The following is a 142,195-nucleotide window of genomic DNA, read 5'->3' as shown; positions in this document are numbered from 1 at the left end:
CAGTCCTATCTGCCTCTGGATTTGGCTGCAGAGCTGCAGAGCAGAGCAGAGCACATCCTGATAAGCTCCCATTGATTGGTCTCAGACTGGCTGAAAGGCAGAACACATTGTCAACTCTCCCTTTCTTCACACACACACACTGGGGGTAAGAGAAGGGACTGAGAAGGGAAGGAAAGAGACGATGGGAGAGGGGTGATGGAAAAGAAACAAAATTCGCAATGACAAAAGCGAGACAAATTAAGAGTACAGGGAGGGCTACATTGTTTGGGCAGGCACTGCTGCAGAGGCAGGAGAAAGGCAGAGAAAGGTAGAGGGAATTTAAATCTGTAGGTAGAAGTGTTGGTTGCCAGGAGGTGAGGCTGTGACGATTATTGCATTTTTGTGCAACAGAAACAAAAAGATGGGAAGAAAAAGTAACAAGCACTCTGGAAAAAGCTAATCAGAGCCAACCAGGCTGCTGGACAGCAAAAGAAAGAAGAATCCTATAAATAGTAACATGTCAGGACTTAGAAGCAACAGAATTACGCTTTTAGTCAATTAATGATGTGCCTTCAATCAAAATCTGGCAGGTTGGTAAATTATTTATGGCATTTTAAATTTTCAGTTTTGACCATTATTCGTAGTTCCTCTTTCAGAGGAATCAGTCTAAACGGAACTTGACATTTCTGTCCGCTCAATGTTTGTCAAATGTGAGTGGGGATTTCCTGCAAGAAAAGCTCAGATTCAAATCCACCAACTTTGTGAAAATGCAATCTGTGCTGCAGCCCGCTGTGTTGCAAAGACACCTCCAAATAGAAAGATGGGCAACAGAGGGAGTGGGCCCCTTCTGTTCCTGAGGTGTGACTGCATGATTGTTCCACTGGGCAACAAGCTGTGGCAGACAGTCCTCCTGGGGAGACGGCAGCTGATGGAGGGACTGACTGCTTTGCAGCATCGACTGGAGGAAAAGGGGAGGATCAGGGAAAGGGGGCAGAATTCAATAGTAAGTCTCTGAATTTGAATTTTTGTAGCTTTGGCATCTTGAAAATTTTGTTCCTTGTGTAAATACACTCATAATCAGTGTTTCATATTAAACGTGCATCAAACGACTGTGAAACATGGTAGAGGTTACTTAGAGTGACAAACCCACAGAGTTACCATCCAACACTTCAGCTCTGCAGAGCATTTCAGCATTTTTCAGCTCATTGGGCAATTTTGCTGTTATGATTCAATCTCACAGCCATTATCAGTGTCATTTTCAAATACAACAGGCAGTTAAAAAAAAAAAAAAAAAAACCTCTGAAAACTTAACGAACCTGAAAAAAAAAAAAAAAAAAAAAAAACAACCATCTGTGGTGCAGAATATATCTGAAGCTGTGATATGATGTCTGGACACAAAAAGCCCAAGAATAACATGGATGCTACTGTATCTAACTACTCACTGTTTTCTCTCCTGCCAGTGAGATCCACTTCAGCTCCTGAATGAAAACTCAGTAGTATTTCTCCATTTTGTTCATTCACAGTCAATAATAATAAAAGCAACGATTTGGGTTATTGTAGCTTCCAGGTAAATGGTGTTCATTGACTGCTGGTGTGTATGTGTGTGGCCCCAGTGTTACACGTTGTAGGGACTGTTTACACATTCACCTCTTCAGAACTTGTTTTCCTGATAGGAACAAGAGCATAAATCGTTGAATTCTAAGGTCAGGTGGCATTAGAGTTCCATTAGGTCTCTGTTTGAATGCACTGTTCTCTGAAAAACGTGTGTGTGTGTGTCCAAGTGTTTGTACGAAGAGGAAATGTACTGCATTTGTGCCCTCCAGACAGAGAAAACAGCAGGGTACCTTGGCATCACCTGTCTTCCTTACTTTCTTTTTCCTTCCCATAAGACTTCCCCTCTCCTCTTTCACACATCGTCTCTCTCTCTCTCTCCCTCACACACACAATTTCCAGTTGTTATTCCAAATACAGTATCTCTTAAAGAAAGGCTAACCTGCCAAAAGGTATGAAAAAGAAAATCCCAGAACACAGCCGATGCTACTGACGGGCTGCGTCCTGCTGCAGTGCGATATTCAGCAGCACTCACTGAACTCTTTCTTTTTGTCATGCTCAGTTTGTATTACAGTCATGGTTGGAGGGTTGCATTGGATTGTCCTTGACTGTCCTACTCGACTGTCCCTGTTTTGGTTCCAGTGCAGCCCTACAGGGTTTTCCCCTCTTCCCTATTAATTGCGCGGCTAATTTGTATTGCATTGGTTTCTTGTCAAACTCTAACAATACTATCATTGCCGTGGTCAGTGTTGCCCTGCAAATCATCAACTTCACGTATTAATATATTTTGTCAGTACCTTCAGGCTTTTTTTACGGGCAGGTGTCGTGCCTACAATGCCTTGTGATGCTGTGCTGTATTGTAATGTGCTATGGGCAGTGTCATGTATCACAGGACATGAAGTCATGTTCACTTTCAATTTCGATGAGTGCTTTCTAATGTACTAAAATGGAAATAAATGCACCATAAAACTGAATATTTCGAGCTGCTTCTCTGACGTTGCCACCTTGTGCAAGGTGACGTTTGGTTGTTAAAGTGGTGGTGGCTCTATGCGGTCTCCTTAGGCTGTTTTGTTTCGGTGGATGATTCATCCCAGACGATATCTTCTGTCCTGCTTTGTCACAATTTCCAGACATAATCATTTTTATAGACATCTGGTGGCGTCATGGCAAAACTGATGGCCGACTGAAAAACTAATGGCCTGGATGCTCAGTGGTCAGACTGAATGTCGTCTGGATTAGCACAAGGAAGCACAGAGTGGTTCCTATTTACAACAGCAATATAATAGCCTTAATTAAAATCAATGGTGTAATCAGCAGAAGACCATCTAATCAAAAACTTCCTTTTTATTATCACGCTGTTTTGTTCCCTCATGCATTCATTTATCTTTTCATTTGACCTCAATTCATTTTAAGGAAGAACATTTTCATTTTCAAGAACATTTTCAAGAAGCAAATTCTCCAAGTGGCTGCAATCATCGTATTGCATGTCTGGTTTAATAACAACCATGTTAAAGATTAAATTCTTCAAATAACTAATATTTTAATTGAATTTTAATTGTTGATATAACCCGCGATGAAGGGTCAGAGGCACACTCAATGTACATTACAGCAGAGTCTCTGTTGCCCGGGCTCCCAAACAGTCGAGGGAGCATGAAGAAACTCGTTTTTAAATGTCCAGCACGAGTACATAAAGTGGGACGATGACTGCATGGATGCCGAAATAGGAAGTTTGTGCCTCAGATCCAGTCTGCTGTATCTTCTCCTCTTTCTTATGGCTCCTAGGCTTGTGTCTTGCGCAACTATCTTCACAGGGACCTACACACGCGTGCACAAATGTCAGCCAATATTTCACATTCTCTTCCCCAAAATGTCAATGCCCTGGACAAAGCTTGCCTGCCTTTCTGCCGTGCTGGCTATGTGCCAAGTTGCATCCCACCTAAAACTGTCGTCACTGCCTGACATTTCGCGTGCTCGGGGTCACGGGACAAACACACCAGCTGAATATTCCTGAGGTGTGTCAGGAAAGGTTGGTTAGGTTGGGCAAACTATCCCAGCCAGTCTTTTTTTTTTTTTTTTGATGCAATGGTAAGACAGGGAGATATTTGCAAACAGGGGAGGAATGACAAATTTTAACCTATAAGATACCAAACATGGATTGTGTAAACAAGCTACAGTTTATTTGATTATATTCCAGGACTTTCCTCAACATGATATAAAAAAAAAAAAAGCTGACGACATGCTGGCCAGAATTGAGTGAACAGAAAATTAAACTTGGCTCCGGGATGTGCAACTTTTAGTTTTTTTAATCATGCCTTGTTCGACCTCATTTTCCCAAAGGATTAAATTCATATTGGATGACTAGGCAGAAAATATTTAAAGTCCAGTAGTGTTGCAAGCAGTAGCTGTGGGGATAGGATTTTTAACTTTGATGAGACTCTCTGGAATAACTTTATTCTCTAGGTAACTCTATATTTCTTCTGTGAATTTTGCAAGAAAGGAATATATATATTTATTTAACGGAAAATGAAGTTCTAATCTAGTGTAACAGGAACGCTTCGTTATCATGGCAACTCCATCAGTCTCTATCACTCCATGACGAGCTGGTGAGAAAGAAAATGCAATCTCAACAAAACAAAATTATAAATCATATATTTTTTGTGTGTGAAGTTTACGACGTCGAGCACTACACACTTGAATAAACCTGATAAATAATAATAATAATAATAATTATAATAATAAACTGATCAATAACAAACGGTTTTTCTGTTTTAGTTTGTATGTACAGTATCATATTGTACTTTTTGCTTATTTTAGAAAAAATGACAATATTTCCAATAAGTCTGTTTTTTGTTTTTTTTTTTTGGTGAGCAATTGTTTCATCATATGCTCAATTGATTTCTTTCTCTTCGGAGAAGATGATGAATGGCTATTTTTGTTCTGAGCACAGTCATAGGTCCACATGAGTCAAAACTTATGAGGGGAAGAGGAGACATTTTCCTATCCATCTTTCTGTTCCCGTTTGCCGTCTCTCTGCTTCTGCCTCTCGACACCTCACGCCCACATCCTCTCAGCGTAGAGTGTACAATGCATATTTCCTGTCCAGAATTGGATACTGATTTCTACTTGAACAGATCTGTGTTTGATTTAAATTTAGCTCAGAGACGCATGATCCCACCACCGTGCCTGCAATCACTGTTTGACTCAGAGTGGGAACTGTCTTATAGAGGCCTTAGACGTTTTGCTCATTTTATTGCTCTTTTTGCATGCTGCTGTGGTTTTTTTAAGAGATTTCTCTCTTCCAGGCAGCAGAAAAAAAATGGCAGAAAGGGTTATTTTGAATGCATTTGTGCTGTTTTACTTTATGATATTTTAAAACCTTTATTGTACTATAAGGGGCACAAATATAAGCCAATGTAGCTTCACATCGCTGTTTTGTGGCCAAAACCTGAAGCATAGTGTTCCACCTAAAAGGCTGATCATAATTTTATGATACTTACAAAGTCATGGAATTTATTCATTATTCCATGTTGAAATCCATAATCATAAACATTAAAAGCCACTTAGAGGAAAAAAACATCCTCGCTTCAGTGCCAGCCAAATGCATGTTCTAGCATGTTTAAGGGAACGACAACAGGCAGAAGGACACAACTACTTCACACAACCAAAACAAAAACAAACAGGATGGTAGCCAGCTCAGTGTAAACTACTTATTTATTAAACAGAATTCACTTTAGCAGAAACATTCTATATGTGATTGGATCACTGTAGTGCACAGTTACAAGAACACATTTCTCTAATTTCTACTTTTTTCATTCTTTGCTCCATTAAAAAGCAAAAAAAATTAATAAAAATGAAGGTTAGTTCATGCCCATCCTCCATCTTGGTGTAATTCTCAGGTTCCCTTCCAACTCTACCTTTAATTCAGCATTCGAGCAGATTAGTTTAATCCACACGCACACACACACACACACCACCAATCCACCATTTTACACTCACACACGGACTTACCCACTCACGCCCACATTAGTCTGATCTCCTGTTCATACCTGCCAATGAATCGCCCGAAATGGATCAGGGAATGAGGGACTTATTTCTTTGGTGGCAGGCCAATGAGAGCTACTTCACAGCAAACACACACACAAGCTCAGCAAGTCAAACAGTTATCCATTTTTAATGACTCTCGGACAGCTTGACCTAGTATTGCTAGGCCATGTGTGGTTTGTGTGTGTGTTGTGGCCATCCCATGATGCACAAGTATGAATATGCAGCCCCTCAACATGTTTGTGTGCATCCACCGTGCAAAAGCAAGAGTAAAACTCCTTTCCTGTCAGCTCACACAAAGACAAATTATATCAAACTGGGAGCGGTTGAAAACATGCAGGGGCTTTGGCCTGATTAATCTCACCTGCACTCATGTCCCTGTTTCACCATCATGTCTGATGATGGAGCTAGCCGGTTAGCCAGGCAGCTAGCTCCCCTGACCATCTGCAACATGTCCAAATAGAGGTCACACGTTCACTCTGTGTCTGACTTTCAAACAGAAATTAGTTATTCACCCATGCACTCACGCTCACATCACACTTTTTCTCTGTGTGACCTGTGAGAGACCTCGGTGTCCGCCCTCCCTCTGGGCCACTATTCATCTGTCTGGCCCTTTTTCTGTCATCGACATCCATGCCAGCTGTTACAGTGGCAGGCAAAGTCTTCCATCACAACAGAGAGGCTTCCAATTTTGATTAACAGTGACTGAGTATATGCATGTCTTAAATTAAATAGATGAATGATGCCTGGCAGCATCCACTTTGTGACATTTCAATTCACTTAACATGACAAATAAGTGACGTGGCACAAGCAACACTGACTGAGATCCTTCCATGTTTAAGTAGGGGGCAACCAATACTTTTTCCCTGAAACCAAGTTGTCACCGATGCCAATCTAATGTGTCAATGAAAACATTTTTGGGAGATGCATTAATTTCCATTCTTGCTCAGTGGATACCACCTACACATGTGAGCTACAAATTAAATACAAAAGAATAACTACATATTTGGTTTATTCTATTTTTTTTAAAGATGGATAGTAGATGTGAGCATAAACGTCACTTCAAACTCAGCATCCATGTTCATTATCACCTATAGTGGTGCTCAGGGACTGTAGCATAGTTAGGGCCCATTGAACCGTAACATATAGGTAGATACAGACTATCATATCTAACATATCATAGCTAAGTATTGCGTGATACAGTACAGATATCTGTGCAGAGAAGTGTGTATAATTTAGGTCAATCAAAGTTTATAAAAATCACTGCAAAACTAAAAATAGAACCACACTGAGTTCCTGAAGTAATGATGTGCTATGGGTCACCAACCATCACTCACAGCAATGTCGGGGAGTCATGGGCATACTGTGTGCGTAATTGTAACAAAGCACCATGAAACATTTGGGTCATTCTGTCAAAAGTTCTTAGATTTCACTCTCTGGGTTCTTCTGCTCTCTGTGGATAAGAGAAATGAATAAATTTGATTGTTTTCAAAGGGAAACCTTTGATGTGGCATGGCATGAGAGATTGGAGTGCGACCATACGTCCTGACAGTAGCGCACACACATGCACAAATATAATCAAAGTCATAGTCAATCTAGATATCATATAAAAGGAAGAAATCATGCATTTAAACCGTGTCAGAGAACAAGATTATTTGGATGCTCAAACTCATGCAGAACGCACAAAAAAGACTTATTTACACAAGCAGTGTGGCCGAGTGTGTATCTGTGTACCCATGTGTTTGTGTGTCTGTAAGCCATAGGAAAGATGACTCACTGTTGTCATGGGAAAAGCAGGGCAGTGCCACTGAAGGGATTTACTGAACCATGCAAAACACACAATCAGACACGTGTGTGCAGTCACACACACAATTTAAATCGAGTATTTTCGTACTGCAACGCCAAGGTAAACATGCAATCTCCAAACATGCACTTGAATAAAATAAGGCATCTTGGTGACATGATGGTGAAAAGGGACAGACGACAAAAGGGAATATTCACAGACTTGCACACTCAGACACACATTAAGCATCTGCGCCAGGTTGTTTGGTATAGCACTGAGTAGATCGCAGGAGCAAATGCACTCCCCACAAACAAAATCAAAGTAACACACACGAGCGTTCAGAGGACAAATTTGTCTTCTGCCTCTTGCTTTCTGTCTGTCTCTCCTAGATGAGCACATACAGCGCACATCAAAAATCACCTCAGATGGTGCCTTATGAAAACTCCAAGGAGCGGAGAGGCTCATTAGTCGAGGCTGGCAGTCATTGACAATGCAGAAAATCCCCACTAATTCCAGTTTATTGGAGCTAAAAGGTACTATGGGTCTGCAGTGATCCTTTATGCCTGGGCTTAACACATTAAAGCCTCCCTGTAACAAGAACCGAAAGCTGTGCAGTATCAGTAAACTGTCACTCCAGCTCCAGTTTTATATTTCAGACAGCAGTATTCATTAAAAGGTATTATTTCCATGTTGAAGTATCTAAAAGCTGCGTCCACTGTATTTTGCTGGTCTGTCACATTTCACTGATCATAACCTCTTTGTGCAGTTCTTAGCGTTGTGGCTGCCACCTGAAGATGGACACCATTGACACATCTCACATTTTACCATAGACTGAATTATCAGAGCAACGCACAGAGCAGACCAGGGGGGGTCTGTGTCTGCAGAACAGCACCGAAAAGCACAGGTTTCTAACGAGAAACTTTTTCACCAGATTCAATCTCTCGTTCTGTTTCGTTTCTGAGGGGGAGGATGTCTTTGCGGGTCATTCAGCTCAAGGTAAAAACCTTTTGAAACGGTTGACATTGAAAAAATCCTAATCAGGAGAAGCTAACAACAATGGTGGTGATGATCACATGGTACATCACGACATCACAAAACAAAGCCTGGTGTCTTTCGAGAAAATTACATTTTTGTACATTACAAGCTGGATAAATTATTATTTGCTCCTCTTGGCACTTAAGCTATATATTGCCATGTTTTCATGGCCTATCAAAGTAATTTATCTCATACACATTCTGGTTCCATTTACACATTTATTTCTTTCTCAGCTGCCACAGGGGGAGAGACAGATGGATGGAGACACATAGGGAAGTATCTGAGACTTGTGGTCATGTGATTTGCTGTGGAAGACCATATAGAGAGAAAATAGAGAATGAAAATGGGGGAAAGAAAGAGTCCATTGTTGGTCATTATGATGGGAACATAGATACAAGAAGAAGTGGATGACAAGGGAACAAGAAAAAAAGAGAAAAGCGGACTTCTAATAATCTGTTCAATTAAAATGTTTTGCCCACTATGCTTCCATTAATGAATCCTTTCAGGCTCTGGCAGATATGTTGCACACCTTCTCAGCGTTTTTGCCACAATTTCTGCAAGTCTGGTGATTTAACATCATAATTCTCTGGAAATGACACCCGGGGGTGGGGGCACACTTCTCTTACAGAGAGAGAGAACGATGTGTGATGATGGTCAGAAACAAAGCGCTGCAGTACAATGCAGACATAGGCTTCCCTCCATCACAGAGTGCTCATTGTACAGCTCTGTGAAGTGTTTGTGCTGAAAGACTAACTGAGGAAAAGAGAGAGGGATGGAGGGGGGTCATCGTTCAGGACAGAGAGGAGGGAGTGTGTGTGTGGAAGAGAGAGAATGGGAGGATAACTATTCACTGTCACTATTTCCCTGCTGTTTGTGCTAAGCAGTGTTGGGTGGGCTTCTGTGTGTGCACTGCTGTACATGGTTCAGCAGCATGTGTGAATGGGCTATGAAAGAAAGAAGGAAAGGGTGTGGCCACAGTTTGTGTGTGTGTGTCTGTACACTAGGAGGGATGAAAAGGACGAGTCACCATTTATGTGTTGTGAAAAGCTAACCACTCAATGTAACATGCAACAACTGTCACTGCGGAAATCAGCACAGCTAAAAATAAAAAGTAAAATAAAAAAAAAAAAACACTGAGTGACAGCACCACCCTTAGGTTAAAAACACTGAAACCTATCAGCTAACCAAAAAAAAATAAATAAATGAACTGAAAAAACGTGAAGAATATTATAAAAAAAAAACTAAACTTTCCTTTTTCTTTTGTCTGTGTTTCTGAAGGCACACTGAGAAGTGAGCCTGATGCTGGTCTCTGAGCACACTAGCAGATGGAGACCAAAGCCTGGAAGCGAAACAGGATCGGATCTGTCCTGATTAGTAGACAAACATCACATATTCTCTGCCAGTATGTGTAATGTAATTCACTGGCATTTAAAGGGAGCAATGTCATAACAGCCATTTTGAATGTGTCTCTTTGTTTTAGTGTGTGTGTATTAAGAGCCCCTTTCAACCACACATGTGCAACATGTGTGTCACTGTTATTATGAACCATAGAATGAATAGCTATGCGCTGGAAATGTGACCATTTATGAGCAAAATACTGTGTAAAGGAGCGCTTTAATATTCTATAGATGTGTCTCTGAGCAAAATGTAAAAAATGGCTGTTAGAGACCTGCTTTAAGAGGCTGTCACTGTGAACTCACACTCTAGTGGTGGTTGTTCTTTAAAAGGTGGCGAAAATAAAAGGCGTAATTTCCACAGTCACATGGACAAGCTGGAACAATGGCTACTGTGTGTTTGTGTGTGCGTTTGCGTTGCCTCGGTGGTGTGATGGTGTGTGGGATTGATCCAAATGGACCCTTGGTTCTGTGTCACGGCATCCACACAAACGTCATGTCCAACAAGCTCACACAAACAAGAATGTATATACACACACACACACACACACACACACACACACACAGAAAGTAAGGCAAACAAAAACAGGAAGGAAGTGAGCAAAGTCGGGGCATTGAATTTAGCCTTGGCTTCAACAGCAGTTTCTCTTTATTGGTCTTCAATCATGGCATGCATTGTTACTGTGTGTGTGTGTTTGTGTGTCTGCATGCATGCGTGCAAAGCATACTGCTTTATGTACTGTTTGTACGTCAGTGTGAATGAATGAATGGAGGAGGTGCGACGAAGGTCAAAGTGGGTGGCGTCTGACACACTACAGCCTGGCTCTCTGTCCGTCTCTCTCCCTCTCTGGCTTTTATACCTCCATTTCTTGTCTTTAGCTCGCTCTTTTATTCATTCTCCCTTTCATTCTTCTTCTCGTTTCCAGGCGGCTCGATGGTCACACTATTTCAGTCGAGGATTTTTACTCCCGCTGGGACTACAAATGGCCAAAGTCTATTACAGCAGCCACCAGCTATCCAAAGAAATGTCTGGAGCATGTAAGCAGCGCCAGCAGACACATACAGGGGCTTTACTGAAGGACTGTGGTGGTGTTTTGTCAGTCCTGGTTTCATATGGGGATGAGAAGTTAACTACATATCTGTCGAACTGTTAGTGTTATCGAATTAGTCTCATCTCTAAAATGAAAAATTAGGACACAGGAAAAGTTACCACCAATTAAATAAAATCACTTATTTTGCACTTAATATGCTTAATGTAAGGTCTATCAGACAAATATATCTAACCAAGTAAGTACTTCTCTTTTAATATCCCATTCAGGTTACTGTGCTACTTTTGATAATGAAATGTGCCGGTGAGAGACACTTGTGTGATTATTAGCATTCTACACAAAGGTTTTCTTCATCACAACAGCAGATACTATGGGAGGGCATTTCACACTCCAGTTACCCCTCAAAAACATAAGAGATTCCTCATAAATGCACTTCACATCATGAAAGAGGAAGCATTCAGTTAACACACTCGCAAATGAAAAAGCTTGCACTCAAGGTCCTTCCTCTCAATGCGGTTATCATCTGCCAAGCATTGGGCTGATATGTAAATAGCAAACTGCAGAAAGTTCAGCAGATGTTCTGTATTGATGTAGGCAGATGTATCTTCAGCGTGCTTGTACATATAAAACTCAACAGCGCACACGCAGACGCATGCACAAAGCCCTTTCCTTGGGCCTGCTGATGCTAATTTGACTACAGTACCTTTGGATCCCTCTCTCATTAGACTCAGGGAAGTGTGAAGACATATGGTCTTCCCAGATGGTCACTCAGTCTAACTATTCAAGGTGAAAGACAAATACAATAAACACTCATGTGGCCAGAAAGTTAATTAATTAGATTTCTTTTCGAAAATTGGCTTCTATTTTCGAGTAGTTTTGGTGCTCATACATGGCAGGCTATATTCCTTTAAACATCACATGAAGATCAGTTTACATTTATATTGAGACATTTTCAACAATGTATAGAAATTCAATTCGATGCCACTCAAAATGGAAACCTTCAAGAGGAAGGATAGCATTAATCGAAAATAAGGTTAAAGTTGTCTGACTAAATTCAAATTTAGATGATTTTTTTTTCCAGTGTTGTAATGCTTATTAAAAGAGTCATAATCCAATTTTGTTTTATAAATTCAGCCACAGGGCCCCACACTAAGAGTACTTATCCAAAGGGGCTGGTGCCAGAAACAAACCTCCGTTTTACCTCGAGTTCATCTCATTCTGAAGTTAATTACAGGGATTCTTTTCGAGATAGATGGCATCCCATCTCGAGCACCCTCCAATCAGCTCCTGGACATAACTAGTTTTGTTCTACGAAGTGGCTCTTTGGGGTAAACTGAAGTTCTTCAGACATTGAGCACTTTCAACATGAATGCCAAATCCCTATTTCATGATTCCTGGCATGGAGATGACGTTGCTGTTGAATTCACGAGTCCTTTTGTGACAGTTGCACAAGAGCACGGTGAAGAGAATGCATTGTGTTGGTTCTGAAATGCGAAGGTTTCAAATCTTCCCTCTTGTGTAATCCTGTATACATTTACAACACATGTGAAAAGACTGACAGTGTATTTTGCAAACAGGGAAATGTAGCATCTCTAATTTTGGGTCATGTGCTCAAAATATCCAGCAGAAAGTGACTATAGAGGTTTCATCTGGTATGCGTCTCATTTGTGAAATGGCCCACCTGGGGGAAACCTCGACAAAACACAAGAGCTGAGTGTCATTTTAAATATCTGAGGAAAAGACGAAACATCTCCTGGGTCTCTTGTAGTGACCGAGTCCTCTCAACAAACGTTAAGCCTTACGCTTCATGAGTGCAATGTCATTTTAGACAGTGTTGGCAAGTTTAATATTATAATAGTCAAAAATAAATGACAGTTATCTAAATAGCATTCAGGTTTGAGCAAAGTTTAGGGAGCAGTAAAAACATAGGCTAATAATGAGTCAAGGTTACTAGCCTTACATTTCCAAACCCGACTCCATTACACTTCCAATATTTACCCGCTTCAGCATTTCTGATGTGTGTAGAGGGGGAGTGTGAGTGAGAACAGCAGTATACAGAGAGAAAGAAAGTGAATGAGCATGGAGGAGTGTAGGGGTGTGTGTGCAGCGATTTGAAGTGAGCCCTCAGCCCAGGTATAATTACATGGAGATGTGCTCAATCTGACTGGATTTATCAGGAATTCATATCGCTGTCATTGCCATAGTAACCAAAAGTTCTCTTTGGATATTATTCATGCAGGCAAAATCAGACCGGTAGCAGACTGTGTATATTTGTGTCAGTATACCGGCACGTGAACATGCACATTCATTCCCACTATTCCCTGTCACAGCATGAGCCCAGTTGAAAGAGGGAGGAAGGGATTGAGATGTGAAAGAGTGTTGAATGAACGGGGGAAAAAACGGAGCGTGTGCGCTGTGTAAGAGTGCAGGCTGTTGCTAGGTGGAGCAGGGCTGATGCTTTGAAGATGAGATGTTTATAACTACACTAGTAATGCACCAAAAACTTCTGAGCATGTCTGGCCTTAACTCATTCTCACTGCTAATTCTGCAACAGCATCCTCACTCACGCACAAAAAAGGTGGCACACCAACACCCTCTGACCTTGTGACACGATGTTGCAATGTTGTAGTTGGAGGAAACCCAGGAAGCAAGGTGAGGTTACAAAAAAGGAAGAAGTCAAAGATAGAAAAACTGAGGGAGCTGATAAAAGATCAGGAGACAGAAGAAGGTGAAGTAGATAAAGGAAGATTGTATGTGAGCAAAAAAATTTAAAGGGTCAGAGGAAAGTATGGGAAGAGGTGGAGAAGATGAAAAAGGCTAAAATAAAAACAAACCCAGAAGAATAAAGAAAGCAAAGTGGAGTAGATGAAAATTGGAGGGGATGATAACAGACTGAGAAAATAACAGAGGGAAGAGAAGAGAGAAGGAGAAAGGAGATAGTTAAAGCACAAAGAAACAAGTGGATGTGAAAATAGCAGAAAAACGAGCAGATGACGGCCTGGAAAAGACTGATTTGTAGCAGCATGAAAAGTCTGCTCCGACTCTGTTGAAATCATTAATGGAGGAGAGAAACAGTCGAGTCAGACGATCAAATTTCAATACAACCTGAAACAGATTAAGATGGTGAATACAATTTGGAACGATTTTCCCAGTTTTGACTGACAGAGTGAGCGTGATATGAGACCCCAGCCCTTTGTCATCATTTACCTCCTCACTGAGGCAGGTTTTTTGTTAGCGTTCAGCCGTTAATCAGATATGATGAGCACAGAAATGTCATTGTTTATTGGAACATTCAAGAAGAAACACACCCACTCCCTCTCAGTATCGATGTCCTATTTTTTGTAGCACAGGCCTATAATCAACTCTCATCCTGAGACTGTTTGGCCTCTCCATCTGTCCATGTGACATCCTCCCAAGTAACTGAGTAACTGCATATCTTGTGAAGGTGTGTCTGAAGTGTGGATTCAGACACAGTACGAGGCTGGAAATGTTGCTGTCAGTTTTTGACAGCAACATTTCAGCAGCATTTCTCCTGGCAGCTTTTGACAAGAGAAGCTTGTTAGCAACCAAGTCTCTCCAGTTTATTTGGCTCCAATGACTCTAAATCTTTGGTGGGAGCAGGTGGAATAATTTCGAAAAGCATTTCAAGTTAACCAACAGTTGTGATTATACCTTTTCAAATGACTTAATGAATGAATGGTAAATCTGTCCTGATGGATTAGTGAGATATCAACCACCTGTTCATTCAACCACATGTTATTGGTTCTGTCAGCTAGAATCTCTGTCTCGGTATAATAAGAATTTGTACTTCAAGTCTTCCTTTTTTTTTTTTTTTTTTTTTTTTTTTTTTAAGAAGTGTGTCGAGAGAAATTGTTTGAAGAAAACTGAAAAGACAGGAGAGACAGAGAGCCATCTGGACGACGAGCAGTCGGACTGAAATAGGGCAAGGACCTCTTCCACCCACCATCTCTGAATCATCATACCACTCCACCCACATCTGTCTCAATGCTTCATAGCAGGGGATGTGCACCCAATAAAGCCCAGGCCGACACCGATGCAGCACACAGTGTGCAGGTATACACAAAACGTATTCTTAGATGTGCATAAACGCACACACATGAACAGACACACTTACATACACACACCTATGTACTTGCTGTAGGCCAAAGGGAGTTCACCATGGCAACAGGAGAGTGGGGCAGCAGTACACAGTCTGTGGCTGACACAGGTCTGTGAACAGCTAAAAGTTGCATGTGCATCTGTGAAGTCTGTCATGTGCAGTCTCTCATCACACTTGTGTTTATATGTACGTACATATAACATGATTTTCCAGCATTTCTCTGGTGACAATAATAGCTTGATTTCCATGTGAAGGAATTTTTTTCTGAGAAAAATCCAAAGGATGTGATGCAGTGTTCGAACAATTTGTCTCGCAGCTTCATTCCCCTACAGCTCCAGCAGTCTTTAACAGCCCTGCCTGTGCCTGTCATAATTTGTGTGCTTGTCGACTTCCATCTGTGCACAAGTGTGAGGAACAGAAGCACTGTTCTCAACCGCCTCTTGTGTCATTAATAACAGGGTTTTTATCAACGCTACATGAACAACTTTAAAGAGTTAATTGGCCATTCAGATAGCAACTCACAGCAGAGCAGTCACATCTAAAAATTACTGCTTTGATGTACTTTTAAGGTTCAGTGAACCCATACTTGGAGATTCACTATCGTAGGATCTGAAAAAAGCAACATATAGGTTCCCATCCATAATAATTCTGACTGAAATTGGTTGTGTTGTCAGTCAGTAACCATCACTTTAAATGCCATGGAACTACTTCCTGAATGCAAGCCAGTTTTGTATGAGACAGAGGAGAGGTGCACTCACCGTGGTTTGACATAAATCTGCAATTAGGTGCTATCATGTGCTAGATCTGAGCCATCCACAGCTGTTGTGTAAAGTGATACAGTATAAAGTGGAGGCTTTGACTATGAGCTGCAAATGCAGACCACTGCTGTCATCATATCAAGGAAATTAAATAAATGCAACCGATTCAAGGGTGTTACTTTTGAAATATTTAAAGATGTGAACATGGTGGTGTGTAATGGACTGGCCTTTGAGACTTGCTGTGGACATGATGCTGACTTCAGCTCCCTTTTGGCTGACTAGCTTATTTCCTGCTGAAGGATGAGAGAGGTATGAAGAATCCTCATCCTAATGTATGTATACTGAGCAAAGGTATCTTTTTCCATTTATATTTTATACCAGTGTACATGTTCTGTGATGCTGCAACTATGCACACCACACATCTAATTCTTAGACAGAAAGTAAATAACAGTTCTGTACCTAAGGTAAACAGAGGTGAAATAATTGGTTATTTAGTTTCATTTAACACAGCGGCAAATACCAGCAAACAGAAGATTGGAGGAATAGTTTGACTTTAGGGAAAATACGTTTTCTAATGCTTATCGGTTTCCAGGTCAAGGGGGATGCTGGAGCCAATCCCAGCTCACATTGGGCGAAGACAGGGCACACCCTGGACAGGTCACCAGTCCATCACAGAGAAAACAAACAACCACTCGCACCTCACCAATTAACCTAAACATGATGTCTTTGTACGATGGAAGGAAATCCACGCAAGCACGGGGAGAACATGCAAACTCTGCACTGAAAGCCCCAGATCCTGGAACCAAACCTGCAACCTTCTTATTGTGAGGCGACAGTGCCAGCTACTATGCCGCCGTGCTGCCCCTTCAATCAACAATATTCGAAATATCTTTGACCCTTATTAAGGTCACACCAACAGAGGAAAGCAGAAGGTGGAAGACAAGGTTAACTCTATTGAGAATTTGTTGAAATTCAATAAAAGATGTGAAATGGCTTGCCTCGAACAGGCAGGTACACGTCAGTGTCAGCTCATAGATGAAATCCCAGATTTGAATCTTGTGAACTATAAGCTTTAAGAGAGAAAAGTGGGAGGGTTGCACTCTCAGATATTGATTGAACTGTCCTTGGTAAGAGGAACGTCATGTGCGAGTTAAATTAAGTGGTGTTCCAGGGCGATGCAGACGGGGAGATTGGATATGATGATAGAGTGAATCCATTACAACCACAGAATGACTCTGAGACAGCCAGAGAGAATTGGGTCACTGGCTAATTGGACGGAAATACATCAGCACACCCTGCGTGTACATACGAATATACACATACACACAATTTTTGCACACCACTGGCGCACACTTAGACTTGCATAAATACAGACATGCGGTATTTTCACTTGTATGTTATTACATTTGTGCAAGCACACTTGCAGATACAGAGCAAACGCAATGATAACACTGCAAGGCATTACTCTATAGATAGTCCACATAATGGTGGATAAGCATGCAATAACCATTTAATCAATTATAGCTAATCAGAATGAGGTAGCCCAGACAAGACCCAGGGATTTTCATTATGCATGACTAAGTGTGGCGCAGCAGACTAAACAACATGCAAATGCACATACACTAATAGACATTTGAACATGCAAGTTCATATATGGCATTTTTGTGCTCCCACATTTACAGTGAGAGAAGGTAGCTATAAATAGGGTTTAGGAGAAATTATCATAATTCTGAATAAATCCAGGAGAACTCTTCACTCCTCAGTTTCACTGTTGCAGGGCAGAAAATAGGGGGAGAGGAGAGGAAATGAATGGCAAAAGAGTAGAGCTGCAGAAAGTAGAGCACATAAAGAAAGGCAAGAAAGTCAGGGGAAGAGAATGGCGTGAAAGCAGAAATGAAGCTTAGACTGGAAATGAAGACACCATATTGTGTCTAAGCATAACAGGCAGAGTTTAATCTGAATGGCAAAAAGACCAGCAGCAACTCACTCAGCATTTAACGTGTTATATATTTTGCTGCATCATGCTACAATCAAGATGGAGAGAATGAATCTAAAAACCACAAATGTATGTAAAATCAGAGTTGAGCGTTGATGTATTTCACCTCAGAGCTGAATAGCATTAAGGCTTAGATGTGGGATACTTTGATCTATCGGATTGGAAGATTATAAGGATTGTAAACGGTATTGTAGTCTTGCTCTGTGTGTGTGTGTGTGTGTGTCTATCTTCCATGTTTGTCATTTTCCCATCTACCTTTACACATTTTTACACCCTCTCTTCGCTTCTTTCCCCTTTCTGTGTGTATCGATTAATCTTGTCACATCTCAATTACGCATCTTTGAAAGCTTAGCAGCTGAACTTCGCAAATCGCAAGACAATTTTTCCTGCTTTTCAGTTGCTTATGCGTGAGAAAGAGAGGAAGGGAGGAGGGGAAGAAAAGTCAGGTGGTGGGTTGAGAGCAAAAGAGGAGAAAGGTATAAGCGATAAAGCAGAAAAATGAGGAGAGAAGGAAAGGAAACGGAACGGGGGTCAAAGTGACAGCAGGAAAAGGAAGATATGAGATGATAATGGCGAAAAGGGCATCAAAGAGAGAGTTCCCTGCATGTTTGGCACAAATTAGGATCAGGGCTTGACACCAAAGCCTGGAAAAGGCAAAGATTGATTCTGTGATTATGTGTATGTGTGTGACAAAAAATATGCAGAGGCAAGCTGGGGCTTGCTGCGTAAACATTAAGTCAAGATAGCGACACAGCCACACACAAACAGACACACACACTTCTGAACTCCCAGCATTCGGGGAGACTCCCCTCTGGGTCCCACAGACAGATGGGACAGGAAATGTGTTACTGGGTCAAACTCACGCAGCGGCAGCCATCTTGGTAACCACTGAGCCAACTGTCACCTCTAATAACCCTGTAAGGTTAACTGCTGCCATGGAAACAGACCATTTCAACTTCCTGTTAGACTGGCTGTTGACCACAGTGAAAGTGTTGAAGAAACATCAACTGTGCGGGTACAACTCATTCACTTCAATCCTTGTTTTTTTTTTTTTTTTTCCCCCAGTCTGGACCACTGTTTATCAAATCAACAGGAAGCAGACCGCCTTATTTGTATCTGGCTGTTTAAACTGGATTCTTTTCTTTTATTTTCCACCATCCATGAATTTCAAAATAATTGTTTTAATTTCCAGAACATCTGTCATCTGGGAAATTATGCTTCACTGTGCTGCTCACTGGTAGTTATTGTTAAGTTATTGTCATTACATCATAACATTTAATGTATTTGTCTGATGACTGATGTTTCTCTTTCCTATTGCCTGTATTCCCAAGAATAAAAAAAAAAAAAAAAAAAAATGATGAATGCTACTCTTCCCACTGCATACCAAGCATGGACATAAAGCCAGGAGACAATTAGTTTAACAATAAGACTGGAAGAAAGACTTTCATGCACAGGATTAACAGCAAAATGTCACTGTTCCCAGCTGCTCTCTGACAAAACCAGTCCAGGCATATGAAACCCTCAATGTCTGTTTCCCTATTTCTGTTTGGGATTTTAAAAAAGGGAAACAAAACATGTTAATTGTTAGTTAGGTGTTGGACTTGCTGCTAAGTGTATTTAATCTCTGGACAGAACAACACTAGTTGCTTCCCCCTGCTTCCAGCTTAACGCCTCCTGACTTTCCTTCATTACTTCAAGCACAGAAAAGGGAGAGATAACAATCTGCTCAACCAACTCTGCCAGAAAGCAAATGCATGAAGTGTTTCAGAAAATGTACTATTCTTTTTTGTGTAAGGATGGGACCGGATGTGGGGATGTGGTTGAAGTGAGTTGAGTATTGTAGATAGATCTACAGTATTCCACAATGATTCATTCAAATTATCTTCAAGATGCCGATCATTATTAAACCTTGTTCGTTTTGGGGTTTTGTTTTGTTTCGGGTTTTTTTTTTTTAACTCCTAAATGTCACATCATTTTAATTTATTCACTGACTTCACAGCACAGATCCTTCGGCGAGGCTTTGTGTGTTAACGTCGAGGATAAATCATCAGTAATTCTTCGGCTCATGTTTCTGGCATTCTTCTTCTCCTGCATGTTTGCTTGCCATGCTCTGTTGAAGGAGCAGTGGATCATGGGATAGCTGTCTCACCCCCGTCACCTGTCGAGATGCACAGGATGGGTGCACCCTGCAGAAATTAACGCCAGGATTATGCAAATCCAAATTGAACTGTGAAGTTAAGAGGCTCGGCCCAGTGACCTCGTCATCTCACATAAGCAGAAGACGGGTGTTCAAACAGATTGACGTACTGTATTCACATGCACACCCACACACTCATAGACACACCCATTATTGGATACATACACATTTGCATAGACGGGGCGATTGTGTACAATCCGAGTGACACAGCGACAAGTCATTGCACCAATCACGTGTTAATCTGTGTGTGTGTGTGTGTGTGTGTGTGTGTAAACACACACTTGTTAGTCCATGTCTCTGCTGACTGTGTGCATGATCTGAATTCTAATTTGGTAATTTGTGCTTTGTCCCATATTACCATGTGCACACACACACGTTCATACACACATATGAACAGGCCTCTTCTCACTGCAGCTGTGACTGCTGAGTTTAAATGCTAATTTTTTTTAAATCATACAAAATACACCTGAACTGGCAATATGGCACATGTGATTTATACCAGCAGTCTGAAACATGTTTCAGGTCACCCTGTTTATGGCGACATGTAAGCAGGTAACATTTTTATAATCTCAGCCTATCAAAATAGCCAGGCACTAAAACTCAACAAACTACTGACTTAGTTAATGTCAATTCAACATATGCAATTATGAAAAGAAAAAAGGGTCCCAAATAAAGTAAGGTTATATACTGTTGATACTTGACATTATATTGGATGCTATGCCCACACTGCTCTTATGTAAAAGGGCTGTATAATCACACAGTTTCATTAACTGCTATAGACATGGAAATTTACCTGAAATATCCCCAGTACACACATCGTTTCTAATCTGAGGAAGGCCATTCACATGGACAGCTGACAGCACATCAAGCTCAAATGGTGCTAGATGGAAGATGATGTCCGATGCAAGAGTCGGGAAGCAAAATAGAAGACAGACGGATGAGATAAAAAAAAAAAAAAAAAAAGATATATGGAACGCATCTGCTAGTTTATCATTTCATACAGTCTCTGCCTGACCTCTGGAACAAATCATGGGTGTCAGATGACAGATGCCAAATGTAACTCACATTCACAAAAGTGTGCGCATTTGTTCACAAATACTTCATTATAACATTAAGGCTCATGTGTTCATCCACGCACAGACTGCGAGATTTCAAGTGCCAGTAGAATCTAATGGATGGCAATACTTCAGCATTCACCTGGCATTTGTCTAGAACCGCGTGTGTGTCTGTGCGCGACAACAGTGCGTGTGTGTGTTGTATGGAAGAGAGAGAGAAATGATTAAAGTTGGCAGAGATGGAAACAGTGAAAGGCTGAGGAAGGGGGAGCGTTAAAAATAAAGAGCAAATAGAGAAAACTAAAAGAGCAAAGGTTGGTCAACAAATAATGAAGGAGAGATGCTGAGAGTGTGAAAGAGAATAAAAACTATCTAACTGTGATCTCCCAACAGCATCTTGCAACAATCAGTGTCTAAACCAAAGAACTCATTGCGTTCCTTTTCAAATATTCACTGCTCTGTTGTATATCACAACAGTACCTCAGTTCCAATTTTGGTGATTGTAGTGTGATTTATTCTGAGAAAATTGCTCCTGAAAGAATAATTTTGTTAGTGCAACCTGGTTCTTATTTTCATAGCTGTGACTTTGGTTTACCACAGTTAAGATAATATTGTTATAACTAAAGAGTCCTGAGAGATCTGAAGCACTGCCACATCATTAAAGTCAGAAAGGGCAACAAACTCAACCACTTACATTCAGAAACACTGACAAGGCAACAATTTAGGAGGAATATCTATACATCTCCATTTAAACTGCTAGTACGTAATGATGCTCTTTAACCCAGAAGGCACAGATATAGAAATGGCAGCAGCTATGGCAAGTGCTTTAGGTCAAAAAGCAATCCTGTAAACTGCATAATATGGTACTTCTTTAGGCTACACTATCCACATGTGGATTATTGATCATGCTAAATGACGAACATTCATAAGTTTCCAAAAAAAATAAAAGGAAATAGCTTTAGCATCCAAATGATGAGGAAGACATTTGTACACAGCAGTGGGGACATAACTTGAGATTTTTTTCTTCCATACAAGTTTAGCTAAACTAGGACTGTGTCAAACCTGTAAGATAGTATTTTCTTTTTTATTAGAATGCAGTAATGTTCAAAACTTCGACTCCATGTTAAGGTAAAAAGGAATACTTCTTCAATGGTTTTCCTCAGTAATGTTGACATAGATGAAACATTTGGGGTTTTGGCTCTCTACATGTGTGCAGCAGTCTTCCCTTCACCCTGTGGAGGTTTACTCATGTGCTGTGACACTCGCTCTCGTGTTTCCCTACATTTCAGTCATCGTGACTTCGTTTCTCCATCCTCCTTTCTCTTTGCCGTTCCTCTTCCCCCACTATTTCTGTTCCTTCTGCACCCTTCATTTTTCAGTGACACAGCAGATCATATCCTCCTCTGGGGAATACAGGGTAACGTAATAGGGATCAGTGACACATAGAGAAAAGCCCTACCCCACCCCTAACCCAGTTAGTCACTGACACTTTAGCGAGTGCGGAGCTTGGGGTGTGATTATACGATTGTTTGTAGATATGGATACTGGATAGCATCTAGCTATATGTCCACATGTATATATCCTCCCCTTGTGTTAGTAATAGACACTACATGCTGCTTCCCACAATGTGCTAAGAGTGTCATGATGACCTCAACACACTTCCTCAGGATAATAATCATAATAATGGAGGTCTTCCACTGCATTTGTAGATGACATTGGCAAAAGAAAGAAGTTAAATTCACTGTGTCAACAAAAATAGGGTGTCCTTGCCTTCTACATAAGGTTCAGAGGTTCATTTGACTTAACTGAAGGTCCATTATTTATGAATTTTGAATTCAATTTTATGTGCTTGGGATGGTATTGACAGTGATCATAGCCCATTGTGGTTAGCAAATATCAACCAAATGCTTGCTGTGATAGTTGGATAGTAATGCACATTATGGATATTAATTATTTACACTATGAGCTTTTATATTGTTCACATTTACAGACACTGTTAGTCTCATTTCTTACTTCAACAATTAAGATGGCGAGTAATTTATAGTTAATCATTTAGACAAGATGTTTGGACTTTGTGGTACTTTGACATGTTTTTCCTCATTTAGGAGCAAAAACCTTACTTTTGAAGACATTCATTTGTATAAAAACAGCCATGCTGTCATCAATTTCGCACAGACCTGTAATGTAAATATCAATAAATAAATTGCCATTAAAGAACCCTACAGCACTAAACAATGTAAAGCACAGATTTGCTGTGTAAGAAAGTAACTCCATTTAAATTGTATGCAAATATTCAGCAGCAGGGAGCAGTAACTACAGAGGAGCTGCATTTCATCGCCATCCCCAAAAGGCAAAGCTGATGCACATTCATAGAGGAACGAGTGAAAGGACCAAAATTAAAGGCAGAGAAAAACAGACAGAGCAGGGGGTGGCAGAGGAGGTATTGTAAGATTAATACACAGTAGAAAGAAAGAAAGATCTCAAAATGAGGAAGTGTGTGTTGCTTTCATAAGGAACAACATATGAACTCCTCACTTATAGAGACTTTAGAGGCATGCTAATTATTTATAGTGACTTTCGTTTAACTTTTTTTTAAGGTAATCATTTCTGTTTCACTGAGAGTAATGAATGGCTCAGTGATTCATGCTAAAGAGATTGAAAATTGAATTTGGTCATTTGTCAGTTATGTTAATAGGATGAGTCTGTTGGAGGATCATTTGTGATCACTGCTTTAAATCAGACTCCAAATCAATTTAAATAAATTGGAGGTCTACATTAAAGTACTATTGTGATTCGCAAATGAGAAATCACAAAGCTGGTCTGGTGGCCAAATCATAAATATTTAGTGATTAATTCAAGTTTAAGTAGACTGAAAAGACCAGTGGATATGAAGATATAAAAGTCATTTACTACAATAAGCTAGGAATGTGTGAATTCATACAGCTTTAGTGCACAATGACCTTTCCTAGCCCACCCTTCAGCTTCTCCTGCAGATCAAATCATGGATAAAGCACACAAGTTTCAGGGTGAAACATTCAGGAGAATCCACCAGAGAGTTGTTTTTGTGAACCCAGGTAGGCAGGTCAACATGGGACCTCATTAGGGGAACATTTTTGTTTGTTTATTTGTTTTGTCCCTCCTCACAAAATTTTCCATCAGTTATATGTCGACATCCATCTTCATTTTGTGATATTATATTAGGGTCATAAAACATTTTGACAGCATGGAGATGAACACTGTGTCTTATTTCCATATCCAAGCTAATGTTATGTTCAAAGACACTTGTGTTGCTAAGAATAGGCTTCACAGGGCAGGAACACATGTGGCTTGCTCTTGGTAAGTGATATTTGATGGCAAAATGAGTTTACACAACTGAGCAGTTGTAGCAGCACCACCATCAACATCCTCTGATATCTGGTGAGGAGTCGAATCATTTTTAAAAATATAGATATTTTAATGTTTAACCAGATATACTGTAGTCAGACAGTTACTGATGATGTTATAGAAATAAAACAATTCCCCATATAGAAAGTTAAGCCCATCTAATGGACAGATGATAAACTGAGTTTGGATTGGTCATTAATTCCATTACTATTCTCTCATATTAAAACAAAGCTTTTAATACACTTAATTGAAAATGCTACAGATAAAGACTCTGATGAAGATCTCTCTTTAGGTGAAAGCAAAGATGGAAAGGCGAGACACCTGCTGTCATTTCCTGTTTACCTCCTGGCGCCACACTCAAAGGACAACATCCCACGCTCTACTTTCATTGGATGTCTCCATAACAGCACACAAAGCTGACCCATCACCCAACCCACTGATAACTGTCAATCTCCTGCTCCCTTTTGTTAGCCAACACTCATCTTTCTTTTTCTCCGTCTCTCCTTCTCTGCCTGTCTGTGTGTGGACAAATAAAAAGGCAGAGAAGGACTTTACCGTGCATTAACAATCCAGAGAGAGAAAGACAGACTGAGGGGAATACATAGAGCAAACAGGGAGCATCATCAATGTTCCATATCCATATCACTATAGGTCCAATAAATGCCTCAGCCGGTGGCCAACTGAACCAATCAGAGCATGACACACACAATCATGGAGTCTCAGTATCCCACAGCTCCCATCTCCCAGACCCCCCTCTGGGAGCATACAGAGGATGGTAAACAAAATGGATAGGATGCACAAAGGCTCACAATTCTCAGTCTATCTGCATGTCTTCTTTTCATCTGTTTCTGAAAATTACTACTGAAAAATTCCTACCATGAAACACTTTTCTCACCAGACTACCAAGCCCAGACAAGCAAAATGAAATCATGCCATCCACTGCTGCTGCTGCTGCTGCCCTGACTGTCTAGACAGTGAGAGCAAGAAAGGGAGAGCGAGAGAGAGGAAAAGAAAAGCAATGAAAGGCCCACATACAAAGCAAGAGACAGTAAGGGGACAGTGTCTTGTAACACATACACAGAGGTTATCTGTCGTGCTGGACTGCGTTAACCACAGGTTTGCCCTGAGCCCATTAAACATGCAGCGGAAGAGGAGAGGACAGGTGAAAAGGAACAAAAGACTTGTAGTGGTCAGTGAGTTCACATTAAAGTAAAGATAAGCTGGAGCAGCAAGACAAGGTTATACATGTGAACGGAAAAGATTTTGCATTAAATTTACAGTTATCTCACATAATTGGAATGTATGTGTCAAAAGGTTAAACTGGCTTTGGACACAAAGAGGGAAGGGATTTTTTTTATTTTTTTATTTTAAGAGTATAAGAGCTGGAAGTGATGAGGAGGAGATGTTATGATGTAGGTTATAGAAGGTCCTGTTTCTATTGATGCCAGTCAATTTAGAGCAACAGCTTGTATTTCTCAAGGCAATTATCATATGTATATATTGGCTTATATTGATAAACCACCACAGCAGGCGACGCACAAGGTTGAACGTTTTTGAAAACCTTAAACTTCATGGGAGTGAAATTATGTGCGGAATATAAAATGAGTGAAAGGTATTTTAAATGCAAGACAATACATGTGCTGTGAGTGGTAAGTGGGGAAGAGGTGACAAAAGGGTAAATGAAGGTTAGTTGGAGTTTGAAAAGATGGAATAAGGGAGCAGAGGATGGGAGAAGGTTACTCAAGATGACAAGGTTAAAAGGAGGGTCAATGCAGAGGATGAGATGAAACAAGAGTATGAGAGGATAAGCAGGAAGATGATATGGGTGAACAAGGGTGGGGAAGACAGATTAATTATACAAGTAGATCACTGGAAACTATGCCATCAAAAAAATACTGCCATCTGATTTGCAGAAGACGTGGTTCATAAAATTGAGGTGGAACAGGAGCTGTGAGAGGATACAAGATGTGAGGTGAGCCAGACAAACGAATTACATTATCAGGAGGAGAGGAGAGAGCATTTAGAACGGAGACGAGGGGAGCAGTGAAGGGTAAGTCGAGGTGACACAAGGTGAGTCAGGGTGCTGTGTTGCCATGTGACTGGGTGAGACCCTGGAGGGTCACAGAGTTGCACAGAATTCCTAATGAGAAACAAATAAACAAGCAAACAAGAGCCTGAACTACTCCCAGGAACAGTGCAAACCTGTTATCATTTAGGCTGATCTTCATGCTCGCTTCATCCCCCTCCTCCCATCTCAGGAGGGATCACACACACTTTCTTACATTAACACCAAACACACATTAGTAGAAGAAAAATAATACCTCCAGGTCAAACATTTATAAAATGAGAACAAATAAGCGACAAACTCAAAAACCGTGCACACACGCAGAAGACTCTCAAACCGTAGCTGGCCAAAAGAGACAATGCAAGAACATGAGGCCAGTGGTCAATTCAATAATGGCTCAAATTGGAGGAAATGGGTTCTGAAATTACATTTTCAGAGGTTCTCATTTTAAGTGTGTAACTGCAGATTCACATTCATTTCCTGTGGGACTCAGTCAAGTGTCACATCAATCAAACATCACACTGCTTCATCTTACAGCCACTCACAACCTGTGATCAGCCTAACACGGCAGAAATTGTAAGAAAATGGTTTTGTATGCAATTGAGGAGAGCCTATCTAGTTCCTGACATGGTCAGGATACTTTTGCATATAAAAGGCCTCTCTGATTGGTGAACATCCCTTCAGGAAGTAAATTAATTCATTCAAACTCAGGTCTTAAATTGGACTCTTAGATTAAATGGCATATTGCACAATGACACCAGCAGTAGAATAGGACTGAATCATCCATTGTTAACATGGCAATCAGCGCACGTTGAAACACAGTATAAGGGACTCTAAGATCACAGTACATACACAACAACCTGCAATGACTATTCTGACTGCACACACTGACAGGCTGTTCATCACTGATGCACATTTGACCACCTCACATTAAATACCTGCATGCAAAACAGCATTGTTTCTATGAATGAAAACAGCAGTCAGAAGGGCCCACCCAAACCACAGACACTGTTTCACGCTGCTGCCATCTAGTGTTTACAAAAAACCATGATTTAAAGCAATACAATTAACTTATAGTTGTCACTGACACATATAGCCTCAAGATGGGAGTCGCTATAATGTATGAATTATCGAAATCTCGCAAACCAAGCCTTAAACATCTACAGTCATTTCTTTTGATGAAAGAGGAATGACAGTTTATCGTTACAATGGACAGACTTTTACCTTAGTTCACCGGGCTCATTGAACAGTCCACATTTTACAGCATTATAACAAAACCACTGTGCAAAGGCAAGACGGGAAGTCAACGACAAAAAAGAGAAAGAAAAAAGATAGATGTTGCAAAAGAAGTCACCACAAGTTCAACTCTGCACAAACACATTTTGAACTGTATAACAAGTATACTGCACAATTTCTCATTTTAATGTGACTTCATGGCATTGTGTGTTTTATCTGATTCATTAATGGAAATATAAAGGAGAGCACACAACAGCCTTCTGTCTGACTCAGACCGGGAATGAAATGTTAGATTGTGGATTTTGACGGTCTGCCCATCAGCTGCCGTTCATGCCAAATGTTTTATCAGTTTTAAACTCTGGCCGTAAGCCCCACAGTGTGTTCGTGTGTTTAAACGGTGTGTTACCTTAAATTGTGGGTAAATCTCTGGATGGTGGTCATGGAGGACAATCCCCCGGTCCTCCTTTCCGCAAAGACAAAGGCCGCTCCGTCGGTAAGTTAACCGGCAGGCAGACCAACTTTTAATCAGGTCCGCTTCCTAAAAAATACAACAAACAAATACATCATTTTAATAACACTAAGAGCTTTTGTTTGGGCCTCTATGCATGTTGCTCATCAATAATTTGCAATCAATGTCCCTGTTTTCTTTGAGCATACTTACTTATTTGTTTATTTCTTTTTTTATCTGCATGTTTGCCTCCATAGTTGGATAAATGTTTTAGATGGCCATTAATAGTAAAACCGGTTAATTCATAGCTTCCACGTGACGTCACGCCATTGTGGGAATGCCCCTCTGCGACCAAAATGCCGGATAGTTGCTGTGCAATTGGAAGCACAATCTTATATCTTGTGTTTTCTTGTTTAGAGAGATGGTGTAAATATTCGTGGCTTGAAGCCGTTTGGAAATTGACAGATTTGTGCCGTTGTTCTCCGGCGTTTTCAGTGTTAGCCGCCATTTTGGACCCGGTATTTTTGACCTCAGCGCGAGTCACGTGACTGAAAACCACTTCGTCCCGTTTTACAACTGAGGCTGCATTTAAAACACCTGACTGCTCGAACCAGAAATGTTTTCCTTTTTTTACCCGTGATAACCCGAGATCTAATGTGCAAGTTCTGTTTATATAAGAGATAATATCATTTATTTAAACTAATTAAATTATGTCTTACAATAAATGGCCTAATGAATTATTGATGTACAAAGGCCCCTGTCAACATGCTACACATGAAGAATAATGGCTGCAATTATTTGTAGCATTGTACTTAATGGCAGATGGGAGGATGTGCCACAGAGATGTGTGTGCATATATATATATAGACCCAAACTGATTGAAAATGCTTCCTTGCTTCTGAGTTAGCTGTGCTGGCTCTGGCTCACTACAGTGAGCATTCAGACAGGAGTGAATCAGTTTTAAAGCATGCAGAGATACGCCGTTATCTGTGTGGCCCAGGAAGACCATTGATATCGCCATTTCCTCTGAGTGCTCACCCACACACGCACGCACACATACACACCAAATGGGGACATTGGACTGAAACATGAAGAGACTCACAGAGAGTGATAGTGTTATTGGCATGCACGGTGAAACTATGATAGGTAAGACCAACGTGCATACATTTATAGCCTTTTGGGCAATAAAAACAAAACCATTTTCACTTCCTAAACAATATCACATGTATTCAGCGCACACTGAGACCCAGCTGGAAACCCCAGTGCATGAAACTGAACCTTGTCACACACATCATTTTAGGCCACTTCACAGCCTGTGACCAAAATTATTCAGTGACCCTTAACTTCCCTATTGAACAGTGCCCCCCAGTTACCTTTTGGGTGTACTGCACAGGCTCTGTATGGCTGTCTATGCTGAGGAAGTTGGGGTAAGGGTTCATGTCTGTTGAATCTGGAGCTACATGAAGTTTAAAGTGATAATGCAAAAGTTTTAACAAGCACAGCCCTGCAACTCTCAGTCAGAAAAGTAACCTCTAATTTTTGCATCAGGCCATGCCAGCATACAGCAACTGTATAAAAGTCCCAAAGTGAACACAGTTGGATATTTACTGTCGATTCACAGCTGAAAAAACATTCCTCAGAGCTTTTTAGTTTGCAAAGCCCTATTACTCATGCGCCATATAATCTTTAATCTCAGTTGATTGACTTCCTTCGACTTCACTTCCCACTTTGTCACTTTCTGGTTAATGAGCGAATGGAAACAAGGATTTGTTCAATTATGATGTATTATCATGAGCTACAGCTCATGTCAACAGGAGAAGAAAGTCAATAACAGGGCTGCATTTCTATCAGACTGAGTACTAACAGATGATTATTTACTTCTGATGAAATTCCGCGAAGGGATTTAGTGATGGCCGAAATGGAGCCATCATGCCGGCTGAGGTGATCATTTGTGACTCGCGATCAAACAGTGGCAGGAAGTCGTTTGGGGACTCGAACTCGGTGAATAACATCCCCACGGCCAAAACGTCCCCAGTCCTCCCCAGGGACACAGCCACGCCGCCCACACCGGCCACTCAATTAAGGTCCCTTCAGGTGCAACAGGAAATTTGGGCACTATTAAAATGTCGAGCCACAGTTACTTCTAACAGTGTAATTTTAAATGTTAAATTAACGTTATTATGATGAACTCCTCAATTTTCTGAGTTGATTTTAGAGCATCATCGAATTTCTAGCCGTCTTGTGCTGGTAAATTTGGTTAAAAATGTGTAGTTTAACCCTCGATGGCTCATGGAGCTTTTTTTTTTTTCTATGAACGGGTCCATGTTTTGTTTATGCTGTGCCCATGCATGAACACGAGAGTTTCTGATCATATTGTAAGTAAACTGGCCTTTTGTCTTCTGTCTGTCTGTCCCACGGGGCATCTTTAAACTCGTGTACACAATGGGATTTTTACATGGAGCCCGTGAAGGCGGCAGTCGGGCTGCACAGTACGGCTGCAGCAGCGCTCTGCGCACCACAGAAGACGATGTGCAGGTAACTCTGCTGACAGACTGACGGATCATGGCGAGTCTTGGCGGCCGGTCAGGGGATCGGGCCGGTGGTCTGAAGACGGCCAGCCGAGGAGAACCGTCGGGAGAGAGCGGGGACGCGGCGCAGTCGCAGCGGGAGCTTCCGCGGTGGATGCGGCTTTACTTTTACGGGATGCACGGCGTGACCCTGGACGTCCTGCTGTCATCCTTACAGGGGCTCTTCAGCTATCGTGACCCCAAGCTGGTGGGTTTCTCCTCCCCGTATCTTTGCATCGTCCATACGCTGACCCACTTCGCGCTGGAGAAGATCTACTCCCAGAAGAGGTGTTTCCGAGGTCGGCCTGTGGTCTTTCACCTGGTCTTCTATCCGTCGGTGTACATCGGGCTGCAGATCCTGATCGGGAACATCAACACCCTGACCGAGCAGGCCCGGGTGGTGTCGGGCACTCAGCTGGCGGTGCACTACCTCCTGGCTCTTTACTTCGCCCAGGTGTTTCACAGGGGCCTGTCCAGGCTGCAGTATAACCCCTGCAGCCCCCCCGGCGCTCACAGCCAGGGTCTCCCCGGGATCGTCCGCTTCTTGTTCTTCGGGATGCACGGCTTCCTGGACGAGGTGCTTTTCACCTCCGTTTTCAACCTGGTGGAGAAGTCGGACCGGGCCCTGAGTGGCCACACGTCCCTGTGGTCCTTCCTGATGTACGGCAGCTGCAGCTTCGTGGTGGAGAAGCTCTACCTCCACCTGCACTTCAGCAGGGGCTGGGGGACGTGGCAGCGGCTCCCCCTCTACATCTGCTTCATCTACACCTGGGAGCTCTCCTGGGGTCTGGTCCTCAGGCAGTTCGGTGCCTGCTCCTGGGACTACTCCCACTACCCTCACAATTTCATGGGCCTCATCACCCTCCTCTACCTGCCCGGCTGGGTCTGCCTCAGCCTGTACCAGGACGTGCTGTCTAATGTCCTGCTGAGGATCAAGTGCACCAGAGAAGCAGACATGGCTGGGGAGAATGGAGAGGTAAATGGACTCCTCGAGGCAAATAAAAAACTGTCTTAGTGTTTATTCTAGAGGTTTTTGGCCATCTGACCGATGAAACATACATATAGAGCCAGACAGATAGGCCTTGGCAGTATTTATCACCCCAACTGGCTTATTGAGAGTTTAAAAAGGTTTCAGAGACACAGGAGACTACAAATGTTGAGCTGACTTGAGATTTCTGTGCAGTACATATTTATATAAAGTTGAAATCCTGATTTTTCAACACTCGTCACCAATATGCGGACAGGACATACTGCAGTTGACAGCTCTGCGATGTCTGATATTTCTGGGCCCATTAGCGAAGGTAAAACAACATAGGACCAAGTTTTTTTGCCTAACATGTTTCAATTTAGATACCTCACTGCCATTTTTACCTGTCCGATAAGAGTTCTAGTTGTAATATTAACAAGTTTAACAAGTGTTCTTCACTTCGGATGTGTGAGTATTCCATTTATTTTAATAATTGCAATTGTACCGTAGACTTGCTATCTTATATGCTACATGCAGTGGGTCAAGTCTAGTTTGGGTCAGATTTTTTATGTCACCAACATATGAATTGGCATGCCTTAACTGTAGCTCACATCTGCATGCCGAACATGCATGATTTAGATTATTTTCGTCAAAACCCACACATTTCCACCCAAAAGTCAAACATCAGTATTTTCAAGTAAATATAACTAAGTAGTAGAATATACAGTTGCCCCAATTTTTGAATGTTGATTGCGTTTTATTACATGTAACACTTTGAAATATCCTCCCAATACTCAGCTTGTTAATATGACCCCAGAGTAATGCATGGTAACTAAATAAACCCAGTAATATATGTAGCAAGAAAATCGCTGTAGCTTAATGGATATGAGGAGCCAAGTGAGATTTTACTGTGAACCCGATGAACCAAATATTACATTGCTGGAGTGCCTTCCTCTGCAAATGGAGTCAGCTGTGCTCGGAGAAACAAAGCTGAAGTCTCCTTTATCTCAAAGTGCTACGTTTGTGTGTGGGGGCCACAGTTTTGCCATCAGTGTACTGTATGAAACATCTGAGAATCGTCAAAGTGACTGGAGCACAGCTCTCCTGATAAACATTATTTCAACCGTCAGCACCAACAACAAAGCGTTGGTGAATCTGAATCTTTCACATTATCAGTGATTAGACTTTTTCCCAAGCAAAATGATGGTCAATTGTTTTCTATCACAAGTAGAAAGAGATTTAAATAGTTACAAAACAAAGTAAATATAGAGTAATAAACTGAGGTTGATGAAACTGATGAAATCCTTTCACTTCATCTAAGAATCCCAATTATAGTCAAGTGAAATTATCTTTAAAGCACTTTTACTAAGCAAGTTCATCACATATTGATGGTCTTTCATGTCAAAAGCAGCTTAATTTATATTCATTGATTAGACTAGAACTGGGCATTTTACAGTCTTCTAACGTTCAGAGGGAACAGTTTTTAGTAAAGCACCTTTTTAAAACTCCAGCAGTATGGCTTTAAAACCAATCCGAGTACCTTACACTGTGATGAAATCAACACTGGTATATCCAAGCAAACTTGTCCACTGTAGGTCACATTGTAGGGTGAGTAGACTGTCATTTGGAGGTGGTCTCTGTGATTTAACTCCTGGTGACCTGATGAATTCAGCAGCACATGTTGCTATTTTACTCGCATAGTGGTATTTGGTGGTGGTATGTTGCTGCCCTTCAGTCATTTTTGTAGATTACAAGTTTTTCTAAATACAAGTCAGATTTTTTTTTTTTTTTAACTTAGTATAGGAATGAGAAGGATTTTGTTGTGATTAACTAAATGCAAAGCTTGAATGAATGATATCCATTTCTGCTAGATTTCTATCCCCCATATAAACCAGGAAGTAACACTGAAATGTATTACAATTCACTTTACTCATAATAAAATTCATTTTTTATGTCTTGCAGATTTCTATCAAGAAATCAAATTCAATTTTATCTATGCATATTTAGAAAAACAGAATACATTTAAATTCATGGTGACTTCCTTTTTGTCCTACTTGGCAGCTATACTGAGGTTGTTAATTATTTTCATTCTCTGAATTACAGCTACACAAGCAAGTGACTTTTAAATGTTTATGTCTAATATTTTCCATGACCGTATAACTGTAATTTAACCATGTTTCTGTCTTGTGTTATTCACCTATTTTAGAGAGTAAACTGCTTTTAGGACAGGTGCAAAAGGTTGAAATAAAATGCAAATTAAAATAAAAAAAATATGACTTCCATGTAATAGCATATGCTGAATGCCTTTACAATAATTTAATTAAATAAACAAAATCCTGTAACATAACTGGCAGTCTTCATTTTTTTTTTTGTTATGATGCATATCATGATTCTCTTTGTCTATTTTGCGCTGCTATTTATTTGACAAATCTAGCTGTAAAGGAAGCCTGTTCTTCTTTTTTATGCAGCACAGGCAAGCCAGGGCCAGTCTTTAGAGACAGATTGTACAGGAGGTAAACAATATGCTTGCTTGTTTTTTTCACCTTCCAGTTTTTGTATTTGGTTTCCTGGGTGTTCCAGCTCTGTTAAAGCATTCACTATCACAAGCTATCAACAAAAATTGCCTGACTCATACCACTGATATGCTGTCTTCAACAGTTGGCAGCAGTTTCTTGTGCATTTCTGTCTGTGTGTAGACTCACATCTTATCTCTCTGGCATTAAACAGGTATCAGTCCACCTCCAAAAACTAAGTCCGAAGACATAAGCAACAGGATAGATGACAGGCAATGTTGGCTTTTATTCCTGTGGATTAGTTTCACTTTCCAGTTCTTGGTATACAAAGCTATTTGTGCCACAAAGCTATTTACAACATCCTTGTTGAGAGTCATTAATTCATCCTCTACCATTTATCCGTTTCTGCATGCTGGAGCCAATCCCAGCTCACATTGGGTGAGGGCGGGGTCACCCTGGACAGGTCACCAATTCCTGGCAGGGCCAATGTACAGAGAGAGACAGAGACAAATAACGGCTCAGACTCAGACCTACAGACAATTTAGAGTCACCAGTTGACCTAAACATGCATGTCTTTGGACAGTGGGAGGAAACCAGAGTACCCGGAGGAAACTCACGGCATTATGGAGAGAACATGAAAACTCCCCATAGAAATGCCCCAGGCTCAGAAACCGAACCTGTGACCTTGTCATGGCACTTAAACCAACAGGGAGGAAGCAGTAAAGTCCACCAACATTGTTTGTTTGTGTGCAGAGCGTATCAGGAATTTTTTTTTGGTTTTATATAGCGTGTTTTTTATTTGGAGCAGAGTCAAAGACTGGTTTCATAGTGTCGACAAATATGCATCAAAGAAGCACGATGGTGTGCGACAAACAAGGTTTATGCAGCTTTAAGTGTATGTTTTCACAGAAAATAGTGACAACCATATGATAGCAATTCATTAAGACTGAAAATGATCAAAGAAAACGTGATCGAGGCAGGGTGAAATATCAGCAATATGTTATGCTGTAGTCTTCATCTTAATACCACCGAGGAAATCCTTGTGACGCAAGTAAGCACACAGATATATCCTACAACCCCCACCCAGAGGACCCTGAATGAGTACACTAATGAGCCACAGTATTTGCTAACAACACCACAATGGGAGTAACTCCGCCATGAAGACTGTTGAGTACAAACATGAAAACATTTCACACAGATGGAAACAGGAAGTCTGATGCAACTGCTGCAACCTCATTATTACTTCTCTGTTTAGACGCCTTAAAAACTGATCTTCTCATGAGCGCTGTTTCTTTATGTATCTTTTCTATGAAGACAAATTACAATATTGTTCATGAAAAAAAAAAGGCTCGCAATGTGTCAAGAAGAGCTCCCCATCAAGCAAGATAACACCTATGGCTCACCCCCAACTTTCTGTGGGGGTGAGCCATAGGTGTTAAAGGAGAGAACTACTTTGTGAACGCGTGTGCAATATCACAATTTCAAAAAGAGCAGGCACAATCATTGAAAATTAACTGAGCAAATAAAGCACATTTACATTTAATGGGCTTCAATTAATTACTTTGTTTACCAAATGATGTGCGTCAGTTGCTTCTTTTAATCAATTCATCATATTTTTAGACTGAGTAGTCCATTAAAAAACAAGCAGTCAGCCCATTAGTCTGTTCAGATTGTTCCTGTAAAAAGCAGATTTATCACGTGTTGCTCTTCCTCTATTTACATAGTCAAATTATATACAAATGCCTGCTGTGAGTAATATTTGATAAAGCACCTCCAAACATGATCTGAGGTGAAGTAATGCTCAAACTTCTGTCCTTATTTGACAAGAATGTCAAAGATAAAAACCTTCTGTCAGTATGAGGGCTCCAAATACATATTATGTGATGTTTTGTGTGTTCTCTAAATCTCCTTTTCTAAATGTATTTGTGATTGGGGTCGATGGCACTGAGATTAAGAAAAGCCTAGCATGCAGTAACTCTGAGTTCACTTAGGCTGCATTGTGATGGAAACCTGCTTTTGCATTCCAGCTGAGCAAAGCCTGCTGTATTTCCAATTTAATCACGAGCAATGCAAATCAAGGACACATGCAAGGACACTCTTTATCGTCTAGATTTCAATGTCCAGCTCCAAATTTTAAGAGAATTCTGTATTTTCCATATCTGTATTTTCCAATATGGTTTAGGTTAAAAGTAGTTTTGGTTTCTTTTTTGTTGTAGAAATTCAGAAAGAAAAACTGTGACAAGTTATACTTTCAAGATGCTTTGAATATATCCTTAGTAATACTCGCTTGTTGTGTATTAGCCAGCATTGCTTTATTCATATTATGGGCTTTTTGGTGTAGCTCCTGTTTCACGGTGAACATCAGGGCCTTGACAAGCTCGCTGTATGTCCTCGGAGTGCAGCTCCGTCCTTTGTAGCATTGGCAGGTAAATTTCTTGCTCAAAGTTTTCAGGTCTTCAAAAGTAGGTCTCCCTAGAACAAGGTAGCGGTTCTGAATGTAAATGACCCTAAAGTTCTCTGGGTTTAGGTGGAGGTAGTGATGGGAGTTGTAGTTTTTTCGGACACAGCGGCCACTCCCCCGGCACAGGAAGTTGCTGCAGAGCTGGGCAGCCATTGTGACATTGGTGATGTACGGGTTAAGGGTGGAGGAGATGTAGGATGAGAGGTATTTACAAGAGGCCTACAGAGGAAAGGAAAGCGATTAGAAAGAACAATTCAATTCTCGCGTACAACACCATTCAAAGGTTTGGACACTCTTATATATTTATTTAAATGGGAAAGTATGTCCAAACTTTTGACGGGTACAGCATATTAACATGCCTGTTTATGTTTAAAGAAACACCAGTTGTAAAACACAATAAATATGAGCAGTGAAATTCATTATCATCAAGCTAATGGCTTTCTTGCAATGGAGGAACTGATATGAACAGTGAAGCAATCAGCCTCAATCAATAGCTTTTGTCGGACAAGCAGATTTCTGTGTCATCTCATTGAAACTTTTGTCCCTTTCTCAATACCTGCCATCAGTACACTGCCATGGCTTTCAGCACTGCAGTGGAGGTCTACGGTGTGATGTTACCTGGTCATCATAGTCAGCGCTGGCCCCCCACAACACAACGCCGGATGCTCCCACCGCTGCGCTTTCCCCAATGGTGCTCACCAAGTCCGCCTGGACATAAGAAAAGGAACTAAAAAGAGTCTAAAAGAACACAAGCATCAATTTGTTTTTGTTTTTTTTTTTTGTTTGTTTCTGTACTCCACTGTTTTTCTGTTCTAGTTCATACACATTTCGGTATGAAAAGACACATCGAGGAGAGGATAAGGATTACATGTTCTGGTGAGGGTTACCACCTGGGCAGGGTGTTGTTACACTGAAGAAACCAAACTCCTCTTAAAACTGGACCAAAGGCTGGAAACACCTCACCGCTGAGATGAAAAAGTAACCTTAGATGTATCTAATCTAGTCAAGTGTGAGGTCGCTCCCTAATGAGTTGTTCTAAAAGATGCAATCTGTTTGGATGGTGGATATGATTATTTATTTATTTAGTAAGATTAGGAGGTGATTTCTATTCATAAATGCCTTCAAATGACATCCTCTTCCATCACTGGGTCACGATAATTCATATTAGATGTGGGAATGAGGCGTGTATCAATCAGCTCAGCATTTAAGTCCGGATTTATTTACCTGGCTGAGGAAACGTCTGTTCTGATCAACAAAAACAGGTCTCATATAAACAAACACAGGCGCAGTGCCACTCCGTCTTGGCAGGGAGGACACTCTCAAAGCTTCCTGGACACGATTCCTCACCATTAAGGCAGCTCGAGGATTGTCTGCCAATGAGGCCTGAAACACCACATGGACACAGTGAAAACCTGCCTGAGAGGTATAAGATCTGGAAATAATAATTAGGATGGCTTTTTATAACCAACCTGCAAATACACAGAAGGGTAGAGGGCGGAGCTGGATTCCCACAGCCAAAGTAGCTCGTCATTCTGCCTCCTAACATCCTTGGAGCACCTGCCTGTGTAGTTTGGCTCCGACCAACCGTAGTTATAGCAGTTAGGAAACAGGTAGAAGCCCCAGAGATAGTTGGGTCTCATACCTCGGCCCATTGCCAACATCCCTGACATCAAACTTCTGGCTGCGTGCTGCAGAAGAAATCCTATGCATTAACATTTCGTTCATCAGCTGTCTAGAACTAAATTGTCATTCTTCACGGTTATGTCGGACCTGGAACTGTTGTTTGGCCTTTTCTGTGGCCTGCGCCGCTGTGAGGGACTGGTTTGTCTGCATAGCATGTGCCACAGACAAAGTCTGATAGATTCTCTTCGTGCCCCAGTTTCTGTCCCATAGGGGGCGCCATTCCTCCCAGTCTATCACAGCCAAGCCTCGGCTTGTCCTGGAATTTACAGAAGGATCGAGATATTAAATATCAATATGCCAAAGGACAATGTTTGAAATTCTGGTTTGTGGTTTCACTCACTTGGATGGAATGTAGTAGTTAATATCTGCTTTGGCCTTGCTCAGACTTGCTTTCAGGTTACCTCTCTGAGGAATACCGCCATAGACCTGTTTTCCAGTTGTGAGTTCAATATGCGGATAAAGGCCCAGTCGGTCTGTGTAGAACAGGGACAGAAACTGACCTGGAACCTATAAGTAGAAAACAGGGTGAAGTGAATCTATTTCTTACATACATTCAGAAAGACCAGCTTTCTTCTATGATGCATATTTATCTGAACTATTTGGATTCCTGTGATTCACAGCTATGGATTTGAATGTGATACAATGGACTCTATTACTAGTTCTAATTTCGGATAGTTGAAATATATGTTGGTCGCCTCACTTTAGCAGGTGTGGCCACTCCTTTGAAGGGCGAGGTGTCCAATGAGATATTGTATCTGTTACACACCAGATCAGGCATGTTCCAGCTAACAATGAAAGGCTGATGCTCAAACAGGGGACCTGTGGTGTCAGGAAGATGTCGTCTGGGCTGGCGGGAGCTGGTTTCTGATGAAGGATGGGGTGAGGTTTTGAAGAGAGGAATGGATGAAATGTTGGCAAGGGGGGCTTGTGGCGGTTTAGAAATTGACAAGAAGAATGTTGTGGGAGAAGATGTTGTTGAAACAAGAGAGAGTGGCTTGTTTTCAGAAGTTGAATTACAAGGTGTGAATATTAAAGATGAGGCAGGAGGATGAGGTTTGTCAAAAGGAGGGGGATGCTGAGGTAGTTTGGATAAAGGAGAGTGACGGTTTATTTGAGATGGAGATATCATAGTTTTGGGAGACAGAATAAAATTTCTGCATTGGGGAGGCAGCAACCAGGAACTTTTTTTTCTAAACTGAGGGGAAATAGCTGCTGTGGAAGTCGTGTTCATGGGAACATCTCTGCAGGATCTTTGGTCAATGACTGACACTGATATTGTGGACGTAGATGTAGTTTTTGGCAAAGACGATGGATTAGTGGCTTTAAGAGAAAAGTAGCCTGACTGTTTGGACGTGGATGATCTTTTGACTTCAGAATCAGTAAATGCGGTGAAAATAGTCGCAGGAAGGAAAAAGTTTGATTTGTTTGTGTCACCAACAGGAGGGGTCAGAGCTTTTGGTGTTCTTAGTGCAGCTAATGAAAAGGCAGGCCAGACGGAAACTGTTAATACAGGGAAGACGAAGACCATAGTCAGAGGAGCGAGGATGGTTTGGGTGAGTGAGAAAAGGAGCATCACAAAGCTTCTACTCTTCTGTGAGACAGAAACCATTCTTTCACCTGCCCGGAGACAAACAGAGAGCGCAGTTTTTACAGCCACTGATAAGAAAGTCACCGGAAAATATACTGAGATGATTTAAGCTTCTCAAGATAAATTATTATTAGGTACATTTTTAGATAATCAGTCATTTCTATAAATGTTTGAAAGGCTCTACCACATAAAGAAAAGGAACATAATTCATCTGATGTCTTTGATGAATATAAACTACAAACTGAAGATCTTTCTAACAATAATGTAAACAGTGAAACAGATGTGAAACATGAAACTGACCTACAAACTAGTAAAAAAAAAGTCACAATACCTGGACATGCCTTCAAAGGAACCGTCTCACGATGGATTGTGGCAACAAGAGCACCAGAGTGAGTATCCCTCCAGAAACGACACTGATGTAAATAGGTAGGGGAGGAGAGGCATGGTGGGCTGAGCTGTGTACAAGGATGCACTCGGCTCTCAATTGTTTGTGTCAGAAAAACATCTTGTTTTGTTCACCATGTGCCAAGTTTGCTTTGGAGCCGGGGAGGAAGACGCACCTAGGTGTGAGGTTATGGAGCATGCAGTGTCCTCGTACTTTAGCACACAATTAGGCGTCAGTACAGAGTTCATGACTGAGGTAGGCGACAGTGATGGTCAGCTGGGCTGGGATAAACTAAACATAACTATAATAGACATTTTGGATTTCAAATTCCTCAATGAAATTAAATTCAACACTGGCACATCAGTTCTAGGAATTCTTGTTTTGATACATTAAAAACACCAAGTATGAAATCTGTAATCTGCCCTTTCCATCGATAAAAATTTGAAATTAATGGACAATATTTATATTTCCGGATATATTTATATTGGGTTGAAGTGGCAGGGTGGTCTTAATATGGTCAATTCTATAGAGCAGCTAAAATTCCTTACATTCTCCCCCTACAGTTTGGAGACAGGAAAGTTTGGCATCTAAGCGTTAAAACACAAGTCATATACAGATAAAATTGATAACAACACTGTCCTTGACTGAGACTGAAATTACAGCAGAAATAAGTAAAAAACAGAGCAAATAATGACACACTCTCTCCTCCATGTTGCATATTAATTGCATATTATTTAAAATATGTATAATGGACTTGTTTGGCCCTGTATGCAGTGTGTATGTTTTTGTGTCTGGTCAGGGATATTTAATACCAAATGGTGGTTGTTATTTCACAAGTTAGCAACACAGTGTGAGCAGGACAGTGACCTTTGACCCTGCTAGTTGTTTTCTGGAGGGTCAGAAAGATGAAGGACATTCTTTATATTGTGATTTTTTTAATAAAATAAAAGACCTATAAATGCTGTACTCCATTATAGCACAGATTAGATTAGATTAGACTATATTAGATCAGATTAGATTAAATTATTTTAGATCAGATTATATTAGATTAGATTAGATTAGATTAGATTAGATTAGATTAGCTCTATCTGTTCTGCTGGCTTCAGATCAGTTGGCTACTGAAAGGCTGTTTTAGTTTTTGGATTAATGGATTAAACATGTTAAGGAGAAACATACAATATATTTGCTGATTCAATGTCTAAGAACATTTCCACACCTTTCCAGGTGAATGCACTCATCTGACTGCAGTCAGATGAGTGCATTCACTTCACACACTGACAAAATGAACACATGAACAAGCATTCCTGCAAAGCTGAAAGACTCTTCGACCACCAAGCTCTTGGTCCAGGTCTTCAGATGCTTTGCATGTCAGCATGAGCTGCATTATTCCCATTATTCCCAACCCTTAACCCTGCAGCGTTGCAGCATCTATTCCTGAGACTGTTAACATTTTGATGATTGAACCAACAGATGTTTGGCCAGTCTTCATTCAGCATTCTCCTTGTTGTGTGACAACATGTGCAGGTGACATCATGGAGACAAGCGTGTTGTTGGTCTACACATGTTCACCAGTTACCCTGCAGCATCAGTGATTCAATATCTGGTAGAATGCTGCCATCTTGTGGTTTAGCTGCACAACTCATATATGACTGGCCTGTACAAGTTGCAATGAAAAAAAAAAAACTTTATTAAAATGTACCAACATAAATAAAATATGGTATGGATGATAATTGGTATTTACTCTCGACCCCTTTTCACAGGCATATGTAAAACTGAAAGGAATGGTCAATAAACCTTAATAGTCTAAATAGTGCCATTAATAATTTGTTGTTACATAAATACATTTAAACTTGGATGCTTCCACTTTATCTTTGGCACATTTTGCTGTTTATTAATATTCCTGCATTAAATTTGCCTCCCTGTAAATCACTTTTCAAATTGTTTAATTTAAACTATGTGAGTTGTATTTTTAATAAACTGCAGCAACTATGGGAGAATATATGTGAGGGAAGAACTGCCAGAAAGCACTGCAAGTCAGTGTAGCTGTCTCTCCTTTGAATCAGTATGTGTGTATGTATCAAAGAAAGGTGTGTTATCATCAAAGCCTTAATTGAGTAAAATGCTGGCTGCCCTTGGCAAACCACAACACTGGCCTCTGTAAATACATTTCTGTTTAGGTGTTGATATTTCCAAAATCCAGATTATAGAGCATGTTGAAGAGAAGTGGAAAGGACAGTTTTATAAAATATTCATTCATAGGCCTATAGGGGACGTCTTCCTCCAGAATTCAGGATATAATATTCATGCTGTCCTCTTCCCTCCTTCTCTCATAACCTCAATTCTCTTTTGTTGTTGAAAGTGGGTCAAACTAATGTTTTCCATGTACAGCCCCAGAAGGTTTGTCCACACTGGTACCAGTAACTCTCAAAACAAATACACCATGAACTCCACTTACAACACAAAAGCTACCTATTCCTAACACACTTTTTTCTGTGTTCATAAACACGCTTGATTGCTCCATGCTCACATATTTTTTTGTCAGTAGTAGAAGTCAGTGAGGTATCTTGCACAAACAATAGTAACTGTTCTACATTCATTATTGTGTGTGTGGTCATACCAAACAATGTGAACTGTTAGCATCACTTGTTATGAATAGAGCATCTATCTTTCTCAGCTCATGGGTGAATGCAGAACTGACTCATTTACTTACTAATATTTGGGCAAATATATTTGAAATTTTGGTTTCATGCACTGGATTGAAAATGTCCACAAGACTAGTGCCAAAAAAGAAGTATGGAAACCACGTCCTTAGTCAAAAGGAACCAAACCTATCTAAGTTCTCTTTTACTCACAATAAAGTAAGGAAGGTTGTCTTTGTTGTTAGCATTTGGTTTTTTTATATTGGCAATCAAAAATATTGTAGTCATCATCATGGTCACGCCATTAACATCATCTTGAAACACAAAGAAAATCAGTAAAACTGACTGTTTCTCAGAAATATTTCTTTGCTTTCAGATTGTCTCTCCAAGGCAAATTTCCCACTGACTCTCATTTCCCACCCTCTGTCCATCTGCCTTTTTCCCCCTCCCAGCCATCTTTGCTCTCATTTGCTGTTCTAGAACTGTTTCATTCCCCAACATATGCTCTCATAATTACTCAAATAGGATGAATCATTTCTAACATGTCTACACCTTGCTGAGCCAAGGCTAGGTGGAGTAGTGCAGAGTTTCCTGAGGTGCTTCCCTGTCTGTCGGTCGGGTTTTTCAAGTTCAGCAAGAGCAAGCCAGCAAGGGTGAACCAGGTAGTACGCATGGAAATAAGTGCGACAGAGCACAGAGAACAGGACATGTTGTGTTTATATTCAAATTAAGGTTTTGTGTTATATTAAAATTCAGAGATTAGGATTAGGGTTTATATATGACCAAGATCAGTGAGAGATTCACTGATTCATCATCAGAGCAAAAGAAAGCATTTGATTTATATGACAACATATTAAAGGGCTTCCTTCAATAATTGCCCAATTTCTTTATGAATCTGTATTACTGCAGCACTCCTCCCAAAACACACACAATCGTGAGATGCTATCACACCCTGTTTGAAGATAATGGCTTCATATTCATCCACACAAATCCCAACAGACTGAACAGAATGCTCTTGTGTTTATGGAATGTGCAGTGTCATTCACAAAATGTGCTATGAGTAACATTCGAAGCTGTCATGAAACACTGCAGGAACTTTCTTTACTGACCCAGGAAAAGAGGCAACATGAGCTGTGGTTGTGACCAAATGTGGAATGCACACACCTCCACTTCTACATCAACAAATACATGATCGCATGCACATATGCCCATATATTTAATCAGATATCGGCATGAACCAATGGGCAAATAAGTACATGTTGTACCAAACAACAAAGGACATAGTTAAATATATGTATTTTGTCGGAAGGGGAAGCTAGGGAAGCAAGTGACAAGCAAAATTTATTTTCTTGAATGATTGTCCAAAAGAAACCACTCCATTACGCAGTAACAGATAGCATGACTACAAATTTAATTCAATTATTTAGCATGAGGTGGCATATGACACCAGTCTGATGGAATGTGCTTTCATTATTTGGGAGATGGAATAACAAAAGCAACTTTTAAATTCGAGGCATGCACAGGGTATAAAGATGCAATGAGTTTGTCTAAACACTGAACTAAGTATGAAAATACTAGAGTTGAGCAGGGCTTTTCCTTTGGGTCATGAAGATTATAGGAGAGCTACTTTAAAGTCAAACTCCTCGTGAATCATTATGTAAATTAGACTCACGGGCCCTTTATACATCAGCTACATAGAAATGTAAGAAATCAGACTTTCTTTTGGAGACATGCAGAATTATGTTTTAGGGTGTCATCTTTTCTAAATAATGTAGGCTTAGAAAAAAATGTATTATGATTATGACTAAAATGTTCTCTAACACACCAAGCAGGTGTGCCACTAGTGTATAAGTCACAAGGGAAACTTTCTTCTTTGTATTAGGACTTCTCAAAGGTTGTCATCCTGCAGACAACACCCATTTTTGAGCCTGACTGAGCATGTTGCACTGTTTGATATGCCCTTAGCTGAATTATTAGAACACACACTAGCAGTCTATGCTGACCAAGTAGCACGTCTGTTTAATTATTGTTGAGGTCTTTTTATTGTAAAGAGGAAATTGATTATTGTTGTTGGCTATTATTCACACACCATGAAGAATAGTGGTGGTAGTAGAAACCTAATAGTACATTTATTTTTGCATCATCAGCTGACAGGGTTTTTTTGTGAGAAACATTAATACATGTTAGCCTTTGGACTTTTACCCCAGCTCGAGTTACTTTACACTGGCTGTGCACAGTCTTTATTTAACTTGTTTATTTTTAGGTTATTTCCAGTTTCTTACAATGAAACAAAAGCACATAGAAGCTAGTACTTTCCCATCCAATGGTATGTTTATTATCTAGGACATCACTGTGCCTGACCCATGCCCTGACTTATCCGATTTCAAGATTTATTACAAGCATCAAATCATTTATGATTATTTCTGGGTTTTTGTTTTTTTTTTTGTTTGTTTTTTTTTTTTTTTGCACTAAATGCTATTTTAAGTGTAGTGTTGATCTCGTATAAATTCCCAATCCCTCTAATAAGGAGCTTTATCCCAGGATCTTCAGAACTTGCACCTTATTCCTTATCTCCTCCCATTCTGCACTCGCACACATTCCTATCATAAAAGCCACGGGCGGACAGGACCAAACCATCTCCATGGGGGGAGTGTGTCGGGAATTCAGTTTTTTTTTAAGATGGATTTGTTCATTTGGCTCCTTAAAATGCCCGTTTGAATATTAAACTCACCCATGTGGAAAACTCTCATCGTTTGTCCTGTCGAGATTTTGTGGGACGATTATGTGGGACACGTTAAGGGAAGAGGACGGCCCCACATTCCCAGATAGTGGACCCGTCCGGACTCTGCCATGTTGGATGGAACTGGCTCCGGGTTCTCCAACGGCTGGACTTCCCAGAAAAGTTTTAGCTGAATTGCGTCCTCGCTCGGCAGCTGCGGGTCTGACCTTATTTTACAGAGGAGCGGGACATTGCGGGACATTCCCCCGAACACCCGTCATTTCTTTGCACACTTGTTTTGCAGAGCAACCGGATAAACCCGAACCGGTGCGAGGAGGGGGGTGGGGGGTGGGGGTCGGAGGCAGGCCACGGATGACCGAGGGATTGTTTATATATCTTTTTTGGATCTGATATAACGAGTTAGAGTCGGTGCATACTTTCTGAAACTGATCACCAATAATGAGTGGACATCCGCCACAACGGCGGCAAATAAATGTCGGGTCGATACTACTGACAGCTCAAGAGAATGACTACCTTTTCAACCACCTTGGCAGGAAATGCATTGTAAGTTTTTTTTTTTTTCCCACCGTTAAATTGTTGTGTGATAGATGGCTAAAAGGGAAAAAGGCTAATAATGCTAACTTGCACCGTGTTTCCTGTCCTGTGCCGGAGATGAAGCCATCTCTGAGGTGTAACTGGGTGTTTGTGGGCCTACTGTTTCATGTTGTGTTGATTGTGTGTGTTTTTTTTTCCTTTTTCCCCCCCTAACGTGAATGTTTTCCCCTCGTAAACACCGAGAACTGGAGAGATCGGTCTGCTCTGACAGCCGAAGAGACGAGGAAGGGCTGGGAGCTAGTGGCTGACTTTAGCGGGGTTTGGGACGGTGTTTTCAGGGCAAACACCAAGTTTCACTCCGGTCATCGGGCCTCCGCCTTTAGTTTAAAGCTCCGACACACCTGAGATCACCCAGGAAGTCCTGATATTGGGCCACACAGTCCGTCCGGACTGATCCCAGCTGGGGGACAGGGAACCAGTTCATGGTTGGAGTTATGGAGCTGTTAAATCCATCAGCGGATCGCAGAGCAAAACAATGATTTTTTTTTTTTTTTTTTTTTTTTTTTTTTGGTTTGCTTCTTTCATTGGCATTACATAATCAAGCTGAACCTTGCTTGTTTTCGGGAAGTGTGTCCACCGAGAGGAATGTGCCGACCTGACTTGGCTGGAGACAGCGCTGGCTTGCTAAAAGTCCTCCCAATGGAAGAGCCACCAGTGTCTTCACCTCGGGGGGGTCACTGGGACAATGTCACGGTTAAATATTGTGAGATAGTCTGATATTACGTAAGACGTTTAGCGTTCAGCTGACTCATTTTTACGTCCCCCTTGTCAGTCACTAGCTCCATGCACAGCAGACTACAGTAACATTAAGTGATGGGTTTGCAGCTGCAGCAACACTAATGGACCAAACCTCGGTGTCTTCAGTGTCCGTTTTCTGATCTGACAGGACAGGTTTCTTCCTCCCCACAGGCTGGAGCATCACACCATCAGCCATTTATACCAATTCAGAAATTGGTATGAAACGGTTTTGCTGCAACCCACCAATGGATGTGCACCATTACCAGCAATAATAGTGATAGTGCCTACCAACCATTTCACTGGAGAGTACACAATATATAGATTTAATATGATGATGCCCTGACACATGCACACCTAGCTGGGATGGGGCTTAGTGGCTCTCTCTGATGTGTTGACCCTAGTCTAGCTTCATGTGAGCTGTGCAGTAGTAATGTATGTCCTCGTCTTTCACGTTGAGGTTGTGTCCTCTCAGCAGAAAGGGCTGTTGTTAGATCAGGGCCATGTGTGTAACACAACCTTTGGACAGAACAAGCCTCCTGGTAAGAGTCCAAAAATTACAAACATCCATTCATGTTTCTTTTTATCAGCTCAATTTTGCAGTTATATTTTTGAAGTCAGATTATTTCAGGCCATGTTTGCCACAGTTATACTAGCAGCAAAGAATTTCACACTTTTCCTAGCTATTGATTAACTTTTTGTGTTTTAATGTCAAGGTGTTTTAGGTTTATACTGCAACCCATTTGAATTGGCTTTAACCGATATCAGTCAGGGCATTTAAGATAAAGGTGTAGAAATCTGCATTTGCCTGTAGTAGGCTAAACCTTTGTGCCTGTTTTCAGGTTACTTCCTCATAGCGATCATAGTTTCCTGTAATTGTGTATAGTAAAAGTGGTGAGGTGGGGGACAGAAATGGTTCTTCCTCCTTCCCTGTCAGCAGGACTCAGCTCACTGCAGTGACAGCTAAGTTTGGGCAGGTACCTGTATGTCCATGCATGTTTGCTCTGGGAAGGCCATATTTCCTGAGCAATGACAGAGTATTTCAGCGTGACTGTGTTTGTGAGGTCACATAATTAGATGCCCCCCCTTGGCAGCACACAGTTTTCTGAGGCATCACTTCATACACTTCTGTAACCTGTTTGTGAAGACCTGTGACGCCATTTTTCTGGCATGTTGTCAATTATGTCACTCGGCATGTGACAGAGACAAGGATTCAGTAGCATTCCTCACAGTCCTACGCTTTTGTGTGTCTGTACATGTATTTGCATTCAGATTGAGTTTGGGAGAGGTGGCTGTGTGTGTGAGATTGTAGAGGCAGACATTGTGTATCTCCCTGACCAATCTCCATAAAATGCCCATCAGTGAATTAGTGGCTGACTAAGTTATTGTGTTTTATTTATTGTACTTTTATACAAATTGTAAGAATCATGGAGTCACTTTTTCTTTCGTCATATGTGTTATTGTCTTTGTGAGATGCACAGCCCTTAGCTTGATGTGTGCAACAGAATTTGATCTGATTTATTTGAGCTCTAAAAGGCCTGTTGTATACTGTCTAATTCTTTGAAAGTAGCAGAGCTCTGCATTTTTGTGTGTCTTTGCTGCCAGTAACTTGAAGCGTGCACAGGGGAGTTATGGGGAGTATTTCACCCTGTTGTCTTTATGTCAGGGTCATGCTGTCATTCATTTGCACTGGAAAAAAAAAAAGAGATACATGTAAATAGACAGTGGTCTTTGCTCATTGGTTTGACTCATTGATATTCCTTGTGCTGTTTTCACCATCAGCAACACTGTCTGACTGGGCAAAAGGTGGAAGGGGTCCAATTCACACAGTGTGTGATAGTGTGTGTGTGCGCAGACTGCCTGATCAGCAATCCTGTCCTACAGGAAGTCCCGTGGTCGGCCTCCTCTGGTGATTTGTGCTAGAGAGGTGGAACATGATCCTCTTCTCCTACACTTCTCTCTTTTTTCAAAATTTTCTCTCCATCATGTCCTTTTTCAAGTCTCACTATTTCTTTTCTGTCATGTCTCTCTGTTCTGTTCCTTCAGCCCATCTTCAGCCCTACTTTGCAATTCTTTTGCTCCTTTTTTCTTAATGTATGCCACCTACTTCCTCTCTTACACTTTTTTTTTCCACCTACACTGCCTTCCTCCATTAACCAACATACTCTTCTTCTCTTTCTTCCTGCTTTTTCCCATCTTGTCAACACTTTTCACTGGCCTTTTCTCAAGGAGATGGTGTGAAGAGGAATCCCAGGATTAAACAGCTTGGCCAAAAGGTTGATTGGCAACATTCAAATTAATAGGATACAGACCATCACATCATCTGTAGTTGTGCTGTGGTGTGCATCTCAGGTATGGTTTTAAGTTTTTTTGAATACTTCATTGACCCCTCAGTGTGAGAATATTTAATAATTATCTTTTCAGAAACTCCTTCTGTATAAATAAATGCTGCCTGCACCAATAGCAAACCCTTATTTGTTGTTGTGCAGTGTCTGTCCTGGCCAGGTGATTGCATCATCACTGCAACTCTGGTCAGCACAGATATAGAAACTGAGCACGTCTGGAAGCAAGTGCATAAGACATGGAAAAATCCTTCATTTGTGTGAAAGTATTTTTGTTGGGTTTTAATGACGCCACTGGCAGAGCTTCAGTTCCTGCAGACTTCAGCCCTCTCAGGAACAATCAGCCCTTGATGGGCAGATGAAACCCCAGGGCCTCGGAGCTTGGACACTGGTACAGCCACCCTTACAGAGAAAATACATCATGAAGCAAGATTCATATTAATCTTTTGATCTTTCTGTTTTTCATCTATACCCCAACAATGAAAAGTTGCCATGATGCCAAGAGACCCATTGTTTACACAAGTATGAACAAAAATGTCTTGTGCATACAGTGTTGACAGACAAACAGCCTCTCCAAGGACATAATTTAAATGACTGTTTGTTGGAACTGGGTTACATCATTGAAATCAACAGAGTAATGTTGATATACTGTGCACAAATACACTGACAGACTGAGATATTCTGCAGTGTCATTCATGTTGTGAGCTTTTTAACTTACCATCACTATGCTGTAACATTTTCTCTGCAAATACATAGGTGGTCCTGCTATCTCATGCTGTGTAATGTGCAGATTAATGTTATTCATTCAGCATCGCCACATTTGTTATGGCCACTGTTCACCCAAGGCTCTGTAACCAGTTTAATTCAACGTGACATCTTATTTGAATAATGCTGTGGTACATTGTATCTAGTGAAGAGATGTGTCATTGTCTCAGTGGAAGCACCTGTATATGGTGGAGGTGTAGATAAAGTTTGATGATCACCATAGCTTCAACTGAAAAGAATTATCTATCAGATCAAAGAGTCACCGCTTTAAACTTTGAATTGTAATAGCCTCTTTTGCACGGTTGTTCTTTCTTCTGCAGCATTGGCTGTACCTCTAAAATACAAAGCAGTGACCTGCAAAGGTGACAGTGTTTGAAAAGACTGAGTTCTTGGAAATTGTAACTTTTTTTGAAAGGCAATTTTACGGTTACAAAGGAACTTTAGCTGCTTATTAACCACAGGGGATGTAATTTCAGTTTTGGTTCCTCGATCATAGTGCCATCACTTACAAAACAGTGCATTCAGATGCTCCAGGAACTAGAACGTTGGAGTTTATTGTCTTAAACATTGCTCAGACACACGCCTTGAAACTGTTAGTTTTGTGGACAGTTTGGTCACACTGTAAACACTGCTTGTTGCTACTATCAATATTTTGACCAGGGACAGGAATTTCTCCTAATGACCAACTGTATGGTGCTTCACTTCTGATGGTCAGACTAAAACCAAGCAAGCAGAACCATAACCATATAAGAGCTCTGTGTTGAAGTATCCAAAAAAAAATCGGAAATTGCAAAGGCCTTTCTCCTGTTGATGCTCTGGCTTTCATCTCTGTGATAATGAGTGTGGACCAGGACCCCCCTGGAGGAGGAAACCCCCGGAGCAGCATGTAAAACTGTTGGGAGTCTTATGATCATTGATGTGTGTCTATGGGTGTTACATGTGTGTTCTTAGTCATCTTGGGCTGCGTGCGTATGTGGGTCAAATACCTGCTTTCTGTCAGCTGTATCAGTGTAGCTAAAGTTATACAATGTGAGAAATCACTTTACATTTAGGTTGGAGACATATTTCATCCCCCACAGCATTGATTCAGGTTCAGGAATGAGTCTCTTATTGTAGACACATTCTGTGCTGCATGTCATGCATTTGGCATAGACTGAGGCCTTTCTGACAACTGCATGACAGAGCGATTTGATTCCCACAGAGCTATTGCCACCCAGTCTCTCAATCATCTGTCATCATTCTCAGACATCAAAAGGCCCATATCTTGACTTCTGCAAAGAATGGCTTTGTGCAATTAAATCTCTCTCTTTCTTTGGTGTGCAGATTTACATACGTGTGTGTGCACGCGCGCGCACACACACACACACACACACACAAAGTGCTTATTTATTGTCCATCAAGCAAGATAACATAATTTTCTCTGTGTTTCTCCTCCTTTCAGACATTGTGCTCGGCAGTGGTCCAGGTGTTCACAGCAGATAGGACCTCTAGCTGGAACAAGAAATGCTGCGGGGTGGCCTGTCTGGTCAAAGACAACCCCAATCGATCTTACTTCATCAGGGTCTTTGACATCAGGGTAAATGAGTACAAAACACCAAATCTGCACACTGATGATTGTATCTTTGTCGTTTATCACAACAGAAGCCAGCACCAGCACAAAACCTGCCCGGAATGAGTATCAACATGGGTGTACCACTGTTCCATACCTGTAATGAACCTGTGCTTTTCTAGCAGAGCAATAGGGTGTAAAGGATGAGTGAGGCCTACAGTATTTACTGTCTGTCCTGCTACCTAATGTGTAATCTATTTGTTCTTTATAGTACATTTATTTATTCTGTGTTTTTCCACAGGAAGGTAAGATGATGTTTGAACAGGAGCTGTACAACAACTTCAACATCTACTTCCCCAAACCCTACTTTATCACATTTGCTGGAGATGTGAGTAGTCTCCTCGATTGAAGCTTTCTCATTTTTATTTAATTAATTTGAGTGGATGCAACAGTGTGGTTGGTATTATTCTGACCTTGTGAGTCTGTGTGTGTGATCATTGTGGTTTGGCCTGCTATAGAGAGGCAACTCAGAGGTGGTTGTTTTAAGATGTTTTTGTCTGTGGACAGAATATTGTCAAGATGATAGCATCATGTGCAAGACCTAGGCACAACACCTTCGAGGTGTATAACTGAGATCAAAATTAAGGCAGTGCTCAAACAGGGATGTGGTCCATGAGTTCCATGCAACCACATGATGATAATAATTTTGTAATGACTACTGAGCACTCTCATGAGTAAATAGGATCACATTATTGATCCTGTTTCAAAATTATCTGTCTTTTGTTTTTATTTTTATTTATTTTTTTTTATTTGTATCAATTTATGGAAAAGCCTCTGTCCCAGTTTCTGCTCTTGTGTTTTTTCGTTGATTTGAGTCATTGACTTTAAAAAGCCACAGACTTTCCTGAAGACATTTACTCCTCCTTTGTGCTAGCAGTGCAAATATATTCTCCTCAATTGTGCTGTAAAGTACATTTTTAACCAGTTTCACAGGTTTGGACTTCATTTCTTTGATCATGCAAAAAGTCCCTGTGTGTTATATTATAAATATAACACGCCTGCACAGTCAAATGTGTAACAGGCCCAGTTGGTCCTGCTGCTCTCAAGAAACACTGAAGTGAAAGGGAACACTTTTCATCAAAATTTCAACCTTTTGAATATAGTGCTGAACAAAGCATACTTAATTATTTCTCCTTATTAAAAATGTAATGTTCAACATTTAGGTTTTTATCTGAAGCACTTCTTGTGACAAAACTCCTGGTTTTGTATTTGTATTTGTAACGTTTAGCTAATGGGTACAGTGGCTCAGACTTCAGCACACCAAAAGCTATGTGGGACTGTGGCGATGAGGCTGGGGCTATTCACTAGAAATAGAATTGGAAATTCAGTCATGGAAATTTAATAGTGGGGTGAGTTGTTGGCAATTAACAGGAAATAAATTGGTGCTACTAATTTATTGGTGTTTAATAAATTACTGCATTGTGTTTGTATGTGTGTTTCCAGACGTGCCAAGTGGGCCTGAACTTCGCCAATGAGGAAGAGGCCAAACGTTTCCACAGCCATGTGACAGAGCTACTCGGGAAAAGACAGAGGAAAACTGGTATCTACCTACTGCCGCTGCTAACTTACTTACAAGCCTACCTGATGACTTAACATGATTTAAAAAAAAAAATGACAGGTTTAGTACATTTTCATTTTTCATCTCTTCAGAGTAATTCAAGCCAAAACACGTCACTACAATTTATGTGACTTTAAAAGGTATAGGTTTTGGCTTTAAGCTGTCAAACTGCTCTGAGCACAAGCTCGGATACATTTCTAAACTTGTCATTTTTACAGAACCTGTTTGAAATTTCAATACATGAAGAGTATTCACTTAGAAGCACAGGACTGATGTATTGCATCTGGCATGTGACATCAACTTGGCCTGATTTTAAAGTTCAAACCTGTCTTTTGTCAAATTGTCATGTATTGAATTTTTTTTTTCACCTGGTACTCTTTACTTTTTACCCTTCTTCTCTCGATCCGCTGCAATCCCTTTGCACTTCTTAAAGCTGTCGGCAACAACGCTTTCAAACTGAAAACCTTTCCTCACCTTCAGGATGTGTGATCAAATAAGATGATGCGTCACCATAAAAAGCAAAATGCTCTCTGTTGAAAGTCATCCTGATAAAATTAACTCTAATGCACTACAAGAAAACCTTTCCCTTAGTTAACTGTGTATTTGGCATAGACATTACATTTTGACTGCTTCACGTACACTAACACATGCACACTGCGGTCAGGAAGTCTGGATCAATGTATTTCCATGTTTTTTTGACAACAGACACCATCAGAACTTAACAAAGGCCTGGAAGTGATTCATCACAACACAGCTCTTGCATATATGAGATATTATGGTGACTGGCCCAAGGGGGGCACTACAGTTTCAGGGTGAAATGAACAAATAAGTAATTTGCTGAGAGAGAGAATTCACCTGTCGTGGACACAATGCTTCCCTTAACTTTTCTCATTACTTGCTTGATTAAGACTGTCCATATTCCTTCTTCGCCCTTTGTGGCTGACTTTTCAAATGGATCATTCTCTTTCATCTCTTCCCCTTCGGCCCTTTGCTTTGGGCCACTAATGATATCTACAAGGCTTTCTCTGTTTGAACTTCGCCCAACGGGAGCTGAAGCCATCAACATTTTGTGGTCTGTGTGTGTGTGTGTGTGTTGGTTTTTTTTAATTATTTATCTTGCTGTATAAAACGGAAACCCACATTATGCTTTTCAGACTGTTCAGTGTTTTTGAACAATAAGATTTATATATGGTTACAATGTTGTCCGGTAGCTGTCTGGTATGATTGAGTGAAAATTGTCCAATTTAAACACACTAACAGACCACTTTGCTTGGCATCTTTTCCGAATAACGTTCCAATCCCGCTGAGCCCTGCACTTAAAAAACAATAAACTCTCTTCTCTTTGTGCATCTGCAGTCTCATGCACATTCACTTCTCACTAACTCAATCCACTACCCCGCACAGGATTGTAATGGTTTCATTTTGTCTGTGTGTTCACAGAGAAGAGACGCGACCCTCCAAATGGTATGTTTTCCACTGTTTTCTGAGCATAACGTCAGAAATTGGCAGAAGTGTTAAAAAATGGTCAGCTGTGTGTTTGACACCGGGAAGCATTTGTGTCATCCTGTTTGGTGTTTTTAGATGGGTGGAGTTTCAGGATCATTTAGATTTTTGTGTCATTTGGCCACAACTCAAAAAAGGCAGATTTTAAAGATAAAGTCAAAATACTCCACCTATGTACAAAGTGAAATAAAGTATTGCAAGCTTTTGATGTATAAGCACGCAGTTTATGGAACTATTGTTCCATAATGAAATGCACAAAGGAAAGAAGGAACTGCTCATAGCAGGAAAAACATTAGTAGGTCGGTAGGTAACATCTCATAGATCACACATCTAATCATTTAGCTGATACCATTTTCAGAGCAGCATAGCAGTTCTAGGCCTGTGGATGTATTGCATTGTGTCAGATCAGACACCACATATATGATGTTCCTAAGCCCTTATGTGTACTGGAGCTACAGCTGATAGCGTAGTGTGTTTTTTTTTTTTTTTTTTCCAGCGAATGAGATTGAGATCTTTTTTTTACTCTCAGAAGGATTAAGTAAAAAGGTACCGAAGCAGTGATGAACAGATATGGTAAAGAGATGGGGCATGGGTCAGGGAAGTATTGATTTCATTTTTGTATCAATACAGGATTTTTATGGTTCCTACAGTTTGGTGCAAATCCAGACAATAATCCCAATCTGCTGGATCATTTGTGCTCTCCTTAGTGACCTTCTAGTAGAATACCTGTGGTATTTATAGTTTTTCTAAGATCACCAATCAGAGAAGAGAATTAAAAGGAAACGTATTACCCAAAAGCAACATGTTCCATGCATCTGTGCCCAGTCATGCTGTCATGCATAAATGTTTATGCCGGCTTCTATCGTGGATTTGTCATGCATGGTTTTAGTTTCTGAATAAGTGCATCTGTGAATTTAATCAATTCCAAAAGAAATCATTATTGTATTTTAACACAGGGATATTTTCTCCTCATTTCATTCTTTCTCCCTTACTGCATTGTAGATGTGTCACTGTCTAGTCAACCCCAGTCTTTCATTCAGTTCTGCCCTTTCCAGCCCCCCCATCCTTTATCCCCATGTGCCCTTTGTTCTTTGTTTAATCTGTTTTAATTGCCCCCCATTCCCATTCTCTTGTCTGCCTTTTCTCACCCTTTCTGTCACCCCTGCACAATCATCATGTTTTTAAAACCCCCACGAGATTAATGTGGGGATTATGCCATGGACGGGCTTTAATGGTTACGTAAAATAAAATGCTAAATCCGGAATAATTTGCTCGGATTAGATCCATTTGTGTGTTTTGCGGGGAATGGGAGGAGATAGCAGTGGTGGTGGGGGGAGAGATGAGCAAAGCGGTCCAATCCAAGCATGATAATCTAAATGTGCACCTCGCTGAGATGGAACGCCAGAGGAATAGAAAACAATTGCAAAATATGCCAAGTTCAGATACAGCAAAGAAGCAGTGGCTGGGAAAACAAGATACATAGACGAGCACTGTTGTAGTAATGGAAGGAATGTAAGAGGAAGAGTAAACCTTGGTTGTTGGCTGGCTCTATTGCCTTCTGGTGGCACTGCTGGATGTCTGCCTTCACAGCTCAGACAGTATTCGTCTTAACTCCATCAGATGTCTGCAGAAGATATTCATTCTGTAAATACAGACTGCTGCACAACGTCTGTCACAAGTTGGCTTATTTTCTTTGATGATGTCTTGGAAACCTTTGGGATCATCTGTTTTTCTTACATTTTTGAATAGAGAAGAAACATTTTACCAAAGAAGAGTGGAATAATTTCGAAGACAAGTGCATTTTACTTTTTACCTCCTTGAAGTTGGGTTTAGAAAGAAGTAATTTTTTTTTGGAAAGCAGTCTGTCCCTTTTGGGGTTGTGAATCTTCTTCAGTATTTCTCCTTATCTTCATTGAGACAGATGATCTGAAACCAATCTAGTCTTAGAACAAGATACTATGTCCAATGATTTTAATTGAACCAAAATCTTCATAGTACTCATGGTATTGCTCTTTGTCAGCTGTCAGCCATAATGATGTTCTGCACCACCTTCCTATCTACTCCCTCTGAGGAACTTAATTGTGAGGGCAGTCGAGGAGCAACAGCAGGTGGAGGTTTGGGCCCAGGCAGTTGCCTGTCCTCCCTACACTGTCTGGTCCTCCCGCAGGATGAACTGTACCCACCTCTATCCGAACCAACTGCTCGACTTTCCATTTGCTCAGAAGAGCGCGCTCACAGCTTGTTTGGCAAAATGCTTCTTGATGTCAGTATGACCACCTGCAGGGCAAGACAGGAGGGCGGGTGTATTTTAGACAGGGTGAGAAGGAGGCGTAGTCGGTCAGCCTCACCGTCACTCAGCAAAACTCCCAGAAGTCCCTGTCATGAGAGTGTCAGAGGTATGTGCTGCACCTGAGGCACTGGTGGGATTCGTTGGACTTGTGTGACTTTTCTTTTGGTAGTGAATTTATTTTAAACAGTAATGTGAAAAGTGCGAACATGCGTGATTCTAGCTGTACAAACTGGGGATGAATATTATTGAGTGACAGAATCTGACATACCAGTAGTTTTACTGCTGGTGGATGTTTTCCAGTGCACTGACCTTAAGTCCATGATGACTGTGTGTGTATAGTGGACACATGGCTCACGTTACCATGCCCAGTACATGACACAAATACAATAAGTATTACCCCATATTACAGTTAGAACTGAATATAGATTAAGATCGTCCTTAAGAGATGTTGTGGCGCTATATTAGTTTGATAATTCATTTTGATTCTGCTAGTCATGGTGACATAAATAAAGGAAGATCCATTTACAAAACAACGGTTTGGGGGGCTGCACCGTGTTACAACAGATTATAAACCTCTATATATTTGTCAGTCTTTGTGACAATTTTTTTTGGGGAGGTGTATTAGCTGAACCAATTTGTTTACAGATTCTACTGAAATGAAAGAGATGACTGTATAATCCCTCATAGCTTGAGCCACTTTTACACCAAGTTCATGCCAAGTTCTCTTTTAACCTAACAAAGTCTGTAATAAGCATCAAATCTTGTCTTATGTAACTGAACAGATATTGCAGACCCGGAAGTTAACCTGCTTCCATTTTCATATGGGGCAGATTCATTTTCAACATTGCATTACTTGTTACTTAATTTAACATAAAGTCACATTAGTCACATTATACACATTATAATGAGTTTTCCTTTTCATATAAGCAAGATGTGTGCTTAAAGTGTTTCAAGTCCTCCTGTAGAGTTGGTGCTGAACTCCATGACTCCTTATGTGTCTGTTTCATTAAAACTGTTATCCTCTATGCTTAACATTTACCGGTGTATTTGAACTGCAATTTATGAATTTTTGTTTTTCCAGGTCCTACGTTGCCCATGGCAACAGTCGATATCAAAAACCCAGAGATCAACAGTGTCCAGCGTTACCATACCAACTCTCAGGTGAACAACATTGTGCACTCTTCCTTCCCCAAAAAGGAGAAAAAGGGTAAAGGCAAGAGGAAGCGGTTGACCAAGGCAGACATAGGGACACCGAGCAATTTCCAGTGAGTCACAAGGCCTTAACATGGTTATGTTCATTTCAGGTCATGCATTTTGAGTTATCATCTGGCAAATGATTTTAAAAAGTTGCTCAGCTGAAGATCATCTTTTTCACCATCGCCTGCATCTCTCCAAAAGACGTTAATCCATCTTTCTCCACATCTTTCTTTAAATGACCCCATCTGATCTCTAGACCGTATACTCTCATGCAGAGTCTAAAGACAGAATAGATAGAAATGAGTGCGAAATCAACATTAAAGCAGATTCATATAGGTTTCAGATTCATTTAATGCAGATATATTTGCTGTATGACATACTGGCCCAGAATCCGAATATTAATCCAGGAATATTTTAAAAAATTGTGAATGCAGGAAAGTCTTTGCTGGAGTTTCAGAAATCATCTCAGTGACGGTCTTTATAGTGTTTGTGAGAAACATGAGTGTTTTCATTGTGTAAACCAACAAATGACATCCATCTTTATAAATAAATACGGTGTGACTTGTTTTCCTCATTTTCATTTTTGCATGCCCTCACATCCTGTCTTGTTTTGTTTACCCACAGGCACATTGGACACGTAGGATGGGATCCTAACACAGGCTTTGATGTAAGCATGACCTTATGTCAATGGACGATGTGTTTGTGTGTCTGCTAATGTAGATATTCTTTTTAAAACTTGTTAACCTCCATCTGTTAGTCATTCAAACCCCCTACCTGTCAGAAAGATTTTTAGAATTTATTCCTAGCTCCTAAAATATTAAGCCAAGCTGCATGGCCAAGTTGCTGGGAGTGTTACACAAGGAGATTTTGGAAGGAAGAGAATCAACCTGCATCTGCATAATCCATGGGCCCGTTCCCAAAAAGCATCATCAGTAATTACGTTGGATGCTGAGTATGGGATCATGCAGGGCAGAGGATTTGTTCTGTCTGTAAATGAAAAGATGAAATTCAGATGATTTAGTTTCATAAGTTAATGCTTTCAAGGACTTAGATTGATTTGAATGAGTGACGTCACTCAGACAAAGCTCTGTCACCTCTCAAATCCTCAAGCTTTACGCCTGCGATTCACAAATGAGCAGGATGAAGCAAAATCTCAGCCACTAAATTTGTCCCTCTCCTTTTTATAATCTGAAAAGTGTTGTACTTTTATTTCAGATGAAAAAGAAATTAGTTTCTTTATAGTTAGAGTAAAGCACTTGAAACACCATTTTTTCTGAGACACAGATGTCTGAATCTCAGGATCTCTTCCTCTTCAGGGTGTTAAACTGTAACAAGTTCAACTCACTCACTTTGTGGCAGTGACCTGAAATCTAACCAATAAACATAGACACAATTAATTTATCTCTTTATCATCTCCACTGCCAACAAAACACTGGGGGTCAAGTATGAAGTATGTTTATCCATGCTACCAACCTGTCAGTGCTGCTCCACACCACTAGATGGCAACATGGCTGCTAATATTTTGGGTATTTTGAGCTTTTGAAGGTGATGATAAAGGTTTCTCTGTACAGCACATTGAGATATTACAAGTAAATGACCAGATGTCCCTCTCATCCAAACTGAACCAACCTCAACTCTTAACATGTCAGTGACTGTGAGCTGAAAAGCTCATAAATACCGAATAAAGCTGGTAAACTCACATTATAGGCACATGATTAAGTACCAAGAGTGTGGGACTGTGCTTATACATTATCACTTTATGAAAATGTTGCCTATTTCAAAAGTTGAATCGTGACTGGAGAAATCTCGACTCACTCATATTAAAATGGTTCAATGCCATTGACAAGAAATGAGTCCTGTCTACATTAAAACTATTGAAAGACATACATTAATTAATTCAATTCAAATCAGTGTGTCTCTCTGTGTCCCTGATGATTAATTAATGAGTTCTTACTTCACACATTATCAGCCCTGTAGACTATTCATATGCATTAAATAATGCATTGTTAGTGGCATCTGTGCCAATACATTCACAACCCAAATGGTGGCTCTTCCATTTAAAAGGTTAAGTAACCCACTGCAGCCATTTTAGCAGTTCAACAGATGCATTTACCAAGTGTCCCATTTTTCTCTGCGTCTGTCTTCAGTTGAATAACTTGGACCCAGAGCTAAAGAACCTGTTTGACATGTGTGGCATCTCTGAGGCTCAGCTGAAGGATAAGGAGACCTCTAAAGTCATCTACGACTTTATTGAGAAGAAAGGAGGTGTAGAAGCTGTCAAAAATGAGCTACGGAGACAAGGTAAGTCAGTTTGGAATACAGATTGTCCTCTGCCATTTAAATAAAAAACTGCTTTACTTATGCAGGAGTAGAAGGTAACAAATATTTACTTAAACAAAGGACAGCAAGGAACCTTGGTGCTTCACAGAAATTGTTACTATAAAGGCATCAGTGGAGTGTTTTGGGAACAGGATGTAGAAACAATTCAGTCCAGTTGTGTTGTTGAATGTTGTCTTTGCTCATTTTTGTTTGACAAACACCATGTGTTTTAATGGGCGGATTGTCAGCTGAAGGTAGTCTAACTAGTGTGGTGATTTTATCCCCAGGTCCGCCCAGGTGGAGTGGTAGGTTTCTATGCATGACCTGCTGTGACAGCAAATGACTTGCATGTACAGATGGACTGTAATATTGTATAAGAATTCAACTATAGTGTGTGAGGCTTTTGCAGTTTCTTAAGGTTTTTCAGTGTTTGCTGTTTTAATGTTTGTACTTGGATGTGCTTTTATTATCTGACTCTTTTTGACTCAGAGTGACAAAAAAATGCAAGATTTCTGTACAGTGCTGCTTTTGTGATTTTAGGAAAACTCATGAAATTATTGTCATGCAGTTATTCTCTTCTGCTATGCAACTTCAGTCTGAGCCACACCTGTAAGCTCTACTTGTACTGTAAACACTTTGCATGTGAACTGACACCTTTTTCCACCAGCAGCCAGACTCAAGTGCTTCAGGTTAAATCGAATTTTCATGACTCAGTGACAAATCTAAAGGGAGGCTTTAAAACAAACCCCTGCTTCTACCAAATTTGGATGAATGTTTCAGTTATCATCTCATGAGAAAAATATTCATGACAAGCGTATTTTGTTAAATTTCTCAAATTAACAACAGTTCCATGGGAGAAGGCTGACCCCTGTGGCTTACTTTTATAACTGCATGGCTTGGTTCGTGCAAGAGTTGGAGAACTGACAAGCATTTTGGACAGATATGCTGTGAAATCCTTTGTGACCATCCACATCTTCCAGCTGTCTCTGAAGGAGGTTAATTCTGTCTGATGTATAAATGAGTATGAAGTGAGTTGCAGGCTGTGAGCCCTCAATGGTGCAGTGATGATTGTTGTTTACATTCATATTCTTTATGTCCTCTCTCCCTGCAGCTCCTCCACCCCCTCCATCAAGAGGTGGCCCCCCTCCACCACCCCCACACCACAGCTCTGCCCCTCCTCCACCTCCTCCAGCCCGGGGGAGAGGTGCCCCACCGCCACCCCCACCTTCCAGAGCCCCTGTATCTGCACCACCACCTCCTCCTCCATCTCGCCCAGGCATGTCTGCTCCACCCCCTCCCCCTCCAAGCAGAGGCTTTCTCCCACCTCCACCTCCACCAGCCTCACTCCCTGTGGCACCTCCCCCGCCACCTCCTCCTGCCTCATCCTCAACTCCATCCAGTGCCGGAGGACCACCTCCACCGCCTCCGCCTCCCCCACCTCCTGGCCCTCCACCGGCTGCACCTCCGCTGCCCACGGAGGCTAATGGAGGGGACAGCAGTCTGTCCTCAACTGGCAAGTCAGCATTGTTGAGTCAGATCAGAGAAGGCACCCAGCTGAAGAAGGTGGAGCAGAAAGAGAGGCCAGTGTCCAGCACTGGAAGAGATGCACTTCTGGACCAAATCCGGCAAGGGGTTCAACTTAAAGCGGTCAGCATTCATTCATCACACACTAATCCCTCAATCAACAGATTTGAATCCTGAACTAAGTGTGGCACCGTCTTTGTTGCAGAGGGACGACACCACCGATTCAACGTCTTCCACCCCGGCTCCGTCAGCAGGCATAGTAGGGGCTCTGATGGAGGTGATGCAGAAAAGGAGCAGGGCTATTCATTCTTCAGGTACATTTATAAATATCACACAGAACTATGTGTGGTATGATGTTTATCTTGAAGGATCTTATTGGTTGGTACCCATCTCGATCTCCAAGAGGGTAAGGAGACATTATGAAGTTACTTCTTTCGTCTGACCCACGGCCCTTCAATTTATTATTTTTCCTACATAGATTACTTTGGCACTCGTTTGACACAGGATATAACGCACTGATTGAAAAGAGAACCATGGCAGTGTGCCTTGGTGTAGAGTTGTGCTAAAGACACCACTTTTTTAAGAAAACAGCTTGACATTTAAACTAGACTTTACGTCATTCACTGTGTGTCAGATGACAAATAAATTAGACTTTTGCCACTTCCTCATCAGACTTCAACAACCTTGTGATTCCTTTTTTCCATTTCCATTGCCAGTAATTGAAAGCAGTTTTAAAATGTGTTCAGGGAAGGTAGAAAGTGAAGGTTCACTCACTCAGCAGGCAAAACTGAAAATTTATGACAGTCTGACATTTATAACATCATTACATCATTGTGCTACACTTAGAAACACATTTGAACTATCGCCATGTGCATCTTATTTCATAGCATTTAATAGCCCCAGATGTCTCACTTGACTTCATGTAAACTTGATGTGTTCTCTTCCACAGACGAGGATGATGATGATGAAGATGATGAGGACTTTGAAGACGATGATGAATGGGATGACTAGCAATTTTTTTTTTTGTTTTGTTTTTGTTTTTTCTCCACTTCCCACCACCTGGATGATTATGACACTAAAATTTGTTTTTTTCTTTCTAAAAAGAAATTTTTAATTTCAAAATTATAAATGTAAATGTTCTATCAATTTGCTGTATATTTTTGTTGCCTTTATGCTTTTTTATTAATCTGTGCAATACCTCATTTAATCTGTAATTGTTATGTCCTCATTATCGTAGGTTGTTATTTTATCTTTGTCATGTCTATCTGTCTTCGTGTTGGCCCCCTTTCTGTCCCTTGATCAGTAGTGTGTCTCATCTGTCATTTTAACAATCTTCTGCTTTTTCTCATCTCTTTGTATCTACTTCTCCTCCTCCCACGGCCCCAACTCATCGATGTTTATCACCTCCATCTGTCACTCAGCTTCCTATCACACATGTTCCTCAGATTAACGTGCAGTTTCACATCGATTCGTCTGTTGAACCATAGTCAAGTTTTGTCTCCTCTGTTATTTAGGTGATTGAAGAAAGGGCTTGTACAACAAGTTGCCACAAATCACTCATCAATCTTGTTATCATTGTTTGTCAGGAGGGAAAAAATTGAACTATTTTCATACCCTATTGCTCTGTAGTTTATTTTTACTTATTCAAATGATCCTAGTTTAGCACTCATATTTTCTTAAAAACAAAGAAGAAAAAAAAAAACAAATGCTCTCTTGGAATATTTAGCTTCCTTTGCTGTTGACTGTAAATTTCCTCCAGAGTTGAGTCTTGTTATATTTTTGCACAGATTGAAAGAGGAGACTCCCTGCAGTACAGGATATTTTCAGGTCTGTATCATTATGGAACGTGCATATGCTTTAAGTAATGAGGCATAATCACTTTTTAACCACAAAAACACCATGCTACATACAGCAAATGCATGCTGATAGCCCACAGTGTTAGGACTGGCTATCTGTCGTGAATTTTAGTTCTCTTTTTTCCTCACACTACAGCTTAAGTTGTTTTTTTTTCCTTCAGTACCAAGCAGGGTCTTAACAAATGCCTATTTGTTGGAATCAGGTCATTCTTAATGTAAAACTTGAGGAATAAAGACTTTTTAGCTTTACATACCTGATGCTTATAATGGGTCCATATGCTAAGTTACTACAGAAACAAGGAGATGAAATTTGTGGTCTCCCTATCGTAGACACTGAGTGCTGACATTAGATTCATGGCATATTTCAACTAAGTATCAATATTGTCTTGACTAACTAGTACATACTGAGGTATAACATAGGAATTGATAATATAAAGCACTCAGACAGTGGCCAATTTCTCCCTCCAAAGACCAGAAACATTTACTTTTCCTACATACAGGGGTCCCAAAAAAAAAATCTGAGAGCACTTTCCCATTCACTTCAATGAGACAGCGATGGTAAAGTATGCAACATATCCCAATAAATTAGTTATAATGCTGTTTAAACTGTGATTTTTCTATCAAAGGAATATAATGATAATGCTAGATGATTTCATCCGACGGGAGCATTTTTGAGAGCCTAGATTTGATAGAAGGATCCTAACGAGATTGTCCATCGTATGCTAACTGCTCAGATCAGACCAAGCAAGGTTAAATGAAAAATTGCACATTTTCCTACAAAGAAATTAAATTTTTCATTTCATAGAGGGAGAAAGTTTGAATTGAGTTTGAATTCCTTTAAAGGTTGATTAGACTTGAGGCATGTTAGCCCCCTTAGCTCTACAGAAACCGTTTCACTCTTAAATCAAATGCAAAGTGCCTGTTGTGATTATGACTTTTGGATAGTCACTCAACTGGTTGTATATCTACGAATCCAAGGCTTCATTTCCCCAAAGCATGAGCACTGATTAGGTCAGCATAACAGTCGCTCAGGATTTTTAACATGACATTTATTTCCTCAGGAACATTTTGGTAAAAACACTGCCAACATACTAACAAGCATCATGCTCGTCTTGTTAATACATATTTGGCATATTGTAAAGCTAAAACAGGAACAAATTTTCCTCAATGTGACAAATGACTGAGTTTTACGTTAATTAATTCTGTAATGCCCCTAAACTCCTTCAGGGTTTTTATTTTTACTGTTTTCCACAAAGCAAATACTGATGTGCTCTTTAAATTCTGTCTTTGAGTGACAAATTGCCACTTGTTTGATTTAAGAACTGACCTCTTTTGTCAACTATTAAGATACTTTTTGGGTAAATCCAACCATGTTTTTCGCTGATGTTAGCTTCTGTAGGTAACGCGGTAATAAGATGTTCTGGATGCCAAGCCTAAACAAAGAGGCTGGACAAATAACAAACTCTGACATTGTACACTCCAATAAAAGGTTGATATTTACATAATTTGGTTTTCTGACTCCCTTAACCTGGAGATTGCTAACACATTTTTGTGTTTGAATTTTGAAGCCGTCATTACACATTCCATTAGATCCTACCTTAGTTAAAAACCCCATTACTTTATTCTCACAGACCTTGTTGCACTCCCCTTCCTGTGTGTGTGTCTGCGTGTTTGCATTTGGAGTGATGAATACAGGCCTCATCCCCTGCAACAGACAGGGAGTTGGACAGATCTGGCAACAGCTGAGCAGAGGATTATTACACCCTGTACTGCTACCATTTCACCCACTGAGCCAGGTACACATTAAAACTGTGTGAGTGAAGAAACAGAAAGCAGAAGTTACACTGAGCTGTGAGCGTAAATCTCCAGTTTGGAAAAAAAAAAAAAAAAAAAAAGGAAGAGAAGATGCTCATGCCTTTATCTTGGAATGAGTGTGGACACCCCTCGTGTATCTATTCATAGCAATATGGAGCTATAAAAGTGAATCTTTGTGTGTCAGAGACTGGAATAGCTGAAGATAGAGGACATCCAATTTGTTTTGTGTTGCAACTGTTGACCCTGTTCCTCTTCCAAAACATGGCATTGAAGCTGGAAGATAAAGGGCCAACAAGAACATAAGATTTCTTCTGACGACAAATAAAACTTCTGTGATCCAGATTTGGCCCTTAACATACTGTAACTAACCACAACAAAAACCATAACAACTCAGTCTTTACCGTTTATTTTTAGTTTATGTCCACATCAGCTGACACCACACGGACCCTGTATCAGTTCTCTGCTGCAGAGTTTATAGGAGGGATTAATGCAGGCATGGCACTTTCCACTATTGTGGCAGCACTAAACGGAGACTGCTTCCATAGAGACGCCAATCACCACATATGCATGCAGAAGGACAAAAAACTAGTAAGAATACATCAGTGTCGCCAAAGTCCTGATGCTAATAGATAAACATTAATGCATTGAATAAAGATAAGATGCAACCATGATCACGACACTAATGCTCTCATGATGTAGCTGGATTATTAGCTAGTTAAATAGAATATAATGCAGATTATTGTTGAAACGACCATTCAATGCATTCACAGCTAGATTAGCTTTTTGGGAATTTATCACCTTGGATACAGTTAATAATTGTCGTTTGTGTCACATCAGCATCACATACATATTAAGAAATTCAAAGGTCTAAGGGCCTGAGGGATATTTAGTTGCTCTGTCTTAATGAAACACACATGCAAAGTGCTCTTCAGAGACGGCTATTTCCTCACCTTTCCTTAAAATTATGTCTTACATTTAAGAGGATACTGCAGCGACCACCCTGAGCGCGCTCCTTTTATAAGCAAGAAGTCTGAGCAATAAATGGATTAATTTTATGGATGGAATCCCCAGGTTACAGCCAGCCTGTCGGCATAGTGTTTAGTGCTGTTGCCCCACAACAAGAAGGTCGTGGGATTGGTTCCCGTGACATGAGGCCTGTCTGTGTCGAGTTTGCGTGCTCTCCCCATTTCACTGGGTACTCTGGTTTCCTTCCATTGTACAAAGCGATGCATGGTTGGGTTAATTGGTGACTCTAAATTGTCCGTAGGTCTGAGTGTGTTGGCGCTGTGATTGGCTGGCGACCTGTGAGCTCTAGCACCCCACGCAACCCGGAAATGGATAAGCAGTAGATGATGAATGAATGAATGCCCCAGTTTACACTCTGACAGATATCATAAAGGGCTGTACTTCATTAGAGAACGTTTTATTCATGGACACTGCTAAAGGAATGTATTTTGCATACTGAGCTGTCCGGCAGGAGCTGTCCGGCAGATTGGTTTTTAGAGTGAGCAGTCTAATCCGGTTTCTTTCAAAAATGCGAAAATATTTGCGTTCAGACTTAAAAGTAATGCTTTATTCATTGATATTTTTCCCTCCCAAACTTTTTGAATAATTGCATGTTCGCAAAGTTGAAGGAACGCATTGTTGGATTGACAGCTTCTGCGCTGAAGTGCTGAGCCAAACCACAAAACTGGATAACAGTAAGCAAATTATGCCAGTGGAAAATTGGCTTAGCAAAGCTTGTAACTTTACATTTTAAGAGAAAGCATGTCCTCTTTCAAAAGTTATAGAGTCCTCCCTCAAGGCATCGTGTACTGTAGCCCACATCCTGTGATATTTGTGTAATTTATCTCCTGCACTGGCAGAGAGTGTCTGCTCTTTCCCTCCACTTATCATGCATTGTGAATTGTTCAAAGTGCGCAAAAAGCCCTGTTCTAATATGTGCCAACTGGAGTGGGTGTATTGTGAATGTGTCAGAGTGGGAAAATGCATCAGAGGTGGTTGACCGGTAAGCTGATAAAAACAGTGGCTGCATGATGCCTCTGCTTCTACAGAACAATTTGACCCTTGTTATTATAATAGAACTAATCCAGTAACCAAAGAAAAAATACATAAGTACTACTGTAAACACCAAATCTATATATTTGAAACCTGACATATAATTCAACCTGCAGCAAATCATATTTACAGTTTTACAGGAAAATAGTGAATTAGACAGCTCGTCAGTAAACAATTCAGTCAACTAATTTTAAAATGAAAATACAAATACCATTTCATATAACGCATAAATAAAAAAGTCAACATTTTTAAAATGTAAAGCTATTACTGCAGTGCAAATTTTCCAGTATGTTTTCTTTTTCATGAGTAAGAATTCAGTTTGTGCCTCTTCAGCCATCCCAACATGCTTTCACCTTGTGCCTTCATCACTGTTGGTCGCTCTATGAGTCAGATATCCACACCAACGAAGGGACAGGTCTTATTTCTGCATGTATTATAGGAGATGATGTGGGATTTCCACCTGGAAAATGATGATGGCATGTCAGTTTTAAAGGCAGCCCATCAAAATGTATTTAAATGATAAAAAACTTTCTTTGAAATATGCGGCAGGAAATATAAGGATGAGTAACATCACTAACTTCATTAACTTATGACTTCTGGACTGTGTTTGTAATACATTTTTAAAAAACAAACTTGGACGTAGAACCATGCACGATGTTTTCAGTGGCGTCACAGGATGATGTTTTATTGGGCTGTTTTAACAAATGCGTGTTGTTTGTTGCGCACTGTGGCAACGTACCACAGATGTCTTTATCGAAGCTCCAGTGAATAGTTTCTATAAATACCAGCAGTAAGTGGCAGGAATTTCACAGCTAAGAGACCCCACCATCTGAGGGCAGAGCTGATTTTCCACTCTAACAATGCAACAAGCTGTGCTAAAGCTTCAGCCAAGGTAATTCACGTCTGTCCTCTCAAAGAGAGGAAAAAAGCAAGCACTCAAAATAAAAATGCAGACATTACTCAGTTGTCTATGCAGCGATAGTTCCTACTCTTTGTTTTCCATATCAATTATGTCAATCATTATGCTGGTTTGTTTGTATCTCTCTCTCGGACTTTAAAAGCATTGTGATCATGTCACAGAGCCCTCATGTCTGGTGGTAAGCAGCCTCTTGTCTGCCTACCCCAGTGTCAGCCACAGAGATGACTCAGACGCTGCTGACTCTGTGACATCCTCATCTAAATTAAACTTCCTACTTGTTAACGTCGCCTATAGAGGGATTCTACTTGGCACATGGTTAGGCTGCTTGTGGAGGAGGAGGAATGGTTTTTACCACCTTTTATTAGATTTCTACATAATCCCTCTTAAATCTGATGCGGTATTTAGGGGACAATGCCACTGGTAATTAGAGTGGAAATGAAAACAACTGGAAGCAAATATTGGCATCATTTAAATGTCAACATCATTGCGCAAATCCTCCCTCTCACCCGTCTCAGGTTGCGGATGCTGCTGCTGCGAATGGACTCCATCAGCTGGTCATGGGCTGACCTCATTGGCGTGGAGGGCCGGCTGCCTTCCTCGCCTCTTCTTTCCACTGACACAGGTCTCAGTGCGTTCTTAAGCTCCTTCAGTATGCTTCTCGTCTCTCCTTTTCCTGACTCCTTCTCCTTCTTGCCCTTCTTCCCTTTTGTCTTTTTCACCTTCACTTTACTGCCCGCCTCATGAGCCTTAATGACCTCTGCGATCATCCTAGTGGGCTTTTTCTTCTCTTGCTGCGGCGGAGGTGGTGGGGGGGGTGGAGGAGGAGGAGGAGGAGGAGGGGGCGGAGGAGGTGGAGCAGGAGGAGTTTGTTTTTTAGCCAGGTCGCTTCGGGGGAGTTTAGGTGAGGACCAAGGGGAAGCTCTAGGTGAGCTGTTAGGCGATGACCTAGGTGTTCCTCTCTAGAGACAGAGGCATGGAAATATATACAAACACATTTGTCACTAAGACTAATTGTTGTTGTCTGACATTATTCAGTCTTACTTTTTGGAGCAAAGTTACACACCAGTGCGGTGGTCCGGGGGTTAAGAACCCCCTCTGTCAGCCCCTGTTGGCCCTGCTGCTGCCTTTGCTCCTGCAGTCGTTTCTGTCTCTGCCGGTCCTGGTTCCTGGTGAGGATCCCTGTCATGCTCATTCTGGGACCAGGGAGGTTGAACTGGTAACCCAACTTGATCAAGGTGTAGTTTTCCCTCAGAATCTTCACCATCTCCATCTCTACCTGTGGGAGGCAGTTAAAGAAAATATTTATGTATCATCCTGGGTTGTGTTGTCGAAGGAACTGAACTTCAAGGTGAAGGACCGCCGCTAACCTGGCCTCCACACATATGTCTCTGGTTGTGGAACCGAAGCTCAGTCAGTGTGTTGTTTGTTGGAAGCGCTTGGACCAGTGCCATTACTCCTTTCCCAGTCACATAGTTGGACTCTATATTCAGACTGATGATGGACGAGTTCTCCTTGAGCATCTTAGCAATGGCCAGGGCCACGGGGTCATCAGCTCGGGTGTTTGCGAGGCTAAAGGTCCGCACATATGTGTTGGTCCTCAGCGCCTCGGCAAATCTGATCAGAGTTTCCTAAGAAGAAATTAGAATAGATAATGTTTACATGAGAAGTTAGTTTATGAGATTATAATACAAGTTTTGATATGAGAGTTAACAGACCAATGGGACTCTCCTACCACAACTGAATAGGCGTCACATCATTATTTCATGAAGGATAATGTTAAAGAAGTCAATACAAGACCTACAAATTATCAGGCAGTTCTCCTCTTGCTGTTTCACAAAATACTAAATGGTGCAAATGAACATCTTCAGTGTTTTTCAAATTATTCCACAACATTCACACATTTTGTTATGAATTCCATGCTGGTCTGAATTCATACCTGTGAGATGTCATCAATGTTGTTCAGATTAACCTCTGTGAGTTCAGGGTCGTTCCTGAGGACTTGTTGGAGCGCTTCATCCACAACCGTTGGGTTTCCAGTAATGATGGCGTCAGCAGGTGGAGGGGGAGGAGTCAGTCTAACTGGCTCTGCCCTCTGAGGTTTTAGTAGCTGTGGGGTGTCAGCCCGAGATGTCCCACAATCATTAGAGGGTTCAGGTTTTGAGTTATCATCTTGGTCCTCCTCCTCCTCTTCATCATCTTCTTCGTCTGTTACAGCTGCCTCCTCCTCCTCCTCCTCGCTCTCCTCCTCTTCTTCTTCCTCCTCTTCCTCCTCATCCTGTTCTTCTTCTTCTTCCTTACTTTCATTTTCTTTCTCGTTTTCATCATCTTTTTCATCCTCTGCTTCACTGTTTTCATCTGTCACACACTCCTGTTGTTCTTCATCCTGTGTTTGGTAAAGTCCCTCAGTAAATGCAATTTTGTAATTGTAATTTGTTTTCTTCAAAACTTGTGTAACATATAGCATGACTAAAACTACTTAGAACTTGAGGCAGCTGGAGCAATTTACTCTGACTTGTCTTCATGTTGATACTTCAAGAATTACCACAATTTGTTATTTTTGTGTTTTAAGTAATCGGTTTTGAATTCCATCGGGTACACCTTCAAACAAACTGGAATTACCTCTGACGCATTTTCCAAATGCCAAGCAAATCTAATTAGACATTATCACTCACCGGTTTGGGGCTTCCTCCGCCTATCTCGTCCTCCAGCAGTCTGCGTGTCTCATTTTCCCAGTACTTCGTGAGGGCCTCTCTGCTGAAGGTGCCTGTCGGTGTCTTATCTGTCTGGTCTCTCTGCCTGAGTCCAATGGGGACATTGGCATCAGGATCGATGTCTGCCAGCTCCTTTTCCAACTCGGCCAGCTCCTCTGGGCTGAGGGAAGCCAAAAGCTCGTCTTCGTCAATGTCTTCATACTTACTCAGCTCTCGACGGTACCCGAAACAACTCATGGTAAAAGCCCGAGCAGCACGGACCGGTCAGAATCAGTTTAAACTAACACAGAGACCAGTTCTCTAAGGGCATATGACCTAATGTAGACCCCCAACTAACAGAGAAGCGTGGAGACAGAAAGTCCAAACAATATGGTCCACTGTGATGTTACTGAGATCCAAGGAAATAAGGGGTCATTGGAAATTCTGAGTCCAATCAAGGAGATCTTTGTCAGGGAAGGTGTTGTGGTGTTCCCGGGCAGGCTAAAAGGTTCTTCTGATGAGAGTCCGCTCCAGTCTGAACCAGATCTGTCCTTGTGGGCGCTGTGAGGAAGCCTGTGTGTGTCAGTGTCCTCTTCTGTCTAATCTCCACAGCTGCTGTTTGGGCCTTAAGAGAGGGATCACACGGGAACGTAGCAAAGTGTGGGCCCCATGATGCAGCGTCTTTTTTGGGAGGCAGTGCTCTGAGACAGAGCCACAAAAAGCATGTGAGCTCAGACGCTGTGTGGCCTGTCAACGTAGCAGTCTGTCACTGCGGCCTGAGTGCCTTTGTTCATGGCCAAAAAAGACCAACTGGACTCAACAGATACACAACATGTGTAACAACGAGATCATGTATAGCCCGAAAAAGTTTCAACATGTCTTCTATTCCTATTGTCTGTGGATCTGGATTAGGGTAAATCTCTCATAACGTTATTGGATGGATAGCCGTGGAACTTGGTTAGCAGACAATCATAACTGCCTAAGAGTTATTTTCATTTTGATTCCTTAAATCTGCTTCTTTTTTTTTTTACTACTTGTAAAAAGCTAATTCCATCCTCATCCCATCCTTACATATGTGGTGAAAAGTCGCATTAGATAGCATTAAACTAAGCGGTACATGGTAAACATCTGCTAAACATCAGCATGTTTGCATTTATGTTAAAGTACATCTTTACAGATCAACAGACGTTTAATCCTTTCACCTTGTTTAACCTTTCAAGTGGATTACCAGTGTTGAATTAGAACATATCAACAAAGCAATGCCTTGTCATCAGGTTTCAGCATTTGATTATTTGGAGTAACTAAAAATAATTGTTGTATCGAAGTGTTATTATAAAGAAGCTTGAGCTCCCAAAAAGGTTTATGATTTTGGGGCATTTTTATTTTTCGCTTGAAAACAGATTACGTCTTATTTAGAACATATTTACTCAGCTGGAAGTTTTAAAACCTAAATCAGCAGAGCGGTTCCCATTTGCATTCGCCACAAACGGAACGCCACATGAACCGCACTCTCCAAATGCAGACGCTCGTGCTACTTACATAGCTCGTCATCAGCGTCATCACCCCAAATCTCTTCTGGTCTGGCGCAGAGAACATGATGAAAGAACAGGAATTATGCTGATGTTATTAAAGGCTTTTATGCAGATTATAACTCTGTTTGTCCTCAGGGCCTGATGAGTGATGACTTACATTTGTATTGCTACAACCAAGTACAGGATAGTTGTATTAACACACATACAGAATGAAAACACATCACAGCTTTGGTGAATCCAGCTTTAGTTAGTAAGCTCCAGGATAGACATCGCACATCCAACAAAACAGTGGCTAAATAACCGCATTTTCTAATTACAAAATACATTATTAATAATGCAATGTGACACATGAAGGAAACAAGATAGGTGAGAGTCACATTCAGATTGTGTTTCAATCGCAGATGATTAGGAGTGATTTTTCATCAGCGGCCGCAAATAAAACGTGTTTCATGCGGAGAGGTTTCCATACAGGTCATACTCCCTGTAAGTCAGGTAGTTCTTCAGCCTGGGAGGTAAAGCTACAGCAGCCATGGCATCAGGGTTATTCAGCGTCCTGAAGCTCATGTGACCTCTGATTACCAGGCGACACAAGTGCTGCAGAGAACATGGTGTACCTGGGGACACACAAACCGACATACAACCGTGAGTTGAATGTTTGGGCGAACTTTACTCCACTTTAAGATCATGTTTTTGTTTTGTTTTTGGTCCTAGGTTTTACTCAGGATGTCAGAAATCTCGTCCCACTCTGGGCTCCTCTCCAGGATGCGTTTGAGGCTGGGACAGATGCTGACATTGCCGACATAGTCCAGGAGCATCCTGACCACGTTTCCCACCAGATGTTCCAGCCACGACACTGACACAAAGTCACAGAACTGAGAGAGGAAAAGAAGCAGAGATGTGGTTTATTCTATCTGCTGGGCTATTTGTTTGTTTATTCGGCGTAACTGGCATAATAATGAGCTCTTACTGTGACAGCGTTAGGCTGACTGTAAATTTTGTAGGCCTGATTATGGAGGTCATTCCAGGTACTATCCATTTCTTCACTGCTACCGTGGCAACACTGGAAACACCTATGAGACAAGTCATTATTTTGATTTGAACCGAGTGTATTACATTCAGGTTCCTCCACACAGGCTTCATTTGAACTGTGTTACTGTCTAATATAGTTTATTGCGTCTTCATTCCACAGTGAATCTTTGTACTTGTGAGCTTGATATCCATTGTTGAGCAGCAATCGCATCATGACCTGGTCACTCAGGCAGTATTGTAGGGCCGTGGGGAACGTTGTGTTACTGATCACTCTGAAGTAACAATTCACCTCTGCTCCATAGGACAGTAACAGCTGAACCAGCTCATACCTGAGCAGAAAGGTCAAAGGTCATGGCAACGCAATCTTGCCACCACCACATGGCTTTTTTGCTTTTGAAAACACGCACGCACATAAATTTAAGCCACACACCTCTCAGCTCGTATAGCGACCAGGATGCATCGTAGCGGGTCGAGGTCAGTTCTTGCTCCAGCTGCCAACAACATCTCAGCGCAGGTTATATCACCATTAGAAACAGCAAAGTACAGAGGAGTCGCTCTGAGGTCTCCATAGTTCTCTGTCACAAGGTTTACAAAGGATGAGCGGGCAAGCTGCTGCGGAAGAATCACTGTTATTGCTGCAAGCAGTAATGGGGCATTTTTTTGTGTTTAAGAAAGCCATTTCTTTCAGTTCTGCTCAGTTAAAGACAGGTGACGTCTTTATTTCAAGTTTCAAAACATTTGTGTGTGAGTGTTGTGCACTGTGCCCTTTAATGCCTCAACCCAGACAATAGCATGCCAGTAAGTCGAGGGTTTGATCCCGGTGTAATACTTGTAATCTGCGATACGCATGTGTATGTTTATCTAGCTAAGTCCTACCAGAGATGTGTGCATGTAGAAGGGCGTTGACATCATATCCTCTCTGTATTAGCAGCTCCAGACATTCAACCTGCCCCCCATCAGCTGCTGAGTGGACTGGGCTGTGGCCCGAGAGCCGGATAGCTCTCTTTGTTGTGATGGGGATGAGAGTCCTCAGGGCTCTGTAGTGAGAAGAAGGGGGCAGGGTGAATGGGAAGAAAGTGAGAGACAGAAACGCTGAAAAACAAATGCTATAGAAGAAGAAAACCGGACACAGAGAAAAATGTTCATTAGATTGTGGTTTGAGCTACAGTGTTATTCAGTGATGGAACTGACAAACAGCGATAAACAGAAGGCTCTTTGTGAAAGCGACTGCAGTGAAAACACAGCAGAGCAGTGAGTTGGAGAGAAAGAGAGACATGTTTAAGTCGACTGTTTGATCTGATCGGCCGCAAAATAGGAGGAAGAAGACGAAGAATGTTAATTTGTCTTGAGCAATTTTTCTGTCTCAGGATTTCTTGACATTCAGGATCTTTTGACATGAGATTATTGTCATATCGAATGTGGTGGGATGGCAGGCTGCGCTCTTGGTCAGTGCAGCCACACAGCTTCAGAAAGTAAAGGTTGACTTGCAGTATGTGTCCTTCATATGCAGCTCTGTGGATGGGCAGCTCAGAGGCATAGCTGGCCACATTTGGGTTGGCTCCATGTTCGAGGAGCAGCTTGATGCAGTCCAGGTTTCCCGATCCAGATGCATCATAAAGGACTGTGTCTCCGTTGCTGGCCTGGGCATTCACATCACCACCTAGTGGACGACGCCACAACACAGTATGCTGAGTGGGAGAGAAGTTAGTGCAGTATCATGGAATTGTAGGCCGCTCACCCAGCAGGCGTTTTTAGAGGTTTCTAATATTTTACCATACTCTATGAGAATTTCCAAAGCTTCAGTGTTGCCATATTCAGCTGCAATCCCCAGAGGCGTCACCCCGTGTCCATCCCGAGCCGTCACCTTTGCTCCATGTCGAAGTAGCAGCATTAGAATAGCTGGACAACCAACCTGGTGTAAACGGGGAAATACAGCGGCATGGGAAAATGGAGGAGAAGAAGGCGAAGAGAAAAAGCTTTGAATGAGTGCTGTGATTTGTTCGTGCTTTAGCTGCTATCACAGTCGTGTCGTTCACCTTCGCAGCTTCATGGGTTGCCGTCCACTTAGTGAGACACACTTGCTCCACGAAGGCCCCACCCATGATGAGGGCCAACACCATGTCATATGAATTCTGTCTCACTGCTGACAAATGTAGAAAACGCAAAGTGACATGGTACGGAAAAAAAGTATATGTGCATATAACATTTGATAATATGTGTTTGTTGGCTGATGTTGTGTTGAAATTACCAATAAGCAGAGGAGACTCGTTCCTGCTGTTGGTGTTGTGTGGTGAAGCTGTGTGCTGCAGCAGCATGTGGACGTTCTTCACCAGACCGGCCTCCGCTGCCAGAGTCAGAGCCGTGTCGCCATCCCCTGTCTGCTCCTCCAGGGTCAGGTCTGCGGATGTCAACACCACTGCAAACACAGCAAGGTTGGACACACACACACTCTCTGACTCCATTTGCCTGAAAGATCTGATCAAAAAGCAGGTGCTTGGTGCTCTTATCCTTTACCCAGCCTGTTGCACTGAGCTCTCACCCTGTAGCACCACGTGCAGGATCTCCTGCTGTGGCTGCACAGCTGCTGCGTGCTGAGGAAGCCAGCCCCTGCTGTCCTTCTCTCTGAAGGCAGATACATGAGCTGACAGCTCCTGCAGCGCATGCAAGTCACCTGTGGATACCAAACCAAAAGCCAGTTCGCACACAAGAACAAACATTTATTCGTGCCTCTGAGTTAAAAAGGAGCCTTACCTTTTTGAATGGCTGACATTATCATCCTAAAGGCTTCACTGTTTTGTTCTTTCCTAATGATGAAGAGAATGATTGTTTTTTTTAACCCAGCAATACTATCATCAGTCTTTAGAACAGTATTGAATTTTAACTCAATAATTTGATTTTACACATCAATTGATTGATATAATCATGAAAGGGTGAATATTTAGTTTTTACAGCAAATAACGTTAACAATTTGGACTCTCAAACCTGTTTATCTGGAATGAACATGCTGTCTTGTAGGCATCTTGAACGCTCTCTCTAATGGCAAACTCAATCAGTTCCTCATTTATGCCCTCTTGATCAAATTCATCCATTTCTAGGCCAAGGGTAAAACGATAAGCATGAGTTTGCATGTGACTCCTGTAAACACCAAGCTGATTGTCTGTCACGACAAAGAGCTCTGTTACACATGCAGGTAACATGCAGGAATCCAACTTGTTTATCTGTGTTCACACTCAAAATGGTGTCACATTGAGTAGATTAGCATAAAGCTCTCACATCTGATAGGATGCATAAAATTCACTTCAACTCATTTCAGGTCATATCAGTCGCACAATTTTCTCTCACCTGTTGAGCTGTGTGTTCTCCTCCAGCTTGCTGCCTGTTGTGTTTTTGTTTTGCGGGTGTCCTGAGCTCCCTGGGTTATTTTTAGATATGGCCTGCTTTAGATGACCTGACTCAGTTCAGAATATGTCTGTTACATTTTCACTTCAAACTCTAATGAACAAAGTGCGCTTTCCCTGATTGCTACACTTTGACTTCATTCAAATGGGGTCATTTAATCAAATGTCACAACAAAGCACAAGTTAGATGTTTGTGCATATCTGCCACACTTGGACAAATATATTTTTGACTGTTGATATGATGTTCTTGAATTAATAATTGTTTTTTATTAACTCATCTGCTTCATATTTCCAAAACATATCCCTTGTGACTGGTATTGATTTGATAATGGAAATCAATTATGGATATCAGCTTTTTCATGGATTCACTTCATCAGTCTTAGTCATGAGAACATTATGCAACTAAACTACTCGCACTCAGCCAATTCACTAATAGCAGTGGTATATGTTTAAGCCAAAACATTAACAGAATCATAGAAGATGAGAGATATAAAGCAACTCAGTGATGGATCAAAGAGTGGCGGAATATCTGAGCTGCACTCAGTGTGAGGGTCAAAACCTTCCAGCTAGCATAGACCTCCTCGCTTCTTTTATTTTCACTCTCCAAACACCATCTTTGGGAATAACCTTGACATATCAAACAAAATATTCCCTCAAGAGAAAAAGCGCCCACTTTCTCCTGACGAACAAATTGATATGTGGGAGTTTATGGAAAAACTCTCAGACAGCGTCAGTGTGTGACACAGTGACTCAGCCTGTAGGCGGCCTCTCCACCACGTCAAAAGACTTCACCAATCTGTCTGGAGTGAAACCAGACTGCCAGCCCATCCTCGAGTTTCACTACACGCCTGGACGTTACACATCCACACGCGCACACACACACACGCACACACATACCGCACACAGATGAGCTCTATCTTTGAACTGAAAACACTGGATTTCATGCACTGGACTTGAGCAGCCACTGATTCCTGCTCCATATGAGGAAGAAAGTAAGTATTACAATTTTATTTTTATTTTTTTACACATGTAGAACAGTTGGTGTGGTTATGTGTTGACAAGTGTACACTGATGCAGCTATAGTCCCATTCGTGCTGTGCTCTGCAGAACAATAGAATATCTGTAGTAAAATTAAGATTTCTCACATTTTTTCTTTTTTTGGTATATTATCTGTGCTTTGTCAGCTGTGCTATGTACGTCATTAATATAAATAGTGCAAATATATAGTATGCATTTTTTCATAACCTGCACAGTTGTGAAAAATGCACAAATTCTTATTTTTTTTTTTTTAATAAATGCTGTAATTACAGATTATCTTGTAGTATTTAAAATTGTTTTCAGTATCAAAATGAAAGTACTCCAAGAAAAATACATTTGCCTCCTTTCAGAGTTATGTCATTGTTAATTAAACCAGAGCTATATTAATGTGTTTATTGTAACTGAGTATGATTGCAAAACTGGCGGGTAAAATTAAAAGACACCTGGAGACAGTTTACTTTCACTCAACATATAGAAAAGATGAACACGTGCTCCCCCCCCCTGACAAATCCAACTGCATGTTCCCTTCATTCTGCCACAGGAAGATGTTTTACGAGAATGAAAATTCCTTCGAGGCGAATACATTCTTGTCCGTCACGCTGGCAACTTTGAAGCCTGAGCATTCATCAGATTGGAGCTCATTGTGCATTTTTCATTCACAATCCCTGTAGCTGTGGCATAAACGTTGCTTATCACCACATACGCATTGGATGGTGGGGTGTAATGATGTTGAAGTGGTAGTTAATATAGTAAAGGGGGTCAAATGCATCCATTTTATAAATTGTTCATATTTTGGTTGGCAGGAATGCAATCGCCAGTTGAACTGCTTCTAGTTAGGTTGGTTGTGTTTTTTAAATACAGCTGTGAAAAAAAATCTATTTAGAATTCATCGCAGCCTTGGGTGATGTTTTCAGTTCAACTATTTCTGTCCAAGCTGAAAGCAGGCGATGTTTTGTATTTTTGCTCAGAAAATCTCCAAATCCAAGTTGCTTGATGTTAAACATTCTCTTATGTTACTTATTTAGAGTATTTTAACAATGTTGAACTGAACAGCTGCTTCAAATATTAACAGCGCTCCCTCTCTCGTAACTTTTAACACAAGTGCTTTTGCATCAACCTGTACAGTGTGTGTATGAAACACATCATCCCTCCTGCCAGGGTGGGGAAGTGATTGTGCTGTCTCACTCAAAACTATAATTGTAAAACCCTGTTAAAAAGTACTGTGGCTAAACGTTTCTAAATTCACTTGTGGACTTACAGGGGGTTAACATGAGAGCCTGTGTTAAGCTGAATTAACGCTAGGTAAACACTTCTTTGATAACTACATTGTAGCACTGGAATAAATACAGCAGACTTGAACCGGCATATAAACACATTATATGATATTAATCTGCTTTACCTTCGTCTGTCCTTCAGATCTTGAAAGCACCTTGTCTCTTCCTGAGTCTGTTCACAAGTTTGAATCTCTGCTCTGGAAAATTTGGGACACCAATAACTGATGATGTGAGCAAGCTGTCATTGCTGGTGAGATTTGTTGCCCCAGACACTGATACACACCACACTCATCATATATATATGTGTGATTTCTTCATTTGTGTATCTGTACTGTATGTTAATAAACTGTCACTAAGGGTCTCTGAGAACTCTCCCTGTTATTTTTATTGTAGAAGCAGAATATCCCCTCCGATTATGAAATTCCTGTTAGTTTCATTCCAAAAGAAGTGGTAGGTATGAAACTGTGAAAACAGAAGTTATGTGAAACCGCTGAAACAGGGACAACACTTGGATGTTGAACAGAAGATGCTGATTGTTTTTATCCCTGCATCTCCAGGCTGGCACATGCTGGGTGGTGTTAAATATTTATCCTCTAGAGCAAAGTCTGCGGAAGCTGGCCAGTATGTTTGGTGCCATCTCCAGCAACAAAGAAAATATTATTGTCTTCATTGCAATGCTGAAGAGTTTACGATTCACCTTTGACCACGAGGAACTGGTAAGAAACCTGTAAATGAACTTCTGCCTGTATAAATTTGGCTTTTGAATGAAATCCAGCTAGTAACAGAAGAAATGTGAAACATGGATTGCGCAAGTGCAGCTCAGTTGTAGGCATGAGTACATAATATTTTGGACTGTTTTGCACATTTAATCGCATAATTGAGTTATTTCAGGGTTGCTTGTTGCCTCATCCCCCAGGAAACAGCCATGCAAGTCTTTCAGTGTCACTACCAGGAAAGGACCTTAATGTCTGGTCTTTACTTGGACCACATCAAAGACGTCTTACATGCTGCTGCTCAAGAGACATCAGGCTTCTCGTGCAAGCCGCCACCGTGCCTTAATCCACACCAAACACCAGGTACATCATTCATTTTCATTTGTAGTCTTAGGTTTGTGATGGATGCCAAAAGCTAAAGCAGCTTAGTAGCACATTAGTGGATAGATATTGATTTGGGGTCAAGGCCTAACAGCTGTGGACCTGCATGTATTGAAGGCACAGCAAATTAAATGAATTTAAAGCTGCATTAAAAGCAAGTTTCTAAAACTTATTATACCTTTTTGAGCTGCTTGGTGTATCAAAGAGTGCACATTAAAAGAGAAACATCCAAACTGGAATAACTGAATGTGACTGAGTTTGATCCTCTCCGATGGTTCAATAAATAAAGATCAAGGAGAGTGGACTCCCGCGATCAGATTTCTAAAGAGTAACTGCACTGAGTAAAATTTTCAATAATTTTCACCTCTCCAGGGAGTCAAGAGGACGATCGTAGATACAGTTGGACACAAAGAACACCCGTGCTTCTGGCTCTCATCCCCTTCATAGCTTGTGTTATTCTTGTTGTTTGGCTGGTAAGTGTACGAACCATGAAATGCTTCCCATTTAACTCTTTGTAGAGAGAATCCACAAAGTGCTACTTGCATGAATTTAAAGTCTTGGTGTTTGTAAAGTCCAGTTTTAGCAACTGTCAAAATATTATATATATCGTTATAGTATTTATGATATCAATATTATAGGAAAAAAAAGATTTTTAATTAAATGCCTGCACAAATGACTGATAATTGCATATATGCATAAAAGATGTGTAATGTCAAACAGCATGAATGGTGTTTATACAACATGAACACTTTTTAGTGCAAGAGGTTTTCAGCATATTCTTAGTGCTTCCGTTTCCTCAAGGATTAAAAATTCAGGACCCATTTCCTGATTAATTATTCAGGCAGGATGCTGTTCTGAGTATATCATTAACTGTATAGAACCCAAATTATAGTGGATTGTTTTCTTTTGATGATATTATGCACTATAAGAAGACTCCATTGTCCTTGGTGCTAATTTTTCCATCAGCTACATTGGCCCTTTTGGTTTCTGTGGGGGAGTCTCGTAAAGCCTCCATGATAATGTGCCTTCTTTTAAGGAAGCGCTCACAGGAAGGCAATTCTTGTAAAGTTAAAAACTGCTCATGAAATATTCAGTAGTGCTTTGAGGCTCTGTTATCACCTAATGTGATGATTTCCGTGTTGGAGATTTACTCTCTTTCCTTTGGCCATCATAGAAACAGGATAGAAGACCGGTGTTTGGGCTCTAATAGTGATTTTCAAACCTTCATTTTAATTTTTAGGTCAAGTCTGGCAAGCGCTTACCACTGTGCAACACTGAAAATAACCAAATGGCACCTCCTGACATGATCCCAAGTGTGTCTGTCTCCCTCCCACTTCAATCACTCACCCACTCTGCTGACACTCAGCCAGCGGGGGAGGCAAACCCTGAACATGAGAGTGGATGAGCTGCAATTAATAAAGAAGAGAAGGAAAACTCAGACAGACAGCAGCTTAACAACTTACTCTTCAAGTCCAAAGAGCCTGTTGGATAACCGAGTACGATCTGACACTCTTCCTCTGCTCTCACTCATCTGAGTGCATGGACTTGAGCTATGAGGGAACACTCACCTGCTGTGAATAAGGGTGAATCACAAAACTCCCCAGGCATTTTTCTAACACTTAACCACCCAAAGACATTTTTCCAGACCGGAGGAAGAACTCTATAAACAGCGGCTGTGTATCTTGCCTCGATGGTGAACCACGTTCATTGTCTTGCTTTGGCCAGCACTTAACAGCATTTGGCCAGCCTGTTCTGAGCAGACCACGTTTATTTTTCAGCCCTGGCACTCTGTGCTGGTGTCTTTCAGGATGTACACAGGTTCCAGTTTTGAGCTGCATTTAAAAGTATGGCGGGAGCCTCAGATCACTCATCATATCACACATCATTTCCTCCTGAGATGGGACCCCTGTGATCAACTTGTTAACTGTATCCTGGTGGTTATAGAGGCTGCCCTTCACTGCTGTAGAATTAACACAGCAGTCAACACAATGAGTCGTGTCATGCTCCTGTTTTCTGACTTCTGTTGAAATGCATACACAAAGGCCAGCATTCTTACCAATAACATCTAAAGTAAATAACTGAAATGCAACAGCAGCTTGTACTTGCTGACATTATTATGATCTGTTATCTGTCACAAATTGCAAACCTGGTAGTCACAAACAACACGCTGAGCAGTTCAACAAGCGTCCTACTTTGTGTATCAAAGATCTGACCAGATGGCAGATAGCCATTGCCAGAGGCACTTTGAATCCCGTCATTGTATCTGAAAGCTGTTGCTCAGTGATCTATAGCTACTGCTTGGCCGCAGTGAGTGTGTTAGAGTTTTTAATGCCTTATTCACTGAGTCAATCATGTTCAGTCATGAGAACATGACTCCCAGAGTGTAAGTGCTCTCGTACTGTATGTGTCACGGAGAGAGAGGCAGCAAGAAACAAGGCAGATAGGCTGACAGAAAGTGAGGGAGATAGGGATAGATAGATGGATGGACGGATGAGCTCAGCGAGAAGCATAAGGAGGGCTTGTTCTCGTCACAAAAGAACTGGCCGTAGGCTGGAGGAAATGCCAGTTTCAAACACGACTGATGTCGGCAGATCCAAATGAATCAACAGGCTAAGAATCTTTCCAGACCGCAGGCTATGTAGCCTCATCTACAGAGGCTGGTCAGTCCTCCAATAACAATTTTCTGTATTCAAATGATTTACTTCCAAAACATATCAAAGAAATGTGGAAGGAAGTACCTTTATTAATGTTTTCCTATTGTAGGCAAACTCTACAATTAATGCTGTTGTTTGAATTTTTATGATTTTAATTTTTTGCATCTTATGAAAATGTGTAATTGTACTGTATGCAAAATGTTTAAGTTATTTTGTTAAAAGATAGGCCACTTATCAAATGTAATTAACATCTTTCAAAAGATTGTATCTTTTAAATGTTATTCATTCCATTCAAGAATGTAAGACAAGTAGACAAAATACTGTGAACACTTGTGAAAAATACAATATTACTTTTAAGCAACACCGAAGTACATAATTCAAGAGGGGAAATACTGTAAACCCCTCTATTTGCTTTCTGGTTTTAGTAAAGTCACATAAAGCAGTCATTGTCTGGTGTTTTAAGGCAGGATAACTGATACTTATATGACCCACACCTGTAAAAGCTGATATCTGTGATCTGGTCACTGTCCACCTTAATGAAATCTTGGAATTATTTTGTCTTCTCTCCACAAGTGGCCTATGAGCAAAAAATATTTTGACAGTGTTATATGTATATTGTATTTGTAGGTATTTGTCAATAATAGAAAGGTAAAATGCCTCCATGTTTGGTCTTTGAAGTGAAATATCTGACATTTCATGTAATTTCAGATACATTTGCTAATGGGATTTTTGTCATTATAGTGATTAATCAATTACACAAATAACAGAGGCATAACTTTTTGGATTAAAATTGTAGTGGTTTGTGGTTGTCATGCATCACAAGATGCAATGTTTTGTTGTTTTTGTTTGTGAGATCTGGTATCTTTCCTCTGATTGGATGATGTACTATGTTAGTCTTCTGTTTCATATGTAAATTCACATGTATAGATGACAGCAGTCAAAATTAGAAATGTCATTATTAAAAATTTAACTAAAGGTTGAGCTTTGGGGAGAATCCATCAAGTCGATGGCTTTTGTTTGGTTTCTGTTCCTTGACTGTGGCGTTTCAAAAGGACGTGCTTTTATTTTATAGAGAAACATCCGCCGGAAGCACTCAGACTTTTGTTTTGGAAAGCCGCTCTTACGGCGGCCGCCATTATTCTTCCTGGCTTGACGTTGGGAAGAAAGACGGTTTAATACTTTTAAACATTGCATTTGGCGGTAAACTACTACGCTGCCGGTCTACTCGGTGCCCTCGGTTCATTAAGTCTAAGATTAGCGACACATCTTGGGAACAAAATGGAGAAACGGTCCGACACCCCGGGTGAGTTGCTAAGCTAACAGCAGCAAGCTAACGGCATCTGCCGCCGAGAATGGTGGTCAGAAAATAAATGCAACATGTGCCATCTGCTCCGGCAAGCGGACCTCCCGCTCTCTGCCGGCGGCTGGCAGACGTGTGGCTCGGTCTGTTGGGCTATTTTGCAGCTAAGTGTGATAGTTAGCCTGCCAAGAAGCTTTAGCGCGGACCGTCTGATCTCAGATTAATTCGCCCCTCTCCTGGATGGATGCTCCGATCGGCCGCCGCGCCGTTCGGTGCTGTAAACCGGGACGGCCGCTTCCTGCAGCCCTAAACCGTCTGCTGCAGGTCCTCCAAGCTTAACTCAAACTCGGCTGCAGTTTGGCGCTCATTCTGATCGCGACTGCACACGCACACGCAGACGTGCACACTTTGAAACCGTCCACAGCTATCAAACCGGAGTCCGCAGCGCTGCAGCGCCCCCTGGAAAGCCAGACTGTGGACTGCAAGATTAACACAGGATTAAAAAAACAAACAAAACACACAGCATGTAAACAAAGTTACAGATGAGCACTTGCCCCACAGCTTGGCTTCTATATGAATCATCTTGATATAGTTAATGTCTAAAACATGCATACTTAGTTTTAACCACATTTATTTAAAGGTAAAAGGAAAAATCATCTGGTGACAAACATAATTTCCACACTCACTTTGGCCCCATGTTTTCAGGTGTTGGAGGCGGCCTTCCCCTTGCTTCCCTCCGCTTAATGGCTTCCCCTCTGCAGCTGACATATTCGTACATATGGCAGGTGATACGGCAGCGAAACGTGAAGCAGTATGGGAAAGTGGAGGAGTTTGTGACCATGGTAACACAAACGGTTCCTGAGCTGATGAGTTTCAAGCAGACAGCCCAGCTCCTGTTGGGACTGAGAGCGAGGGTGAGTTACATCATATGCATCTAATGGTGGAGCCTTGATCTTAACAGAATAAGAGGAAACTGATCAGTTTTGCATTGTATCTCCCAGTAAGTACATGTTTTTATTTGGTTAGGTTTTTTCCAATGACTACAATCATTCTCTTGTCATCTAGATTATTTTGGATTTGCTTCACAAAGATGGCCCTCCAGATTCCCGAGCTATTCAAACTCTCATAAATAAGTTGAAGATTTCTGCATCTGCAGGGGTAAGAATGCAAACATTTGTTTATGAAAATTACAAAGTCCTATTCTAAATATTGGTTTGCACGGCAGATAATTATCTAGAATTAACTCAGATTATTTATTTATTTATTGATTTAAATTTTTTTATTTTTGTTTCACATTTCCCTTTTTCACAGAAGGACTCAGAGGTCGAGAAATCTCAAACCAACTTCATGGTACTAGTCCAGAACCTGATTAAAAGCCCTTCTGAAAGGAAGCGCTTCTTCCAGGTAGCCATGTTGTCTTGATGTTGTATAAGTCAGTCGTTATTGCAGCTTATTTGAATGTAATTAATTGTAATTAATGTTATTTATTAATGTAATTCTTTGTAGCTGTAAGCTTCTTGTTTCCAGAAATTGAAAATATGTAACTATACAGAGAATTCAGCTGAAGTGAAACACAGTGCATGGACCCATAACTTCATATATTTCTGCTTTTGTATTTTTGTACAGAGTGTTCTGTTCTCATTTTAAAGTCATTTTCTTATCTCTGCAGGACGTGTTCCCTGTTCAGTATGGCACGAAGTTTGACACAGCACTCCAGGCTCTGACTGCAGGGCTGGTGTGCAAGCTGGAGCAGCTTCTTCCTGTTCCCAATCTGTCCCAGGTATAAGCATGTACTGTGACTAGATTTTTTTTCATTTACGTCACTGCAGTCACAACAGAGGCTACAAGCTGGAGACAGGAACTTCAGGAACTTCCTTCAAGGGTGTTTTTTGGTTGGTTTTAACTTGCAGGCCAAACCAAAACTCAATGTCACGATAATTTTTTATTAAATAACTAATTAAATAATAATAAAATAACAATTTTATACGCATCATATCATTATTAAAGTATTCCACTTATTTAGCGTCAAGTCATTTTAAGGCCTTAAAAATTGTTTGTAAGATGTTTTACAGATTATAATTGAAGCAATTTTGAGACCTCTTTCTGAAAAGGATGTTATAAATAAAGCTACACTGCTGATGTACTCCTTACTTCCATTTTTTGCCTTTTAACTTCAGCTTGGTGGCATGATCTCATCTGAGCCTGCTGTCCTGGAGGCATGCGGAGGCTTCATTCCTGACCCCGGGGACCTAAAGACTCTCCTCCTTCACCAACAGGCCAAAGGGCTCCTGGGTGTTAAAGGTATATTTTAGACTGTTTTGTACTAAGATCTGGTAAAATGAAGCTCCTTATGTAAAAAAAACAAACTCTATATGTAAAGAGTTTTGTTTGTTCATTTGTTTTAACAAAGTAGATGAGACAGTAGACTGATGTTCATGTGGCATCACTTGTTGAACACTGTAAATTATTTGAGAAAATGCAAAGAAAATTACAGTCTTTTCTTTTGTACAGCCACCATCTCTTCATCAGTGGGCGACTGTGTGCTCTCTTCACTCGCCTTCCGTCCCAAACCAGTAGAACCGCCGCCGCCGCCGCCGCCGCCGCCGCCACCACCACCACCACCACCAGAATCACCAAAACAATTAGAGGCCGCCCTCGTTGAAGCAAGCCCAGCCTCCTTTAGTGACACTGAAGACTTGGGTGTGATGTCAGATGACATGGAGAGCACAGTAACCCCTGCTTCCAGACCACAGCAGGACAGTGACAAAACAAATGTTGAAAACACTGCAAAGGAAACAAGTGTCACCACACCAGCTCAGCATCAGAACCTGATGCCAGACAAAAGTTCCACACAGGAAGAGTCTCCGACAGCTCTTCCAAACACTGGAAACAATGGAGCAACAGGAACACCAGAGAAGTCTGAACTACAGCAGCTGCCCTTGAAATCAATTCCTTTCAGGGTAGTTCAGATGCCGATCAAGACTACTCCCAGTGTACAGAATGCAGGCAGCGCAGGAACTAAAGATGGCCAAAAGCCCCACACACAGCGAGTCACGTTGCATCAGTGGGTGTCACAGATTGCCACTAACTCTCTCTCACTCCCAGCCCTGCCACCACTTCCCCCACCCAGTCTGAGTGCAGGAGATGACATGAAGCCAAGCTTAAGAAGAAAAAAGCAAATTCGGCCTCCAGCTGACAGATTCACTTGCAGTGTGTGCAATAAGAGCTTCCCTTATCAGTCCAAACTGATGGACCACGAGCGTATTCACACAGGAGAGAAGCCCTTCGTTTGCACAGCATGCAACAAAAGCTTCCGAACGCAGGCGTTCCTCAACAACCACTTGAAGACCCACAGCACAGCACGACCTTATGCGTGCGGCCAGTGTGGCAAGTGCTTCACCAAACTGCAGAGTTTGACGAAGCACATGCTCGCTCACAGCGGCCAAAAGCCTTTCTACTGCAACATCTGCAACAAGGGCTTCACGCAGTCCACCTACTTCAAGAGACACATGGAGTGCCACACGAGCCAGATGACGTTCCCCTGCAAACACTGCAGCAAAAGCTTCCCAACAGCTTTCAAGCTGTCGAACCACGAGCGCTGGCACACCAGAGATCGCCCTCACATGTGTGAGCGCTGCGGGAAGAGATTCCTTGTGCCCAGCTTGTTGAAGAGACACATGGGCTACCACATTGGTGACCGTCAGTATCTCTGCTCCCAGTGCGGTAAGACCTTTGTCTATTTGTCTGACCTGAAGAGACACCAGCAAGACCACATTCCCAAAGCAAAGATCCCATGCCCGGTGTGCCAAAAGAAGTTCTCCAGCAAGTACTGCCTGAGGGTTCACCTGAGGATCCACACCAGGGAAAGACCCTACCGATGCTCCATATGTGACAAGACCTTCACTCAGGTCGGAAATCTGAAGGTTCACATCAGGTTGCACACCAACGAGCGACCTTTCAGCTGCGATGTATGCGGGAAGACTTACAAGCTGGCATCCCATCTCAACGTCCACAAAAGGACACATACGTGCAAGAAGCCCTGGACGTGCGATACGTGTGGGAAGGGCTTCTCTGTCCCCGGGCTTCTGAAGAAACATGAGCAGTTACACACAAGAGACGCAAATCCTGATTTTGCTGGTAAACGGAGGCACAGGGGGAAGCACAAGAAGCACTCCCTCAAGAGGAAGTATGATGAAGAAGACGAGGGCAGTGATGATTATTAATCAAAAAATATATTTTGTAATAAATAACTCTGGTCAGGGCTGACACTGATAAGTGGTGTTGTTGAGCCGTGTCCTTTTCAAAGTGAGACTCATTTCCTTGATGATCAGCTCACCATGATGGTTTTGGGTTGTGAAGTTTTGAATAATGAATTTTGCTGAGCTTTAAATATTAAGACCACCAATATGAATCATAACTTGCATTAAAATGATTATTAGTTGGCTACAGTCAATCATTGTTGAACTTGACATCATTACTGTAATTATTATGATTAGGTAATAGTTTAGGAAATGGTGCCCAAAGCTGCCACATTTTTAAAACGGGTAGATTTTTAATAATTTTTTTTGGTTGGAAATAAAAAAAAAAACAAAAAACTACATTGCTATAACAAACATTTACAAGATGGATATCATGAAATGTATTTCAATGCATGAGACTAGATTATTTCTCTGCTGTGTAAAAAAAAAAAAAAAAAGAAAAATAAATGCTCTAGTATCATAGAAAACATTTAACTTTGTTATGTTCTTGTGGAAATCGTAGTGGCTCAACTACTTTAACCACATGCTTTTATATGTATCCTTGAACTGTAAACATTACACTTACTCAGCTTTTTTTAGATTGAAAATAGGCAAATTTATGTTTCTTAGAGAAAGAAGACATTGAGCATTTTGATTTAGATAGACACAAATCCTTTGATATCATGCAAATGTGTAATGAGGTGGTGCTATGTATCTTTGCTTTACTTACTCCATTGTGAGTGGCCTTTTATAAGCCACAAAGTGATGTACCTGTTGTCAGTGTTTTTTTTTTTTTTGTTTTAGTTTTTGTTTTTGATGTTTTACAGAAAAATAAACATTCTTAAATAACTACTTTTTTACTGGTGTGCTAATTCATGTCCACTGTCCCTCAGTGGCATTTAAACATGAGCTAATGTTTTGTCTCTATGCTCAACTGACCAACTAGGAACAAAAAAGGTGGTTCTTCAAAAATGAAGAACCCAAAGCAGGATTACAGAATCAAAAATGGCCAACATGGGGGTGTGGGTACAACAGCATAGTTTATGGTTTACCAATTCGGTGGATGTGGGCAGCTCCCAGGCTGCAGAAGTGTAACACCCAGCCGCCTTGCCCTGGATGTGGGTATTCATGATAGCTGGAAATTTTATTTACTTAGCTGTGGAAGTCTGAAGGTTGTTTTCAATGGAGTCCATTTTTATTTCACACATGCAATATCAAGTAATCTACAGTAGGTGCTGCTAGAGCACACATGAGCTCCTGAGGGGGGATAGCACGGTTATTTTCGTTTAATTCTACTTCTTTATTTTGCTGCAGAGTTATCTTAGAAGTTCGTGGTGGTACTTAAAATTTAAAACAAACAAAAAAAAAGTTTTCATATTTTGTCGTTTAAATTGTGCGTCACTTCCTACGTCCAAAGCCGGCGCCCTTACCTGCAGCAGGTGTGGAGTTTCTGAGCCTGTTCTCGGTGAGATAACCTGAACAAGTCCAAGAACAGGTGAGAACAATAACATTGGTAATTTGTTATTTATCAGAATAATATTAATTTCAGACCCAGAGCTGATATAGTTTTGTTTTGTGTTCAGGTAAGTCGCTGAACGTGGATATTTAAAAAAAAAAAAAAAAAAAAAAACCCAGCATGTTTGCTAATTTTAAGCTGTGTGTTTTAACTACATTAAAATTGGTTCTGTTTTATCTTGTTAATGGAGGCATTCGTCTTTTAACCCTCTCAGTCCTCCACAGATGCTCAGGACATCCTCCATGGATCTGCACTTTTCCCCTTCCTCCTTTATGCTCCAGGCAGATTTTGCCTTGGTGTTTCATTCAAGCTTCCTCAGCTGCTCCTCGCTGTCTTTGTTTAGGAGCAATTTTCACAGAGAATAATTTGTATAGTAAACGCAATATCAGGTTTATTATGATGACATCCCTGTATCTAAGTAGAGCAATTTTCTGACTTTGATTGAACTTAAAATTAGTTAAAGAAGACGAAGAAGAAGAGGAGAGGACAGTGAGACACTTCTCACACATTTCCCATAAGTCAACACACATTTGCTCTGTTGAAGGTAATTTGTTAAGAAAAGAATACTTTTACCTATTTAATCATGAACATTTAATGATACAGTAGAACACAACAGAGAAATGAAATGTACAACAGTGAACAAAATGTGTTGCAATGAAAATAATTGTCACCATTGAGATGCCTAATCTGACGCACCAACAGGCTGAAGTGAGATCGGCCATCTGTGGTCCTGTATCCTAGTAACCACTGACGTTAAACTGGACCTGTTGTGGCGAACAGGTTGTGTTCATGACTGCAGTGACGATTGGGTTCATCCTAATTGTAAACACACAGTTTGTGGGCGTATTGTGTTGGTGAAGACACTGCACTTTATTATGTTCAGACTTTTCCAACTTCACAGATCTTTGAATGGACAGCAGAAACACACACTGGGCCTATCCCTTAGTTAGCAACAGCACAGTGTAGTGGTGAGAAAGGACACGCATCCCAGATGAAGAAGCTCAACAGAGGGAAACTCACCTTCCTGTCGGGCACCCTTGTCCTTTTTAACCAAAAAGCTCTGGACTTCTACCTCACGCTACTGCTTCTGCTGAAGAACGTGATGCACAATCCAGGTTTCTACAATTCTAGATGTAATTCTCCTGCATACATGCTATAAGCCCACACACATATGAGTGTGAAAATAGTAACATCAGCTTCGTCTCCCAGCTATTTGTAGGTGATGGAGAAAGACCTCTGCCCCACTGGATGATGTTTGAGCTCCAAAGTCAGACGTCCAAATGGAAAGGTTGCTGGAAGCTCCTGTTTTGGAATGGATGGTGTTTTGTGGCTCTGGAGGGATCTGACAAAAAGTGAAGAGAGACTGAAAAAGCCAGATAATTCTCCAACTCAGGTCCATCAGACTGACCAATCACACAGATATTCCCTTCTTTTAAAATCAGATGATTGATTGATGATTTCGCTGCATGAGAATTACAAGGGAACTGAGCAAACTGAGCTGCCTGCATCAAAAACAAATTCCCTTATAGAAGCAAGTTAGCAGAAGTTAAATCAGATACATCATTAAATATTTCTGAGCTGTTAACAACAGCCAGACATTATAATGGAGAATTTTCATCAGACACCGCTCTGTCAGCTCTTTTACCACCATCGGCACCGCACAGTGTTTACCCTTCACTGCTGCTGACCCCAGCCTCTTACAGTGTCACTACCAAGCTGACACATGAGGTCGTAGACGGGGAATTGCACACCACTCGTCTGACCCTCCAACCTCAGATGAAGGAAAGCTCCCTCTGGACTGAATCTCACAGAGCCGACCACACTGACTCAGAAAGCCTCCCCACAGTGAGCTCACAGGGTAAGTCTGCTGCTGTTGACTATATGGGATTGTTCTGGCTGCTTAGTCATTCAGGTCATATGTTGGAATGACTTGACCTCGTTTGAAAGGGAGCCCACAGCTGAACGGAGCTCAGTGGATGCATGAATGGAGGAACATATGGCCTAATGTAGGGTTGGAAATATGAGATGCATAGATGACACAGAAAACAAATGACTATTGTATGGCATGTTGAAGGACAAAAAGAAATATACATCATGGAATACCAATTCCAATTAGTAAAAATAGAAAAGAAAAAAGCTATGCAGCATTAACAGATGATCATATATTTTTTTTGTCTGTTAGGGTCAACAGTGCAGTCAAAATTTTTAGATGGCAAAGTTGTTGACTAATAATGTCTTATTAACGCATGAATCAGTTGTAGAGGAGGATTGAGAGTGTGTTTCAACCACAAAATGATTCCTCTGGGCCTATCAAAATAGATTCTCATTTTTATCTGGTTTAATTTGAATGTGAGTTACATTAAAAGAAATATTTAGTTTTAGTTATATTTAGTTAATTTAAGATATTTAATATATTTAATCTGCTAGAACAATAGTAAAAGGATAACCAGTTTATAAATGTATGAACTCTCCTCTGTTGGAATAACTAGAGTTTTTGTGTCGCCCCTATTTTGCAATTGTCACTACCATTTCTCTTAACTTATACTGAACTAACACATCAGCTGCAGCTGAAGATCATGCAGATGATGATTTGCCAAAAGACACAAACACTGAAAGAAACTGTATGATTGGGTGCGGGTTCATGCAGTATTATTGCCAAAGATTCTTGTTTATAATTGTTTCTCAGTTAAAAGATGGAAGGATTGATGATCAATTCTTTCATTTTTTTTAAATAAGTCAGATCATCTTTGACTTATGATATCCTGTTAACTCTGGGCTGAAGCCAATACAGTCACTGCCATTATACAACAATATAGTGACTTCTCAGTTATTTCCAGATGTGTCACTGACCTCATACTTTGTGCCTGAGCAGTTATCAAAAACTCAGCAAAATGAGTCAATTCAACATGTTTCCAGCTACATGTGAGAAGAATCAGGATGTGATTTCTCAGCTAAGTGTAACAACGCAGGGTGCATCATTGGGTCAGCTGACGCAGTGAGGACAAACTGAATTGGAGTCTTTGTTGTCAACATCCTTGATGGAGCCCTCAGGGGTGATGTTTAGCCCAGTTTTACCTTCTTAGTAAACAACTGTACAACTGCTGTACCTAGAATAACACACACCTTTTTCGGTGCAACATTCTAGACAACAAGCAAACTGGACTCAAATGGGCTTTAATCCAGCTCTACTTTGAAAGTACACTGGTTCAGTATCTGAGGGCTATTCTGAGCCAACTGCTCCCTCTACTGTTCAGGAGCACCACACTACACCCTCTTCACATCCACTGTGCAGCTCACGGCCTTCCATGAAACTACCAGCAAGAGCAAAGAATTGCTAAGAGGACATTGCAGCCTGGTGCGTGTCATTCAGATTTTTCATGAACAAAGAAAAAAGCAGCACCTGAAAATTCTCAGGTTTGCATCAACAAACATACAATTTCTCATCCCTCATACGTTTACAATGGCTTGACCACTTTTGAAAACTTGTTTCAGTTATTCAGCATCATGTTTCTGTATACAGAAAACCAACTGTAATATTTTAGCATTGGATTCAAAATTCTTAACTTTCACATACAAAGTAATTTGTCCAAACAAAGTGTTCTAGTGACAGCGTTTATTGTTACACAATATGTGAACTGCATATCTACAAAATTGTGGGTAAAAAAAAAATTATAAATTGCTTGTTAAAGTTCACCATCTATTTTATTTGATGTCCTTGTTTTGGGGTATAAGGTGGCACTCGAGTCTGAAAAACACTATGGTCCACAATCGAATCATTGGAAAGGGAAAAGTGACATTATGGCATATCCAGGGAGACATCATCTGGACGCCTTGCCATTTTCATGAACGTCAATCCTATAAACAAGGAAAATAAAGTGTCAGCATAAAGTCAAGTTTTAACCCTTATATTTATACCAGAAATATATGAATCATCTGTCTGAGGAGTTGTCATAATTACTACGTGTTTCACCTGAATCCAAATCAACATCTATGTCAAATTTGTTTAAGGAGCTCCTGAAATGTTGAGCCCATAAAGTCACGTATAATCACGTTTTGTTACCTTATTCTTGAATGTGGTAGCATAAGAAATATCAAGACAGAGAAAATACAAAGTGACAGATGAATGTTATTTGGCAGTAACTCACCCATTCTCGTCTTTCAGGTGCTGGTACAACTCAAACTTGTTGTTGACAGAGCTCGCTCTTCCGACAAACTCCTGGTGCTTCCTGGAATTGGCAGTGGTGATGCGATTGGTCCACATGGTGAGGAGTGAGACAGGACCTGCAGTGACAGGGAGATGAGGGCACAGATAAAAACATACTGAACATACCTAAACTATTTTGTTGATGATATTGTTCTTATCTACAGAGTGTGATGATTATTGGTACCCTTTGCTCTCTCTGGAGGCTGAACGTCATCTGTGGACAGACGTGGTTTCTTGTTGAGTGGCTCTGGAGAGTCTGGAGAATCCTTGATCACTTCTGACTCCTGATCTTCTTTTTCCAGCAAACCCTTTAGCCTTTAAGTTAAAACAGGACGGTGAGTAAAAGGTATGTAGAGCTGAGTGAGCCATCTAGTCAAAAACCACTGATAATATTGCCCCCCCCCCCCCCCCCTTTTTTTTTCTTTAACTGATTGTTTTCATAAATGTTAACACAGCCACAGTTACCTCTCTGAGTCCTGCCAGCTTTTGTCCTCTGTGTCTTTGCTGCCATTTTTCTCTGTCCTGTCTTCCTTCTCCTCCCTCTTCCTGCCTCTCTTCTTTCTCTCCTCCTCCTCAGGAGGTTTGCTGCGACAGGCGATGATACAGTCCAGAACCCGTTGGTGTCTGTCCGTGGCTCCAGCGTGAGTTTTTACCAATGTTTCAAGCTCGTTCCACATGATGCGATACTGTTCGTCTCTGGAATGACATCAGTGCAAAAGCATTTGCTAGCCTGGTGATTTTTACTTTCATAAACTGCAACACTGATATTTCTTCCTGCAGGATAATGGAAGTCACATTTATTTCTCTTAACACGTACCTCTTGGGGCCCTTTCCTCTGGAGCCAACAGTAGAGATAGGAAGTGGGTCGTTTTTCCTCTCCATGTCCACCAGGTTGTAAACAGTCTTTTGACAGGTCAGAACATCCTCTTCAGTTAATGTTTCTTTCACTATCAGGTTAGCTAGAGGAACCACCTAGTAGAAAAAAAATAGTAATACACAATTCTAAAGATGAGCAGATAAGGACAGCAGGTAGATTATCTTCTTTATTTGAATGAGGAATCAACAAGGATCATGCTGCTTACTGCCTGCATGTTAAAAATTGTGGTCTGAGAGATGATCATTGGCCAGTAGCGAGTGTAACGCTCCAGCTGTGCCTTAGCCCTCTCAGCTGGCAGCTTGCCTGAGGGATTGTGGGAAGACTCTGACACTGGAGTCAGTCTGTTCTCCCTCATGAATTCACCAAAGTCCTGAGGAGGACCAGAAAAGCATCAGTTACTATTAAAAACTTGGTGCTCATTTCAGCACAGTTGAGATTAAACTGGGCTCACTGTGATTCTGTAGTCCGTCACTCTGCCTCCACAGCCCTCACTGATGGAGGGGGGGTCCTCCAGGATGGACCGGTTGCTGTTGAGCACATGCAGGAAGATCTCACCACCATGGCTGCTGAGCATATGGCTGATGACCTTTGACCCTGACTTCCTGGGCTGCTCCAGCAACACTGATCGACCTGCGATCAGTCAGTAAGAGAAGTTAGTCAGCTGGTAAGCTAAATAATTAGTCTGTAGATAAATTCAACTTGTTACAAGTGAAATAATTCACCGTTAAGGAGAAAATTTGTCAGGCATGATGAAGGGCGGCTGTTTACATCTGTGGGGGAGATGCGATAGGCTCCCGTACAGTAATGTAGTTCTGTGGTGGAAAAAAGGAACAGGTACATCAAACCAAATCAGAATTTTTTTGACAGTTGTATCAATTCTGCAACTGACAATTTGTGTCAACTTCCTAGCTGTGCAGGAATTTTTTTATTTTAATTACAAATGCTATATTTTTTTCTTAAACTACAATTAACCACAATCACAATTATGAGAATATTTGCAAAAATTTTAACCAATATAAAACAAAAAATATTTAAATCTCATACATGCATAAATAATGACATTTCAAACTAAAATATTGAACGTACCTGCTTTGATATTGAGCTACTAAACACTCCAAGGTTAATACACAATATTAAATACTAAAATTTAAAAAAAAAAAAAGCACTGTATTGAAGTACTGATGATTGTGCCCACCTACGCTGTTGGTTCTTGGAGTGCACCATTTCAGTGTAACCGTCTCTTTGAGGCCATTCTCTCGAGTGCTGGTCCCAGCCATGTGCAAATCTCCTGTTTCAGGGCAAGATGATATGACAAATTAGTGATTTAAATCATGTTGGACATAAATAAAATCACCATTGTAGAGAAACTGCAAACATTTTCAAACATGTTTAATAATCAAACGGAAACAGTAACAGTTTCAGTGTTTGACTAATTTGTGGAATTCCCCGGAAATGTTACAATTAAGAACGTCAGAGAATTAACCCTAACCCTGATAAAACTTCTATTGTTTACTTTTAGTACCTACCACTTTTGAAGAACTCCAAGTGAGCATCCCTGTGATGCAGGAGCTCAACATCATAATTGGCTGACGTGTTGGCGTGTTGCTCTTCCTGCCCACACGCAGAGACAATAACAAACAAGTCAGCAAGGGTGAGCAAACACGCAAACACACACATGTATATGCTCAATGACACTGCTGATTTCATGTTCGAAAAGGGTGACGATAATGGGCAAAGTAAAAGGAAAGTGTTTGTTCGCTGGATGACTAAATTGTTTCCTGTAATCAACATTACAGTGTACTTTATTTGTATTTTTGTTCACACAATATTTACAGTAGCTTTTGTCCAGCCAATATATCTGACAGTTTTATACATTTCTGCCCAAATTTGCTGGAACAAATACTCTAGAGACAGACTTTTAATCACAAGTTAAATTTTGAATTTGCTACACTTGGTAAAAATCCAGCTTTAGGACAGCTAAAGGTGGACTTATGTTTAAACATTCAGAGGATGGTCAGGTTTAAAAAAAAACTAAATAAATAAATAAAAAATAGTTGTTAAAACAGCACAATGGACCACACAAAGACACTAAAGGGTGAGTGAGTGGGAACTGATGAGGTAAACAAAGACCTGAGGAAGTTTGGGACAACTTTTAGAGTGAAAACACCTGACAGACACTGACAGTATTTAATAACTCAGAGAAGAGGCAACACTGGTCACAGATGTCTTGACTAAAAAGCAGCTACTGTAATGTTCTTTGGTTTTGTGTTATTATTTGGAAGAAAGATTTCCTTAAAACAATCAAAACTTGTTGATTTCACCAGGAAAATTGAAAATTTTATTTTAAAGCAAACTAATACAATGTTGCTATTATTCAACAAACGGGTGATTTCAGACATGCAGGATTTACACTTTGCAATCCCTTGGAAAAGTCAAATGAAAACTTTTCCATATGAGACCAGAGTTGCCCGTCCTTCACTTGAGCCTCACCAGCAAATCTGCAGATCATATATCATTTCAAAATGAACTAATGACACTGTAAGCCTGTTTGCAACAGTAGAGCTCAAAATCTATACTATATACTACACAGTGTAAACTCTGCCCCTTCCTCACTTGCATGTGTGTGTGATAAGAGTACTAACCTGTTCGCAAACATTTAATGTGGGCTAGCAAAACAGAAAATACAGCATGAAACCAGCAGCAGGTTCACAGTCATATCAACATGCAGATGAGATAAACAAAAAGACTGTAAAGTTCATGGGTCATTAGAGGTGAGGAAGGGCTTACACATAAAGATAAAGCAAGCACAAAGAAAAATGTGAAGGCTGTGATAGAAAAGGGAAAACAAAACAAAACAAAAAAAAAAAGCCATCATCAAGTAAAAAGTCTAAGTGGTGCACTGCATTCTGCACATGATAACATTATTCTAGCAACAGAAAAACATATTTAAATGTTTATGTGAGTTTTAATTTGACAAGGCATGTAAAAGGCCAGACTAAAGGTCAGGAAGCCCCTTACCTTCATGGGGATGTTAGTTATGGTGGTGGAGGCCAAGTCGAAGTGCTGCTGGACCAGAATGTTGAGTTTTGTGGCGAGGTGCCTGCCAGCACGAACACTGTGAACCTCGCTGGTGAGCAGAGGAGAGATCTGAGACAGCCAGAGGAATGAGAGAAACAGTGAGGAATAACAGCCGTGATGGGAAATTATTTGGAGTTAAAAATGATCAATACTTTTTGCTGATTTCTTAGTGCCCACCTCTTTCTTAGGTCGGTCAGACACCAGTGTGTCTTCACCCTGGGGGTAGATGTGAATCAAAACCAGATCACACTGCTGAATGGCCATCAGCCTGAAACACACAACAGTGGATTAAGGAAAGATCAAGTCATGATCATATCACAGGTGTATCTTATTTTAGTATTAGTATTATTGATAACATTTTAAGGCCTTTTCTCTCCAACTACATTCAAAGCAAAATCACGTAAGACGTTTTTTCTGAAGCTGACCTGTCTGAGCCTGCTGCCATCTTATTTTGTTCTATAATGGTCTCCTGAATGCAGTCTTCCAGCATACGCACATGAGTATCACTGTATGATAAAATGAAGAACACAATTAGAGAACAGTCCTCAGTGATGTTACAGGTTAAACCAGCTTCTTTCATAAATATCAATAATCCCTTTGAAAAGCTCCTACATGTACACAAGTCCAAAGCTACATCACATTGAGAAGTCTTTCATCCTTCTATTCATATAAAAATAATGACTGAAATGTGGGGTGTTTACCTTTTAGCATTAGTGAGACAGATAATGCGCCCCCTATTGGCAACTCTCTCTGCTGTGTCCATCAGCATGGTGCGCCTCTCATGCTGCAACTCTGTTATCTTGCATAATGACTCCACCGCTGCAACCAATCCATGCAGGATGCTGCAGCATTCAGGGTCCTCCCGTGGGTTAGGTGGCCCGACAGCTGCCAGGGCTGACATAAGCTACCAGACAGGAAGAGAAACCACATACAGACATTGCATGTCTAATTCTAGAGGAAACTTTTGCAAAAATGTAGTCACTCATGTTTCTTTGATATGTCCCACTTCTCCAAATTCTTCCAACCCAGAAGTGTAACCAGACACTAGCATTACAATCTTAGTGCAGGCAGCTTATTGAGTTTTACCAGGCAGAGGTTTACCTCATGGGTGCTCTGCTCCTCCTGCTTCCAGGAATTTAATGTGTGAAACTCTGAATCACTCACAATGTAATTAACCTGTAAAATAAAGGAGTGGAAGCAAATTTTAAAAGCAATTATATTAATTACATGCAAGTCCAAATTAAAATACAAGCAAACAAAAAAAATCTCACAAGTTTGTCCTTTGGATAAACATCATAGAGAATCCGGCAGTACTCCATGGAGCACTCCACTGCACAGGTCCACAGGGACTTGGACACAGGGGCCAACGGAATAACCCCTTGAGCTCGACTCTTTGTCAGAACATCACACTCAACCTGCTGACGACTTGACTCAGCCATGTAGGGACAGTGGTCTACCACGAAGACCGTCTTATGAGACACTGAGAACATCTTCATTATGAAAATCTGCTGATCCGTCTGACACTCTGTAAGGATAGCAAAAAAAAAAAAAAAAAAAACAACAACAACGTTAAGTACTGCATACAATGTCTTGCAATAAGTGCAAAATTATCTTACTATTTTAAAATTATAAATGCAATGACTACTGTAAACTGAAACTCATAATTCCTTCACCCACGCACAGGGGTGTGTAAAAAATATCCAATTAATTTTAGTAAATATTTCTTTTATGTGGACAAAGACATTGTGGCATTGGTCATTTAAGTGCGTGGGATCGACAGCTTAAAACATTACGGGAGTAAATGTACAGAGGAGGTATTATTTTAAAGTATCCCCACCATCGTCGTGAATTACACACTAAACATATGTATGAATCGGAGGCCTTAGTCCGCATTGACACACATTAACATGTCCAAATTCCTGCTGTCGGTCCCTTCGTGTTAACTCACCTGGGAGAAACCTTGAACTCTTTGGGGTCAGACAGTGATCTGTAGCGGCGGGAAACGGTGTCTGCTCTCTTTAGTTCGATTTTAACTACGAAACAAAAACAATCTTGGGGACCAAACGAGAGGCCCGACCGGTCTCAGGACATGTTATTCACCGGGAAGCCGAGGAGCACGTCGGTGCGGCGCTTTAGCCTGCTAGCTAACGCTCGGCGGAATCATTCGTTCGCTGATTCACGTTTACTCGCAGCGACACGAAGGTTTCCCCATCATGCCATTTGTGTGATGATAAGCTTTAACTTTTCTATTTAACTCCCTTCCGAGCAACACTTTACCTCACTATGTTTAAACGCTTAGAATGACTAGCGCTAACAATACATTTGTAAGTCATTGCAGGTTTGTTATTGGCGGAAATATGTCCGCTGGTGTTCCGTCAATATATTCCTTCCCCCAACTGTCAGGCCGCTCGGGTGGACGGTTCCTACCCCGCATCATGGCGGGGATTAATACAATGTGATTTTACAACAGATTGCAAACCAGTGGATAAAATTACAACAACAATAATAGCATTGTCTTTATTCATCAATAATGTGTTTTTCTCTCCTTTTTTTATCTTCCACTGTAGTTCTACACCAACCAGCAAGGGCTCTTGCCTCAGACCTCACAGGGACACGCTGTCTGATATTAATGTAAAATACACTGTATTGTTGGAAAGGGGCGTAACGTGCTGTGTGAAATGTGTCCGATCTGCATCGGCACCCTCCTCCTCCTCCTCCTTCTCCTTCTCCGCCTCCTGCCCCACCCGTCCGATCCTCGTCCTCAAGTCACAACTTGCAGAAAACTTCATGTCGATGAATCGTTGTTGAGGAATACAGCAAGAATGAGCGGAGGGAAGAGTGTGTGTGTTAAAACCACCGTGCGCTCCGCTGCCTGTGCGTAGGAAAAGTGTAAAGCTGTGACTGAATCCGAGATGATGAACGACAACGACATTCTGGAGATGGACTCCCTGTCTGACACAGAGGAGCCGGAGGGAGACACTGAGCTGAGCATGATAGACGAGGAAGTTGGTGAGACAACTACTTTTTGTCAGAACACACTTGTTTGTGTCAATGTTAACACAAACTCGCCCACCACTGCCCTCTAGGCTGTAATGGACTCATTTTAATTTGCTGCCCTCTCGGCTCTTCATGTATTTTTCACTCCGCCAAGTTTAGACTCTTCAGACTGTTTCTATTACTTTGACACTGTGGCCTTTACAAGCATGTTGCTGTCAGATAAAACTAACCCACAGTTTATTTAATAATTGAATTTGGCTCTTATTTCAGCAACAACAACATTAAAGCAGCTTTTGTGTTCATAGACCAGCTAGAGTGGCATGCAGCATGTTGTGTATTAGTACAGTCTGTGTTACTTGGCCTGAATAGTTGCAGAATTTTACATTTAACACAGTATTCAGTATCGTTGGTCAATTGTGAAACACACATCCATTTGTGTTGTAGTTTAAAAGGGCAGATGTTGACGAAAGTGGAAGTATGTGAGTTAGTTGAACACTTCAGATTAAGGCAGCTGTGTGACAGAAGAACTGGGGTGGGCGTGGTGTGCACATTTTTAACAGGACACAGGTCCATACCTCCATGTCCACAACACAGATAACAGATATTATTTTATCAGTGCATCTAAAATTCCTCTTTATTTCATACACATGTAAGTACAGAAGTGATGCGTCTTCCATGCTCTTTTCATTCTTGCATTTCTTACATTCCCTGTGCACATAATGAGCTCACCCGTCTCTTAAAGCTCACATACAAAAAGCTGTCAGCAGCAACACATGCATTTTACGTTGAGCCTCTTGGGTGTTAGCATTAGAAGTTGTCAGTCATATTTTAATATTCTGTTGTAATTAATTATTCATGTTAACACTTTGTTGTTGCTTGTGTAACCAGCACAAAAAAAACACTAGCTCAAACGATGTATCTACACAAACTGTAGATACATTGTTTGTGCACAAAGACCAGATTGTGATAGTATGATAATTTAGGAGATATTATTCATGTTTGACGTCCACCCAAGCTGATTTTCTGTTGAGAAAAATCCGAGTTAGAGTACATATAGTGATTCATAAAACTGAACAAATCGTATAAATAACATCCTCTTTTGGAAGGATTAGTCAGAGAAGTTGCCCTGTTTCCCACGTGAAACAGACAGTTACACACACAATCTGCCGTTACCTGCCCAAGCACTAAGCTGGATTCTGTTCCAGGGACAAATATCATACAGAGCTGCCAACAAACGTCATAAAATACCCAAATGTTTGTTTGACAGAGGAATTTCCTGTTAGTTGGTAGCAAGGAGGCTAGTCTGTGTTTTGCAGTGAGCATGACAAGTTAGGTGCTGAAATTTTAGCCCTGAGTTCTAATTAAAAGAGAAAAGAAAACATCCTGCTCTTTAATCCTGCAGAAAATAATTGAAAGAATGCAGTTTGGCGTAGCTGCTCCTGCTTTTTATTACTTTATGTCTTGCTATGAGGGATGTACTCTTGAGAGCAAGTGAGAGCCGGCAGGGTGGGTCGTGGTAAAAACCAGATTGTTATCACCATGTGGGCGCTGCTTTAGCTGCATGCTTTTTTAGAGAATCCGACTCACTATACATTACAGATGTTTCATGATATGACCTCTGTTGGACTTCATGACTCCCTAGCTGCTTCACATTTTATTTATTGTACAGACTAGAGTGGTCACAGGAAGTAAAAATCTGGGGACCACAGCATGGCATCCATTTGCCAGTTAAACAAACTAACTTGGCAGGATTTATCTTTTACATCCCTACATATACACAACATCTTCTCATTATATGTGATATTGTAATAATAACACAGTTTTAAGACATCTATATATCAGTGTACAAAGGTCTATGATAACTCCAGTTAAGTGGATCAAAATAAAAGTACCCTGAAGTCACTGCTTATAGGATCAGCAGTTCTTTTGTTACGTTCTCATTGACTTTCTAGAACAACAAGAGGGAGAACTTTTGTGCTGTTGAAGACTGTAAAGGAGACTTTTGTTTGAAGAGCTGTGATTATACTGTTCAGTCTCCCATGGTGTTACTATGGCTAGTGTTTTGAAAACATCTGTTGTCAGTTAGCTTTTGTGTCATTGTTTCTGTTCCAGTGGAAGTAATACAGGACTTTCCGTATTTGATGATGTGTCATCTGTTTAGTGAAATTAGGCGAAATTAGGCGTTAATGCAACCGTGAGGATGAATACTGGCATGAATAATTAGTACTCATTTCTTAATGAATGCATTCTGACTAAATGGTACAGTGGTCACCCTGCAGACCACACTGCAGTAGATGGTGACCTATTTCCTTTCTCTTTTTTTCCCCTCAGAGTAATATATGATTGTGATGAGTTTAAAATTGTCTGCAAGCAGTAAAAAAGCAGCCAGAGCAGCATAATGATTAGGAACACAGCCTTGCAGCAGGAGAGTCACTGGTTTAACCGTCTGTTTTGTAAATGAGTAGCAGTCAAGTCCTACATCAGTGAGAAGTTTCAGTTTGACCAGAAGGAGGACGGCGGGAATGTGTAAAAAGGTCATCAGCTGCTTTTGTGGTAAATGAGTTGTATATCCACATCAACTTCACAGAAAAGCTGAGACTCGTGATTCACAATATAAATCTGAAATGATGCCAATGTATGGAAAGTTAAAGGAAAACGAGGCTAACAAGTTTAAAAACGTGCACAGAGAATACCTCTGGATAAAAGTCAAGTAATTGTTATAGAACATATTCATATTTAAAAATTAGTGCCACATCATACGATTTTCTTTTCCTAATTTATGACAGCTTATCCATGTTGTACTTGCTGTGCCACTTATCTCCTCATCAGCTTGGTTTTTAGGACAGTTTCAAATACACAGTACAGTCAGGCCTGTGCTCATTTGAACAAGGTTTAACTGCAGATAAATGGCTGAGACACAGGATGTGAGTTGTTGTAATCTTGTAAGGTCTGCTGCACACTGGTTGATTCAGAGAACCACCTGTCCATACTCTGCTTCTCACACAATGGTGTGACATTTGCTTCTGACTTTTTATCTTAGCTGGCCATACCACTCACAAGAAATGAGAAATACAACTGTACTGTGCGTTTTATCAGTAATTGCCTTTCATCGTAATAAAATATATATATATTATTCAGCCTATGCTTTTAATATGAACGTTCAGCACTATGTAGGACATTTTGCACCTATTTTATAAATTTACTGAAATTGTTGGAATTAAATCTCTATTTCTTTTACCTTAAATCATTATCATGCCTTTTTTCTTAATCTTAATTAATGCCTTATCTTTTTTTTTCACAGTGTATCCTGAGGAGTTTTTACCAACTTATCACTCTATCAAAGAAGGTGCCACCGTAACCAAAACACAACAGGTGAGTCAGACCAACAATGTCAGTATCAATAATACATGTATATGGAAGTGGACTGAGAAAAATAACAGGTGAAATGAAGTTGTAATACAACCCAGAGGTCTTGCCTGGATGCAGGAAGAAAATGTTATATTTCACACTATGCACATCTGTATTTGTGAGTATATGAAAACTGAACCCAAAAGCATCGACTTTTTCTTTGGAATTTCTCGGTGAAGAAATGTCGAGCAGATGTTTAGCAGATATCAGGGTCACTGCACCACGAGACAGTTTTTTATATTCCTACACAAAATGCACTATAGTGTAAAATCATGAAAGTAATCACATATGCTTGCACGAGATAGAAAAAGGGCGGGTGTCCCAATGTTTGTTGACTCTTCCCTTTTCTCCTGCACGGCCCACATTACAGGTTAAATAGGTTGGACAAGGTCAGTGTATTTACCAGAGTCTCTTTGTGGACTTTTGGCACTCAGACACTCCTGTCACCTTTCTGTTCAACATGTACAAAATTATGGAGGAAGAGGAGTTTGAGTTTCAGCCTACAGAATTATCTGATGATCTTTGTTTTTGTCCTCAGGCGGAGTTTAATAACAAACCAGATTCCTTGTTCTTCAATGATGGTGTGAGGCGAATTGATTTCATCTTGGTCTATGAAGATGAGGACAAGAAGGAGTTTGAGAAGAGACACACATTCCAGCGACGCAAGGTAGGTCTTTTACTTTAAATCTCAGCAGGATATGTTATTTTCCACATGCACAGAGAAAAAAAATGATCTTTCTCAAAAAGTAAGCACCTGTTTTAGTAAATTAAAAGATATTAATAGTAAAAATAGCTGTAGAGTAGAATTATATCACTTGGATCAGAATTTTTTTAAGAAAGACTTGGCTGCACATCATTTGAGTTAATTCAAGTAATTAATTAAGTGGAAGTTTAAAGAGGGAAGTGTATGCAAAGTCATTTCAATAAAGGCTTTCATGGTTTCTCCTAATATGTTCAAATCAAATCCAACAAGCTGACTCTTGCTTATTTGTAAAGGGAGTTTTTTTATTTGCAAGACGGCAGACTGTAACGCTTAAGAAAGACTTAAACATGACTTTAACATTTTCTCATCCAGGAACTTGAACAGGGAATACTTAGCTTCTATTGTATCTTTCTATTGTACTTTACTTTCAACACGCACATTTTAGTTATGATGTGTCCCATTAGCTGCTATTTAGAAGGAAGGTCTAGAATTGAAGAGAATAATTATTTCATAGATTAGGTCAGTCTGGTCTCTTTATTTAAAATTGAACAGTTACATTTTCAGAAATCTCTCTCTCTACTCTCTCTCTCTCTCTCTCTCTACTTTTTCTTATACATCATAAATCTAAATTGTCGTGATATGTGATATGCTTCATCAACAGAGCAAACTGGGACATGAGCAGACTTATCCAAGCTGTTTTTACTCTGTGTCTTTCACAATCCAGTTATAGTGGGGGATGTGTAATATCCTGCTTCAAAAATATTGTTGCTCCACAAAACTTAAGGACTGCTACCTGTAGTGTTGCAACTGTAACACCTCAAGTGGTTCTGAAACATGCGCTGCCTGTGAAGACTAAAATGATAAATCAGTAAATAATCATTTTCCGGGTGTCTGGAGGTGTGAGGTTGCAGCCATCTCTGCCAGGCACACCCTTCACTTTATCTTTCTAAATCCATGTTGGTGTCAAACGTGTGTTGCAAAACTTCTATTCAGGCCTGAATCCTGACTGTTCAAAAGGGGAGCGGTTCAGTTAAGATAGCGGGGGATACATTTTTATTGCCTAAAATCATGTTGAATTAACTGTTGTATATTTTATTCCATTATCCTCGTCTAAATTTTTATAATCTTTGTGGTATTTCTTGTGCATCATGAAACGAGGTCTGACTAAAGCAGGTTTTCCAGCAGCTGTTCAAATATATCCATTAGAGTGAGGCAGACATAATAAGGTCATGTGAACATGCAAATGTATACAGAAACATAAATGTGCCAAACAAGAAGATTTTATTATTTTATATATTGTATGTGAGAATTGAAGCAGGTATTTTTATCATTGTTCATTTTCCATATTGGCACAGTAATCTGTAACATGCTTCTTGGCTCATGAGGGTTTTAATGTACCGTCAACAAGAACCTGCCGAGACCTGCTGGCTGCTGGGTCGTCAGTACAATGTAAATAATGGCAGTTCTATTGTTATGAAACTTGGAATGTTCAAGCAAATTGGCTGTTAAATATAAATAGTTTAAAGGTGATGTCAAAACCACACTGACTGTATAACTGACTTAAAATATCCAGAGAGGACACTGAAAAAGCACATTGAACCATCTCCTGTGCTCTACTCTGCAGAGACGGCGAGAGTACTTTGAGGCTAGCCTGATGAAGATGGGAATGGAGCTGGAGGCGACTCAGTCTGTACGTGGACAGCACTCGTTGAGTCTGAATCTCTTTCGTTTTATCACAAACTGAACTCTCCTGGTTTTTTGCAGGTAGTGGATGATAAACTGATGTTCATCAAGGTCCACATGCCGTGGGATGTACTGTGCACGTACGCCGAGGTACTGCACATCAAGGTCCCGATCCAGCCTAACGACCTAGCCTCAAGCTCTTCCCCCTGGCGCTTCTTCTCCTGCATTACCAAACACTTCTACCCCAATGAGGAGCTGATCAGCAAAGAGACCGAGTACTTCACCGCCCCCTTTGAGAAAGATCGTCTAGACTACTTCTACATCAAGGAAAAGGATATCTTCTTCACTCCGGCCATGAGAAGCAGAATGGCAAGTTATCATATGCCATTGCAGTCAGTTCAGACCACCCACAAGGGCTTATTGTTAGTCTATTATTAGCGATGGCATTAGTTGGGCTTATTAATAGGAGCAGCTCTGGCCTGCCGAATTTACAGAAATCTTATTATCTATGTTGTATTTACTGGCGATTATATTATAGCATAAAGTGTGTGAACGGTTTAGTGAGATGAAAATAATTTTCTTTTTCCAGGCATATTACATCTTGAGTCGAGCCCCCTATGAAATAAGAGGAAACATAAAGAAGTTTGGCATCACCAAACTACTGGATGGTGGTGTGTACAAGGCTGCCTATCCCCTCCATGACGTAGGTGGCAACGTTTTTTTTACTTTTTGTAAAGGTCAAGGTAGTATGTATATGCACAGTTGCTTATTTTATTTCTTCTCTTTGTTGTTACAGTGTAGGTTCAATGTGAAGTCCACAGAACAGGGCTGCCCCAATGAGAGATACCTGCTCTATGAAGAATGGGCTCATCCCAAAAGCTTCTACAAGATGCAACCACTCGACCTAATAAGGTGAAGATAAGTTTTAATGTTCAGAGAAATCATTACATAACAAAGTTTTAAAGAAAAATCTGAAGATTGAGATTACATTTTTTTCCACAGGAAGTATTATGGGGAGAAGATTGGCATTTACTTTGCCTGGTTGGGTTTCTACACAATAATGTTGACTCTGGCTGCTGTCGTGGGACTTGGCTGCTTCATTTACGGATACAAGACTCAGGAAACCAGCACCTGGAGGTAGATTTCCTGGTCCATTTCCTGGAAAGTCCACATTACATCAAAGGTCGCTCATGACTTTAAAAAAGGTTCATCCCTGGTTGGAGATTGCTCAGTTGTCATGTAATCCTATGCTTACCGTGGGTCAAATGAGCTGTCTCCATGACAACAGTGTAGAGAGCCACAAGAGAACCATGGATGAAGACCATGAAATGTGGTTGAAAGCTTCAGACAAATGAACATTTTTGGGGTCTCAATTGATCATATCACATAATTATTTCTGTCAAAATAATCATTGCTGTTCATAAAGCAACGTTATGTTGCTGTTTTCATTTATTTATGATGGAACCCTTTTTTGTTATTGCGGTACAACTCACCCATATTTAACCTCTTAGTCCTGCATTTGTTTACAAATGCCTGTTTCTGTTCTGCAGCAAAGAGGTGTGTGACCCCCAGATTGGAGGAAATATAGTGATGTGTCCGCAGTGTGACAAGTTCTGCAAATACTGGAGGTTAAACACCACATGTGAAGCCTCAAAAGTGAGTAGTATTTTATTGGAATGTGACGTCACCCAGTATGCTCTAAAAATGGATTATAACCAGTATGAATTATAATATTTAGTGACTAAAAGGATGAGTGTTTATTATATTATTCTAAAGGGATTTTAGCTTCTTGGTAATGTTATGTCTCTAATAGTAGCAGTGGTATCCACCACTATATCCTTTAGTGAGTGTTGAAGTGCAACATAAATTCTTTCTTCGTTTCAAGAATTTGCATACTTAAATATATGTGAGGCAGCACCAGTTAGGTTTTGAGGTGATTTGCATGTCAGCTGGATAAAACATTGACAATGGTTTGTTTTTTGTTTTTTTTTTCCTCTTCTCTTTTTTTTAGAAACTTTGCATATTTGATAACTTTGGAACTCTGGTGTTTGCAGTTTTCATGTCAATCTGGGGTAAGTTTTCCATAAATCCATCAACATCACATCCCACAAAGCGGATGCAGGCATGCCAGTCTTTCCAACCTGACTGAATTGTTATTGAAGCCAAAACAATATTTGTTTCCACACCTGAATGATAGTGCAGTTGTCTCCATCTTTGTCATTATTGCCCTGCTTGTTTTTTCCGGTTTCTGCTCATGTCCTGGCTGCAGTGACTCTGTTCCTGGAGTTTTGGAAACGTTACCAGGCAGAGTTAGAATACGAGTGGGACACTGTGGAGTTTCTGGAGCAGGAAGAGCCACCACGCCCAGAGTATGAAGCCAAGTGTAGCTATGAGAGGAAAAATCCTGTCACTGGGGTAAATCACACTCAGAGGCTGTTTTTGATTTTAATTTGCTTGTATTCATTTTGCAGTTAACAATTATTTCCCATTGTTACAATATTGTTTTGTAACTAAATCCAGCTAAATATGAAAATAGTTCATCAATATGGCTTCAAATGTATTGTCATTGTTCTGTTCCATCTTGGAAAAAATTTATTCACGAGTTAATGTCGGGCCATGTTGTTGTTGTTGTTGTTGTTGTTGTTGTTTTTGTTGTGATACAGGTAAAAGAAAAAGTGCCCTATACAGCTTGTGGACGATGCATTCGAGTGTCAATAGGAATAGGGACAGTCCTATTCTGGGTAAACAAATGTCATTTTTTATTTTGCTCACTTTTAGGTGATATTTTAATTTTACTAATCTGTAAAATAATCTAATAGGTAAATAACACATTGAAAATTATTGTTATATTGAGCTGACATATGAATCCAACTCCCAAAAACCTTTTATTTTATTTAACTGATTCATTTGAAGAATAAGAACGGCACATTGTCTCTGTTTGCCTTGATTTACCAATCAGGACTTTCCAAGAAACAGCTTGAATAAATACAGAATTATTCAGATTGATAAAATTAAGCATTGTTCTTTGTCCTTTAGATCCTGTTGATTCTGGCATCCATCGTGGCCATCACTGTCTATCGCCTGGCCGTCTTCTTCACTTTCTCACACAGACTCAGAAATCAGGATCTGAAGCAACTGGAGCCGTTAAAGGAGTATGTGACACCTCAGATGGCAACCTCTGTCACAGCTTCCCTCATCAGCTTTGTCGTCATTATGATCCTCAATATTCTCTATGAGCGCGTCGCCATCTGGATCACGGACTTTGGTAAGTTTGTGTTGTACTTCTGGACCATTAACTTACTTGAATGTGGCTTAATTCCCTGCTCTTTCTTATCTGGCACACAATGACAGAACTTCCCCGGACCAAGACTGACTATGAAAACAGCTTGACCCTGAAGATGTTCCTCTTTCAGTTTGTCAACTACTACTCATCCTGTTTCTACATCGCCTTCGCCAAAGGGAAAGCAGTGAGCTATCCTGGACGGCCCGTTTATCTTTTGGGGAAATACCGGAACGAGGAGGTATGATTAGTCTACGTACATATTTTACTTACTTACGTTTTATTCCTCAGTCTTACTCTGTGTCTTGTTTCTGCAGTGTGATCCTGGTGGTTGTCTTTTTGAGCTGACGACTCAGCTCGCAATCATAATGGGTGGGAAAGCCATCTGGAACAACATCCAAGAGGTCTTGCTACCGTAAGTTTTCAGAATCAAGGGCTTCTTTTTTGTGAAATATGGAAAAAAAAAGAACAAAAACTAGTGTTAGACAGCAACAGTGACAGATTCACAATACAGCGTGGGAATTTGCAACTTACAAACGATGATATGGCCAGCGAGCTAATCACACATACATTTTGCTGTCACACTGAGTTGGCTTTAAGTGATCTCGTCCACCACGGTGTAGGTGGGTGAAGAATCTGATTTCCCGTCACTGCACAAGAGTGGGCTCGGAAAAGGTGATCCCCCGCTGGGAACAGGACTACCAGCTCCAGCCTGTTTCAAAACTTGGACTGTTTTATGAATATCTTGAAATGGGTAAGATAGTTCTTCATGCCAAAGCTGTTCTGTTCTGAAATTTAAACTCTGTGTATGGTAATATTTATGATGGTTCAGATATTTGAGCTGATGTTTTATGTAAGTATTAATATACTGCTAAAGCATGTTTTTCAAGAAATATTTTTGATAATAAGGATAATACAAATTAATGTTAATTAACGTTATTAGACTGTATTGTTGACTGGATTACTATATTGGAAATTAGAACTGTACATTGGGTTGCCTTTTTCTTTAATATAGCTTGTGTCTTTCAGTCATCCAGTTTGGCTTTGTGACACTGTTTGTGGCCTCCTTCCCTCTGGCGCCAGTCCTGGCTCTTGTCAACAATCTGTTTGAGATTCGGGTTGACGCTTGGAAAATCACCACTCAGTTTCGCCGCGTCATGCCAGAGAAGGCTCAGGATATAGGCGCCTGGCAGCCCATTCTGCAGGGGGTCGCCATCTTGGCTGTTGCAACTAATGTAAATTACTCTCTCTTCTCAGTTATTAACTTATTATCGACAGTTGTGAAAGAATACTTGAGTAAAGTTTTTATATATATATATATGTGTGTGTGTGTGTGTGTAAACTATGTCTGTGACATTAACATTTTCTGCTTTCACTTTGGTGTCTCAACAGGCCATGATCATAGCTTTTACATCAGACATGATTCCACGGTTGGTCTACTACTGGTCCTTCTCTGTGTACCCATATGTAGACCACTATAATAACACCATGGCAGGATACATCAACAGCTCGCTGTCAATATTTGACACTAGAGATTTCACAAACTCTAGCAGACCTTTTGCAGATACTGGCATCACCACCTGCAGGTACACAGCTCGGCTCATCAGTTTGTGCTGTTTTCAGTTAACCAAAGATATCAATGTTTAAGTCATTGATTACTCTCCAAAGGCATACATAACATACTGGGAGAGACAAATACTGAGTTTCGCAGGAATATTTTGCATTTGGGGGGAATCAACTAAAATGTTTTTTGTAGTTTATTTACATAAATAGTAAATGTGATCAGAGATAATGGTTTGATAGGAAATCTACACCCTAATCTATTAAAGCGATATATAATACATATGAATTTTCTTTTTTAGGTATCGAGATTTTCGGTATCCTCCGGGGCACCCCAGACAGTATGAACATAATGTCTACTACTGGCATGTGGTTGCAGCAAAGATGGCTTTCATAATTGTTGTAGAGGTGTGTATTGATATAACAGGACATTTCTGTGATAGAAAATTTTATTCTCACATTGAGTTATTATTAAACTTGCATATTATCTTCTTTTTTCCCTCAGCACATTGTTTACCTAACCAAGTTCATCCTGTCCTACATGATCCCAGACGTCCCATATGCTGTGAAAGAACAGATCAAACGAGAGAAATACTTAACCCAGGTTATCCTCCATGAGACCAACCTCAAACTGGTGACCAAACGTTTGAAACCAATTGCCAAAGACTGTCTTAAGGAAACAGAAGTAAAACTGGCGATGGAGGAAATGGACCTTGATTTGTGAATTACCACCCAGCACCTACATTAAGACCAAAGAAAACTAAGGACTTTTGCTATGGAAAATGTGTCGCATCTAGTAAAACTGAAGCCATTTGAAATTTCTTCAGGGGTTATTGGGCAAAGAAAGGAGAAACCACTAATGTGTGCTCTTCATCCCGAGTCACTGTCTTCCCATTCAGGAGTCCTTCACTGTTTTGGGCCAATGTTAAAACAATTACACAATCTTGTCGATGCATCTGTACTGTTAGTGTAACAAGCTTAGAGGTTGAATTTAATGGTTATTGATCAAATCTGAATTCAGCACTGAATTTTAATCAACTGTCTTTGTTTCAGTCATTAAAACTTAAAATTTACATTAAAAACAGAAGCAGTTATGCTTAGGCAAATGACAATTGGAATATATTTACATGGATTTTTGCAACCTGGTGTGAATGTTAGAGTAAAGGGAAGAGTGAATTTAAAATTAGTGCCTTCCACTGTGAAACCTCTTGGTAGATTTGAAAGCTTGACTTATGAAAAGCTTTTTCCAGAGCTTTCAAACAAATCCCATGGACTTCATGAGCAGATGGATTTCTTAACTTTCAAGCTCATTAGCTGTTCAAATTTCTTCCAAAGCACCTATGACATGTAAGCCCTCTCAAATGGAAGCTTTCGATAATATGCTTGAAAAGCTAGGAATTTGTATTTTCTTTTTCTTTTTCTTTTTTTATTTTCATATTATCACCCAGTGTAAAAGGTGTAATGGCAATAGGAAAGTGTAGCTTGTGTACATCGGTTTGTAGAACGGACACTGTTGGTGTCTGACTCCGTCCATCAAACTCCACCCTTAAAGCATTAAAAACAGCCAACCAACTGCTGGATAAGTGTCGCTGCTGGGGAATTGTTTTACTTAAATGCTGACTCTAAGTATCAGTATTATCATATACGAAAGATGTTATACCTATGAATACAATGTTATAATGAAGTGTCTTTTTTATGTTTCCTCTCTGTTATTGGAAGTAAAACATAGTGACAAATCAGACAGCTCAAATAGTTTTTCAACACAAGCAGTTAGAATAGACATGGCCTTCGAGCTGTTCCTCAGATTTGACTGTGAATGTGATTACACTCTAATCAACTTTCAACCACTTTGACTATTCAAAAAACTGAAAGAAGATAAACAGTCGATGAATACAAGTTTACCAATACACAAGGACAGTTAAAGCATTATGCCTAATACTGTTTAATTGAATTTATATTTTCATGGAATTAAAAAGATCAGAGTTGTCAAGTGGTTTATCTTACAACGCCAACATACTCTGACTTTTCATCCATGTTGCACTGTCTAGAGTTCCAGCCCTGTGGCATGACCGATGCACAATGTTTTGAGTGCATGTCATAATCCTGTTTTAATTTTTTGATATTGGTGATCCAGTAATTTAATCTTCTCCTGTGTGTTTCCTGATACAAATGAAACTTATACCTCTATTGTATTATTTCCTCAACTTGCAACCAAACAATGGTACTCTAACTGCCATGTATGTATGTAAATGGCATGAAATGCCAACAGTATCTCATGATGCATATCTCTGTAGTTTTTTTATGTTTTACCAGCACCATAAAATGTTTTATGAGAAAACCCTGCCCTTGTCTTTCTAAATTCTTACTTTAACAGTATTTGACAGTATCTTACCATAGCTTACCAGTAAAGCATTATATTATATTAGCCACACATTATGCTAATAATCCTCTGGTGATTCTAAAACTGAAATTATACAATATACTGCATCTTTTTTTTCTTTTAGTTTTAGTTTTTTGTTGTTTTTTTTTTTTTGTCTCGTGTCGATCATATCAGGCAGACTTTTTAACGCCCTCGTGACGTCATCTTGGCGCGACCTGTTTTGACGCAGGACCCATGTTAACTCACATGTACGCCAACTGTGTGCATGCCTGAGGTGAAGCAGTGTCGCCCATTGGCAGTTTTTACATTTAATATCAAATAAATCGTCCCGTTTCTTCGGGATGAGCTCCCAGATCACCTGCGTCGGGTGGGTGAGGCGAGGCGTTGCCAAGGAAACCCCGGATAAAGTAAGTGACGTGCCCGGCGAGCTACCGTCAGCTGCCGGCTAAAGTGTCAACATGGCAGGTAATCTGCGACTTTACTGGTTTTAATCACCGCAGTTTTCGGGATTTTGGATAAGATTTGCCTCACTGAGTGGTTATTTTCTCTTTGTCCATAGGCTGACAAAACGTGACAGTGTAATAATGTCTTTTAGCACATTAGTTCCAGGCTCCTTATTATCTTCCATCCATTGTTTTCGTTTATTTACAATTAGATAACGAATGATGCCTAAAAAAAATAATAATAATAATAAAAAAAAAAAGGATGGAGGTCCAGTGCTGCATCTCTCTTTTGTTTCCTGTCGTCTGATCACAGCTTTAGACGTATGACACCTTTTTAAGCTACTTTTTTCCCCCACTTCAGGTTGAATTGAGCCAAGAGGAGCTTCAGCGCATCATTACTGAAGCAAAGGATGAGTTGGGGTATGCTGAAATAAAAAAATTGAAAAACAACTACAAAGAAATCTCCAGGAATTGTCAATTTGTTCAAAATTATTAAATTCAAAAGTTGGAAGTTGCACTGGGGAGTAATTCATGGATCCATCTGTTCAGTGACAAATTGGAAAATAGATTAAATTAGGGTTCATTACTGATACAATATTTCCTTTACTCATTTAAATAAGGGAACTTGCAGCTGAGGAGGAAGAAGAGGAGGATGATGAGGGAATAGCCCCAGATCAAAACTCTGTCAGTATTGAAACTGATGTTAATGAAATTCCAAAAGATGACAATAAAGAAAGAAAGGATGAAGATGATGATCTCGCAGAGTATGAACTGGACAGATATGATGAAGAAGATTCAGGTGAGTCTGGAGTTTGTTTGCAGCATTCACTTTTATTTACTCTTCAAATTAAATTATTTCTTCTTGTTTTTGTACCACTTTATCGCTTTATCTTTTTACAATTGACTCAGTATCGGCCGTTTGCTTCCTTTTTATTTAGAAACTGCTAATCTTGGTGACAGTTTGGCTGGGCTCACAGTGTTCAGCTCAAATCAGGAGGATCCTTACATCACCATCAAAGATACAGTCAGTGAGCCCTCATGTACATATTGATTCAGTATCATCCCACTTCACCTAAAGCCTCATATCTACCATCAGATGTCAAAATCCTGCTTTATTCACGGCAAAATTTGATTCTGATTTAGTGTCACTGCAGTGCTTGATCTAAACATATGATTTTATCAAGCTTAGGAAGAAGTGTCTCAAAGAAAGGCTATTTTTATACTCATGAGTGTAAATACTTGCCCTGCTTTCCCTCGCTCTAGGAGCAGTATGAACGCGAAGACTTTCAAATCAAGTCCAGTGACAATCTCATCCTGTCAGGCAGAGCAGAGAAAGACTGCTGCAACTTGGAGATCTATGGTAAATATTGTCATAAGTGAAATAAGAGGCTGATCATGACTTGCCATGTCTTTTGCCAACACAGAAATTATCATCTGGTATTTGGAGACTGGCTCATTGTGTGAAAAATCTTGAAATTGAAATGTATTACTATGTATCACTCTGTTTCCCAAACATATTGCAATTTTTTTTTTTTATCATAAAACTGCTTACTTACAGTTTATAACTCGGAGGAGGACTCGCTGTATGTTCATCATCACATTCTGCTTCCGGCTTACCCGTTGTGTGTGGAGTGGCTAAATTTTGACCCAAACCCTGGAGAAGGACCTGGTGAGAAAAGCATTGAGTATATATCCTATTTTGGACAGAATTATCCTGTCAATGATTCAGTGTAACTCAAGGAATGTCCTGATCAAATAAGTTGCAAGTGATGAAATATCTGCTCTGTGTGCTCTGCAGCCAACTATGCTGCTGTCGGCAACATGACTCCTCAGATCGACGTGTGGGACTTGGATGTGGTGGACTGTTTAGAGCCAGCCTTCTCCCTGGGGAGCAAAAAGGCCTCAAAGAAAAAAAAGAAAAGCAAGAAGGTACAGGCCCATTCAGTGTTCAAGCATCAGTATGTTCAAAGTGTGGTTTGTTAAAAGTACTGAAAATTACTTGTGCGTGGTAATGCTTTAAATTAAAGAGTTTTTCCCAGAAGACATTCACAGTGTTACACTCAGTTGTTCACATGAAAAGTGACAGAAATAGTTGCATAATGAATGGAAACGTAAAAGTTAAAATTCACACCCTTTTTTGTTACTCCTCCACAATTGCTCAGCCACACTATGAAATCCGCCCAGATTGCTAATCGGTGCAGCTCTTCACCTGCTCTTCTGCATTGTTTCCTATTCTGTTACATGTAATTAACACATTACTGTCATTGTTTGTGGTCATACCAGGGGGCAGCAGCAGAGCCTGTCGAAGGCCACACAGATGCTGTGTTGGATTTATCTTGGAACAAACTGGCCAGGTCAGTGCCTTGGAGCATTCACTGATGTGTATCAGTAAGAAAGTACAAATCTAAAATGCACCTAATTGTTGTCAGAGGCTCTTTATAAATTCATCTATATTTAGGATTTTCCACATATTGTGTTTACATTCTGTAGCTGTTATGATGAACACTTAAGCATCATGTGTGACACAAACACACTGGCTCTCATTTAGGAATGTGTTGGCCAGTGGATCTGCTGATGAAACTGTGATCTTATGGGATCTGTCTCAAGGCAAGCCAGCCACAACTTTGCACAGACACACTGATAAGGTATTAATAAAATAATAATAATTTTAGATGTAATGCACTGTGGTTGCAGTTATGGAGTACTACAACCCTTAAACTTTTATGTTTCAGGTTCAGACAATATCATTCCACCCATTTGAGGCACAAACTCTGATATCAGGGTCATATGATAAGTAAGTGATGTCTTTATAGATTTAGGTGTAATGGAAAAACCTTTGATGTTATAAATAAACCTTTACTCTTTACTTTTCCAATGTCAATGGCACTAATATTTTTTCAGGACAGCGGTCCTGTATGACTGCCGCAGTCCCGACGACAGCTATCGAACATGGAGGTTTAGTGGTCAAGTGGAGCGTCTGGTGTGGAACCACTTTTCACCATGCAACTTCCTGGTAGGTATTCAAATCTGCTGGGGTAGGAAAGGCGTGAGCAGGATTTTTATACAACAAGGAAGCACGATGTTCCACCCAGAAAAGATATGTTCAACTTAATATATTTACTAATGAAAATTGAAGTAATATTGGAGGTGTGTATGATGCGTTCATGGTGAATCTTTAAAATATAATCACCACTGAAGTCCACTGAAACAGCACATCAACTACATTGAAAATCTATGTTGTCTGTTTTTTGTGTGTGTGTGTGTGCCACACTCAATGCCACATTCATTCATTCATTCATTCATTCATGGGTAGGCGGGCGTGCATTACTGAATAGAATCATGAGATAGTAAAAGATTCCTACCCCTACTAATCATGCAAAAGCACACCAATGTCGGTTATGGTCTGGTTATAAATAGCAAGTATGCTAAAAATAGCAATTTTGTTTCTGGCTCGTACCTATCTGGTCATTGTGTAATGAATGTTGCTCGTCTCTCTGCTTTCACCAGCTCAGTGATTAACCTAAGTGTGTGTTTGTGTTTCAGGCCAGCACAGAGGACGGTTTTGTTTACTGCCTGGATGCTCGCTCAGATAAACCTGTTTTCACACTGAGGGCACATGATGAAGAAGTGTCAGGTAGGTACAAGTGTTGTGTGTGTGTGTGCATATAATAACTAAAACAATACCATACATGGTTTGTTTTACTTGTGGTGGACTTAATGTGTCCACACTTTAACATTTCCACAGGTTTGGACCTGAGCAGCCAGATTAAAGGATGCCTGGTCACCGCATCAGCTGACAAGCACGTTAAGATTTGGGATATTTTGGGTAACAAACCTAACCTGGTCCACTCACGAGATATGAAGATGGTAAGAACCTATGGAGCATGTAAACCTGAGATTTCTTTCATCCCACTTATTGAGGGGTTGTAACCTTATGTAGAAGAATCAAATGAATTATATTTATGATTTTTAAAGTTGTTCTAACGATGTTCTCATCTGTAAACAGGGAGTCATGTTCTGCGCTTCATGTTGCCCTGATCTTCCCTTTGTCTATGCCTTTGGAGGACAGAAAGATGGTTTGAGGATTTGGGATATAAGTGACGTTGCAGCAGGTGCGGTTCACACTAGTTTCGCCTTCACAAATTTCTTTTTTCTAAACAGTTTGTGATGTGCTTGACCTGATGAAAATTTAATATGTTGGTGCTTAATCCTCATTGCTTTATTTTAGTGTCTGAGGTGTTTGGCAGTCGAGAGCGTTTGATGGTGAACACAGGATCACAGGCATCCAGCAGTGCTGCTGCAGCAGAGATGGATGTCTCCTAGCAAGCCTCCAACTGCAGCAACAGCCTCTAACCAAATAAACTGAGCTTCCCTGAAAGACATCAAGCTGCTCTCTGTCGCTGCCTTCATCTGAGTGCAGCCCTTTGTCAGAATGGAAACTGTGGATAAGACTTTGAAAAGACTTTGAAGTTTGTTCAGTTTTACACAACAAATAGCAACAGTGGCTTTACGCACCCAATAACATGTTCAAAAAAGGATGAGAAAATGTTTCTTATTAATAATAGTGAATATTCCCATCAAAGTAGTGATTTATGTTTTTGAACTACATTGTTTGAATAGTGTTTTTGATTACTCTTCACTTTGCCTTTCTTTGTACAAATGTAATATGCTAAAATTCCATATATAGGTTCTTTAGTCATAACAAGTGCTGGGATTCAATCTAAAAAGATACCTGGGTAATAAAACCTGTGCCAGCACAGCCTTTTCAAAATGTAATGTATTTAAGAAATAAATACAGTTTTTAAAACTATACAACCCTTTGTGCTGTGGTTCAGTCTGTGCTCCAATATCCTCTTCCTTCTCATCCAAAGGGAAAGGAATAATTAGTGTGTAATTAATGTAAAAGTGAAGTATAAATCCTATATTCGTAATTTCTAAAAGAATGCAAGACTGTCTAGCCTGTCGTTTCAGTGATGGTCTCTGGTAGAGCGGAACAAATTTGAGCCAGTCGCAGCGTGCAGTCGAGATTATTTTAGTGACGGACACACCAAGCCCCATGTCAGCATGGCGTCGCCTCACCTGTGTAAATTGCACAGTTTAATAAGACGGTTTTGTACCAACACCTCAGGGCGACATGTCCAAAGTAAGTCCAGCTAACCGGCTGGTTGAGGGAGTTCATGCTAGTTTGACTTCGTTTCCGGTGAGACCTTGAACGCAGCTAACGGGATGCTAACCTTGAAGATGTGTAGCAGGTCAACACGGACTGAGCTCCTATTTATCTAATTTCTACTGCCAGCGCCCTGTTTTCTGCTTTAAAGTGCTCCTCTACAGCGTAGACGTGTAAACCTTGCGATAAACTTCAGTTTATCCTCTTGTTTCACCTGCCAACCAACTCGTTGGCTTGTTTGCAAGTGTCAGAAAGCCTTAGCTTGGTAGTCCAGTGCTACTGTGGCTTATGGATATTAACATGAATGTCTCTGCTGCAGCATGTTTGGCCTCAGTCCGGCAGAAGTCCAGTATCCGTGGTCCTTCCCCCGATGATCCAGACTGGTATGTTAACTGTTTGAACTGAAAACAAGCAATAACTGTGCCTCTGTGTGTGATCTGTGTGTAGTCCTATTCTGGATGAAAGATTCTCCATTAATGGTGTGGATGGTGTACTTGCCTGTGAGTGCAAAACCTGGCGATTATGAATGTAGTAGAAGGGTTTTGAAATGTTTATGTATAAATATGGCCCAGAATTTAGTGAGTAAATTCTGTATGTGCATGATCAGTCCTCCATCAAGGTTAGTTGTTGTTATGAGGTTTCGTGATGCAGTCTGTGAATAGTATCAGGTGTTTTGTTATTAAAAGTGTAATTATTATCAAGGCAATAACTTTCCAATCTCTTGGATTTAGTAAAGTGGACATTGGGGTGACTTCAGATGGGAGAACTATAGTGTGCCACCATCCCACTGTTGACATTCCCTATGAATTTACACAGGTAAGAGCGCTCTGTGTCTGTTCTCATAATATCATTGTATCTGCTGTCTGCTGGCAGAATGTTTGATTGAGTTTTTCTGCCTACGAGACCCTGCAGATTCTCTACCCTTCACTCTTCATTTTACCACCATTGCCCTGGAAGAGCTATAACTTGACAGTTAGAGAATGGCTAGCAGTCATTTCTCTCATCCACTTTGTGATCCAGAAAAAATGTGCATGTGCATGCACATGTGGATGCACAGGTGGAATATACCAAGGATTAAAAGCATATTTAATAAAGAATCAAGCCCAGTAATTGTAAGAGTTAGATTAGTTAGTCCGGCCACAAGAGACCACAATGATGCCACATAGCCATACTCAGTCATTTCTCAAAGGATGTGATGGTATGAGCTGCAGGATTGTTGCAAATCCTACAATTTTAACATATGTAAGAGGAAACCTTGCTCATGACTGTAAAACTCTGCAGCCTATAGAACGACCTGATCCCCTGACCAACCCGGCTGAGACCCACGACCAGGTTTTAAAGGCTCACCTTAGCAAGGAGGTACTGAGGGGCAATGACGGGCCCACCATCGAGGAGCTGAGCAAGATGTTTTACACCACCAAGCATCGCTGGTATCCAGTAGGACAGTAAGTACACAAATATAAGACACTGTTGACAAAAGCCTGTGACGCAGCTGCTTGTAGAAAGGCTGGCTTTTACAATACAAAAAATGCAGTAAGAGAGATTCACAGTTTATTTTCACTCAAAACAGGACAAGAATCTTGGAAATTGTCTTAGTTGTCATTACTCATGTCTGACCTTGTTAGAAGTTGAAGTGTTTGGATTTTCTTCTTTTTTTTTCTGCAACAAGGAGAAAGTGGATTATTCATCTACATTTCTAATTGTTGGTATAACTTGGTTGTCATTTTTGGAAATGAACTTTGCAGTCTGATTAAGACTAGTCTGACAACTGGTAGCTTCTTCTCAAGCTTCATCAAAGCTGAAGAAACTTCAGTAGACATCGGTCACATTTCATTTCCTTATGTTTTTCTGTTTACAGGTACCACATGAGACGCAGAAAGAAGGATCCTCCAAAGGACAGATAGTTTAATATGGCAGCAAGTGTTTGTTTGTGTTATTGTCACAATGATGTATAATAAACTGTTAAATATTGACTGTGTTGTCGTGTGTGAGTCAGTGCTGCTGCAGTGGGCCAATATATTAACATGTAAAATGAAAAGTATTTTTTGCATTTGTATTTTCTTTAATGTTTATACAGCAACATTGGCTTTGGCTGAAAATTAAATATAACTTGAATAAGCAATAATCCATTTAATCTAAATGCATCTGACATGTGGCTTTTCATGTGAAGACAAAGTTGTTCCTGTTACAGAATTTGAGGAAACCACCAATCCAGCTGCACTTCTGCACTGAAAGATGTGAACAGCAAACTAAGATGCCTGAAGGCAAAAGTTAGAACACAAATACAGTCATTGTGTAGGGTATTCTAGGCCTTGGACATTACAACAAACTGCACACACAGGTTTTATTCTCCCCATCCTCTCTCTCCCCCCTGGGGGTTTGGACCCATAACTCCTACCTCTGATACAACTCCGACTTCATGTAAATGTTTTTGGCTCTAACATTTTGTCTACAGAAACAGAAAGCATGGTTGTTTTTCTGTTCATTAATCTAAGTGAGTGATGTGATTTTTTATTTGTCAAATGTTTTTTTTATTTATTTATTTATTTATTTATTTTTTTGCCTTCATTGCTACTTATTGCAACAATAACAGTCACAAAAGTGTTAGCTGCACTAAGGCTATTTCAAAAACTTTGCTCCCACGCACATTTGAATTAAAATATATTTGGAGGCTCTCATAATGTACTTTATAAAATATTTATATTGTGGCACTAATGCTGAAAAATCTGCCCAAAATATTGAAGTAGTTATCCTTCTTCTATATTTACTGGTATTTTCATTAGTGTCCATTGTTTTACATTTTTATTTGCATGTTTATTACACCAAATGGTCACATTTGGTGTTTGGGATTTTATTCGCATTAACGCTTTTCATTGCTCTTGCTGCTCTTCCTTTTAATTTACTCATTAATTTTACTTTTATGATGACAGTGGACAGATTTTCGGTTCACATCTAGTTTTCATATTCGGTTACAATGAAGAGCGTATTTCCTGACGTCATCTGAAGCCACCGGAAGCTTGAGTTATCTGCCCCCGCCCCGGCAGCTCAGTCAGTCCAACCTGAAGAGAAGGCGAGTCCAAGGCTAAAAATATAATAGCTAACACAAGATGGCCGGTTTGCCTCGTAGGATTATAAAGGTACACACTTCCCGGGGCTGTGTATATATATTGTAATGATGCCGTGTGTCTGTGTTGGAAGGATCGATTAATGCGGATGTGGCCGAGTTATTACCATCCAGCGTGTAGCCTGACGTTAGCGCGGCTAGCACAGTTAGCTCTTATCTAGCTAGTTATCGAGCTAGCTCGCTGGTCCGTGACTGCAAGTGTTTTGTTTGCCACTTCCGTTTACTTCCCTTCTGCTCTGTCTCTGACTGATTTTTACATACGGGGAGATTTGTTGTCGTGCTTCTACTGTAGCTGCTAAACCGCCAGATGGCTATTTTTCCCTGTGAATCACCAAATTATGATAAATCGTCTCTGTCGCCAATATGAATGGATTCGCTATGTGAGCTAAGCTAGCAGCTGTAGCGCTGGTGATCGGTACACATGCCTGGCGCTGATGTGAAACGCCGCCCTTGTACTCTCTAGATATGGAAATGCTCGTAGTAAAGCAAACATGATTATTGGGTTGTAAACGGAAGGGGAAAATGGGGCAGACTTGTAAGGCCTGTTGCGCTGCGGTCTCCTCCCTGAAGGCGACTCCAGCTCGCAGGGCCGGGCCCGGCAGTGGGCGCGATCAGCCTTTTCCGCCACTCCGAGCAGCTATATCTCAGGTTCAGCTGCTTTTCCCCACCAAATACCACAACGCCGACAAAGTAAAAACAATACTGGCCAATACTCTGCCTTTTGTCGAACCTGTGCTCTGTTTTCCAAACATAAAGAAGAAATAATGCTGCTTTCAACGAGATTTAGCCGCTTAGTTTCCTGTTGACTGCAGATGTTTCTTTGCACCTGCCTGATGAAATGCACAAAATACGAAGTAATGCTCCACTTCCTTATTTCCATTTCCATCTACCTTAAGTGTCGCACAATATGTAGTCAGTTTCTAATAGAAGTTTTCTGAACTGCGATTATCCGTTAACTTCACTGTTAGAATAAAATGGCTCATAAATTAGGTTGGAGCAGAAATTGTGCATTGATTACTCTGTTGTAATGGATTGGCAACTATTTTCATGAAGCATAAATTAATTCAGTCAGTTTAGGAACAAATGTCAAAAGTTCATTGGCTCCATATTGCTTATAGATGTTCTTAGTGAAAACTGAACCTTATGTACAGGCCAACAAAATACCTCTTTCCTTTTTTTTCCTCCATTAGATTAGGGGGGAAAAAGCTATTTAAAATCATTATAATGGCCATTTTCACTGTTATCTGCTATTTTATAAGTAAGTTGCTTGTTTAAAAACAGCTTGCATGTTAATCTATGATTATGATAATTAATAGATGCAAGCTAAATGATATATTTGCAGTTTACAACAAGGGGAAGTTGTGTTGGCATTTCAGTGCAAGTAAGTAGTTGAGTCTTGCACGAGGAGTGCCTTCAGCTATCTTTTGTACTTTCGGTGTTTAACAATAATTTGTGGAATGTCGTTTTGTCTGTATGTGGGTGAGTTCACATGTCCATGTGATTCACCAAGGTGTTATTGAACATTGTCATCTAAGAGGGCCTTAGAGGCTGTTGTCTGTCAACGCCTCCACGTTTTGTTTCTTTTTTTTTTTTTTTTTTTGAACAGCACAGATTTCTTCCTTTGCAGCAACATTCACATCTGATCATTTTCTACTTCCATAGTTAGAACTTAAATAAACATACTTAAATATCTGAACTAGCTTCATTTGTTTAAGCTTGTGAATATTTATAACAAAGTTAATTTCCCTTGAAAAGTCCATCAAGGGAAACAAAACTGATCACAAAGCATAACATTTACCTCTTAATAAATTCCTTAAAAATCTTTATTATATACATGATCCTGAATACATGTGGTTGTAATTTGAAACTTGATTGGTTGGAGGCATACAACACTGAAGCAGTATTTTAGTGTTATTCAGAATTATCAACAGCTGTATTGTGTTTCTTATTTTCACCACACTCAGGAGACACAGCGATTGATGGCGGAGCCTGTTCCAGGGATCACGGCTACGCCAGATGAAGGGAATGCACGTTACTTCCATGTGGTCATTGCGGGGCCTCAAGACTCTCCTTTTGAAGGAGGCACATTTAAACTTGAACTATTTCTTCCGGAAGAATATCCCATGGCAGCTCCCAAAGTGCGATTCATGACCAAAATCTACCACCCCAATGTTGACAAACTGGGAAGAATATGTTTAGACATTTTGAAAGGTAAGAAAATGTGGCAGAAGGGCACAGATACATTTTCTTTCTACGTAGGTAATGCTTTTTATCTGATTGATACCAGTATGGAGCTACTCTGATTCCATGCAGTGAGACTGCTTACACAATGTCTTCTCCAATTTGTAAGCATTAGCACTCTGAAATAATAAAAGCTACAGTAAGCAATTTCTGATCTGTTGGAGAAATAAAAACAAACTCTAGTTGTTCTATTTCTATACAACTTATACATTCAAGGATGCCCACACCCCATAAAATTGTGCCTTTAAGTCTTATTTTTAGGTTCTATTCTTCACTGTCTCCTTTACTGCTGTTTCATGCAGGGCAAGTAGAAAACACCAAACATGTCAAAGCGTGTAGGGAAAAGTCTGCCCGTGATATGTTATATGTGGGTTTTGCTAGAACTGGTGTTATGTTTCTGTACCGTTTGAATGTGGGCCAGTGGCTCAAACTAAGATCCTTTAGAATGGTGGAGCAGTGGGGGTTAATTTCCAGCGGGTTTGGGAGCACTTCTTAACCCATTCACATTACACAACATTTGGCGCAAGGTTAAAAAAAAATATTTCTTAATGGGATCCAAAGAAGTACTGTATAACAATTTTAATGATCATTGTTATAGTGATAGTAGAAATAGTAATTCACAGAATTGTTGAGAAATAGCGTAATGGTAAAGCTTACATAACACAACACCACATTACTACTTCATTACACTCCTAGATCCACAGATAATCACAGATGGAGTTTCTATTGTTAGGGCAGGAACTTGCGGTATCACATCAGCAAGTTTTATATTACAAGATCATTTATCATCAGCCAGCTGTATTTGTAGAAACATCTTGTAGATGAAACTTATTTAAATAGACAGGATTACAACAATTTAAATTGAATTTCTAAGTCAAACAAACTCTACAATAATGTTTATTTGGCAAGAGCTGAACAGACAAAAGCAAAGGTTTGCCTGAAGTTTTCCCAGTTTGACTTTTTTTCTTCTTTTTTTTTTGTCTCCCCTTGCATCTCTTTCCATATTTTCCATCCTCCAGACAAATGGTCTCCAGCCCTGCAGATTCGTACAGTGTTGCTATCTATCCAGGCGTTATTAAGTGCTCCCAATCCAGATGATCCCCTGGCAAACGACGTTGCAGAGCAGTGGAAGAAAAACGAAAGCCATGCCATTGAGACAGGTGAGGAAGAGGCTTATTCCACACTCATAAAGATTTACGATAAGAGAAATGCTTTTACATTAGCTGAATTCAAGACCTTTGAAATAACTCCCACATATCAAATGTTATTACGTTACTCATTGTTCAAGTGTTGCCTCTCTTTTCTTCCTGGTTGGAGAAGTGACACCAACCCCTGTCAATACTTTGTGTGTGGGTCAAGTTGGTAACTGTAAATACTTAAAAGTAATACTAAAAGTAATCCTTTCTTGAACAAATAATCGTGGAATTACAGCTCCTGGTTGAGAACAACACTTTTCTTCTAAGAGGACCCCTCCCCCACTTAAATAAAAGCACAAAATGGGAGAAAATGGTTTGGTACTAATGACTGTAATGTTGAATAAAGAAGGTGGGACTTTGATGGTTGTACAACATGGATTGTTCTGGAACAGTGAAGAACTTAACTATGACAGACATTCTATGAAATTTAAAACCAGCTTCAAGCTCAACAGACTGAAAAGTCAGCGATCTTCTTTGTGTTCTTCAACAGACCAACCAGCAGCAGCAAAACATTTGATAATGGATTTATTATTTCAAGGCATTTAAAAAAAAAAAAAAACAAGACCTCACAAGTTTCACTGCAGAAAAATGTCAAAATCTGGGGTACCAGTCAAGCACGCACTCCATGAATAAGTGGCTGCAAGGTCCTCGTCTGTACATTTGGTTTAATTCCAGTCTGTGACGTCCTCTGCAGGTCATTCCTAACTCACTCTCCCCATTTCCTGTCATACTTCAAGCTGTCCTAACTCGTAGAGCTAGAAAAAAAAATCTTTGCCTTCTGTGATGGGACCTGAATATCTGAGCTGCCAGTGGGACAAAATAAGCACCTGGAATATGTCAACTTGGCCTTGAGAATTTAAAGACCAAGAGATTAGAAGTTTAGTGAAGAAAAAAAGTTGGCATCTTAACGGATAATGAAAGTAATCCATGGTTGTTAGCCCAGCTGGAATCAACAGAACTGCAACATGTTTGGTTTGGTTGTAGTTGTAATTCATTAATTTTGAATCGAAACTGCTGACTTTTTGATTAATTAATGGTTTAGTCTCTTGGACATTTCCGTTATTATACGAAGACAAAAATAAGTCTACTTGATCAAACACGTCTGTGAACACTCGCCAACACGTTGTTATCCACTGTCGTGCACCCTCCATAAACCACTTCACAACCTCCACAACCATTTTATCTTTCTGTCTCCCCCCCCAGCCCGAACATGGACCAGGCTCTACGCAGGCAACACTGAAGTATAGAAGAAGAGAGACCAGGCTTCTGAATGTGATCAACAAAATGTACTCATGTCAACATTTGAATTTAACGGACACAAAAAAGAGAAAAAAAAAAGATTATAAGTCCAAATCTATTTGAAAGAAATGACAAGATTTACTGCTGCAGACCTCTGGGTGACTTATTTTCCTCTCTAAGACGCGTTAAATGTGTGTTAGTCTTTTTTTTTTTTTTTTTTTTTTTTTTCCCCTGTGTTGCTATTTAAATGCATGGACAGAGAATGACACCCTCCCCACTTCAGTCTTAAAAATAACATGCAATATGTTGTCCTGAACGAGGCACATACTGGTACGTTTGCAAAATCTACATTAAAGCTGCCCTTCTTTTAACACATGCATCTTTTGTCCACACATCTCTGTCGTTTTGTGTGCGAGATGACAGGATTTGTTATTTCAACACACAGGAAACCCCCCCCCCCCCCCAAAAAAAAAAACAAAAACCCACTATTAGCAGCTAACATATGTAAAATATAAACATTAATGATGACATTTCCATTTAGTCCTTTTAGAGAATACGAGTTATTGGAAAGCAAGTCTGCACATTCAACAGAAAGGTTACTTGAATATCCACACTTGTTTGTGCATACCAACACTTCACAACACCAAATAGTGTGTGGTGCGGATACTGTAGCTCAGCATCATCACGTGGGGCACTTAATATGAACACGTGAAACTTGGAACAATATTTACAACACTAGTTCTCCTATTTGCGAAAATGGTCATAAAATAGAGCCATTTAAAAGGGTTACACATGGAAAATACATCAAACTGTTTTCAACCCTGTGTGAACTGTAACAGTGGGAATTAAGGTTGCTTTTCTGAGAGCATTAGGGATTTGCTCAACTGGGGACAAACGGAAGAAGTGTTTTCAGCTGAAGATAACCGAGGGAGGGTCAACAATTTTAATTAGGCTGTTGTGTACCTGCTGGTGGAGAAAACAATCCTTTATAGCCGATGTTAAAACACATTAAGTTTATGGCTTGTGCCGGTTTTAGGCCCCAACAGATGACCGTTTTAGCTCCTCATCCTTCACATTTTAACATTGGTCTTGATGGACAGGTTGACAGATAATTGTGCAGTTAGGTGCCTGAGCCCAGGTAGATGAGGATGTGGGTGGAGCAATCCAAAATCTGGCCATGAAATGTAGACTTTATTTCAGAGTCATGTCCATCAGTCTTTGTAATGTTTTTTTCATCCAGGTTGTGTTCCCAGGGATCACTTTTTCTCATATTGTTAGAAACTCAGTCTTTAAAACACCTGGTGGACAGTTTGGGGAGGGTGAGCCAATCACTTCCACACACACACCCAAAAGAAACCCCAAACATTTCCAACACAACTAGAGAGGTAGAAGGCTATGTGTTGAAAATACTTTGTGTGTGTGTGTGTGTGTAGGAACCTGAGCTGTTTTTATTTTCTTTTTTAAACATCTGTCCATGTTATCTATGTTGACTGTTCTCTATTTTATTTTCAGTGTTAATTCAAAAAAAGGCATGTACCATCACCAAACTGATATCTGGACAGTTCAACCTAGTTTTCTTTGGGCGTTTGTCAGAGCTGAGGTGCTTTCTTTAAAGGGATAGTTTAGGCTTTTTTTTTTTATTATTATTATTTTTTTAAAGTCATGTCATCAATCACAAATCCAGTTTTTCACCGTGACTTTCCTGAGTTGGTCTTAACCTGCTTTTTCTCTTTCCATGATGCTCATCTGTGACAGTTATACAAGTGAGTTGAGTCCAGTGAGAAGATTGTCTTTGTGGGAGAAGGAAAGGTGATGTTACAATTAAAAAAAAAAAAAAAAAAAGATTCAAGATCAAAGGTCTTCATCTTGCTCTTAAAGATCTTCTGACAGTTAAATATCAAGGCTCTCAAACATGCATCCGTGGAATCTTATGACAAATTCTGCATTGAGATTTGTTGTTGACCTGTAGAAAACTTTCTAAAAATCCCTAAACTTTCCTTTTCAAAGATACTGTAATGGGTTAGAGGGATCAGTGTGATCTGTCATCCAGCAACCTAGACCCTCCATGATCATTATGCTTTTGTATGATTAATCTGAGGGAGGACTGTAACATGTTGTAGTAGAGCTTTCTCTCTCTCTCTCAGCATTTGGTTTGACCTCTTGCCATTTTTTGAACTATCACAGGTTTGGTGTTGCTTAGATTTATTTGTGTCTGGTCCTCACCCAGAAATATTAACCGTTTCTAACAGCTGCATTTACTCAAGTCTGGAAGACAGAGCACGGCTTAAACCAGGTTAATTTATTGTTTCCCTGAGGAACTTGACAGCAATCTAAAACAGGAAACAGTCACTCACTGGATTTTTTGAAGCATCTAGATCAAAAATATTTAGAAATCAAACTCTGATTAATCAGCTCCCCGTGTGTAAAGGAAAAGAGTTCTGTCGGTAATTTCAGTACATTTGCATACATGGCTCTTCAAATACTCTGTAAATAAACTGAGTTGAGTAAGTAAGTTATGTTGTGTGCAATTTGTGTTATTCATTTGTGCAGGGTTACGAATATCATAGATTTGTGTTCCTTGTAGGGCACAATCTTTGTCGAGCAGCCATTTTATACATTTAAATTTTCATCCCATATATGTATCTGAGGTGCCAGTATAACCTCATTCATAGTGGGGACATCAAAGTTTTCTGCAGCCTGAAGGAAGTTGAGAAACTTCCTTTGGTCACACCCCTAAAAAAACACCCCATTTTCTTCTGTATCTTTTTGTCAGAAGATAGAAATAATTAATGTCCAGTGGAGAGAGACACTAGTGAGTCACACGGTGCGATGTATGCGACTATTTATGTTTATATGGAAACTTAATCACAACAATGGCACACAATGATTACTTTTTTCCATCCACAGATGGAATCTGGTTTTTGCAGAAATTATAGTCTGGAGATGGAAAAGAGGTTAATTGTGATTTTTTTTCCAGTTTGTATTCAGTTTTACTGAAAACATACAACCTCCTGAATTTTTCAGATGCCGACAACTGATAACTCAAATACCAAAATTTAAAACTCATCGGCCTTCACCTGTTCCCCATGCCACCCCACAAGATGGCGCCACAAACAAAGGTTGTGGGATCAGACTCTATCAGTGACCGGCTGGAACTGAGGCACCTCAGTATCAAATGTTTCTGATGTTTATTGCTATCATTAAATGCTTTTATCCCGGCGCTTGGGATGAATTACCGTTGGGTTTCTGTGAAGTACAAATTTAAAGCTGCTTGCCAAAAAGAAAGAAGTTTGAGTCAGATGTGTAGAAACTCCATCAAATACAATCACTGGTGTCATTCTTCTTCTGCTGCTTGTAAGCAACACCTAGAGTAGTCACTGCAGCACCTGCCGTCCTGCAGACGGTACCTGCTCTGGGCGCCTGGGCTTTTCATGTTTTTCTTACCACACACAAAGATTTCCCAATGTTTTACGGTCATGGTTCGGTTTATATGGCACCAGTGAGTCATTCAGGCTGGTATGCAGCCATTGTTTGAGTGGAATTGCAGGAAATGATTCCCCTCACTATCTGAAATACCTGACAAAACATTAACTAGTCTCGGAGGCAGTTGTCTCTGCAGAGAGTTTGTTATTGCATCGTCCATCCTCACAGAATCTCCAGCTGAAGTTCCCTGTGTGTTGTTTATAAGTATGATGTCATATATGAGTTGGTAGTTAAGGCAGGTTATTATAATAATGCGGAATCTGCTGTGGCTGTTATATGGTCAAATGTGCGCGTTCTGTGTTTGTTATTATTTATTTAATACCACAATTCCAGGAATAAAACTATGTTGGTTTGAAAACTGTTTTGAGGTATCAAAAGCTGTAAAATGTTTTTTTTTTATTATTATTATTACAGGTTTCTAAGATGCCCACATTCACCTGCTGTTAGCTCAGTACATATTTACACAGGAAATATGACTATCATATGCTTTAATTTGCACGCTGCCTGTACAGTGGAAACATGTTGCTGCTTTGTTGGCAATACAATGTCAAACAGCATGTCTGTGTATATTCTCCTTCATCCAGGTCATAGTCATGTCTGCTTTGACAACTGATGAAGCCCTTTGGATAGGAGGCAAAACGTCTTCTTAGACAAACCAAAGTCCAGTTGCTTTTTATTCAATTTGTTGGCGAGAAATGTCAAACAGCAAATTTTAATGCTGAAGCAGTTGTGCAGATTAAATAAACATAAATGTAAAATATAATTAACTGACACTAGGCACGTTTACAGACTACCTTTAAACGTTACAGCCACAGGTTATTAGATGAGGATTAAACAGATCCATCACTGTGTAACATTTGTTTCATCGGATTTTTCTTCACAAAGATTAGTTTTTGGTCTGCTGCAATTCAATTTTTTGCACAAAACCTTTGACCTATGGACCGTTTCAAAGATGCTGACAGCAGGGTCTCATTGATATAACAGCACTGGAAAATACTGTAGCAAGCGAATGAAGGCCTTTCTGTTTGAGACTGAAAATAAAAAACATGACAATACTGAGCTACAACTGTGGTGATGACTGCAACAGATGACACAGAGCCAGCGTCCTAAACATAGCCCTGCTCCTCGGACAGGCCAGATCATTTCTCACTGTGATTGCTGACTACAGGTGAAAACATCCTTGTCACATGATTTTAATGTTCAACCGACAGGTGACGACAAACATCCTCTTAATGGTGTCGCGTGTCATCGGCGTCAGCGCGTGTTTGAAATTGGACGCCTGTGTTGGTTGGGAGCTGTGGTTGATGCTGGGGTTTTCAGGATGGAGAGCTGATGGTTGTCTGCTGTGTCACAGGCTCTTTGCTGAGTGTTGTTCTGTTTTTCCCTCATGTTATTTCCCCATCTCTAGTTCCTCTATTCCTTTACTTCTCTGTGATTATTTCCCCTTTCCCCTCCTTTCCTACTGTATTTTCTCCTCTCCTCTGCTCCTCCCTCTTTCCTGTAGCCCTCTTTTCCTTTTTCCTCCTCTCATCTCCATATGTTCTCCTCCTCCTAATCCCATTTCCTCTCCTTCCCTCTCTTCTGTCCCACTGCGGATGAAGTTTTAGGGGGACTGCAGTCAGAACCCTTTCACCTGTACCCTGCTGACGTTATGTAACCATCCTTATTAATCCTTCATGCGTGAAAACAGAAGTCAAAGGGAATACCTGGTCTCTGACCATGGCAATGATGTGGAACGACTTTAGCCTCAGTCTCAGAATTTTTGATGGGTAGAAGATGCTCTCTATCACAGACATTATACAAGACAGCTGCAGTGGAATTCTCATGCAGTTTAAAGTAAATTCAAATGATCGTGAAGCGTTTCATATATATGTTTATGTATATAAATATAGTCCTATATCCAACGCAGTGGGAACTTAAGCAAGTAGCTACAGTATGTTGTATAGATGTGTGTGTGACTGTGTAATGTCAGGGATTCCTTTTCTGCTCCAATGAGTTTTTCATCCATTGCAGGAACAGACTGTCCCAGGCCATCTTTCCTTGCCCCTGCTCTCTCTCTCTCTCTCTCTCTCTCACACTACATATATATATATATATGTAAGCCACTGCAGAGAAGGATAGACGGGTGCGTGTGAAGTTTGTTTGCAGAGGCCTCTTGAATGTAAGGGAAGGGTGCTTTGTATTTAGACAACCACACAGTCCTTATTACAGCCAGGAGACATGCACGGTGCTGTCACTCTTTATAGAATAGTAACAGATTTAACTCGTATCACAGAAGAGTTAACCACAGCACGGCCTGTGAAAGTTCTTGTACTTTACCTGATAATAAAAACACAGGACCACTCCTCCCTCATTCCTCGCACATTCTCTCTCCCTTGTGCCAACACAAACAGTTAGAAATCAGCCTGAACTTGCTTTGGTGCCTTGTCTTTTCCCCTCTATTCGTCCCCTGATGATTGTTAAGATGGCAAGTGCTTGATAGTCACCAAACACAATTGGTGTGTTGTTTTGAATGAGAATCTACAGGCAGGACACGGGTGTGTATTTAGAACATTTTCTATGAGATGAACATTCTTCTGTGCCCTCACAGAGCTCAGCCAAAGATATGTGTTTAATCAGTCATTCATAAAAACACCTCCCTGTGGTCGAGACAGATAAATCAAGCCTGATGTCCCACCACTTTGTTTTGATTGGATCAGTGATCAGATACTGAAAAAAAACAACATCTGAGTACGGATCTCCTCAGAGAAGACACACACGTACATCACTGGCACAGTCTTACCCAGCAGTGTTAAATATAAATAATCAACTCCCTCCCTCCATTCACTGAGTTTCTGTGTGGGGCCTGAGCAGGAAACCCACCACCTGGACTTCAAAATAAACCCACCACTTTGTGCCGACAAATGACACATTGCAGTATCAGAGGGGGCATAAGTCACACTGGTGCTGACAATGCAAATCAATAACCTGTCAAACAGTGTGCTGATAGTGAGCTTTCAGCTCTGTGGGTTCAATATGTCTTGTCTGTTTGACTGTGTTGTGCTTGAGTATGTTTCCATAGAGAGATGTGACCAACAAAGACTAGCAGATTACTGGCACGCAAGGCTGCAGGTTTTGTAGCACATGACAGGATGGCAACATTAAATTAAATCACTGTCTGGATGTTTCAAAGTTTGGGTAAATTGTCCAGGAGATTTCACGTTATTAAGTATTGGTCAAGCTTGATGTGCAGCTGAGGTGATCTTGGACTTCCTTGTAGTTCAGTAAAAAGACAGCTTCTCTCTAGGTGTTAATAAATGGTTAATTTGTTAATTTCATATTAGTCATTCTGTAGAAATAGTAATTAGAGAAACAACTAACGTGTCTTCTGTCAAAAGTGAATTTTAGAATCAAAAATCAAAATAGTTGCTGATTATTTTCTTTCCAATTGCTTCAGTTTGACCAAAATCACTATCAGGACAAAAAAGAAAGTACTGCTTGGTTGATCTGTAGACGCTGATGGCTCCATATTTCATGCTGTAACAGCTGCACTGAGAAGACACCCAACCCAGAGTTCTCACAGTGAGCTGACAGAGATAAGGTGGGATTGGCCAAAAGTAAGAGAGCAAACATGAAGGACTAAACATAGTGGTCACTGTGATACCTTTTTGCTCTTAAACAACATAATTCAGCTCATTGTTGAACAACAACAAAGAACCCAAAGTGCAAAGGTTAAACCCTTCATTCAGTAAAGAACCTGTTATCTTTTAAAGCCGAGCATACTTCCATTTTATTCCATGTGGTCTTGGAACAAGAAAAACCTTTCATCTTTTTTTTTTTTTTTTTTTTTGATACATTGCACTCCCCCTCACGGTTAAATCGGCTGCAGTGAAGAGAGACAAAAATTGCCGTTGGCAGAGATGTAAGCTTAAGTGGGTTTGCCCTCTGTTGCCTTGTGAGGTGGTGAGTAATAGAGTTTCATATGCAACTAAACCCTGTTTCCTTGGCACAGTGTCACACCGTCTGGCAGAGATGCTGCGATAACCACAGAATCAGTGCTGGTTGTCATCAGGCCGTGATGTTGATTATACCTTGAACATCTTGATAAACACAAGTTAATCTCCAGCTTTAGTGTCATTACGCTGCCAAATACAACACATATTTGTAACAGTACCTGATGTGACCTAATTCACTGCAGTTGTCATTTAGCAGCAAAAAAACCACAAGAGGAACAGATTTTTTTTTTTTTTTCCCCCTCCACAGAACGCTGATCACTTTGAAATCCTGCCATAACTACTTTCAATCCCGCCTCGCTCCCTGCCCCACACTGTCTGTTTGTATTCAGGTCACTTTTCCTTGCATAACAGCTCATTCATAAAGCAGCACCACACCTCAGGGAAGGGATGAGGGAAAAGGCTGTAGACAGCTGCTGAGACATATAGAAAGCGTCTACAGAAGGGAGGATTTTGCTGCAGTGTGAATGGTTGTTTGAGGTCACATCGAGCTGTGGTGCAATGTACTTACTGTAACTGTCAGATGAATAACCCTCCATCCATAGTCACCCTTTTTTTTCTGCATCTGTTCTTCCAGTATTTCATGGTCAGCTGAGGTGTAGTGGAAACTTTCTTTGACTGCACACTTTCGCATGGCGGGAACCCATAAGTTTCAGGTTATGTGTGTCCTGTGATTGTTTTTGCAGACACACCTGCTAAAGACAAGTACAGCTGATTTAAGGTAAATAATGCTTTACATTTGCATAATGACTCCAAGATCCCTCTTTCTGTGGAATGACCCACCCAGATTATTCTATTTACTTTGGGATTCCTGTGTGTCATAACAGAGGTTACCTGAAGTCAATGAACCTTCTCCATGCCGCCAAAGGTTGCAAGAATCTAACACATCTTTATGAAATGAAACCTCCCATTTCTCATACGTTTAATGAGTTTGGCTGTTGTTGTTCTGCCACCACACTAAAAACCGACGAGATTCCTCAGGATCTAACTGATTTCCCACAGCCACTAATCAGCTTCTTAGAGAAAACCCTGATGTGGATTTTATTAAATGGAAAACACACCAATTTAGGCACTTTTATGAGCATTGACAAGATTCTGAGGTGTTTAGATTTTAACATAACATAAAAAAGAACCGAAGTGAGCCTGCTAATAGCACAAAGGTGTTCAGCTGTTTTGCTCACATTCGGTAAAGGACAGAGGTGAAGTTTAACCCGAAGAGACACAAGAATCATTTTCATGTAATTCATAATTCAATGTGGGCAACACAACACAAGCTCTGACACACATTGTTCAGCACCATAATGGTTAAAAGGCTCACAGATTTTTTCTGGTTTTGTCCCTGTGCCAGCAGAACTGATGATGGTCTTTTGATGTTTTCTCTTTAATGAAGTTATGTTTTTGTACATTTGCCCTTTTTGTGAAGTTCTTCAAAATGAAGGTTTTTTCAGTTTTTGTGCCAGATGCACCAAAAGTATTTGTGACATAAAAAAAAAAAATAAGTCAACATCCTCTAACACACTGATGAAAGTTTAATATCAGATTATGGAATTGAAAAGTTGGGTTTTTTTCACACTCTGATCATCTTTAAAGCTTTAAAGCTTCTCGGTTTGTCTCAGGTTTTTTTTTTTAGCATTTGATAGAAACCCTCTCATTTTTGTTACCCACAAAAAGCTCCTCAGTCAATAAACTGCATAGTGTTTGCTCACTCTGGAAAAAAAAAAAATCCCAAGGTCAGCCTGTGGTGTATGTCAGCAGAGCACTGCAGTGTAAATATGTTTGTAATGAGCAGGTTTGTATTTTGATTTGTCCCACAAGACTTTAGAATACTTCAGATAAGGCCCATTTAATCTACATTGCTCATGTAGAAGCTGATTTGAATGCCAGAAATGTGCCAGTAAACATGTATTGCTAATGTATGTGTGGATTTTTGATATCATCTTCCTTCCCGAGGCCTCATCACAGTCACGTTTTAAGTTTTCACCCCCTCCGTTTGTGTGAATGACATCTTTTTCAGCCGGTGTGTGTCATCATCACTGTGGGGTTTTGTTTCAGACTACTTTCCCACATTCTGGCGAATCACACTGCCACTGTCTGGCTTTGTTTATGCCCCTTAAAGCCTAATCTTCACATGATTACAGAGTGTCTATGTTTTCATTATACGTAAAGGAGACAGAGACATCACTGTGAGAGAAACTTTTGCCCACAAGTAGCTTCAACAATATCAACATTATATAGCAAAGTGCTCATTATTCACAAAGCTTTACTATTTCAGAGCATCAATAAATATCTAAAATTAATATTCTTCATATGTATTTATATAAGTACAGATATTCGTTTGCATACAAAGGTGCTCACAAAAAACCTCAAGTGTGAACCCTCCCTACCTCTCCCTGTTGATTGTGCCGGGTAATTCATCTCTAAGTGATGTTTACCCGTGTTGAGTCTATTTTATGTTCAACCATCATAATGACAGGCTTTAATATGCACCAACAAGTACCCATTGTGTCCTTCAACCCTCACAACCAAGTTATTGTCATTCTTGCATCTTCAGCCTCAACCTGTATTTAGTCTGTTGTATAAACTGTCAAGAGAGATGTTGATGTGAGTTGTTTTCCATGATGATCTCATGAGGCACGGGCTTAAAGGCCTGGGTCTTTTAGACCTCCACTCTATTGCGATTGCATTGAGTCCTAACTTTAGATCTGCTTTGCTACTGTTACCAACACTGTGACTGCATTAAAGCTGCAGTATTTTTTTAATCTGCCGCCGGTTCAAATGATGGAAATGCTGCGGCTTGTAGTGACAAACCCACTGAACCACTGAAGCAATCTTTTTAGGTATGTTTATGTGTACGTTGATACGTATGTTTCATATGTTTATATTTTTCGGCCCACTGCCATACTGTCACTTTATTTTCATATAATCTCCTCTTTTTGTTTAAATTGTTTTCAATGTCATGGCTGTGATAAGTCCCCTCTGTGCTGCCTACACAACACCAAAAGGCAGACATGACTAATCCCAGATAGCAAAAGGAACCTTCTGACCAAACATATGCCTAGGTCCTCAGTACAGGTCTGGCCCATATGCTTGCACATCTGGGTAGACTCCTGCTGTTATCCTCCAGTATTGGCTAAAAGGCAGAAGATTTTGTGTGTCTGCCAGAGTTAGTCCAGATGTGGACATAGCATCTGTTCATCATGCTGTATATGTGCAGGTTTTGGGCTGAGGAACTGGGTAGACACTGGCCCAGAGGGAGAAAGGTGTTTGGCCGAAGTATTGGCTGGATTTAGTTAGTGACCAGCTAAGTCACTCAGAGTTTGGTGGAGACCAAAAATAGTGAATATTGGACTGAAAGCTCAGTAAAACTTCTCACAACATTTCTTAGTGCACCTTTAGAAGAGGTGCTATGTTTGGTACTGAAGAACTATTTTCTTAAAAAATAAGCAAATACTGTTTTTTATCCACCACATCAGTAGCTAATGCCAAGATTTTTGGTTCAACGCAATAAAGCTGAAGATATCTAACTTGAAGATATTGCTTGTGATTAAGCCAGCATGACCCGAACAAGAGAGTCAGTCAGACCGAGGCTCTCTGAGTTCACACATTTATAGAGGCCACAGATCAATTTGCAGAGACGTCATTGGCCCTATGTTCAACAGCGACAGCAGCTCACATCCATCTTAGCAACCTTGGCCAGCTGTCAGAGCTTTACGCCATCCCTGGATACCTGCAAATAATTGTCTTATCCTGGTCTGTTATGGTGAATAAGGGAAGGGTGAGTTTGCCGAAGCTTAATTTCAAAGTTAAGTGTCTAATAGTGGAAACCTTACTCGTTAACAGATGGTCTGATCTAAAAATAGTCTGATAGCTCCATGAACTAAGTTTAGAAGTGGATAAACTTTGACATCTTTGATGTCAGAGGGCATTTTGATTTTTTTGTGGCTGTAATTTTCCCTGTCTGGCAAATGGCCATTCCCTCACATGCCTCACATCTGAAAGCTCAGCGCTAAGGTCAAAGAGGCGATTTATGGGCGAGCTAATCAGCTCAGGATTTTATACTCGTAATCTGCATTTGCACTGTGATCCATTCACAGGCAAATGAAGATACAGATTAGGCTCCATGTCTAAATGTGAGAGTGTCTGGCTGAGTGTGTGTGTCTGTATGTTGATACACAAGGACACTAGAGCTCAATACTGTGTTGATTAAGTATGTCATATATATTTATGTAGATGTGGGAGTCTTCCCATGTGTTACACATAGTTTGAGCTCACTGTGTTTGAAAACAGATGTCCTCTGACTCTCCTGATGAAGTGAGGACAGCAATGGGCAGCGGTTCTGTTCTGGCTTCTTCGACCCTCCATCTGTCTCAATGTGAGCCAGCAGAAACCAGATCCTCCTATTCCCCCCACACCTCAGCTAAAAGGGGACCTCTAAATCGCCTTGCTTTCCTAGGCAGGAAGATGATGACAAAATACTTGAAGCAATGCAGTGACCAAAAGATTTATTTTCCTCTGAGGTGACTGATCCAATTTAGATGATAACATGGCTGAATATCTGTGGTTATATTTAGGAACAAGATTGGATGTTACACATTATTTTCAGATTTTACTCCATTTGAACTTTGCTATATATCAGACATAAACAATACTGCAATCCTCTAAATATTTACATTTTATTATATGTATGCATTTCCATAAAATTGTACTTATTCTCCTGATTAAGTGATTCACTGATTCACTGATTTCTATAATGTCAATGTTTACCATTACTTTTTGGCTTTGTTTATGTCTTAATCCATCAGTGAGACACAGTTACCTCAGCAATACCATGTGTTTGATTTGAATAAATGAAAAAGATGATGATGCTCTATGATTTCTGGTAACAGGGTGACCTGAATGCCAACATATCATATTTCTATGACAGATGACAGCTGTGATCAAAATGATAACATGACTATTGCACGAGCTGTTTTTGATCATCTACACTGTGGATTTACAATCATCTGCAGAGCCATTATCACAATATTTGTGCAACTATGATGCAATATGGGTAAGAGAGGGTCATTCTGAGGTTATCAGTTACTTCTGCAAAATCCGCATTGTCAACAATAAGTGAAACACAGCTTTCAGCCACTGCGCATTAAGGACATGAATGTGTCAGTTATTTTTTTGGTGGTCCACCGAACTATCTTTCAACGAGTAAACCACAACACACAACATTTAACTACTAAATAAGGTCATATCTGCAACAAATTTTCATTCAAAGTTTTTGAAAGGTAGGAGAAAAAATTAGAATAATAACCTAACATTACTGATCACCCTGCTAACGTGGTCAAAATTATATTCCAAAGAGCAATAAATTAAATCTAAAAACATTGTACTACCTCTTGATTTCATTGTGATACTTCACATTACTGTAGATTACAGTTTAAAAGAAGGCAGCAGCAACTCCTATTATATTCACAGAAAAGTACTTGGTCTCACTCTTTGACCCACACTGATTAATCTTATTCTTTGATTAATCTTTGTCTCGTGGAGATCACTTCATTTCTGCTGTTATCAGGGGAGTTACAACATGTGTCTCATCTGCTGCCTGCAGGTCAGAGGTAAACTGTGGAGGAAGTGAAGCACCTGGATATAGATTTCCTGTTACACTAAATTAATATGTCATTGCAGACACTCCAATATGTCACCATTGAGCTGAAATGCGTAATTTTTTCTACCACCTTTCATTATCTCCTGGATCCCACACCTTGCATAAATTACACAATTGAAAGTCACTACATACCGCTTAGTTGGTTGTCACAGCTCAACTTAGGAATGCCATCAGATTTGACTTCAGACAGATTTTATTATAATGTGTTCAGTCAGGAGGAGTAATTGGGAGTGTTGCTTATTCACAGCCCCCTCCCTCTTAGTTGGCACGTATTATGACACTGAGATTTTTGACCTGTAGGTGGAACACATTTTCATAAACCTTGAACATCTGAGACAAAATAAGTTAGAAATGTGTGTAACATACTGCTCCCTTCTCTTACACTGCTTGGGTTAGAGAGAAAATGACTTCAGATATGATGTAAATTTGATGAAAGATGGGAGTTGCTCACTGATTTCTCAACACAATGCATTTGACACAAGTGTCTGATCAACCACTAGACATGTAGTGAATGATCTTGCGCAGTTTTGCGTCCAGTCGCCTGCACATTACAGCATTGCTTCATCAAATATAATGACACCGATGTGTGTGCAGGGTGTGTTTACATTACAGGTGAAACTTGAAAACTTCCATAAAAATGTCTGTGGTTGCCTGTTCTATCTTGATGAATATGTGAGATTATTACAGGGTTTGTTTCTTGGCATTTCTTGGCATTGAACAGTATTAATACTGAGCTGAGCCTGAGGCTGAATGATTCAAAGAGAGGTGGAACACCAAGCCTCGAGGGCTATGATTGACATGAGATTCTTAATATATTGTATAGTGCTTTCTATCTCAGTGACACCGAGCAAAACAGTGCAGCTACCAACTCCACAATCCTCCATTTCAAAAGCTTAGACATAGGTTCCTATTTGTTTTAATGGGAACGTGTGTCCAGACTTTTGACTGCTACTGTACACTTATCTGCATTCACATTCAAATGCACTGGGTGTAACAAGGGGGT

At 40.5% G+C, this 142,195-nt stretch overlaps 11 protein-coding genes across 12 annotated transcripts; 7 read left to right on the top strand and 4 right to left on the bottom strand.

The window, feature by feature from the left end:
- The first annotated feature begins 30,582 nt into the window (after positions 1-30,582).
- On the top strand, positions 30,583-33,961 carry tmem229a (transmembrane protein 229A). The gene has a single exon (XM_029495141.1). It carries the CDS (start codon positions 30,654-30,656, stop codon positions 31,671-31,673), a length of 1,020 nt encoding a protein of 339 aa, XP_029351001.1. The 5' UTR covers positions 30,583-30,653; the 3' UTR covers positions 31,674-33,961.
- A 2,428-nt stretch (positions 33,962-36,389) lies between these two features.
- On the bottom strand, positions 36,390-39,060 carry LOC115037204 (hyaluronidase PH-20-like). Its single transcript, XM_029495703.1, has 7 exons — positions 38,983-39,060; positions 38,623-38,789; positions 38,370-38,538; positions 38,069-38,287; positions 37,824-37,982; positions 37,218-37,307; positions 36,390-36,818 (listed from the first exon to the last, which is right to left on the bottom strand). Exons 1-7 carry the CDS (start codon positions 39,058-39,060, stop codon positions 36,390-36,392), a joined length of 1,311 nt encoding a protein of 436 aa, XP_029351563.1.
- Positions 39,061-45,738: 6,678 nt separating this feature from the next.
- LOC115036516 (neural Wiskott-Aldrich syndrome protein-like) lies at positions 45,739-65,426 on the top strand. Its single transcript, XM_029494705.1, has 11 exons — positions 45,739-46,177; positions 51,512-51,646; positions 51,921-52,007; positions 53,123-53,219; positions 54,678-54,701; positions 58,112-58,295; positions 58,852-58,894; positions 60,375-60,528; positions 61,658-62,193; positions 62,276-62,384; positions 63,020-65,426. Exons 1-11 carry the CDS (start codon positions 46,073-46,075, stop codon positions 63,079-63,081), a joined length of 1,536 nt encoding a protein of 511 aa, XP_029350565.1. The 5' UTR covers positions 45,739-46,072; the 3' UTR covers positions 63,082-65,426.
- Positions 65,427-67,863: 2,437 nt separating this feature from the next.
- lmod2b (leiomodin 2 (cardiac) b) lies at positions 67,864-72,038 on the bottom strand. The gene is made up of 6 exons (XM_029494704.1): positions 71,391-72,038; positions 70,655-71,101; positions 70,086-70,346; positions 69,782-69,994; positions 69,225-69,677; positions 67,864-68,259 (listed from the first exon to the last, which is right to left on the bottom strand). Exons 1-6 carry the CDS (start codon positions 71,664-71,666, stop codon positions 68,233-68,235), a joined length of 1,677 nt encoding a protein of 558 aa, XP_029350564.1. The 5' UTR covers positions 71,667-72,038; the 3' UTR covers positions 67,864-68,232.
- Positions 72,039-73,182: 1,144 nt separating this feature from the next.
- asb15b (ankyrin repeat and SOCS box containing 15b) lies at positions 73,183-77,340 on the bottom strand. The gene is made up of 14 exons (XM_029494703.1): positions 77,312-77,340; positions 76,952-77,060; positions 76,721-76,773; positions 76,509-76,640; positions 76,218-76,385; positions 76,006-76,112; positions 75,743-75,881; positions 75,458-75,629; positions 74,846-75,006; positions 74,400-74,544; positions 74,143-74,298; positions 73,908-74,010; positions 73,659-73,812; positions 73,183-73,554 (listed from the first exon to the last, which is right to left on the bottom strand). The coding sequence occupies exons 2-14, from the start codon at positions 77,056-77,058 to the stop codon at positions 73,388-73,390; spliced, it is 1,764 nt and encodes a 587-aa protein (XP_029350563.1). The 5' UTR covers positions 77,059-77,060; positions 77,312-77,340; the 3' UTR covers positions 73,183-73,387.
- Positions 77,341-84,546: 7,206 nt separating this feature from the next.
- Positions 84,547-89,477, top strand: LOC115036950 (zinc finger protein 135). The gene is made up of 7 exons (XM_029495380.1): positions 84,547-84,730; positions 85,433-85,641; positions 85,793-85,885; positions 86,039-86,131; positions 86,397-86,507; positions 86,905-87,028; positions 87,239-89,477. Exons 1-7 carry the CDS (start codon positions 84,706-84,708, stop codon positions 88,948-88,950), a joined length of 2,367 nt encoding a protein of 788 aa, XP_029351240.1. The 5' UTR covers positions 84,547-84,705; the 3' UTR covers positions 88,951-89,477.
- Positions 89,478-94,079: 4,602 nt separating this feature from the next.
- On the bottom strand, positions 94,080-101,107 carry ints13 (integrator complex subunit 13). 2 transcript variants are annotated; one of them, XM_029495142.1, is made up of 18 exons: positions 100,589-101,107; positions 99,912-100,165; positions 99,742-99,816; positions 99,342-99,544; positions 99,066-99,146; positions 98,818-98,908; positions 98,581-98,709; positions 98,205-98,228; positions 97,089-97,173; positions 96,758-96,850; positions 96,285-96,374; positions 96,014-96,192; positions 95,768-95,932; positions 95,503-95,657; positions 95,151-95,381; positions 94,870-95,000; positions 94,627-94,762; positions 94,080-94,336 (listed from the first exon to the last, which is right to left on the bottom strand). In XM_029495142.1, the coding sequence occupies exons 2-18, from the start codon at positions 100,134-100,136 to the stop codon at positions 94,300-94,302; spliced, it is 2,130 nt and encodes a 709-aa protein (XP_029351002.1). In that variant the 5' UTR covers positions 100,137-100,165; positions 100,589-101,107; the 3' UTR covers positions 94,080-94,299. The 2 variants fall into 2 exon arrangements, with proteins under 2 accessions (XP_029351002.1, XP_029351003.1); XM_029495143.1 differs by lacking the exon at positions 98,205-98,228 and having other exon boundaries at positions 100,589-101,103.
- Positions 101,108-101,389: 282 nt separating this feature from the next.
- Positions 101,390-114,612, top strand: ano6 (anoctamin 6). Its single transcript, XM_029495164.1, has 20 exons — positions 101,390-101,649; positions 104,939-105,009; positions 105,584-105,712; positions 107,373-107,438; positions 107,513-107,800; positions 108,021-108,134; positions 108,228-108,343; positions 108,434-108,568; positions 108,982-109,087; positions 109,443-109,503; positions 109,701-109,846; positions 110,095-110,172; positions 110,468-110,696; positions 110,783-110,952; positions 111,029-111,126; positions 111,335-111,465; positions 111,741-111,946; positions 112,104-112,297; positions 112,574-112,679; positions 112,777-114,612. Exons 1-20 carry the CDS (start codon positions 101,553-101,555, stop codon positions 112,993-112,995), a joined length of 2,760 nt encoding a protein of 919 aa, XP_029351024.1. The 5' UTR covers positions 101,390-101,552; the 3' UTR covers positions 112,996-114,612.
- A 273-nt stretch (positions 114,613-114,885) lies between these two features.
- On the top strand, positions 114,886-119,886 carry pwp1 (PWP1 homolog, endonuclein). The gene is made up of 15 exons (XM_029495373.1): positions 114,886-115,058; positions 115,456-115,514; positions 115,715-115,893; positions 116,033-116,118; positions 116,358-116,454; positions 116,653-116,763; positions 116,893-117,023; positions 117,378-117,448; positions 117,643-117,739; positions 117,827-117,888; positions 117,996-118,107; positions 118,638-118,728; positions 118,840-118,961; positions 119,101-119,206; positions 119,323-119,886. Exons 1-15 carry the CDS (start codon positions 114,993-114,995, stop codon positions 119,415-119,417), a joined length of 1,485 nt encoding a protein of 494 aa, XP_029351233.1. The 5' UTR covers positions 114,886-114,992; the 3' UTR covers positions 119,418-119,886.
- Positions 119,887-120,139: 253 nt separating this feature from the next.
- Positions 120,140-122,232, top strand: mrpl42 (mitochondrial ribosomal protein L42). The gene is made up of 5 exons (XM_029495501.1): positions 120,140-120,237; positions 120,581-120,644; positions 120,993-121,077; positions 121,543-121,706; positions 122,120-122,232. The coding sequence occupies exons 1-5, from the start codon at positions 120,159-120,161 to the stop codon at positions 122,163-122,165; spliced, it is 438 nt and encodes a 145-aa protein (XP_029351361.1). The 5' UTR covers positions 120,140-120,158; the 3' UTR covers positions 122,166-122,232.
- Positions 122,233-123,298: 1,066 nt separating this feature from the next.
- ube2nb (ubiquitin-conjugating enzyme E2Nb) lies at positions 123,299-129,919 on the top strand. Its single transcript, XM_029495257.1, has 4 exons — positions 123,299-123,398; positions 125,350-125,596; positions 126,646-126,786; positions 128,026-129,919. Exons 1-4 carry the CDS (start codon positions 123,369-123,371, stop codon positions 128,067-128,069), a joined length of 462 nt encoding a protein of 153 aa, XP_029351117.1. The 5' UTR covers positions 123,299-123,368; the 3' UTR covers positions 128,070-129,919.
- The last annotated feature ends 12,276 nt before the right edge of the window (positions 129,920-142,195 follow it).

This window comes from Echeneis naucrates, chromosome 23 (assembly GCF_900963305.1).
Source record: "Echeneis naucrates chromosome 23, fEcheNa1.1, whole genome shotgun sequence".
Taxonomy (NCBI): domain Eukaryota; kingdom Metazoa; phylum Chordata; class Actinopteri; order Carangiformes; family Echeneidae; genus Echeneis; species Echeneis naucrates.
The sequence above is the reverse complement of the archived record's forward strand: the minus strand, read 5'-3'. Positions and strand labels throughout refer to the sequence as shown.

Coding starts and splice junctions, on each gene's coding strand:
- tmem229a (XM_029495141.1), top strand. CDS start 30,654: ATGGCGAGTCTTGGCGGCCGGTCAGGGGATCGGGCCGGTGGTCTGAAG.
- LOC115037204 (XM_029495703.1), bottom strand. CDS start 39,060: ATGCCTGATCTGGTGTGTAACAGATACAATATCTCATTGGACACCTCG. Junction 38,790..38,982: donor GAGTGGCCACACCTGCTAAA/GTGAGGCGACCA, acceptor TTCTACTTATAG/GTTCCAGGTCAGTTTCTGTC. Junction 36,819..37,217: donor GCGCTGACTATGATGACCAG/GTAACATCACAC, acceptor TTTCCTCTGTAG/GCCTCTTGTAAATACCTCTC.
- LOC115036516 (XM_029494705.1), top strand. CDS start 46,073: ATGAGTGGACATCCGCCACAACGGCGGCAAATAAATGTCGGGTCGATA. Junction 58,296..58,851: donor GGGACACCGAGCAATTTCCA/GTGAGTCACAAG, acceptor GTTTACCCACAG/GCACATTGGACACGTAGGAT. Junction 62,385..63,019: donor CAGGGCTATTCATTCTTCAG/GTACATTTATAA, acceptor TCTCTTCCACAG/ACGAGGATGATGATGATGAA.
- lmod2b (XM_029494704.1), bottom strand. CDS start 71,666: ATGAGTTGTTTCGGGTACCGTCGAGAGCTGAGTAAGTATGAAGACATT. Junction 71,102..71,390: donor GCGGAGGAAGCCCCAAACCG/GTGAGTGATAAT, acceptor TACCAAACACAG/GATGAAGAACAACAGGAGTG. Junction 70,347..70,654: donor ACATTGATGACATCTCACAG/GTATGAATTCAG, acceptor ATTTCTTCTTAG/GAAACTCTGATCAGATTTGC.
- asb15b (XM_029494703.1), bottom strand. CDS start 77,058: ATGGATGAATTTGATCAAGAGGGCATAAATGAGGAACTGATTGAGTTT. Junction 76,641..76,720: donor AATGTCAGCCATTCAAAAAG/GTAAGGCTCCTT, acceptor TGGTATCCACAG/GTGACTTGCATGCGCTGCAG. Junction 76,113..76,217: donor CGAGTCTCCTCTGCTTATTG/GTAATTTCAACA, acceptor TACATTTGTCAG/CAGTGAGACAGAATTCATAT.
- LOC115036950 (XM_029495380.1), top strand. CDS start 84,706: ATGGAGAAACGGTCCGACACCCCGG. Junction 84,731..85,432: donor GAAACGGTCCGACACCCCGG/GTGAGTTGCTAA, acceptor CCATGTTTTCAG/GTGTTGGAGGCGGCCTTCCC. Junction 86,132..86,396: donor AAAGGAAGCGCTTCTTCCAG/GTAGCCATGTTG, acceptor TTATCTCTGCAG/GACGTGTTCCCTGTTCAGTA.
- ints13 (XM_029495142.1), bottom strand. CDS start 100,136: ATGAAGATGTTCTCAGTGTCTCATAAGACGGTCTTCGTGGTAGACCAC. Junction 96,375..96,757: donor TCCAAGAACCAACAGCGTAG/GTGGGCACAATC, acceptor TTTCCACCACAG/AACTACATTACTGTACGGGA. Junction 95,001..95,150: donor AGCTGGCAGGACTCAGAGAG/GTAACTGTGGCT, acceptor TTTAACTTAAAG/GCTAAAGGGTTTGCTGGAAA.
- ano6 (XM_029495164.1), top strand. CDS start 101,553: ATGATGAACGACAACGACATTCTGGAGATGGACTCCCTGTCTGACACA. Junction 108,344..108,433: donor CAACCACTCGACCTAATAAG/GTGAAGATAAGT, acceptor TTTTTTCCACAG/GAAGTATTATGGGGAGAAGA. Junction 111,466..111,740: donor TTATGAATATCTTGAAATGG/GTAAGATAGTTC, acceptor TGTGTCTTTCAG/TCATCCAGTTTGGCTTTGTG.
- pwp1 (XM_029495373.1), top strand. CDS start 114,993: ATGAGCTCCCAGATCACCTGCGTCGGGTGGGTGAGGCGAGGCGTTGCC. Junction 115,059..115,455: donor CCAAGGAAACCCCGGATAAA/GTAAGTGACGTG, acceptor CCCCCACTTCAG/GTTGAATTGAGCCAAGAGGA. Junction 117,024..117,377: donor AAAAAAAGAAAAGCAAGAAG/GTACAGGCCCAT, acceptor TGGTCATACCAG/GGGGCAGCAGCAGAGCCTGT.
- mrpl42 (XM_029495501.1), top strand. CDS start 120,159: ATGGCGTCGCCTCACCTGTGTAAATTGCACAGTTTAATAAGACGGTTT. Junction 120,645..120,992: donor TCCCCCGATGATCCAGACTG/GTATGTTAACTG, acceptor TCTTGGATTTAG/TAAAGTGGACATTGGGGTGA. Junction 121,707..122,119: donor CGCTGGTATCCAGTAGGACA/GTAAGTACACAA, acceptor TTCTGTTTACAG/GTACCACATGAGACGCAGAA.
- ube2nb (XM_029495257.1), top strand. CDS start 123,369: ATGGCCGGTTTGCCTCGTAGGATTATAAAG. Junction 125,597..126,645: donor ATGTTTAGACATTTTGAAAG/GTAAGAAAATGT, acceptor TCCATCCTCCAG/ACAAATGGTCTCCAGCCCTG. Junction 126,787..128,025: donor AAGCCATGCCATTGAGACAG/GTGAGGAAGAGG, acceptor CTCCCCCCCCAG/CCCGAACATGGACCAGGCTC.